General features: G+C 49.7%; 1 protein-coding gene across 1 annotated transcript; it reads right to left on the reverse strand.

Moving 5' to 3' along the window:
• Positions 1 to 2,867: 2,867 nt before the first annotated feature.
• Smad3 (SMAD family member 3) lies at positions 2,868 to 112,975 on the reverse strand. Its single transcript, XM_005075564.4, is given in 10 exon segments — positions 2,868 to 2,912; positions 2,914 to 3,007; positions 5,146 to 5,290; positions 7,256 to 7,393; positions 8,134 to 8,346; positions 16,758 to 16,808; positions 19,173 to 19,247; positions 20,470 to 20,601; positions 20,725 to 20,918; positions 112,263 to 112,975. Coding segments are annotated over 10 exon segments (1,278 nt in total). The 5' UTR covers positions 112,469 to 112,975; the 3' UTR covers positions 2,868 to 2,882.
• Between the last annotated feature and the right edge of the window lie 31,204 nt (positions 112,976 to 144,179).

Here is a 144,179-nt window from a genome sequence, read left to right on the forward strand (position 1 = left end):
AGGCCGGGGACGGGACATTGATGCCACTCATTGGAAATGTTGAGTAAGCTCTGACCAGGTTCCTGCACACACATCTAGCCACTTAGTCACACAGTCAGAGATACAGTGCAGAGCTGGAGCTGTGTCCCTTCCGGTGCAGGTAGTTTTCCAGCTTCTCAAGGACTTAAATAACAAAGAAAACCTTGGAAATGGCAGCTTGGGGCTAAGAATGAAGTCAGATACTCGCCTCTGCCCCAGACAGCTCAGGCACAAGCGTGACGGCACACACTATTAGAGAAAACCTTTGTGGTTGGAGTGAAAACAACAAGCCCTGGAATAGACCCCCACTCTGAAAAGCAAGTGGGGGGAGAGCAAGACCACAGCGCCCTGTAAGCACTGCGGTTCAATACATTAACGAGTAAAAAAAGTCACTGACAATAACAATAGTACAACACACTCTCAGGACAGTGGAGAAGTCTGCCAGCAGCCTTGCTAAGAGAGTCCCTGCTCCCCAGTCCAGGCTTTTCTCAAAAATGTCAGGGCTTCTGCAGGCCCCCTGGAAGGTGGCCAGCTGTGATGACATACCAGCACAGGCCTGCAGCCACACAGCTGGGCTACCTGCACACGCACTAAGTTAAGTTAGCTTCTCCAGGGTGCTGAAGACGAGGATCTCTGCCCAGAGCCAGCCACGTGGGTCAGTGTCAGCAGAAGCCCGAGGCTGGCACAGCACATGCAGTCAGGTCACCTGCAGGAGCCACACACTTCAAAGGCTGCAGCAGCAGCTGTGCTGCTTCCCTCTTGACTTCCAACTGTTCTTTAGAAGTACAGATGCTGTTCATACAAGGCGAGATGGGAAGCTAACTCAGGAGGACACCTAGATTACATGTACCCAGAGGACCTGTGTTCTCCACCACCGAGTGACATTTTCTAGATTCCAAGCCTTTTATTTTCAGGGATGCCGAGAGTAGACCTGCCTAGAATTCCCTTGTCCATCCTTCTCCAATGACTGGCCAATAAAGCGAAGGAGCCAAGGAAGTAACCTTTGGCAAGAAGAGAGAAAAAAATGATAACTTCGTTTCTCCCAGCTAAGCATTGCAGGTTCTCCTGCATTCCCCAGATATAGAATGGGCTGTGGGGTGACTCCATTCATACTGTATGGACCTCTTCTCCAGGCACCTACGGGATGGCGAAGCCCCTAGGAAACTAGGCAGCAAGTGGACAAGGCAGGCCCCCACGAACCATCACCCACAGTCTCAGTAGAAACCACATAAGAACACCCTTCCTTGTACTGTATCTGACTCAGAGCATGGGTGACATCGAGGCAGTTCCAAGAACTTCCTGTGCCTGAAGCAACAGTCCACAGGCCATTTCAAGCCTGGCACAATGTTCACACCCACTGTCTGTGCCCTCCGAGGGTAGACATTCAGAACTGCCTTTGGGCTCTGTAGCAACAGCCTGGGGGAAGATGCTCACAAGGCTTCTTGTCCAAAAGAGACTTGGGGAAGAGCATGCCCAACTGGAAACATCCTTCCCAGCACTGGAGAGGCCATAGGATCCTGCAGGAGAGACCACAGAATGTGCTCCCAGGTTTATGGAGCATCAGAAGATTCGTCACATTGGAGAGTGCACTTTCTTCCCTTCTGGAACAGGACAGGACTTCGGCAGGAAATCCATGCAAAAACGTGGGATAGTCATTTCACAACAGAAACGGCAGCCAAGAAGAAAGTACCAGTTGCAGGTGACGATCCCTTGTGCTGTGTTCTAAAAAAGCCAGGAAAGGGACTTTTTTTTTCCAGTTGAAATAATTTATACTCGTTTTCTCTATAATTGCCACTGGGAACGGTGCTCATTACACAGTATCGCTGCAGCAGTTTTTTCGGTGGCAGTCCTTTACCAAAGCTGGGTAATCTTACATCCCAGGGTGAAGATGACAGGCCTCTCTGCACCAAGCCTGCAATTTCCCAAGGTGTAAAAAAATTGTAATAGCCCTTTTCATTTGCCCATGTCGGCCTCGGGTGTCTTACCTTCTGGTGAACTGGCTTCTGTAAATCTCAGTTTCTAAACCTCAGGGCAAGCAGCAGTTGCTGGGTCCACTCTGGTCTTCCAGCCAATGTACATACCCAGGATTGTTTTATAAAACAGAAGGCATTTCCAAGAACCCATGCTAGGTGAGTTCATTAACGAAACTGGCTCCGTAAAACAACACAGCACATGCATCAGAATATGGTGTCACCTCACCTGGACATGCACTTCACCACTGCCCTCTCTGCCTTCTGTGAACACCTGGACAATATCCGAGTCTCTCTGAGAGTAACGTGATAATAGGCACTATTCATCCCATACACGCTGAGCTTCAGCAGGTCCTTTCAGGGGAGAAGGAAAATGAAGACATGGCTCTCAACAGCTTTACCCACTGGCATGTTCCTATCTGTGCATTTTGAAGGCGGGGAAAGTGCCGGTGTAGGCCATCCAGTTCACCAGGTACCTCCTCTCTGTGAAAGTGGTGGGACAGGGCATTCTCCGTTGGTGTTTTTATCCACAGCTACGGGAAGCTAGGGCACTCTTCCACTCCAGCCTTGAGAAAGGCACTTTCCTTCTAGACGGTCACATCCCAGATCTCTGTCATTAAACAAGGAGTCAGATGGCAACACACCACCTGTTAGCTCAAGCCACCAGATCAGAAGCCATTATTTGGGCTTCAAACTGGGGCACGTGTTGCAGCAGACACAGCTGTTCATAAATCATCCCTGGGATTTTGTGTGTGTGGTTTCAGAAACAGGTTGATGCCTTAGTTGAAAGAAATGTGTTGTCTTTGACAAGAACAAGTTGGATGAAGTTCTCTTCCAAGGCCATTTTCCCCAAGCCCACCCTCCCCCCGCCCACTCCCTCCACTCCTAGTATCTCTAAGACACACTGGAACAGCGGATGCTGGGGGGAGCCCATCTGGGTAAGGACCTTGTCAAGCCACTGCAAGGGCCCATTTAGGTGCAGCTCGATCCAACAAGGGGTACTGGTCACTGTCTGTCTCCTGCAGAAAGAGGAAAGAGGTGGGAGACTTTAAAATGTCCAGAAGGGCACACATGTCAGTCAGAGCACAGCTTTCTGCTACCTCAGGCTATAGATCTCTTCATGCTGAATACCGCCTAGAGTTGTACCAGTAATGTGGCCAAACCAGACTACACTCTTCCAGTCGAGAAGGCCTTTGAGTAAGTCAGGTTCTGCTGGAGGAAGAGGGCCTCAAAGAGTTAAAGAAAGGTCAGTTTCCAGGGACTGTGGCAAGCCTGAATGAAGGTCTCCCTGGCTCCCAGCTCTGCCACTGGATAGGTACCTGCAGCCCTGCTCCAAATCTGGGTCAGCCCCACAGTTGTCTGACATGTCTGTTTGATGGAGAGTGTTTTTACAAAGCACTGACAGAGCCCACATGCTTCAGGTCCCAGTGTGCTGCTATAATCCCATCTACAGCTTATTTTGGAAAATCTTACCAGCAGAGCTAGCCGGGGAACAATTACTGGAAAAACCAAGGCACACCACACATTTCTTTGCCTCCAAAGCACTTTGTCTAAATTCAGACTACTTGGTGACGCAGCTTGCAGGCAAGCTCCCAGAAGCCTCCAGTGAGCAAAGGCTATCTGCTGTGGCGACATGCGGGTGCCAGCTGGAGGTGAGACCTGGGCCGCAGGCCCACTTACAGCTGCTTTAGAAAACTAGCCTGAAACCTTACTCTGTTTGGCCCACAATGCAGGAGGGCATGGCTGTTCTGGGAAGGGGCCGCACCCTCCACTAGGCTGCTGTGCCATGCTGCCAGGCGGCAGTGACGCAGTAAGCTGTGTAGGACGGGTTGTGCTGGCAGGGTATCCTGCGTGGTGATACGCTGCCCCAGAGAGGGGCTTCTGCCAACACACCCAGGGCCATTATCCTGAGGGTGACCCTCTGTGATCATCATGTGCTTTGCCTGAATACTTAGGGAGGCTCACACTCATCCTGGGGTGTCTGCCTGAAGGCAGTGGGCCTCCCCGTTCTTTTCCTTTGGGGTTTTTGCACTAACGAATTAATTGGCCTCCCCGTTCTTTTCCTTTGGGGTTTTTGCACTAACGAATTAATTGTCTAACCTTTCACTCGCATTCCCTAAATGATCTAAATCCTGAACTAAAAGGTTGGCTCAGGCATTTCTCCAACCAGACCTTTGGGCTGGGTCATCATAACATGGCTGAAAGCTCTTCCGCAGTCTGACCACGTGGGTTGCTTGCTTGGTCACCCTCCCTGGATTTCAGATTAAAGGGCCCAAAGTGCTTTGCTCCCTGGCACCATGAGGCATCCACGAAAGAACAGCAGCTCTAAGATCTTAATGGAGAAGCTGGGCTTTACAGACCTCCATCCTCGGCAGAGAATCCGACTTTCCATAAGTCATGCTCATCGGGATTTCATTACGAATGGTGGCCCAGAGCCAATATTGAAATGGGTTTGGCTAGGGTGCAGAATGACTGCAAAACAAAATTGATTCCAAACATCTGGAAAAATGAAGAGAGGGGGCGAGGAACTCGCAAGGCGCTGGCTGCAGCTGATGTGTGGGTACCTCTGTGTCTGTTCTGGGGGCGAGGAGGAGGCGTGGAGCAGAAGAGCATGTGGCCCTGCCTCCCAGAAAGCTCCCGTCCAGTATGGGGAAAGGAGACTAGATTCTCATTAAACCCAGTCTAGACGGTCTGAGGGCCTCAATCGAGCAGACCGGGTAGGCCTAGCCATTACCGGTGGAAGTACTAACTGGAATTCTTTTAAAAAAAAAAAAAAGCCATTCTTTATAAGCACTCAAATCTCCTTTGTTGAGTTTACTAGTGATGGAGCCGGGGTAGTGTCAGGGAGACAGTCACCATGAGAGTCTGTCCCCAGAGAGACTGAAAACACAGAGGCAGCCAGGAGGGGCCAGGACAGAACATGTATTTTCTTTTCCCTCCCTAGACTTGAGCTTTCACATCTCTGTAAAAATAATGCCAATGTCCCCAGGCTGGGCCTGGAGATGCTGACCAAGCTTAAGAACTGCTGAGCACCAGGCGAAGGTCATGCTGCAATACCTGGCCTCCATACCTGCTCTCCCTGGTCCCTGAGGACCAAGGCCAGTTGCCTGGAGTTGGCTCCTCCCCACCACATGCCGAGAGCTCCTTAATCACTGACCTGTACTCTGCTCCCCAGCCTTTGACGAAGCTCATACGGATGGTGCACATGCGAGTCAACTGGTAGACGGCCTCAAAGCCCTGGTTGACAGACTGGGCCAGGAGGGCAGCAAATTCCTGGTTGTTGAAGATCTTCAGGTTGCAGCCTGCCAACCACAGACAGTCAGATAAAACCATTCCTGCAACTGCCCAAATGGCCCGATCCACACGCCTCTGGTGGCACACGGTGGTTCCACTCAGTGGCCACCTGCTCTGCTCATCCCCATGCAAGGAGGGGCCTTTTCCATTCCTACACTAGACCTGCACACCCTTGCAGGGAGACACATGGGCAAGGGACACCAAAGGCGGGCCCACAGGTGCCACCCCCTCCAGCTGTGGGGATGTCAGATGCTAAGAAGGAAGCCCAGAAGTGGGCTTGGACGACACAAGGATCTTCTGGAGAGGCTGAGGCAGGACTCTAGGGCTCAGAGAGGCAAGGGACCTGAGCCTAGCTGCCAATGCCTTGTGGTGTGGCAGCCACCTAGGGACAGGGGCTTCCTCATCGGTACAGCAGCAGGGGGAGTGTGGCAGTGAGGTAGTATGGGGCCTACTGCTAGAGTCAGAAGCACCCTTCACCTGGCTCCTCTGATGGCCCTGCCACATGCCAGGGCTGAGGAAGAGAGCTGGGTCACATGGTGATCTCTCGATTCAAGCTTGGGCCAAGGTGACATCATCAACAATGTACCTGATTCTCCAGAATGCAACTAGAGACAGGCACGAATAACATGGAAAATAACCCTTGTTTGAAGTCCCAACTGCCCAGGTGCCAGGAAAGCAAGACCCAGAAAATAAAGACTAAAGTCCATGTCCAGGAACTAGAGAACCAGCACAGACCCTATCAACTGTGGACTCTGCCCTGCCTCTCCTGGTGATCCTGTATGCTGTCTTTAAAATGGGGGTGGGGTGGGTCTTAGGGGTTGCAGGGCCCTGACAGACTGTAAGCTGACAGGGTACTACGAGAGATGCTCAGCCTTCACCAGGGAGGTGGAGCAGAAAGGCATGCTCCTGGGGAGGGGGGTACAGACCACACCCACTCCCAGGGCTGCAGACTCAACACCAGGCTAGTCCGCCAGCCCTCCACTGCCCAGGCCGGCTGTGGCTGCTTCCCAGCTCTTAGACTTGGAGAAGTAAGTGTGGCTCACTCTGAACTCTCTCCCTAGCCTTTCTTAGAGCCACAGGGGTTGCTGGAGAGGAAGCATGAGCTCAGAGATGTAAATGAAACCACAAAAGCTGCCAAGGCAGACCTCCACTCCTGGCTAAGACTGTCTGCACTCTGGTTTACTCAGCCCACAGCCCACTGTCACCTACTCAGCAACAAACAGGAAGAGCTAGCTATGGATGTCCTAGGCAATGACACAGGCCACCTGCTATGTGAGGAGTGCTTTGGCTTTCTTCCTTGGTGGGGTCCAGCCCACAAGTTCTTGGGACCCAGGAGACACCCTCAGAAAACCCTGAGCTTCCCCAGAATAAAACCCAAACTTTACCCCTTCATCCAAGCCCAGCCCAGGATGCCTTCTAAACATCTCCCTGTCTTTTACATGGCACCTCCAGCCAGTGTCCCTCCCTGCATTTCTTCTACACCCTTGTTACAGTGTCCACCCTGCCACACGCCCCATCATCTCCTGGCACCTACGTCTCCTCCAGTATGCCTTCCTTGGTCATCCCACAAGTAGATGCCCTTTCTCCCTATCCGCTGCTTGCTTGGGACTTAGAGCCTTCTGTGTGTCACACTCCTCTGTCTTCATTCCTGTAAATCTGTGAGTACAGAAGGGGCACCCGCCCCGTCCACCTCTTCATCCTGCTCCAGTTCCTGTCACAGACACCCAAATACTCTTCGGTTAGGAAGAATGGGTGAAGGAAAGGAGCCACCTCACACTGTGGGTGATGGGCAGTGCCCTGGGTTACAGATTTGTTCGATGGTACCTCTGTTCCCATGAGCTTCAGTGGTGCACAGGAGGACAGACGGGTACAGAGTGTTGACAGTGCAAACACCAATGTGGAGGAGAGGCAAGGAAGCCTTCCCAGGCATTCCTCAGGAGCCATGGCTCCAGGGCTGCACTTCAGGGGCTTACCTGGGGGGATCTTGCAGACGGTGGCAGGGTGCCAGCCATAGCGCTGGTTACAGTTGGGTGACTGAACAAAAATAGCACTGTCACTGAGGCACTCTGCAAAGACCTCCCCTCCAATGTAGTAGAGCCGCACACCTCTCCCTAGGGAGTCAGGAGACACTGGGTCAGAGACCACCCTACAGGGCGACAAGGCCAGCTGGGGAGGACAGCAGGCAGAGTTGCAAGTGACTATAAACGAGGAGCCCAACCCGAAGTCAGGTGGAGGATGGTGGGCAGCCCTGAATTCCTAAAGTAGTTGGAACAGGTGGCACACAAAGGAGCCTGAGCCAGCTTCTACCATTACCCAGGCCTGAGCTGTCTAGGAGAGTGGTGATAACCTGCCTTAGTGGTGACTGCAATGGTGTTGAGGACAGCTGCTGCCACCCCACTGCCCTAGTTCCACCTCCCCCCAAAAGACACAGAAGTGCCGTGGTGAAGCCAGGGTGCTACTGACGCATCAGCCCTCTGGCCCCTTGCCAAAGGAACCTCCTTCACATGGTTTTCTAGTGCAACTCTTGCTTTCCCTTTATCATCTAAATCCACTCCAGATGGACAGAAATTAATTTTCAATTGGCTCAGCACTCCAGTGGTTATGTAAACATTGAACTCTGCCCAGTAGGGATGTCCCCTTATGCTTAGGAGAGTCCCAGAGTGCAAGAAAACAGCTCAATTTGAAGACCAGAGTCTTGTAGGACTAGGGGACATCTGTACACCACCTGACCAGAACCCTACTGTTGCTCTACTCCCACCTCCTCTCCTCTGGATCCTACAGCACTTGGTGATGGGGGGGGAGGGTCTTAGTGCCCCCAGGAAGCAGCAGTGAGGGCAGGACAACCCATTACCAATGTGCCGTCTTGTAAGTTCCACAGCTGCATTCCGGTTGACATTGGACAGCAGGCCCAGGCAGAAGCGCTCAGAGTTGGAGGGATCAGTGAAGCCATCCACTGTCATGGATGGCTGTGAGGCATGGAATGTCTCCCCAACTCGCTGGTTCAGCTCGTAGTAGGAGATGGAGCACCAGAAGGCCGGCTCACAGTAGGTCACTGGCTGTAGGTCTGCAGAGACATGGAGTGTACCAGGTCAGTGGGTACCCAGGGAAGCACTGAAACACTCTCATCCTTTGCCCCCAACCCCAACTTTCCATTGCACAAACCCTTCAGGGTATCAGCAAATGAGATCCTCAGAGTCTGAGGGAGGCCCAAGGGAAGCGAACCACACGCACCCTTCTCCATAGAGTCTAGCCTTGCTGTGAACAGAAGCAGCCTTCAGAGAGGCTAGCCCAAACATGAAGTGGGTCAGGACCAGCCAGCACCAGGGTCGGCACTGTGAGCAGCCCTAAGTATGCTCTGGATGTGGTATGAGGCCATGCCATCTACAAAGTCACCTCTTAGCCTCTCTCCTGAGATTCTCAGAGTTGCCCATGTCAACCTCTGCCTCCCAAAGGACTTTATCTTAATGCCGTTTGACCTGAGGAGCAATTTGGTATCTGTCATGTGTAACGGCATGGCCACAGTGGCCTTATGAGTTCGGCTGCACTTCATGTGTGAACAAGCAGACCAGAAATCAGGAAGAGGAAGGGCCGTGTGTCTCACAACAGAAGCCTTGGCCCATCTTTTATGTAGTCCGATAGCTGTTAGAACAATGGGATGCAAAGCAACTCAGATTTTTTTTTATAACCTCAGCTAGGAGCTCCTCAGGGCAGACTAGCCACATGACGACCAACTCTCTCCTAGGATAGCTGGGGACTACTTAAAAAAGTCCTCTCACATGGTCCAGCCTTCCACTTCCATGTCCCAGGACCCATGTGGAATTACAAACAGCCCAGCACACGGCATCCCCTTGGCAAGGTCCCTTCAGGAGGCTGGGTTCTGCCAGCTCCTCCCTCATCATCTCACAGCCTCCTTCAGGACTGTATGCAGCCAGCACCGCCTCCAGATGCTCCTCCACACTGTAGCTGGCCTTGGGGAGGAGCTTCAAGCCCACCTCCTGCTCAGATCTATACTCCCACTCTGGAATACTCTCAAGTATTCATGCAGCCACCTGGTGATTCTGTTTGTCTTTGTGCTGGTATCCCAAGTGTCCTGACTATACAACTTGACTGTGAGGTCCTAGAGTCCCCACTCCTCCCGTGCACGGGGCTCCGATGAGAAGGGGATAGGGATGGCCTGGCACTGGCCTGAGAATCCTGTCTGCTTCCCACCAGGCAACTTCTTAAAACAGAGAGCTGCAGGGACCTGTGCTCAGTATCTCTCAAGTGCCCAAGCCAAAGAGAACAGCAGATGCTGTGTTGCCCACAGGGAAGGACCTAGGTGGCCCCTGGTGACATAGTGACCCCAGTCTTCACACAGTACATACTGCCAAAGCCAACTCCAAGGTCAGCACACCCTAAGCTGAGGCAGATGACTACTTAGGAGAAAAGGGGTGGGTTCAGATATAATGGGATGGTCAAATGCATCCTCTCAGCCTCCACCTGGGTACCAATAGCTATATCTACCTCATCCTCCCAAGTTCTGACAATAAGAACCATTCCTAGACACTACCGGATGTGTTCCAGGGGTTGGAAGTGTTTAACCAGATCATAGAGTAATTCATTCATGCCCCTGTGTCAGCCTGTACATTGCCCTGCCCGTATATCCCATCCTCTATACCCCTGGAATCACTGAATTCCCTGAGCTAACTCAACTAAGATGTGGGCATGCAGCAGGCATTATATCATTCTGACAGCGATAATAACCTTGACTATGAACTTGGGAACACCGTGGTCCTGTCTTGACCTTCCAGATGCAGAAGGGCAAAGCTTCCTTCCCTCCTTCTCTTCTCACAGTTAAGCGAGAAGCTGAGGGAATGGCGGCAGAGGATCAAAGCTACTGTGCAGAGCAGAGAAGGGGAGTGATGAGACGGCAGCAGCTGTGGCCTGTGCCCCTGGCTCCTGAGGTTGGACTGAGCCACATCAGCCATGTCCGGTCCTGGCTTTGCTCCATGCTTCCACATTCCAATGAGATAAGCTAGATTCTAAACAATTTAGCCACTAGAATGTGAGCTATGCTGCTTTGAACATTTAAAAAAAAAAAAAGGCCCAGTGCTAGCCAAGTTTAAAACCGGTCAGATGACCTGTGAGTGCTGCTGGCTGCTACTGCCCAGGTACAGGCTCTGCCTACCTTGAAGTGTGTCCCTGGGAACATGACCTTCTACCCTGGTCTGTTTACTCATCTATGTCAAGACTGGTTCTAGAAGATAGCTAAAGCTGGCCATCTTAGTCACTGTTTCTGCCATGTTTCAACTTAAAGTGATAGCTTTGGCTGATCCAGGTCAGCCCTGACTTCCTCAGTAATATGCATTAAAAAAATCCTCACTCCCAGTTTTCAAAGTCCTGTCTAGAATCTGTGGGCCTAACCCAGGCACAAGAGAGTTAGTGTTAAGGTTCCCAGGAACACCAATACCAACACCACCAATCCAAACAAAGGCTGGCAGACCACCCATAGTCTCTGTCATACCTAGAGGAACAGAGTTCTGGGGAAGGGTAGAAGGTGGCACTCCCAGGCAGATCTGTACCCTCCTCCAAACATCTCTGGGAAAATCCCCACCCCGAAGGACCCTGAATAGCACAGTAGGGAGACTGGACTCAGATACACAATCCATCATGACACAGCCCTGTGCCATGGCACCAGGGCTCAACTCAAAGGGTGCCTGTCTGGCTCACAAACGGGGCTTACTAGGGTAGCCCTTCCATGTCTGAATTCTCTGCAAGGCCCGCACCTTTGGGTTCCCTCTCCCTCCCTTCCCACTACAAGCCCTGATTGCTTCCTTCAGGCACGTTAGCCATAGCTGGTGCAACGGAAAAAGTATAGTTACTATTTCTTCCTGCAATGGTAGCCCCCCACAGATCTTTTTCTAGCAGAAGTCAGGTCTCTCGAGAGAAAAGACTGTCACTGGTGTAAGTATGTGATGGCAGCTACTGACAGGACTCTCCTTGACTCTGAGCTTCAAAAAGGGAGCATAGTTGTTAAGGTTTGGACCTGAAAGGTACCCCATAGGCTGATACAACTGAATACTTGGTCCCTAGCTGGTGCTGCTGTTTAAGGAGGTTATGAAACCTTGTGACACTGGGCCAAGCTGGCAGATGTAGGGCCCTGGAAGCAGGCCTTGAGGGTTACAGCCCGCCCTGAGTTCTGGTTCCACGCTCTGCTTCCTGATCTACCAAGGTTTGAACAAACTGTGCTTCAAGATCCAGCCAACATGGGCTTAGCTGCTCTAGTCACCATGCCATCCCCCCACCCCCCAGGGAACACACCCCAGGTTCCAGGGCTTCCCTTGCAACAAGTGTAGAGGTAGTTTACACAGGCCCTGAAGACCTGGTACTCAAAGACTGTAGGAGACTGGCTGATGCCCCATGGATGATGCCGTGAGGAACACGAGTTTGCTCTAATAGTCGAAGGCTTCCACATACCTGGAGTGCAAGAGACCTTGACTCCACACAGCCCAGCTCCCACCAGCCTGCCAGTCCTTGCTAATCTCTTCCCAGGGCAGAGGTGTTGGAGACACAAAACCTCCACACTAGCCATCAGGGCCTCCACCTCCACCAGCATGGTGTCAGCCAGGTTTCTCAACTGGCATGGGGCACTCAGTTCTCCACTGGCCCCTGGCCAGCCTAACGCATTGGCTGGCTTCAGTTCTGAGCCCCGTTCCAAGCTGGCACAGACTCTCTGTTTTGTTTAAGGAAAAGAAAACAGAATAAAACCCAGAAGGCGACACTCGGATTAAGGGGTGCCTATTAAAACCATGTGCAAAAGATTCCAGTCAGCAGAAGCAGAGGGAGGAGAGGGGCACGTCAACTTTCTCCTGAGCTGAGGCAGGCTGTATGTGTGGGCAAAGGTCTGCACAGTGGGTACCATCCGACCTGAGGTCAAAGCAGAGACGGCCTGGCTGGTCTGGGTCCTCCACACCTGTGAAGGATGAACTCTGCCTCATTCTTGAAGATTCTACCCTCCAACTCCATATTCTTCTGGCTGTCTCGTCCCTAGTTGTTGCTTTCACTGGCATGTCCTTTCCCACCTGTACGAGCCTGACCTGAAGGGCCCAGTACAGGTGACAGGAGAGACATTCCCTACCTTCTCCACCTCCTTTGTGGCCCCAGCATCTGGGTCCTAACTTCAGTCTGCCTCTGAGGTTGAGGCAGAGAGCTAGGATATTCAATGAAAGAGTATAAGCTGCTCTGGCCTCTGACCAGTTTACTGAATCAAGAAAACAGCAGGGGCTGAAAACCAGGCACCTGTGGCAGTCGACTTCCTACCATCATGTTTTGTGCATGCATGCGTGCGAGCGTGTTGCATGTGCCTCGGGACAACCTCAGGTGTCGTTCCCCAGCTTCCACCTTGAAACAGGGTCTCCTGCTCAGCTGGCCCACAAGCTTCCAGGAGTCTCCCGTCCCTGTCTCCCATCTTGCTGTAGGAGCGCTGGGATCATAGACACATGCTACCACATCCAGCATTCTGTGGTTCCTGGGGTCTGAATGCAGGTCCTCATGCTTGCACAGCTGTTTATAGTAAGCCACTTACCTAAGCACCTGCCTGTGTTTTCCTAAGTCTACTAAAGGATGCAGCTACAGATAGCCTTTAAAAAGTACCGTGCCTGGCAGCATGAACTCTGCTGGCTTCTCTTCATTGCAGGAGCCTTTTACTCCTGCCACCCAGCCCAGTCCTATCCCAGCAGAAGGAGGCTCACCCAGCCACAGGCAACTCCAGGAACCATTACCACAATAGGCTCAGCTCTCTGCTGCCCCAGGGCTTCTACAAGGACATCAATTTCCTAGGCCCAGCCACACCCTATATGTGTCACTGTGAAACAGGGAACAACTTACTCACCAGGAGGGATCCAACTGCCACCTTTCCCTAACCTGCCGCTTCCTTCCTCCATTTTCCTCAATCTTCCAGACTTAGGACCCACCCAGCATGATGTGTCTGAACAGAAGCAGGCCCAGCTCATAGCCCCTGAGCGGCAAAACAAAGGCCCCAGGGGTCCCCAGGGCTAGCCTCCCTCCAAGCACCATGCCCTGCTGGGCTCAGTCATGCCTTTGGGCTTTTGGCTTTCAGCACTCATCAGGCACTGCACTGCTGATTTAGAGAAGCAGTTTCACTGTGGCAGGAAGCTCATCCTTCCCCAGACCTGAGCTGGGGCCTGACTGGGGAAGAAAATGAAAGACATAACCAGATGTTGTACACTTTCTCTTTGCATAATAATTTCATAGCAAGATCTTTAAAAGACATGCCTGTAATCTTGAGATGTCCCCATCTTTTTCTAGAAAGCACTGTGCTGGCTAGAATTACATCAACTTGAGACAAGCTATACTCATCTGAGAGAAGAGAACCTCAATTGAGAAAATGCAACCATAAGATGAGGCTGTGGGCAAGCCTGTAGGGCATTTTCTTAGTTGTTGAATGGGGAGGGTCCAGCCCATTGTGGGTGGGGCCATCATTGAGCTGCTGGTCCTGGGTTCACTAAGAAAGCAGGCTGAGAAAGCCAAGTAGCTATAATCCCTCCACCAGCTCCTGCCTCCAGGTTCCTGCCCTGTGTTGAGTTCGTGTCCTAACTTCCTTCAATGATGGACAGTGGTGTGAGCCAGATAAACCCTTTTCCCCAATTCGCCTTTGGTCCTGGTGTTTCGTCACAGCACAAGTGACCCTACCTAAGGCAAGCACTCTCGGTGTTCTCATCTCCATCCTGCAGTGTGGGGTACCTAGTCACCAAGCACAAAGGCGGCTGCTGCTTGCTACCTCACAGCCCCTTCTGCTTGCCCTTCAACCCGCTGCTGCTCTCTCCTGCACCACACACGCCTGAATGCTCCGTGCAGGCTGTTCTCAAACTCCTGATGCCATGCCCCGCTCGGCTCTTCTAACATCTCATCTGGCACTCCTGGGAAGTCTCCTCTGCTGTTCCTGACCTTCGGGGCCTCTACCTTCTGGCCACTGTGTCCATGACCCCATCTTCCACCTGGTCTCAGGTTCTTGCCTGTGTCTCTGGCTCTCTCATGAGCCAGGTCCCTGTTTCTCACTAGTCTGCTACTCCCATGATGTCAACCAAGCCTGCTGTGGTCTGTCTGTCTCTGTGTGTCTGTCTCTCCCTTCCTTCCTTCCTTCTTTCCTTCCTTCCCTTGCTTTCTTTTTTGTTTTTTCAGACTGTGAAACAGTCCTGGCTGTCCTGGAACTCACTCTGTAGACCAGGCTGGTCTCGAACTCACAGAGATCAACCTGCCTTTGCCTTCCAGGTGCTGAGATTAAAGATGTGCACCACCACCACCCAGCCAGTGGTATTTCTTGAATGGACTTGCTGGAACGATCAGTGGGTAAGGGAGCGAAGTGCCCAGCAGCCAGTTTTGTGGGAAGAACAGGAGATAGACAGGACTCCTTCCCATGGCTTCTTGAAGGCATTGCTATGCCTAGGGCTTGAGGGGTGAGGCCTCACATAGGCACTTTGTGCTCTATAACAATGCCCTGGACCAACAGCAAACACGAAACAATGGCTGCAACTTTATGCTTGCTCCCCCAGCACCACAGGCAAATACAGATGTGATTAGACATGACTGTAAGTATTCTTCCCAGCATGGCTCGAGATCAATGGTTCTCAGATGTGGGTCTCAACCCCTTTTGGGGGGAGTCAAATAACCCTTCCATGGGAGCTGCCTAAGGCCATCGGGAAACACAAATATTTACATTACAATTAATAACTGGCAAATTACAGTTATAAAGCAGAAATGAAAATAATTTTACGGTTGGAGGTTTCTACAGCATGAGGCACTGCATTAAAGGGCCACAGCATTAGAAACATTGAGAACCACTGTTCTAGACCCTGGCATCTATACACGGTATTGGATTGAGGAAGCCAAACTTCAAAGCTAGTCTTTCTGTCTGACAGCTGTGTGGCTGAGTTGAGCACAGGCTCTCCTAACCTGTGACATGAAAACCTGCCCATGGTTATGAAGACCAGCCCTCGGAGGACCCTGAGGAGGTCCCAGGAAACACTGGGCCAATCACCACTCTGCTCTTTGCTCAGCCCTCCCAGTCTTTACCCCAGGTCTAAGATTTGAAAGCATGTGAGGGATTCCAAGTCAGAAAATTCTGACCCGAGGCTGCTGCCACTTTCAAACTGGCCTGTGACCTGGCTGACTTTCACAGTGCCACCTGCCCGAACACAGCAAGGTGAAATGGCTCCAAAAATAAACCGAAAGCCCTCATCCCCAAAGCTGGGGGTTCACAATTGGCCTTTAGTGGCTTCTAGTCTTAGTTTGTTTTCAGTAACACAGTCCCTCCACTATCAGGAATGTGGCCTTCCCTCAGCCAAGCCCCTTGATATTGTGCTACAGAATTGTAAACTGTATCTCAAAGTCATGTTTTGCTCCGCCCACATGTCGGCACATTTCAAAGGCTCTTCACATCTCTCCCAGTACTCCACATGCTGAGTTTTAGTGGATACTATCTGCCAAGGTCTTAAAACAAATGGGCACAGCAACCTGTCCACTGTGCTCTGCTCCAGTGTTTCACCACGATGAACTAGTGCCAGCCTTAGCCCCGCCCCCCCTACAAACCCAAACTACAGACCAGACTAGCAAAAGCTACCTTTGATAAAAAAAACATGGACATCTCATCTGTTTTGAGCCCTTCTGCCATTTCTAGCCCCCAAGGACTCCCGCAGAGCCTCCCTCTCCCACGCTGGTGGGATGCTGGCAGCCTGGCAGGGTGACCCTCAGAACGCTGACCTGAAGTCCTACAGCTGAACATTGTTGTGGGAACAGCAGGGTCAGCTGATGCACACATCGTGAGATAATACTGTGATAATCAAGACATCCAAACGGAGAAACACATTTTCAGAGTGCCAGGTGCAGTGACCGGGAAAGGCAGACGGGCTATGGTTTCAGTGGCAGGACACACATGCATACAGTGCCCCACAAGCACCAGACAGACCATGATACAACATTTGTGCCGGGCAATGCGATTGTGGGCACATTGCTTTCTCGCCCAATTCCTTATGTGTTGCTGTTTAAATAACAAGTTATTATGAGATGATATCCTCAGCTGAAATCCCAGCATGTGTCTGAGACAAGCTTCTGGGAGCCGGGGGCTGAGTCTGGGCAGCTGCCTGTGGCTTTGCCCCAAGCCACACACATGTGTTTGGCTGACTGAGGCCCCTGTCTGCTGAGCCTGAGGTCTGGGAGATTTCGTTCACTCACGTCTGAATGCTGCCCAGGGGAAACACAAACCCCAGCATAGGCTGTCTTCCTTGACATCACTGATCTCGGGTTTCCCTGTTCTGAGGTGACCCCAGGATCACTGTAACCAGAAACCCCATGGGTTAAGCTGGGTTGGTGGTGAGGGAGGGGGCAGGGCTCACCTTCACTGTCCCTTCCCACTGAGGCAGTTGGCTGAGCTACAGCCAGGAGTGGGGCGGTTCCCCCACCTTACCGATGAATACTCACCCAAGTTATTGTGTGCTGGGGACATCGGATTCGGGGATAGGTTTGGAGAGCCTGCAAAGAGACACCGTTGTAAGATGGAGTATTCTACAACCAAGACAGGATCACTCACCTTGCCGTCAGGAAGCCCTGGGCCAAGGCTCGAGTCCCAGGAGCAGCCCAGCCTCGGACTGACCTCATACACTCCCAATACACATCTAGACCTGTCGTCCTATCTGTGGAGTGCACAGATTGAGTAGCTAGCCTTAGAGGGCCGAGACAGCACCTTATGAGCCTAAGCAAGGCTTCACACAGGCCATGGTGGGCTCAGCTAGGCTAGCTCACACACCTGCCCTCAGGAAAGGCTAACTACTCCTGAGGCAATGAAAGGCTAAGGAGAGCCAGCCCTGTGCTGTGGAAGGGCGGCCTCCCTCCCTCTCTCCCCAACTCACAGTCTATCTCTAAGGTACCTAGAATCACCTCAGGAAACTCACAGATCTGCCTCAGAAATCCTGCAACTCAGCAACTGACTTGATAACTTGAGACAGTGCATCGAGAAGTCTAATTCTACCTAATTCGTACTCTGATCTTCTCTCTACCCCTGGCTACACACACACACACACACACACACACACACACACACACACACACACACACACACACACCACACACAGGCTGCCTTTCCATGGGGCCCATCCTATCATCCTTTGTTCCCTGTGCTTTGGAGTTCAGTTATTTATTTATGAATGTCTTACAGCCTGGTCCCGCCCCCTGACATCCACCAGACCTTGAGGCTGAGCCCTGAAGCTGCCTTGAGCTGTCCCTGGGCCTCTTCTATTTCACCCCAACACAGCTCTGAACTATGAGAGGGTGAAGAACAGGTCACAGGCTTTCTCTTCCCCTGTGGCAGCACCTGACCCAGTGGAGATAAGCAGCACTCCTGGAGGCCATAAGGGGGCATGGACAGCTTGTTACATATCAGCCATGACTTTGGCTGTGGTTTTGGTAAAAATATACTACATTACTGGGCCTTAATTTTTCTCCTGGTATCAAATAGAGAATAATCACCTATTGACCTATATAAATCAAGTAAGATGGATACATTTTTGAAAAAAAAAATCAGTGTTGGGATTGGCATACAGAAAACCTTCAATAGTTGTTTCCTGTTTTATGGTAGCTGAAATCATGAAGGTCGAAGGTATTCTGAAAGGGTACATGTACTGCCAGGAAAGACCTGAGGGTGACTTGGGTGACCCCCCATACCAGAGACACCTCCACACCTCACCTCATAGAGAAGGCAAGTTCACTAGCAACTGGAGTAGGAGCCAAATGGGCTACTTTGAGGAAAACCAAAGAAGAAAGAGAGACCATCACCCATCCATGCCTAGGCTGGCTGGGAACACAAACCCTGGCCCCGCAGAGTTCTGCAGGGAGAGAGAGAGATACAGGAGGGGGGGGGGGTGCTGTAAACAGGACAGAAAGGAAAGGAAGGACACAAACAGACTGGAGCCAGTGAAAGCATAATTAGTCCTTCCCACATACTCTGGTTTGTTTATAACAGTCATTCTACAGGGGGTGGGGGACGGGACACGACACTGATGGGCCGCTCTGCAGCTGGAGGGAGGCTGCCTAGCTGGCTCACTTCCCATGCCAGCACTCCGTAGCTGCAAGTTTGCAGTGGCCACTTGGCACTGAGTGCAGGAAGGTCTTCCGCGCATTCCAGCTGGGTCCATGCTGCCAGCCACATGCCTGGATGGGTGTGTTTTGGGGGTGTGCTCGACCTAAAAGCACAACATCCCTGTGACTAGGCTTCTCCCCCACATGTGATCCTATTTCACCCTTGTGTGAATTGTGTGACGTCTTGTGGTCTGTGCGTGAGGCAGCCCGCCATCGTGGAAGGGAACATCTGCTGGGCCCCTTCCTCCCTCCTCACCCACTACACAATGCAGAACAGGTCCTGTGTGGCAGCTGGGGCTCTATTCAGGAAGCTGCTGGTTTGGAACCAATTTGGTCCCATAACATATGACACAAGAAACATCTGGGAACAGAGCAGGAGAAAACTAGGGCCAGTCCCTCCCAGCAGGGGCACGCTGATCACATTTGGCCACTATGTTTGGGGTGGGGGGGTGTTTCCGGTGTCTTTGCTGGCCACCAGAGAAGACCGTTCCTCCATGCAGGTTCTCCTCCCTGTTCACCTGCACTGCTTCGGGTGTGGGAGCCACCTTCCACTCTCTGCCAACACCTCACCCAGAGACCTAACACCTCAATATCTGGGACAGGCTACAGTGCCAGTAAAACAACTTTTGTGTCCCTATGGCACAGAGTTTCTTCTATCAGTGATATAGGAGGCACACAAGGGGTACTCTATAGATACCAGGCAGACAGGAAAGCAAGGGGGGCGGGGGGAGACAGGGCTGCAGGGATGCCCACACTACTGACCTGCATCCATGCTGTGGCTCATCTGGTGATCACTAGTTTCTCCATCTTCACTCAGGTAGCCAGGAGGTGGGGTTTCTGGGGATGAGAAGGCAGGCATTTCCATTAAAAGCAATGCAAAGCCTGGCCCTGACACTCATTTCGTTGGTCAATATATCATGCATTCATTCTACCACCGAGTACAGGGTGCCTAGAAGAAGGCTGGGCCTCAAGGGAAGGTATCAGCTCCTGGCCTCCGCCACGCTCAGACCTGTCCAGCGTTGCCTTCTGGCTCCCAACTCTGAAATGCCTTGCTCTAGGACCACAGCTTTGCTGGCTTGTCCCCTTCCTTCAAGGCCAGGTTAAGAAAGGAGGCTTTAGGACATGCCTGCCTTACCATCTCTGCCCCCTGAGGAGCTGTGGCCTTGAGCCTGTCCCTGTACAAATCAGCTGCTCTTGTGACTGTTGTCTCTAGGGGATGTGGCTTAACTCCCCAGTGAGGCTGCCATTCAGTGGTGGCACCCTCACGAGCCATTTCTAGGAATTCTACCTCACCCCCCCCACCCACCCTGCCTTAGCCCTCCAAAGTCTGCCATCTGACAGGGAGCAGACAGCTTACCGCCCCCCAGAGTCCAGCACTACCTGCAAGGATCTGAGAAGCCAGACAGCTGGCCTCGGAGTGCATGCGTCCTGACCCAAGACACGGGCCACAGCTAACCTCAGCCCAGTAAGCCAACCCAGAGAGCAAAAGCCACATCCAAATTAGAACGCTCTAAAAGGAGCACAGCTGGATCACTGCCCCGAAAGCAAAAGTTGCCCTGACTGGCCCTAGTATGGCCAAGCACAGCTTCCCTGGATGCCCAGAGAGCCTGGCAGTGATTCACACATTATTTGCATGTAAATGAGGGGCTTCTAGAGGCACTGGCACAGTGACAATGAAACCCATTCTATCTACTGCCTCAGCTCCCGTTCTGCCCAGTAAAGATCAGGATATTTCTCACCCCACGCTCTGCAGCCCCTACCCTTCAGGGACCCTGCCTGTGTGCCAGCCCTACGGGCTGGGAGGGAGGGGCAGAAACACAGTGTTGCTATTTCCGCTTTCAAAATAAATGACGGCACTGAGGCCCTGCAGAAGGGTCACAGGGTCCTCCATGCCAAGAAAAACATCGTTAGGGGCGCTTGGGCCACCAATGGTTCCCGGCTGGGATGTGGTTCAGAATCGGGGCCCGCAAGCCTGCTGCATGCAGCACAACGACATGGAGAAGACGGGGGAACGGCCCCATCCTGCCTCCTGGCTGCCTGTGCGGCCACCCATGCCTACCTGGAATATTGCTTTGGGGCTCAATGCCAGCGGGGAAGTTAGTGTTCTCAGGGATGGAATGGCTGTAGTCATCCAGCGGGGGGAACTCGGCCGGGATCTCGGTATGGCGTGGCACCAACACTGGAGGTAGAACTGCCCCCAAGAGAGACACAACAGAGGTGGGTCAGTGCCAGGGCACCGAAGTCGCAGTCCCCAAGGGCACCTTGGACCCTCCAGAGCTAGAGCGATGGGGAGGCCAAGGCTGTGCACACATACCTGGTGTCTCTACTCTCTGATAGTGGTAGGGATTGACGCACACTTCGTCCTTCTTCATGTTGAAGGCGAACTCACACAGCTCCATGGCCCGTAACTCATGGTGACTGTGCAGGTCGGGCCAGCGCCACAGGCGGCAGTAGATAACATGGGGAAGCCCCTTCCGATGGGACACTTGCAGCCGGCCATCCAGTGACCTGCCATGGCAAAGAAGGGACAGAAGATGTCAGTGAAGTAGGTTTGGACTGTTGTCTCCCATGTCTGACCCCCAGTAGCTCCTGGGGAGTTCAGGTTTGCTGGCAGACACTCTCAAGTTCATTCCTCCCCCAGACACCGGCGACCAGGAAATCAGAGTACCACTGTCCTGTTCTTACTGGACATGGTCCCAGCTCCCAAGAAGCAAGGAGGCTCTCCAAGGAAGGCCAAGGCTTCCCAGACTGGAAGAAAGGCCTTGCATCCAATAGACCCCAAGCTTCTCACAGCAGCAGCTCTCAAGGAAAGGGACCTGCTTGAAATACGCTTAAACAGGTACACATGACACCAATCTTGCCCCTGTAGAGGCGACCACTGGACAGGGTGGAGGCTAAGTACAAGACTACAAGAAGAATCTAGCTAGCAGGCAGAGCTGATGTGATGGGGAGTCTGGCTTTTCTCTAAGAGCAGCAAACGGCCTCTGAGATGTTTGCATGGGCTGTGTTCATGCACAGGAGTGAAAAGGTCAAGGGTTGTGATTACTGCATGTGGTCCACAGGTTGGGGGTGGGGTGGCAAGCATAGATCGATGCAGGCAGGACTGCCCCTTCCACAAGAAGCCTTGTCCCAGGAGCCCCCGGTTAGGAACACGATGTTTCTAGTAGCTGGATCAAGCCAGCAGAAAGCTATTGCGAACTGACCTTCTGTCCCTAGGGCACCTATGGGTCTGAATCCAACAGATTATATGAGTGCTTTATAAGAGAGGCGTTGGCCAGATGTGCCAACCAGAGCCAAAGAGGGTCCAACCAATCATCAATCCGCTGGCCTAGAATGGGGAGGGACAGAGGTCAGCACTGGGCTTGGTCACAGGGACTGACTGAGAGCTGCTGACTAAGGGCATGTAGAAGGATGTAATTACCTCCCTCCCATGAGGCCCAGACCAAGGAGCCCCTACAGCTGAAAACAGTAATTACTGAGCCGAACAAGAGAGGACAGCCTGAGACTAGTCCTGGAGGCACAGGAAGTCAGGCAGATGTGCAGTCACAGGACCTGGAGATGTGGTTCATGCTCCTGACTAGGCAGCCCTGGGTACTAGGACCCTCAACTGTTGCATCTGTAAAATGGGGACAGTCTCCCCGTTGCCTGATCTCTACTAGAAACCACTTTACAGAATGCCAACCCCTGGTGGGCATTCCTCTCAGTGTCTCTGAAGACCGCCATCTCTCCAAGCCAGCCCTAGGCAAGGGGGCCGAGCCGTGAATAAGAGAGAAAGGATGAGTGGGAAGTGGGGACAATTCTTCAGCTCTCCTCACTTTCTTTCAAAGCTAGTGAATCTCACAAAGGTAAGGGAAATGGCCACATTGGCTCTTCAGGGTATGACAGAAGCCTTACACAAGGCTGGCTGGATGCTGAGGTCACCTCTCTGGTGGGAAAGGGGGGAACAGGAGAGGTGGCTACAGCAGGGTCATGCCAGGTGAGGAATAATGGGGTGGAGAGACCCACCTGGATGGTGGGGGGGGGGGTCATCTTGCTTTAAAAGTAACAGAGAGAGCTGGGAAGATAGCCAGTCAGCAAAGCACCTGTGGCACAGGCATAAGAATGAGTTCAGTCCCCAGAGCTCTCATGAAAAAGGTGGATATGGCAATGTACTGAGGAGGCAGAAACACTCAGATCCCTAGAGCTTGGTGACAAGTCCTGCCTCCTCTACTAGGTGAGGCACAGGCCAGTAAGATCCTATCTCAAAAAATGCAAACGAATTTGTGGACAGCACCTAAGGAACAGCAGCTAAAGTTGTCTTCTGGCCTCCGCAGACATGCATAAGCATGCACATAGGTACTGCACACATCAGACCCACACAGGTACATGTGTACATGCAGAGAAAACAGACCGAGGATTCCAAAAGGCAAGAGTGCTACCCTCAGCAAAGCAATGTGGCAATGTCCTCAAAACTGACCAACATATCAATGGGACCCAACAAAGGCCATGAACAATCACATATACATGTTCCTGTCAATGAATGCTGACTTTCAATGAAGGTCCAAAGACATACCAACTGGGAAAGGTTTATCTTTCAACAAGTGGTGCTGAGCCCACTGGAGATCCACACTAATAAAAGTGAATTTCAACCTACACCTTACACCTGTAGGAATGGAGGATCAAAGTACAAAACTCAAAAACAACAAAAATGTCAAGACAGCTGGGTGGTGGTGGCACACGCCTTTAATCCCAGCACTAAGGAGGCAGAGGCAGGCAGAGCTCTGTGAGTTCAAGGCCAGCCTGATACACAGAGTGAGTCCCAGAACAACTGGAGCTGTTACACAATGAAACTTCCTCTTAAAAAACAAAACAAAACAAACAACAAACAGAAACAAAACTGCCAAGACAAAACTTTGGAGGATCTTTGTGACTGAACAATGACTTCTCAGCCACTACACCAAAAGCACAATCCATTAAAAATCAGAGTTGATATATCGATATATTGGAAATCAGGATGAGGCTCCTGATCTGTATAAGACTTAAACAAAAACAACAAGCGACAGTGGCAAAGAATGTATCTCACAGAGGTTTTGTTTCTAGGAATAAGAATGCTAAAACCAACCCAATCTTAAAACAAGTGAATCATTTAAACAGATGATACTTTAAGGTTTTTGTTTTGTTTTGTTTTTCGAGACAGAGTTTCTCTGTGTAGCTTTGGAGCCTATCCTGGATCTCTGTAGACCAGGCTGGCTTTAAAGATCCTCCTGCCTCTGCCTCCTGAGTGCTGGGATTAAAGGCGTGTGTCACCAACACCAAGAGGCTATTTTAAAATTTTAAAGATGACAAAGATGTTCTATTTCATTACTAATTAAATAGTATAGTGTATAGTGGATTAAAGCTATAACTTAATATAGTGGCCTTATATACAAAGGCCGGGCGGTGGTGGTGCATGCCGGGCGGATCTCTGTGAGTTCGAGGCCAGGCTGGACCGACAGCCTACAAAACAATACAGAGAAACCCTGTCTCATAAAAAAACAACAACAACAACCAAAAAAAAAAAAACTATACAAAGACACTGGAGGGATGGCTCAGTAGTTAAGAACACTTGGCATTCTTGTAGAGGACCTGGGTTTGATTCCCAGCACTCACAGAGAGGTTCCAGAGGATCTATTGACTTTTTCTTGGGCCATTGAACCCGCCATGGTACATGAATAGGTCTGCAGGCAAAATACCCATACACATACAATAAAATGTAACTACATACAATGAGATGCCACCATACAACTATCAGAACAGCTGTAATTAAAAGGACCATGTGTGCCACATGTTGGCAATAGTATGGAGCAACAGTGGCTCTGCTGGGGAGTTTCCTTAGAAGTCCAAAATTGAACCTACATATAATGGTTTCTTTTTCAGTTGCTGCTGATCTGACAAAATTATGATGGTCTGTCTCAACTATGAACTTGACAAACAGAATCCCCTGGGAGATGGGTCTCTGTGTATACCTGTGGGGGATTATCCTGATTGGGTTAATTGAGATGGAAGACCAACCCACTATCGGTAGCACCATTCCCTGGGATGAGATCCTGGACTGTTAAAAACATGAGCTAGGTACAATATTCATCTGTCTTCTTCCTGACTGTGTCTGTACTGTGACTAGCTGCCTGGAGTGCCTGCTTCTTTGACTTCCTACTGTTAATGGGCTGCACCCCACTCCTGGTACTAGCTTTTGTCTTAGTTAATTGGTTATAATAAAGTACCCGAATAAAAGCAACCTCGGGAAGAAATAGCATATTCTGGCTTGCAGAGACCTACAACCCATCCTTGCAGAGAAGACACAGTAGCAGGAGCTGGAAGTCAGCTGTTCATATTGCATCTGCACTCAGGATGGGAAATGAACAGGAAGTGGGGCTCGGCTATAATGCCTCAAAGTTTACCTCCAGAGCCTTCCTCCAGTGGGGCCCTGCCTCCTAAAGGTTCTATATCCTTCCAGTGCTATCAAAGCTTGGGACCAAGTGTTCAAACATGTGAACCTACAGGGCACATTTCACATTGAAGCTCTGACACCCACCATAGGATCTACCTGTTCTGCTTCTAAGCATTCCCCAAGAGAAACAAAACAGTATGTCCACAAATGTTCAAGCACCTAAATACTTTGATATGTCCACACAAAGGATGACTGACAATAAAAAAGTGATTGACCTATGGTGCAATGCACGGATTGATGTCAAGAGTGAAAGAAACTGGGTCATTCTTTTCATGAAAATTGTAATTTCTTAGTTTGTATTTTGACACAGCTGTCACTCTAGCTTTAATGATGGCTGATACGATATAGCCCCAAGGTCACATCAAACTTGTACGAGCCTCTTGCCTCAACCTCCTAAGTGCTGGGACTACAAACATGCATCACTGCCATGCCCAGCAAACTGTAGTGTAACTAACTTAAGGTAGTGGCTGCCTGGAAAGGTGAGGCATGCATTCAGGGATGGAAGGGAGGGATTTAGCAAGGGCAAGAGAGACCTTGGTAGAATACAGGTTCTATTTGTTATCTTGACTGTGGTGGTCTCACAGACAGATACATGCTGAAATTTGCCAAACAGCACACTTTAGTACAGTTTATTTGTAAATTAAACCACAATTCCAAGGAGAGGGAGGCAGAGACTTTGGCCTTGGCTAAGCCTGAATTTGCTTTTTCTGTGTTCAGCAACTCTATGAACTTGAGCAAACCACTTAAAACCTCAGCCTTCCTATTTTGTCTGAACTACAAGAGCCATCGCCAGACTCTTGGGAGGCCTGGGTGACACTCCACACAGCCCCGGACACAGTGAGAACACATCAGACAGCAGCAGCTTGCTACAGTAGCACTGAGGCTCTGCACTGCCTCACTCCTATGTCAGAGGCCTGGCTAAGGAAGGAGCCTAGATGCTGAGAATCCATCTAGGCTTGGGTGATCCAGGAGCAAAACAAGAACAACCACAATGGGGCCTCCTGTCTCCTTGGTGCCTGTTCCTTTCACATGGCTGTTCCAGGTTCCTCTTAGGTCAACCCCACCAGCACCGTGTTGTATGGTTCATCAAGCAAGTCTCCAGTACTCCTGGCTCATCTAACCCCCTAGACCAGTCTGAAGCACACAGAGTCTGTACCAGGGGCTGCAGCTAGAGGCCAGCTCTCCTGACTGGAAGACAGTCACTCTGCAGCTCGAGCACATGACCACCAGTCATCTGACAGGATTTTCAAGAAATCATCTATGCCTCTGCTTCTAAGTCATACAATCTACACATATCCCAAGATGGCAAAGGTATCTCATTCACTTCTTCAGAGACAATTGTGGCAACTCCTCTTGGTTCAAAGTTTGGGCTGTTCCTCTTCGCTCCCCTGGTCCCTTCCTCGGTCCCACTCAAAATGCACACCAACACTTACCAAACATTATGAGTGAACAGGGCATTTCCAGCTGTGGGATTTAACACCACCGATGTGTCCAGGACATGCCCTCCCCAGGGCGTGGCTTGGGGCCCATTAAGTAAATCCAGTAATTAAGTCCTCATTCTGAGCTCACATTGCCATGAGCATGCTCAGTTACAGGAAAGGCTGTACTCATGACAGCTTCTCTCTCTAAACCAGGCTTCTTTCCCAGCAGCCCACAGACTAATGAGAGGGCAATCCCAGGAAGCCACTCTAGACCTGCTCCCCAAATGTGACTGAGTTCTCCTTCCCACTCCGTGTCTTCCTCACAGTTGACCCCCAAACATCTTTCTTTAAATCTCCCTCCAGCTCCCTGGACAGAAGGTTTTAATCTTTAAACATAATTCTTCCCCAGCCAAACAATTTCCTGTGGCAGGAAATGAAGCTTCCTCCCATTGGCTCCAAATGAGACCTGTAAAGTGTCCCAAAATGGTGGTGGGAGCCACAGCCAAGGACGTGGACATGCCAGAGGTTGGAGTGATGGTGAGGAGGAAGTCAGTCAGAGCGCTGCTTCGGTGAGAGGTCTGGACTGGGGTTCACCTAAAGCCAACACTACTCCCATCCATGGTCAAACAGACATGTGGGGGATGGCAAGGATGGTCAGGAACAGAACATACAAATGCTAGAAACATGTTAGTACCTATTCAGCATGGGGCAGTACCAGACCCACTGCTATGGGAGAAACAAACACAGCAACCAGCCATGAATCCCTGCTGCTGCCTAGCTCAGACCTCCAGGGCCCTCGCCTACAGCCACAGAGCTTGTGAAAGGCTCAAGCCCAGATCAGCGCTTAGAACAGGTGGCATAAGGGTTGAAGGGTGTTTTTTGCTAGCACACGCTCCATCACCCTCAGAACATCTGATCTCTTCTCAAACCACTATTGAACTCCAATCACATCTCAGAAACCAGGGCCTGGAGGTGAGAAAATCTGAAGGCAGTGCTGGTCTCCCTTCCTCTCTCGTCTTTTTCTCACTACTGAACTCTAGCCTCTCACAAGGATGCGCTTTCTTTTTAGTTATCCTGTGGAGTACTAACAGCAGCAGTGATGGAGATTGCTGCTCTGTCTTCTAAACGATCCTACCTCGTGTGTGTATATCACCAACACCCACATATCCAAGAGGCAATGCTGAAATGCAGCCAATGGACAATGCTGGTTACTGGCAACTATGGCATCTGACCCAATTACCCTGCCCTGTGGTTTTTGCCATGCCTTCTACCCTGGGGTATGAGCACTGTCACTTGACTTCTCCTGGACAGTGGGACATCAGCAGAGGCACAGTTACTGTGGACTTCTTCCTGCTCCCCTGTACCTCTTCGAGCACCATGAAGTAACAGGTGGCTGCTATCCCGTGGCCTGCTGGGGGATTGGCATGAATTATTACACAGCTCTAGCTGACTAATACACTGACTCCGCCATTGGTCTTCTCACTCAATCAACCTGCAAGTATCAATTCCATCCTCTTCTGAGAGGCTGACTATGCACACCTACCCCTGAGTTCACATGCAGCCTGTGTGATTAACCCACACGCCCTTCATGACCCAAGCAAGCTTTACTCATTCCACAAAAACTTAATCTTTAGTGCGTGGAGAGTGACTTTCCTCTGGGTCTTCAGGGTTAATCTACAAGAAGCACAAACTGACTCTAAATGTTCTGTTAAGTTTTTGAAGTTGTCAAGAGTAGGACATTTGTAAGAGAAAGTTTCAGTCCCGCCCAGTTCCATAGCTGTTTAGTCCCAAATAAACATGCAGAGACTAATATTAATTAAAAACTGTTTGGCCAATGGCTTTGGCTTCTTATTGGCTAGCTCTCTCTTAATTATTAACTCATAAATATTAATCTTTGTAACTCCACATAGTCTTGGCTTACCAGTGATGCCTGGTCCTCTTGCTCCCTCTGTAGCTACAAGCTATCTCTCTGGGGACTCACTGTCTGCATTCCTCTTCCCAGAATGCTCCTACTCTGATAGCCCCACCTATCTTCTTGCCTGGCTACTCCTGCCTGTCCATCGGCCGAAACAGCTTTATTCATAAACCAATAAGAAAAGCTATTCACAGCATACAGAAGGACATCTCCCAACAGACATTCGTCCCACAGCCAAATAAGAGAAATTATTCACAGCATACAGAAGGACATCCCCCAACAGACATTTGTCCCACAGCAAAATCAGAGAAACTATTCACCGCATACAGAAGGGCATCCCCCAACAGATATTCGTCCCACAGCCAAATAAGAGAAATTATTCACAGCATACAGAAGGACATCTCCCGACAGACATTCGTCCCACAGTCAAACCTCCATCACCCGTATCATTTTGATTTACTCTTCGGTTTCCCCAACACCTGCTAGATTTTTATAAAAGAAGGAAAGGCTCTTTCCCACTTTGGATTTGCCAGTGAAAACCACACCTATCCACAGAATTCCCAGGCCATGCCGGTGCCAGCTGGAACACCCATTCTCTGCACAAAGTAATCCCCACCACACATCTGAGCTTCACTGACTTATAGAAATTTACATTTTTCTTGAGTTTTGCATTATATGTGGGTTTTATTCTTGTCTTTTTTTTTTTTTTTTTCCTTTCTGGTCCAAAGAGCAAAGCTAAGTAAGTGACTCTGAGTTTGGCTTAGATGCTCACATCAGTTAACAGGGGTGGGGTGAAGGGTGAGGTGCTAGTAGCCTAAACAGCTCCTTGTATTGGTCTTATTGTGTAGCTTTGGGGCTATGGGCAATCAATCTGGGACCTCTCCATATTTGACTCTTGAAGTACTCATACCAGAATGTTCCTTCTATGCAAAGGACCTCCCCAGAAATCAGGGGATTTGGCCTTGCTCTTTTGGGGAAGCTGAACCTCACCCACAGACTGACCCTCTAGTCCTTGAGGTATCCTGGGGGTGGGCTCAGGGTATGGCCTTTTTGAAAAGGAGGAGGCTGGCCTTTTTGAACAGGAGGAGGCTGGTCAACAGAAACGTAGATACTGACTGTGAGTCAACCAAGACCAGCTTCCCATATATTGGCACCATAGACATGGGTGGCAGTGGGATGAGGAGAAGAGGGATGATGTCATCACTTCCTGTGCCCTGCACAACCTTCAGCAGCACCTGGCCCCACAGGGAAATCTAAACATGAGCAGCATCAGAGGGATGTGCTTCTCCACTCCCCTGGAGAGCCCTGGGCTAACGGCAGGCCTACTGGTGGATGGGGGGGGGGGTGCAATGGAAACCTCAGAGCAGACCCTGTCCCAGCAGTTCTCATGGACTACAATGGTCCTGGGTGTGGTGGGATGGGGGCTTTATTCTTGTTTTCAAGTGAAAACTATATATGGCGTTAGGTGACATCCAAAGTCACCAAGAATATCAGGACAGCATGGCCTGTTGTCAATTCACCAGAGACCTGCTTCAGTTTTGCTTTTTATACGCTGGCTTTTCCCCCCCCTAACACTACATCAACCAGTCTGCAGTTCTTCGGGGCTGTCAGTACTGCAGACCATTCTAGCTACGGAGGATACTGCTAAGAACCAAACTAATTCTGCTCACCGTAAGTCAAAGGAATGCCCTCAGAGCCATCTGCACCGGCATTCTGCTGTGTTGGAAAGCTCCACTGCTTGCACTTGCTTCCAGAATTGGGACTAAGATGGCCCATTGGTCTTTGAGATAACTCACAGAGCACCCAGGGCGCTCCAGCCCTTGCCAACCTGACGACGGGGGCTAACAAGCACTCTACACCAGCTTTTCGTACAGTCCTACACACCCTCACCCTGTAACAAAACCCCAAAGCATCCCCCATGAACCAGAGAGAGTCAGAAGGCAAGTCTCCTGGTTACTTGTTGGACACTTCTCATCCTACACGACTCAGGCCTCACTCTGGACAGCTCTGCTCTGCTCAGATCAGCCCCGGGACACACAGCTTCCAAAATGCCCTATGGAAAATGGGTTAGTTGGCATCATCAGTTTGGCAGAATAAAATAAAGCGCCAGCCTGAGGCCTATACAATTAAAGAATCGCTTCTTAAAACCACGACACAAGGCCGGGCGGTGGTGGCGCACCCCTTTAATACCAGCACTCGGGAGGCAGAGGCAGGCGGATCTCTGTGAGTTCGAGGCCAGGCTGGACCAACAGCCTCCAAAACAATACAGAGAAACCCTGTCTCGTAAAAACAAAAAACAAAAAACAAAAAAAAAAAAAAACCGACACAATAGACACAAAAGTGGTTATTCAGGGAAAGATGTGTGTCAGCCTCAAAAGTGGAACTCCACAAGAAAGGAAAGGAAAGGAAGAGCTGAGGAATCTAGCCATTGTTAGAGGGCCTTCCACTCCTAATGACCTGGAGATAGAGGCCTGCCTTTGTTCTCTTCAAAACAAGGCAGGACACAGACAGCTACTCCCCCATAAGGGCCATTCCTCAGATCTCCTCTGCCAAGTGAACTTCAATGTTAACTCACTTCACCAAACAAGCAATTCTGCTGGCAGGATTTTTAGTCAGTCTTGTTCCCCTCCCCTGCTCTCCCCCCCCCGCCACACACACACACACACACACACACTCTCTCTCTCTCTCTCTCTCTCTCTCTCTCTCTCTCTCTCTCTCTCTCTCTCTCTCTCTCTCTCTCTCTCTCTCTCTCAAAGCAGAAACCAGTAACAGGCTAAATGTCCTCTCACACGCCTCCTTTCCCAGTTTTCTCACACGCCTCCTTTCCCAGTTCCCCAGCCTCCCACCTCCCTGGGGTTTGCCTGAGTCAAGACAGGAATCACTTCTGAGCGGGCAAGGCTACATGCTCAGAGGTTGGGTTTCATCCTCCCTCCCTCCCTCCCTCCCTCCCTCCCTCCCTCCCTCCCTCCCTCCCTCCCTCCCTCCCTCCCTCCCCTTCCTTGAAGATTCTTACAGGCCCTCAGTAGGACAAGCAGAACCATGTGAAGGAGGCCAGCTGTCTGTCTAGTTCTAGATAACCTTATAGATCCCAGAGCTAAAGAGAAAATACAAAGTGGCATTTGTGATTGGAGAGGAGGGGTAGGAGGGAGAGGAAAGAAGAGAAAATGAGGTTCTGTGTTGATTGCACAGTTTTGACTTCCAAAGTTACATGAGTCATCAGCCAGAGAGGTAACACAGCGACCCTGAGTGCAACGAAACAAGCTAAGTGTGTGCCGTGTGACTCGGTGACACACACAGAGAGGTGGCCAGGGACAAGGGCTTCCTCGGCTCCTGTTTTACAACACTTTTAGAAACATCCAAACAACACATCTGAGAAAGGAGACAGCCCCCATCCTTTCTTCCATGGCTTCACATGTGCTAAGCAAGCGCTCTGCCCACTGAGCCACACACACTCCAAGGCCCTGCTCCCTACTCTATGAAGAGGGAGTCTCCTCCCCTTGCCCCAGTGCCTCATGCTTGTGCTTTCCACTCCGCTACGGCCAGCCCCGTGGGCCATCTTTTGCCAACAACAGAAATGGATGTTGAGCCTTATGCATGCTGGGCAAGCAAGCGATCTACCATGAGCTCCATGACCGCCTTTAGGTTTCTCAAACCTTCCAGTTTGGCTATAGGAATAGGAAAGAAGCAAGAGTTGGGGAGCTGGAAATAAGGAAGGAGAGCTAAATCATCAATTCTTTAAGATTTCTTACTTGCTTGTCATTGCGCGCCACATGTGTGGGAGTGTCTGCAAAAGAGGCCACTGAGGTCCTTTGGACCTGGAATTACAGGTGGCAAGCTGCCTAATATGAGTGATGGCATGTGAACGCAAATCTCTCCAGCCTTGGAAATGACTGATTTCTACACGAAGTTAAGTACCACAAAGTTCAGTAAGGGGCTACTTTCGCCTATAGACAATGTGGTGATTGTGGGGCCTCATTGCCAGCATTCCACCTACATGTCCCCCCTTTTTTTTAATCAAAGCTTTTCAGAGCAGTTTCCATCATAAATGGTAGTAAAATCAAGATTCTGTACAGCCCAGGCTTAACAGGGCCAGGCAGAGTTCCACAGCCACAGGCATTCCTTTCTGTCTATGGGAAGGACTTCAATTGTACCTAAACAAAGGGCTCTGGTTTGCTGGGGCAATCTAACCTCTGTCAGCACCTCTCCAGGCAGAAGACAGGAGTTCCAAACAGAGGCCTTCAGCCATCCTGCTGCACAATCTGTAGAAAGGAAGATGACCATGCCATTCCACATAAGCAGGCCTCCTAGGGGATACAAATTCTTGATCAAAGCCTGAGTTCCTGAAGCAGCCACGACAAAAAGCAGAGTTCAAGGCAACCCCAACCACCACACCACACCACCACCACCACCAGGACACTCTGTTCTTTCCCAAACTGCCCATTCCACAGTAAGGCCTCCACAGCATCCCATCCTGTGGTTCTTCCTGCCCGCTGGCCTCCCTCCACCCCCTCTCTTGCTTCTGAAAATCCCCGCTACCTCCAATGCTTAGCTTAGCCCTCATGGCCTTGTGTGATCCAACTCCCTGCCCATCTAGGCCAGGAGCTCCTGGTGGGCAAGGAGACTCAGGCGACCTTCTCCTGGACCTGGAAGGGTGGGCTAATGGGTCATATCAGAAGAATGCCATGACCAGATTACTAAAACTCTGTGCATTAACAGCCGGCTACACGACATGTCTCAGAAGATGTCAGAGACACACACAGACCTTAGGCCACCCTGTAGCCAGCCAAGTCCAAAGAATCCACAGACACACAACACAGGCTGCCACCAGAAATGCTCCCTCAACAAGCAGCTGGTCTAAAACAGCAAAGGCGTGACAGACACGGGTGCTGGTCATCTAGCAAGGACAGGGAAGCGCTAGAGACTGCAATTCTTTTGAATGGGGAAGCTTGCCTGCGTCACTTGCCATGCCAGACAGGCAAAGTCACCTGTAGCTAAGGTGCGGGTAGACATTAGACAAGCTACTAGAGGTGGCAAGGTCAAAGCCTAGGTCCTGGCAGTCCTGACCAGCCAGACTCAGATATCCAGTCACAACATGTGAGTAGTGAATATAAAGAAAGATTTCTTCAATGTGACAACACTGGGAAGAGGAATAAAGATGTCCCGCAACGCCCCTTCCCCAGTCCATCTTCAGGGACCTGACATGAGGTTTAGATAAACACACAGCTAAGCATCCCCGCTCAGTGTGTAGTCCCACCTGCCATTGATCAATCATCAACTCCACTTTCTCCAGCAAGGTGGTCTGACAGCGTCTTCGTTCTTACCAGCCTGAGACCTCTGGGAAATGTCCATTCCTTGGGGTCTGTTGTACCAATAGCCTGAGCAACAAAGGGAAGGGCACAAGTGTCTCTTTAGAAACATCTGTTCCTGTCAGGATGGCTACAGAGGACCTTGCACTCCATCTACTTAATTGATATCATCAACTGGATGTTTCATCAGCATCAGATTCAATAGCCTAGAAAGCACAGCCTTCTGGAGCAGCATCCTAGAGCAGGCGTGAGCAGCAGGCACAAGGACCGGGAGTGCTTGGTGTTTCTCTCAGGCCATGCCACCCACTGAAGCGCCAGTCTCTAAGTGTGGGCCATCTGGTCCAAAAGCAACTGGTTCAAGGTCTCTAGTGACTCTGCACTGTCTGGCATTCCAAGTACCAGGGAGAGAGACAGTAGTAGCACGTAGACACTGTAGCTTCCTCCTCCTGCGACTGCCACTCAGGGCTGAGACAGAGAATCACCGATAACAGCAAAGCAAGTGAGGACCGGCTGAGGACACCTACAGAAAGGCCACCTTTTCTCTCCACCGCATGTGGGACATGGTGACAGGGGAAGCTTTGGGCTTCCACCACTCTGCGGGTCAAAAGCAAAAACCCAAAGAAATCAAAAGCGCGTTATCAGTAACAGCAACCAAGCCTGTCAATCAGCCTGTGTGTGGGAGGACCAAACTAACACTAACCACTTCCTGGAGCTGAGGCTACCTCACACCAGAAAAGAGAACAAGGTCTCACAGTGGCTAGCCTCAAGTCCGGGCTCTTGAATTGATGAGGCAGGTCAGAGAAGCTCACAGCCACGGCTGGCTTCGGTGGGATCTGACCTGGTGTGAGACTGAGCATAATGGAACCCTGGGGAATGCTCCAAAGCTCAGGAACCCTGGGACTTTGGAGCAGCGGGCATTTCGGCATCACCACGTTTGTTGTTTCTTCATGAGGAAAATGAGGCCATGAGTGGACATCTACTACAGACAGTTCAGAGGGAGCTGTAATGCTTTCCTTTACTCCAGGAAGCTGTGACCTAAAACCATCAATGTCCCAGTGAGAATCGCATCCACTGAGGCAACTACACAAGTGGCTGAGGCCACAGAGGCAGAGGTTCCCGCTGCAAGGCCCCACTTACCCCTGTGCACCCTGCTACAGGCCTTCTATCACTGCAGCCTGTCAATCAGGAAGGCAGGCTGCTTGGTCCAGGCCAGAGAACAGCCTCTGGAACCCTGTTCCACAGTGCAGGGCTGGGGGCGTGCCTAACAGTGTAAGGGAGTGTTCAATACCGGGGGAGGGGGAGAGAGGGGGAGAGACAGAGAGAGGGGGGGGGGGGAGACAGAGAGAGAGAGAGAGAGAGAGAGAGAGAGAGAGAGAGAGAGAGAGAGAGAGAGAGAGAGAGAGAGAGAGAGAGAGAGAGAGAGCGCTTCCTGGGCTGTATAGGAGAGGAAATGGAAGAGCTTGTCACCAAATTCTAACCCAGCCATCCCCACACCCCTTAAGGAGGTAGCTACTGGCTTTTCCTGAAGAGAGCATGGCCCGTGCCTGCCCCCACCCTCCTACCATGGGAGCATCTGCTTCTTTAAGGAAGTTTCCCTCAGCACAACATGAAACACAGACACTACATGGGAAGGGCCCCAGACACCGATTCTCCTTGGACTGGATTGACCCCTCAGCCTGAGCCATGAAGGGCCAGCCCTCCAGCCTCCCGACCACTGACCAGATGGCTACCCCAATCACCTGTTGGAGGAAGAGAGCTTGGTTAACAGGTCTGTCTCTATTAAAGTGCCTACTATGTGCCTGTGTCTTCCCAACTTCCTTTGCTTGAGATTCAGGACTACAAACAATCCTGTTTTGTTTCAGGCTCTTTGGGAACTAGCTTTTCCTACCTCACCTCCTTAAAGAGACACCTCGGGGCAGCTGCTTCACATAGGCGAGTATCATGCCAAGTAGTTATAAATAAAGTGCTTTAAATATATTAATTCAGTGGGACAAGGGCTGCATTTTCCAAAAGAAGATCATGAAGCTGAGAGAGGCTCACTGTCATCCAGGTCACAATGGCAAAGGACATTAGAGTTAAACTATATGAACAGCAAACAGGAAACCCAGCTTCTACTGTGTAATGCTGTCCGTCAGTCTGCAGGCAGACATGGTGGGAACATGGATGGGGATGAGACCTGGGACCTGGGTTCTCAATTAGGTTTCTCTCCTTGCTACTTGATGGACACTTTAAGCATCTCCCATCTCCCAGGAAGAGGGGAGCGTTTGAGAAACTTCTCACACAGGCCCTTCCTTACCTGAGCAGTGTACACTGGCATAAGTGCCACAGGTTACTTTTCACTCACGTTCTAGAAAATACCACCCAACGTGAGACTAAGCAATCACTCTTGAATTTCAGAGTTATTCCTCGAACAAGATCAGGAGATGTGAGAATGTTCTAGAAACACCAACATCTGGGGTCAATCTCTTTTGCTTTTTTTTTTTTTTTAATGGTGTAAGCAGCTATGAGATCAGGCTGAAAGGGGACACAATGCCCTTCACAGGCTTGCCAAGTTCTGCCACACTTGCTTGAAATTCTCACCTTTTACCAGACCTGCTGGGTATAGGCTTATAATACCAGACAGCCTCTTGGGAGGCAGAGGCATGATGATTCAAAGTCTAGAGCCAGCCCAGGCAACTTAGTAAGACCCCCATCTCAAAGTTGAAAAAAGTAAAGGGGTGGGCGGGGGTTGGGGAGATGAAAGTTCAGTGGCAGAGCACATGCCTAACATGCATGAGCCCAGCACATGGAACGCATATCTGCAGGCCTGTCCTACAGGATGGCAAGGAAAGGTCATTCAAGGAGGAGCCAGGAGCAAGATCTCAGCAGACTGACAATGATGACAGACTGTGTGTAAACTCCAGTCCACATCACACAGACGACCAGGTGTCCCTACCGATAGGGTTACATGAGCCAGTCAGCTACCAGCTGGGATGTAACTTCCTCTTGCCCAGAAAGTACCACCCAGCCTGGCATAAAGCTGACATAGCAGGTAATGAACACGTTCCTTCAGTGATTTGACTAAGTGAAAACATGGGGACAAATAAATGCTAAACAAATATTTGGGTTTTTTTTCCAAAATATACTTTCAGAAAATAAAAAACCCCACTCCTATAGTAAACTCTTTTAAAATTGAAGACACCCTGAAACTCAAATAAAATAAAAATTTTAAAGTCCCCAAGTGTCAACATCCATTTTTTAAAAGATTTAATTTTTAATTATGTGTATGCCTATGTCTGTGTGTGGTTAAGTACACATGAGTGAAGTATCCACTGAGGCCACAAATGATAGTCAGATTCCCTGAAGCTGGAGGTACAGATGGTTATGGGTTGTCCTATACGGGTGCTGGGAACCTAACTCTTGTCCTATTGAAGGGCTGGATCTCCAGTCCCAACTTGTCCCTTTATATCCTTGTGATGAAATGCCATCCAGCCATAGAAAGGAATTCATTTTTTTTAGATATTTTTATTTCTTCAATTTTTATTATCAGGAGTGACTGAAATAAAAATATAATTGAGTCCCATCATTATTGTCATTATGGAAATGGCTTTAAGAGAAAACTGGTCAGATGAATATTATTGCTTCCCACTTTTCAACTGGTAAATAGTTGCCATTGATAACAGACAAGCCCAGAGAATCTGTCCAGAATGTTCAAGATATGGTGTATTATACAACATGCCTGGTCTTGGGGAGACACCTAAGACACACAAAACATGGCCAAATCTAAAAAGCATCCTAGGTGAAAGAAACCAGTCCAAAAGAGCATGTACCACGTGACTCGACTCATACAAAATTTCAGGAGATGCAAACTAATGCACAGTGACTGGGCATGGGCCACCTGGGAGGCAGTAAGGAAACTGAAGGGTGGCATTACTGACTTTGACCAGTTCAGTATCTTGATCGTTGCAATGGCTTTCGGGTTTGTATACAAACATTAAAAAAAATCATCATATTGTACGTTTTAAATGTGTGTCATTGTATGTCAATTACACCTCAATCTAGGTGTCTAAAAGAAAGATTTCCCCAAAATTCTGTTGGGGGGGGTCGTCAATGAGAAGCTGCATTTTAAAAGGCACAGAACAACCAACAGATTAGGTCACAGATGCCCCCATTTGCTCAGTGCCTGGCCAACCCTGCTAAGAGCCAGAAATGGCCCTCTAGTGATCTGGAGGGCAAGGTGTATCCTAGAAGAGTGTGAGGGGGGTGGTCTCTGAGGATCTCTCTGAGGCATGGTCAGGGACTGAGGATCTCTCTGAGGCATGGTCAGGGACTGGGTACTGCGCTGCCGCTGATCAACATGAGGTATCCCCTGCCCACCCACGGAGCTTCTCCCATGTCGCCACGAGCCTGTGCAACAAGATCTTTGGATGTTGAAGTACTGCAGTTGAAACCACATGGACAAGAGATATTTGTATAGCAGTTCTCAAAGCTTCTGCAGTCACTCTGGCCACGGACACCTCGAGCCTGGCCTCTCATTCTAAGCCAGCCAGAGAGAGCTGTCCTGCCCATCAAGAAGCCGAGTTCAGCAGCCAGAGAGTTCAAATAGCTCCCAGTAGCTGCTGGGAGTCTGTCAAAAATAAAACATGATGGGCTAGGGAGAAGATTCAATAGATGACGTACTTGCCATCCAATCACAAGGACCTGAGTTCAACCGTCAGAGCCCTGTTTAAAACAACAAAAATGAACAAACAAAAAGGCCCAACAATTGTTCACAGTTAGCATATGAGCCCCAGGGTGACAGGCAGGCAGATCCCTAAGACTCCCCAGCAATCCAGCCTGGCCTACTTAGCAAGTTCCAAGCTAGAGAGAGACCCTGTCTCAAACCAAAGGTGGAAGGGATCTAAGGAATGACACTTCAGGTTGACTTCTGGCTTCCCCACATAAATGTGTACATGCAAGACACACAGGCACACATGCATATACGTGTACACACACACACACACACACACACACACACACACACCCCAAAGGGGGGGGGGGAAGGGAAGATGAGAAGAAGAAAGGCAGGCCCAGAAATCTAAGGATCTAAGGTACCTCTAAGTACAGAGCATTCTGGGTAAAAGAAAAGCCAGCTGATGGGTTACCTAACTAGCAACTGTAAGACACAGGGCACAGACAGACAGATGGACAACGTGCAGGGAGTGAGAGTACTCAGCCCTTAACGGGATGTCTTCATCAAACCCATCCCTTCGAGGCTCAGAGATCTATGCAGTAGAGGAGGGAGAAAGATTGTAAGAGCCAGAGGTAGTGGATGACTCCAAGGAAGCCGCAACGTCCAGACTCAACAGAACCGATACACCTATGGACTCAGAGCCCGCGGCAACACACTCAACCTGCCCAAGTCCAAACCAGACAGAACACCAGCCCTGGAAGGGAAAGTGGGCAAAGTCCCACCCCTAACCAAGAAGCTATTTACAACTGATACCTGCTAGGAAAGGGAAAATGCATTTTCTCCAGGGGAGTGTCACTGAGTATATTAACGACACTCCAGGGCAGGCCCCATACCCAGGAGTAGTTAGTCAGTGAAGAGACTCTGTGGCTGTTTTGTGAGTGTGTGTGTATTTTGTCTTGTTTGGTGTGTGTGCGTGTGCGTGTGCGTGTGTGTGTGTGTGTGTGTGTGTGTGTGTGTGTGTGTGTCTGTCTGTCTGTCTGTCTGTCTGTCTGTGTTTCAGTTTGTTTTGATTTTCAGGTTTTGTTTTTTGGGGAAGTTTGTGTGGTTTTCAAGAAAGAACATGAAGTTGGATGGGTAGACAGGTTGGGGTGGGGATCTGGGAGGAGTTGGGGGAGAAGAGAGGATATATCCCAAACATTATATGAAAACAACTCATATAAACTTTAAGTAACTGAAAAATACGAAACACAGACACACACACAGGGCCCAGCCTTCCACCTGGAGTGTTGAATGCTGTTTGCTCCTCAGAGGTGTCTTCTTCTGCTCCTGATATAGCCTTCCATGACTTGCGGGGAACATGGACCTGGAAGACTCCCTTTGCTCCATTCCAGATCAGAAGAAGAGTGTCTACCCTGGGGAGCTTCTGTGTGGATTCCCAAAGGGCCTTTGAGGGCCAGAGACCTGGTGGGCCCAGTTTATCCCCTCACACTCCTTCCTGAGACTCTTCCTGCTGCCTCCTTCCTAGCTACACCCAGAAAGAAACATGGAACCTTCCAGTCTGCCAGCACGAGCAAGACAGGACTCACCCTAACGCGCCAGGCAGGAAGCTGGAGGGAACAGGAGGGCTTTGAACACAGCCCATCCGATAAATATTTATTGTACAAATGGCTAACAGGCCAAAGCCAAGCCAGAGCAGCCTTTCTCTCCCCCGCCTCACTGCCCCACTAGTGGTCAATCCTAGAGACTTCCGGACGCTTCCCACTGCCGGAAGGGGACACAGAAGACAGCTATCCATTAATTGGTCTGGGCCGGAGGTCGAAAATAGGCAGCAACCCACAGATGTTTTGTTTGGCCTGCAAATGTTTTTTTTTTTATTTTTAAATTATTTGCCAACTTTTAAAAGCTGGAAGATTTCATATATAAACCTAAGCTTTGCTCTTAGAAAATGGAGATCTGGCAAGATGCTGCACCCCCTGGCTGATACCCAGTTGCCGGTGCCCCATTAGACTTACAATGGACCTAAAGCCACACACCTATTTCCGATAGGAGGACCCATTTCCCACACACTGCTCATCCTGTGAGCATTGTAGCTTGCAGCGCTTGCTGGGTTGCAAAGAGGGAGTCTCCACTCCATATAAACAAAATGGAACCCAAAGAACCCAGGGTGGCCTTGGTAGGGCAGCTGTCCACACCAGCTCGTTCACAGCGGCAGGAGTCACACTGACTGACCTGTCCTCCCCCCCCGTCACTGTTAATCTTGACGGTCAGCTTCTCTGAAATTTTAGAATTGCTCAGTAGGAAAAGGATATCTGTAAAATGCATTCCCAGCAAGGATTAACTGAATAGTGAGGCCCTACCCTGAAAGTGGGCAATATCATCTCATGGGCTGGGGTCCCCAGATGAATGAAAAGAAAGTGAAATGTAACAAGTCTGTCTCTCTCTCCCTCTCTTCCCCCCTCTCCATCTCCCCATCTTCCTGACTTGATGCAATATGACCAGTCACTTCATGCTCCTGCCTCCATGCTTCCCCCCTCTCCATCTCCCCATCTTCCTGACTTGATGCAATATGACCAGTCACCTCATGCTCCTGCCTCCATGCTTCCCCCTCCCTTCCCCCTCTCCATCTCCCCATCTTCCTGACTTGATGCAATATGACCAGTCACCTCATGCTCCATGCTTTCCTGCCACCCTCAAGTAAACCCTACCTTAAGTTGCTTTTGTCAGACAGCTTGTCACAACAAAAAGAAAAATACAGAAAGCAGGTATCAAAGAATGGAACTGTCACTGGGGTTTGTGAGAGGAATATCAAGAGTAGGGAGCCAAAAGCTGGAAAAGCCCTAAGACGCTGGGAGCAGAGCCGCATAAGAGGCCATTCTGATAGGAGCTCGGGAGACCAGGAGGCCAATAAACATGCGGACACCTGGGCTTCAGAAAGGAGCGAGGACTGTAAGGAACTGGACTAGTGGATTCAAAGAAACTTGCTATGTTTAACTCACCTCTCACACACTCAAATGAAGCTGAATTCAAAAGTAACAGGCTAAGTTGTCTGGTGGAAGAAATTTCAAGATAGTATAACATCCAGGCTGTGCTGTGGCTACTGCTCATGGCCCTTTCCCACACTTAGGGTGAGCAAAAACCAAGAAAATAAAAAACAAAACAAACAAACAAAAACAATCTGAAAAAAAAAGTGGAGTTTGGTGAAGAAAGGTGTAAAAGCAGGCTTAACACTATGTGCAAGGCGGCCACGGAGAGTGGCTGCAACTCTTGAAAAGACTGACACTATTAGAGAAACCTCACACTCAGCCACGGGACAAGGGGAAAGCCACGCCAAGGACCAGTCTTAACCATCACAGTTCCAGCTTGTGACAATGCAAATGTATTTGAAAGGAGAGACCATGGGCCGAGAATGTTGGTGAACATGGCAACCTACAGGATTCTTCACAACGGCCACTATGATCCAAGCAGGGCTGGCTCCATCTTGAGCTGGCAGCAGAACTTAGTGTCATCCCATAAGGGTGTCGTAAATGCATGTGCTGGAGTTTCAGAAAGCCACTGAAGCCAGGCAATAGGTGACAAGGAGGCCCTGAGAGGCGTGATGGGGAAGCCTAGGTTTCAGTGGAGACCCCAGGTTATTGGAGATGCCAAAACTGGGCCATATGCTGGAAAGCTGCAGGCTTCACAAAGTCAGGCAGACTTTAAAAAAAAAAAAAAAAGGATTGTTTGCTTCCAGTGTAAGAACTATAGGAGTGTGTTTGCCCACGACCAGTGTAGAACCCAGATGATTCCATCATGAGTCTCACGTGGCAAACATAGAGCTACAGTGTCTGATGTTTACCCTGACTTTTCCTTGCCCCGCCCCCATTCCTCCCTTAAAGGATGGGAATGTTTACTCTGGGCCACTGTGTATTGTAAACATGGAACTTTTTAATTATTTTATAGGGGTTCACAGTTAAAAGAGGTTGGACTTTGAAATTTTGAACATTGGAACTGCTAAGATTTAGGGAACTTTGAGAAATGAACAAAATGCATTTTGCATTATGGGATGAACACTAGACTTTATGGGCCAAGGTGCATGGTTATGATTTAAAAGTGATGTGTTTAGATATGACGTTCACAAGGGGTGTATTTGTAACAGTTAAACTTTGGTCATGTCTATGAGGGTATATCCAATAGAGAGAAGGCTGAAACGGGAAAGCCCATCTCAAATGCGGGTGGCACCACCCCATGAGCTAGCATCTTGGACCCAATAAAGAGGAAAAAGTCATCTAAGTACCAGCATCTATCTCTCCCTGCTTCCTGACTACAGAGGCAAGGTGACCAGCTGCCTTATCCTCTGCTGCCATGCCTTCTCCACCATGATGAATTGTATTCCCCTTAAACGGTGAGCCAAAATCATCCCTTCCTCCTTCCTTCTTTGCTTTCTTAAGATGCCTTTGTCAGGGCAATGAGAAAAATGACTGACAGGACTCCCAAATGCCCCTCTGAATAATAAGTTCCAGGGCCTGAGTTCTGCCAGGGTTAGACCAGGTGACTCACGCCAGTGATTATGTGGAGAGAGCTCTTGGCAGTTATGCTGCTCTCTGGAGTTGCACAGCCTGATGATCTACAGATCTCTTCTGTCAGGGCTCGCTCCAAATACCCTGCAGAGCCCTAAGACAGCCCTCCTGAGCCTGTGGCAGCTTCAGAGAAAACAGCAGGCTCATACACCTGGGGTGAGTGAAGGTAAAGGGGGAGACAGGAAGGAAGCAGAGGAGAGGAAGGGGCAAGAAAAGGGAGCAGGAAACAAAGCTGTCACCATGCTCAGGGAAATGGTGACACACATCATCAATCTGTCCCCACTGCCTCCCCAGCTTCCACCCTCTTATATCAAACAGTCATGTAGGGAACAATTTCTACCCACGCCTACCTTACACCTACCTCCCCCCTGGTGAGTCAGGGTTAAAGAAAAAACAAATGGCCCCAACGCTTTGGATTTCTTACCACGTCCAAGGCCTCAGCTGCAGGTGTGCTCAGCTCAGAGGAGATGCTTGAGAAGGCTCATGACGGAGCCTCTCCTATGGAATGTGAATTCTAGCTGCCAGCCAGCTCCAGGGCCTTGTATTCAGGCCTGGACCAATAGGGACTCCTGTAGTTAACTGTGTCCCTGAAGGCTTAAAGCCTAGGGTGGGGTCATTTCAAGGAGGAGTGATCCGCTGCCCTCAGTGAAAATCCTGGCAAAAGCCGAGAGGAGTAAAGCAGGGCAGGAAAACCAGCTTTGCTGTCCTGACATGTTATCAGCACGGCTGACGTCACCAGAGTGCACAGGGCCTATTTCTTCCCCAAATGTGAATAGAAAGACATCTGGTTCTCAGCATCTTTAAGGTCCAAGTGACCTTAAACCCCTAGTCTTCTTTCCTAAGATGAGAGCATCTCAGGCAGGATGAGTTTCCAGGCCTCCTTTGATCACTGCCTTGGATACCCCAAGCTGGCTTTACTAGGGAACAGAGGCCTCACACAAGTCATGCTCTGTGCTAACGGCCGGTTCAGCCCAGGGTCTCAAAGATTGCTTTGTAACTGAACAATGAAGGGGTTCTTGTTCAGGTAGGATGGTGGGGCTGTAGTTATTTCAACACAACCAAATTCCACAAAACACTGAAAAACACTGAGGCCTGACAGATGGCTCAGTGGGTAAAGGCACCTGTCACCAAGCATAGGGACCTAAGTTCAAGTCCTGGGACCCACACAATTGAAGGAGAGAACAGACTGCCCACCAGTGCATTACAGCATCCACGTGCAACACACACACTAAAGAAATAAAATGTAAAAACAGTAACAACAACTAATGTTTCACATCTTCCCAGACAGAATCAACTAACAACCTTGGATTGGAATGGTCATGAGGTGGACTTCTTGACCCTCAAAGGAAGGGAGTTTAAAATTTCAGCTTGGTTGTCTCCAAGTTGCTGTTCTCCATGCAGATAACATGAACAATGCCTGCTATAGGACTTCTGCATGCACATACTCTCGCCATGCAGATACCAGAAATGATGCATGCTACAGGACTTACGCATGCACATACTCATCTGAAAACAGTCTCAAGCCAAGCAAGGGCAAAAGAAAGAAGGGAAAAATAATCAAAAGAACAGAAGGCCCAGCCCTGCAGAGTGGGCTGCAGCTGCTGAGCAGGAACGCTCCTTCGGGGGAGACAGATGAGTTCAGCATCCCTGGACACAGCCGCCCCAGGGAGCCCCTCGGCAGCAGTGAGTAGAGAGGGTTCTCCTAAGGAGCCTGCCATACTGGTAAACTAATCTGCACTTCCAGAAGGCTTAGCCCTAATGTCCTGGGGGGAGCCGGGTCCCAGGGACTAGAAGTGCACATCAAGTCATAACTAATGCTTCTGCTACCCACGTATGAGGCTTCCTCCAGGAATAAGGTTTTCTGTCCTCCAAGAATCTGTCCCTACCCAGAGAAAGGTAATGCTGGAAATAGCCCCCTGGACAGCAACTCGGAGGACTGATGGGCTAACAAACCCCAAAAGATGCTGTGTACCTGTGAGGGGTTTCTGACTCCCCATCCACCACAGTTCTTCCTATGAGAGCCTGGTGCTGCCCTTCTGGGATTCAGCCCCTCAGTGTTTGAGCATCTGAGGGTCAGGAGGAGAAGGGAGGGACAACCATGGAGAGGCAGCGTAGCACTGAACCCTAACAACCCGTTGCTTCCTCTGCTGCTTCAGGGAAGCCTTGGACACAGTTTGGCAAGTTCTCTATACTCCAAGAAGCAAGACAAATGGGCCATGAAGTCCATCTGTCCTGAAAGCTGAAGCAGGAGGATTACTAAGTCAAGTGTTGCCTGGGCTAGAAAGCACCTGTCTTAAAAAGTGAAAAGGCAGTAGGGATATAGTTCAGTGGTAGAGTGCTTGCCTAGTAGTGTGAGCTCCCAGGTTCAATCCTCAGTATTGCACGGGCATGAGCGTACAAACACACACACACACACACACACGAGAGTATACATGTACATGTATGTACATGATAGTCTGACTCCATCCCAGTTTCTGGAACATACTGACCATATTTCCAGGAGGAAAAAAAAATCAGATGAGAGAAATTAACAACCTCAAACAAGACTGGTAATGGCTAAAATTACACTTCTTAAACATTTGTTGAAAATAAAAAACAGACTGAAGTAGCAGATTTCTTGGCAACATCAAAAACTGAAAAATTGACCAGAGAAAAAATAAATTCCACAGGGGGAAAAAAACTCAACACAAAAATAAAACAGCAGCCAATAAGAGCTACTGCCTGAGTACAGACAAAAAGAATAAAGTCACACAGAGATGAGCAAGATGTTACCCATGAAAGAAGATTCCAGAATGGTAGAAGCTAAAATCACTATCAACCAAGAAGCAAAAAGGAACCAAAGCGTGGATGATGGCCCAGTATATCCCAGGTCCCAAGTTTGGCCCTGGTTTGAAAGGAGGCACATGGAGATGCAGAGGACACTGAGCCCAGTGCCTTCAAAGAACAGACTCCAGAGCAATTTGGTTGTGGTACACAATGGCTGAGGTATTAACTGGACCTGCAGGGCCCATATCCTCTGGCTAAAGTGCTGCTAATATGAACCAGATAAGAGAACCTACTAGAGCTGCATGCAGTGGTGCACACCTGTAATCCTAGCACTCAGGAGGCTGAGGCAGGAGGATTGCCAGCCCAAGGTAACAACATATGGAAGGAGAGAGACTTCTGTGAGCTATCTTCCAAGGAGAGTTGCAGACACGGAGTAGACCCAACCGGGGGAGAGGAGAGGAGAGACAGAAAGACAGAGAGTTGCAGGCCGCAAAGCTGAAGGGGCAGGGCCATCTAAGGTCTTTGATACTGGGCATGCAGCTACAGAATTTGGTATTTGCCCTTGTGGGTTTTGGTCTTGCTCTGGTCCAGATTTCCTCACTGTGCTCCCATCCCTCCCTTTTGGAAAGGTTGTATATTCCGTGCTCTCGTGTGTTGAAGTATACGATATGCTCTTTGGTTTTACAGAAGGTCAGCGTTAAGAGAATTGCCTTGTGTCTCAGAAGAGACTTAGGACTTTAAAACAGTGTTGAGACTGGAAGACCATGGCAACCTCTGGAGTCGGACTAAATGCATTCTGCATTATGACATGGTCCCGAGCCTATGGGGTGCAGGGAGCAGAGCTGGTTTGAATGACATGTCCCCCATGGTCTAGGGCATTTGAATACTTGGACCCCATTTGGTGATTATTTGGGGGGAGGTTTAGGAGGTGTGGCTTTACCGGAAGGCATACGTCACTGGGGTGAGCTTTGAGAGTTTAAGGACCCTCACCATTTCTCTGCTTTGTGCTCGCTGTGTAAGATGTGAGCTCTCATGCTCATGTCCCCAGGCCTTCGGTGCACCATCACAGACTCAAATCCAGAACTGTAAGCCAGTATACACTCTTCCTTCTGTAAGTTGCCTTGGTCACGGCATTTTATCACAGCAACAGAAAAGTAATGCAGAGGGAAGTAGTGGAGGAGAGAGGGAGAGGGGAGAAGGGAGGGGGGAGGAGAGAAGGAAAAGGGGAGGGTTAGGGAAGGGAGGAAAGAGATCCAATTTGACTGACAGACCTACAGGGAAGAGCCCCCCTAAAGAGAGAGATGGCCTTCTAGACCCAACCCTGTCCACTGCCCTGACCTCAGACAAGGACTCCCTCTAACACCCTAATACAAGGAGGAGTGACTAACAGGCTTAGGGCCCATCTGCTGAGAACCCCAGAGACTGTGGAATAAGCCCCAGTCTATAGAAGCCTGTCATGAGGCATCCTCTGCTCTCAAGGACTGGGGAGAAATTACCTATGGGGCTAGAGGTTAGGGTAAGAAGAGGGCAGTGAGTGGCTTGAATCTTCGTCGATCTAAATGCTCTGCAATAAGCCTATAATAGCCATAGTGATCAATGGAGTGGGACATTTTTTAAAGCCAAAATACCTGCTCTAAAAATAATGGACCGACACTGGATCGTCTTTACTTATCGTATGTGTGCACACATGTCATGACATACATGTGGAGGTCAGAGGACACCTTGTGGAAGTTGGTTTTCTCCTTCCACCATGTGAGATCTAGGGATTGAACTCAGATGTCTGGCTTGGTAGTAAGGACCCTTACCCTCCGAGTCATCTCACCAGCCTTGTAAGATGTATTTTAGTCACATAGAAGGTGCAAGTGACCCTGAGAATTCAAAATGGCACAACGTTGAGCTTACTATCAAACTGATATGCACCAGCTCTGGTAGGTCAAACACATTCCCATGGGGCCTGATAATGAACATGCAGCAATGTATTAACTTGTCTCTGCCTTCCTAAAGTTGTATTATCATTGGAAGAAAAAGCGTAATTATGTTCACTTTTACAGTGGAAGGGAAATTGAAACTCTTCTCTACAGAGGAACCTACTTATACCAGGTGCTCATTGGGAACCCTCAGTGTCACCCATCTACTCCAACAAGCAGATAGAGCCTTGGGACCCTTCATCTACCAGAGGAACAGACTTAAGCTTCCCAGGAGAAAAAGCCGCCGGCCCAGGCAATACCACCATCCACGGTGCATCTCTGCAAAGCAGGCTTGATCCCGGCACTGCCAGCACCTAGATGAGAGAGTTCACCTCTCTTACCCTCCATGCAAAACCCTCTCTTCCTCTAAAACCACCATTTGTTCCTCGGGGTGTCAGGGCATAGGTTGTTGCCCCCACGCCCAGTACCCAATCTCATCTCCATGTTCCTGGCACAGCCCAAAGGCATGTCCCTGCCCTACAGGACACAGGCAGTCTCTGAAGGGTGGGCTGCCAGCCAGCACCCCCACCCCCACTCAAACCACACACACACACCAGCTCAGGACCCATCCATGCTCTTTAAGCCCATGTCCTTGCCCATGAAGGTCCTTACCGCCTACTTCCCATGTGGTACGTGTGTGGTGCACAGCTCAGTCCCTCTCCACAGGGATAGTGCAGCATATCTCCAAGTTATTACCATTGCGGGATGGTTTTCTGTTTTGTTTGGTTTTTCTTCTTTTGAGATAATGCCTCACTGTGTAGCCCTGGCTGGCACAGAATTTGTTGTGTAGACCAAGCTGACCTCAGGCTCAGGGATCTGCCTATCTCTGTCTCCTGGGAGCTTGAATTAAAGTCCTGTGCTATCATGTCTAGAGGTCGGTGGTTCTCAATAGTACCACGTAAACTCAGCTCTCTTCATACCTGGTTCATGTTCTTTGCAAGCAGGTGTACCCTAAATCACACCATCCCCACACCCTACTCAGTACCACAGGGCCTGAGCCACAGTCAAGTTCACCAAGGAAAGAACTGGGAAACAAGGCCACTCTAAGGCTTTGAAGGAACTTACTAGGAAGCAAGAACTCTGGTCACCTCACACTCACACTACAAGGTGACACAGCACAGGCCATTCAAGGGATGGGGCTGCCAAGGTCTTTGCTGCTTCCCTCTAATGAATGACTCTATGACAACAAAGGCCTAGGATATCTGAGACCTGGGAACAGCAGGAACCACTAGCATCCAAACACAGATAAACACCTAATGAACCTGAGGCTGGCAGTAGGAGGGTATGCCTTCAGAAAGGGAGGGCAGCCTGGGGGTGTTCAGACTACTTAAACGCTGGCAGGCGACAGACATGGAAGGAGGTGATGCTGATTAGCCATCCCATCGCCCCCACGCATGTGAAGGGTGCAATTTAACACATTAAACCTAGCGCTAAACATAAAAGCCCACATGCAGACCAATGCACAACGGGGCTGTGAGAGCTGGAGACCAGAGAGTCACCGGTTCTAGTTCCAGCTCTGACCTGGCTGGCTGTGTGACTCAAAACAAGCTGCCTGCCGCTCCTGAATCTTTCAGCGACCTCATCCAGAAAATGAGAATGTTAGGCTGGGAGGACAGTTTAGACCGTAAAGTGCTTGCTAGGCACGCATGAGGACCTGAGTTTGATCCCGGGACCTACTTAAAAAAAGAAAAAAACAAAAAACAAAAAACAAGTGCAGTGGTGTGTCCACCTGGAATCCTGCCAATGGGGAGGAGACAGGTGGATCCTTAGGACTCACTGGCCTGCCATCAAAAATACAAGATCGAGAGCTAGAGAGATGGCTCAGTGGTTAAGAGTACTTGCTGATCTTGGGAAGAACCCAGGTTCAGTTCCCAGAACTCATACACCAGGCACACACACAGTGCATTTATGTGCATGCAGAAAAGGCATGCACATACACAAAATAAAAAATAAGCAAATCTTTCGAAAGGAAAAACAAGTAGATGGTACCTAATGATTCACAGTGAGGTTGTCCTCTGACCTCCATGTTAATGCACACACATGACTATACACATGTGTCTCACACACACACACATACACACACACACACTTATATACATAATACAAAAAGAAAGAAGAAAATGAGGAGGTTCAAACAGTACAGTCAGGCTCCTGCTGGTTTTCCAAAGGTTGCTGGCAGAGTGCTATCTTCTGGAGATTGCCCAAGTCTGCCTCGTACCCCTAAAGCAGGCTAGGGGGGAACCAAAGTTGCTCTTGTGCTCCCTCCCATCTGCTTCTGATAGAGTTTGGTGTATGGATCCCCCAAAGGTCCTCCCGGCCTTTTCTAATTTGTAGTTAATTACAAGGAACCATACTGACATTCATTTTTTTGGGATCACAAATGGAAAACACTAATGACTTTGTAAATTAATTTCAGATTTTCCCCATCGTTTCTGGCAATAAGATCATATTCTGTTTTCCCTCTCATTGTTTTTAGAGGCCAATGGAAACATAGCCCACCCTTAAAAAATACATTTAAAAAATTCCAATTAAGTTTTTCTGGAAAACCAACAATATCTTATTGACATCTGGAGCAAACTTACATCACAGTGAGGAACATTACAGCTGTAAGATGGGAACCGCCCAAATCGACCAAATGGGATGTGGCTTTCCTCTGGCAAGGGGAGAGAAAAATCTAGAAGGGCTTTTCCCACTTTTCCCCCCACGGGCAGTTCCGTCATTACTTCTATAAACACAGCTTATCGCAGACCGCTTCCATACTGGCTAATGTGGAAGAAGCCACATGGGAGAGGAAGGTCCCCAGTCTGCTGGTGGGGCTGCTAACCAGCCCTGGTTACCACGCTGGATGTGTGGACGGTGATTTAGGGGAGAGAGAGCAGCAGGGTGCGGAGGGGCTGCAGCACCGCCCACTGCCCCAGCAGACAGCACAGGATGTCCCAGAGATGAGAGGCTTGGGAAAGTGCTGGGTCAAGGGTGGAGGAGTCACAGGGAGGCAGGCTCTGACCAACCCCAGGAAGAGTGTACTAGAACAAAGAGAAATTGCAGCAGGTTGCCAGGAGTACTGAATAGGGGTCCTGGCAGCTAGCAAAGGGCCGGTCTTTCATGTGAGCCACGATTCCGGGTCACTCAGAAGGCTAAGTACAGAACATCACTTGATCCATACAGTGAGTCCGCAAGGGCAGCAGCCCAAACGTGTGCATGTGCGTGCGTGTGCGTGTGTCCGTCCTCTTCCTGGACACAGGCACAGGAGTAATGCTAGCCACACAGCTAGTGGACAGGTAACAACAGGCCCAGTCAAGACGTTTCCCGTAATGCCTGCTGCTCCTGACCCTTACAGCCTGTACCAGAAGAGAGAGTTTGGGAAGCCAGGTCTTCCAGTTCCCTGCAGGGCCCCTGCAAGAGGCACTAGCTGGGGCTGGGGGTGTAACTTAGTGGTAGAATGCCTGCCAGGCTGGGACCTGGGTGGAGGGAGGGTGGGAAGAAGGAGGCGTAGGGAGAAAGGAAACAGGGAAGAGGAGGGGGAAGGAGAGAGGAAGGACAAGAAAAGGAAGAGGGGAAAGGAGATGATGGAAGAGAGGAAGGGAAGAGGCAGGCAGGGAAGGGAGGGGGACAAGGAAGGAGGAAGGGGAGGAGGAGAAAGAAGAGGAGGGGAAGGAAGGGAAGAGGGGAGATGAAAGAAGGGGGAGAGGAGAGGACGGGAAGGAGAGGAGAGGAGAGGGGAGGGGAGGGGAGGAGGGCACTCCACTGCTGTTAGCTGCCCTACCTCCAGTTTTGTCTGTGAGAAGGGTCTGAGGGTCTGGGAGTGGGTGAGGGCACTCTACAGTGTATATGGTCCTTAACTCCATCTAAGCAAAAGTGAAACCAGGAGCTATCTGCAAAGACCCTGCCAAGGGCTGAGGGGACAAAGTTGTTCACCCAGGAACTGTCTAATTCTCACTTCCTCTTCCCAGCAAGAAATGTTGCTCCGTAGAGGAAAAGAAGGTAAGCCCTTGCCACATCCACTCCCCTCTCAGAGAGCCAAAGAAAGACTCGCTAGTCTAAGAAGTCTTCCTGCCAGGCCATTGCTGTCTCTTGAGTGCAGGACCATTCGTGGCCAGTCTCAAAAAGGTTCTCTGCCAGTTGGCATAGGCTGTTAGTTCCATGGGAGATGATTGCTCAGGGTGCTCCAAAGCTAGGGAGGACCACAGCCTGAGCCTGTTCTGCATGTGAGGGGAGGGGAACAAAGAAATTCCCTAGATGGGGTGGAGGGGTGCTCTCACCCCATCTCTGTCCTGTTAATGCAATGGTCTTAGCCAGGCAGGCCCTGAAAAAAGCATGGTTTCCCATGCAGGCTGATTCCTGAAGAGGAGAGTGACCTGGCCACCCCTGGCCCATTTCACACATGGTGAAACTGATGACCTCTGTGATACAGTATACCATGTCAACCCAGTCAACCCATGCATAGCAGGTATAGGTAGGGTACAACAACTTAGTTAAGGCCCTGTGAGTTGTGTGGTCTTCAGAAAGTTACACATCCCTGAGCACTGGCCAGTCCCAACCCCTCACCCCTCCCCCCACCCCCCCGCATTCAAGAGGGCTGGGAGGAACCCCTCAACTTGACTCTGACCCCCCCCCCCCCCGCACATCCGGGTCATTGCGATGCTTCTTAAAAAGCCAAACAAGCACAATGAAAGGCCCCGAAAGCCTGAGAATGTAGCTCAGTGGCCAGACTTCCTGTTGGCTGGTAGCTGTGCAGAGAGAGAGAAATGGACAGATGAGTCAAAGCCCTGAGTCCTGAAGTCCCACCTCTTCCAGTCAGTGGCCATCAGTCCGGCAAGGGACAGCCACCCCGAGCTTCAGCTTCCCGCACTATATAATGGGGTCAGTGTGGTCTGCTGAGAGGTGGAAACACACCGGAACAGTATCTGTGCAGGACAAGTTAACAGGCCAATATCCCTGCCCAAGCACACCGTCATTAAATTCTTGCTGAGTGAGTGGATGATTGAGTGGCCATGCAAACACACACATTCAAGGGCTTGCTCAGTCCTGCCTCCCCACATTCTTGGAGGTTCCCCAAGCAGAAAGCCCCACTGCTTAGAGTCTCATGAAGCGCTCCACACTCTCAGGTGGCAGGGGAAGTACAGCCAGCCCTCCGACACCTGCCCTGACTACTACACCTTCCTACTTCTGCCTCACACCCCACAGGCTATGCGTCAGACGCTGTAATCAAATGGAACGCTCTGACCTGTCCACTGATCCAACCAACCAACTCAGGCTTGGGCCGTCAGAAGCAATACTCAAAGCGGCAGATGCCGTGGGCTCTACCAACTGCACCCTGTCGCTTACTGTAAACCATATTCTGGGACTCCGTGCAAATTCTCCTCCTCTGTGTAGGGGATGGAGGACAGGTCAACATGAGATATCTGGCTTTGGAGTCACTAGATCCTGGTCCAGGTTCCAACTCCAACTATGTGGCTTTGGGTGACAGAATCACCAAAGTTGTCTAGCTCTGCCTCTGGGACACAGGAGACACTCAGCAAAGGAAAGTTCCCTTTCTTCCTTCCTGGAGAAAATAAGAAGCTGCACACCCCACCATGTTCCTCACTGGCTGTGTAACTCAAGCAGAGAGCCACAGCCTCTAGGAACTCAACCACTACCCCCTGAAGATCGGAGGACACTAACTGGCCCAGTAGATGCTACATACTGCACAATACAGTGACCTCCCCCACCCCAGCCTCAGTTTCTCTCTCTATCTGAACTTAAAATGACTGTATAAATCACATTATATATCAGACAACCCTGGCCTAGAAGGCTTAAAAACAACATAACAACGCTAACAAAACAACCTTGGGTGTAATTCTTTCCCCAGATAAACTGCAATGTCTTCTTGAGAGAAGACCCTGGCTGGCTTCTATTTCACTTTCCTCCCAGCCTGAATACACATCAAGACACTCAAAGGAATCTTATAAGAAAATCCAAACACTTTAGACATGGCAAGCAGTCACTGTGCACCTGGAAGAATGCCCAAGGGCTTTATACACACCAGCCCGCCCAATACTCACAAAATTTCCCATGAGGAAATTCTGTCCCTTGAAGACCAGAGGAGCAAGGTGAGTGGGGGAGGGAGAGCTAGAGACAGCTCAGCAGCTAAAAGCACTGCTCTTGCAGAGGTCCCAGGTTTGGTTCCCAGCACCTACATGGTGGCTCACAACTCCAGTCTTTTTCTGACCTCTGCAGCACCAGGAACACACGTGGTTCACATATATACATGCAGGTAAAATGCTCATATGCATAAAATCTAAAAACGGGGGGTGGGGGGGCTAGAGAGATGGCCCAGGTAGTAAAGTACCTGTCACACAGCATGAGGACCTGAATCACAATCCCCAGCACCCACAAAGGAGCAGGGCAGAACTGGGGCAGACACAGGTGGGTCCCGGGCGCTCACTTGCTGGCTGCCTGCCTAGCTGAATTAATGTGCTCTAGGTTCGGTGAGAAAGCCTGTCTTAAACAATATGGTAGAGAGTAAGAAAGGAAGACATATAAGGTTCATCACACCACACACACACCACACACCACACACACACACACACACACACACCACACACCACACACACACATACACACACACACACCACACACACACACACCACACACCACACACCACACACACACACACACACACACACACACACCACACACCACACACCACACAGTCAAGGCACAGAATGGTTCATGAATGGATGAGTGCTATAGATTGGATCAGGAGCAGTAGACTGAGATCCAAATTCGCTTCTGACTCTAACACACATGCTCTTCCTCAGGGCAGTCTGTGCACTGTTCCCTAGTTACACACACCCTAGTAAAACTCCTTCCCAGAGATGGCCAACACCCACCCCACCCTCACCAAAAGATTTCCCAGCAGGTCAGGAATAAAGACCATAAAACTGAGTCCATAGAGAACCGTCTCCATGTCCAGCTGGGCCTTGACTAGTTCAGAATTAGTCATATTTCCAAAATGATGGAGACGACGGTTTTATTTTATTGCCTTTGAACTTCCTGGCCAGGGTGCTAGCCAGAACCCAAAAGTAGAAAACCTGTGAGGTGTGAGTAGATATACCACCAACCTACAATTCACCATCCAATCAACTCCCAAGGCAGGCAAAGGACGCAGCTTCTGAGCCTGAGAACGAGGACATACACAGGACAATGAGAACCCTGCATAAAATGTAATGTCACATGGCTGGTGTGTCCAGGGGCAGGCTGAAGCTGAGCAGCCTACTGCCCTCTGCAGGTTGTAGTTCCAAGAAGAATGAGAACAGTGGCAGGTCACCTGCTTCAAGGAGAGGACCTGCCTGGGGAGGGCCAGGACTGAGGATTAAAGACAAGCTTCTTTTCTAAGGAGGTGTCCAGCAGGCAGAGAGGGAGGAGGCAGAAAAACAAAACGCCAGTAGACGGTTCCCATTCAACCTCAGACAGGGTAAATATTTGCTCGTCCGCTGTGAACTTGGCTCTGAGAGCATCCTCAGCTTGGCCGCCTGGGTTCACACTGGCATCTGGTCTTGATTTGAGGCCCAAGGCAGCCAGTGTTTAGCCCATGGCACACAGTCCAGTCTCCTGCTTTGTCTGAGAGCTAAATGGATCCCACTGGACAACAGTGAGAGAACGCCCACCACAGGGACCCTGTTGCTCACACACAGGCACCAGGCCATCCATGTTGGCAATCAGGGTCGTCCATGAGGTGTGTGCCCATCTCTTCCCAGATGGGGAGCATGAGAGGTACATGGCCTCTGTTCCACAATGAAAAGCCTAAGACAGAGCAGAGCCACACAATGCAACAGTGCCACACTACCAATGGAGCTTGCCACACTATCACAAGCTGAGGGAGAGACTAGCACATCAACAAATAGTTCCCGAGGGCCTACCGTGTGCCAGAAACTGTCCAAAGTTCTGAGTGACAGCCATGGAAAAGACAGGAAAAGAGCCATGCTTAGGGAGTGGCCATTTAACACAGAATGACCAATGACAATATTTTCATGGTTGACACAGATTGACTGTCTGGAGAGTTCAACTTTAAGGACTAGGGTATCGGTTTCTGGTCTACTTTAGTATGATACCTAACAATCACTACCACATATATTTAGGATGTATATTCCCAGGTCCTGCCAGAAGCCTAAGGAGAAAAATAATTAAACAAACAAATAACATCTCTGCTGCACTAGGAGCCTGGAGGCAGAAGGTCCCAGAGTCCTGGAAGTCTGGGGCCTGGCCACAATGCCTTGGTCACACCCCACCACTCAAGAAGCAGCAGGGGGCAGAATCACAATTTGTGTACCTCACCTGGCCTAACCCACCTGACAAGATGGAGCTAAGCCCCCGAGGCCATGAAGGTGACCTGTACTTGCTATAAAATGACACCAGATCCCCATCAAGAGCAGAGCTAGGAAGAGGAAAGATGAAACCCAAACAGCAGCCCAGGATTCGGGCTGTCTATCAAGGGCTGTTTCTCAGGGACGAACGCCCCCACACATTGGCCCTGCCAACACAGATAACTCTTACTCAGGCAAGTTGCTTAACTGGGTCGGTGTGTGGGTTCCCAGGCCATGGTCCCATCCTGTGGGAACCCAGCGTGCAGGGCTCCGGCTTAAGTGAGCGGCTGGAATCAATCACCCTACAGCCGCTGCCGGCGTGGCCGCAGCTCTTACCCACATGTTGCTCTTCTGGTTAGTGCACTTGAGCTGAGCGGTGACCTAAGCCAGCTCAGGCGGCTCTGCAGCAGCCTCTCTGTCATCCACCTTCGGTGAGCACAAGGCTCGTATTCCAGGCCATTTGCTCTGCTGGGCATGACTCAGAGGAGCCAGTTGTCTTTAAAAAATGCTTTTCATATTTCAAATCAAAAATAAATACCACGCAGTCTGGAAGCAAGCCATCACAGATGTCTGAACTATACAAGTGAAAGGCCCGAAGAAGCTGAGAAAGTGGTGGGTCACGTTCCCCTATGCTGACTGCCTTAACCCACAATGAGCTGGAAGAGCAGGCCCGAAGCCAGGTCCCAGGCTGGTGCCTGGTATGGCCAAAGACAATACAAGCAGGGGCACACGCATTTACCAGCACCAGGGTTGGGAAAAGCAAGTACCCTGCATACACACTGGCAGCAATAAGCCTCAGCCTGAGTAGGCAGTTGGCATGGGAGCTCCCGGGCCAAGGTGCAATGAGACATACAAGTGGGGGGGGGGCAGCCTAGCAGCAGGGCCTGGGTCAGCACTGTGCACAGAGGTGTGACCAGATATCCACCCACAGCCACTCACCAAGTTTACTTCTGATGACTCCTGACTCCCTTTATTCCCCTCTCTCGGCTTCCCTGGTGGGTGCCCACAAGAGCACACTGTGGTGACACAGTCACGGTGACACATATTCTGGGAAATGCTTGGCTAGGTGACTTAGGCTGAGTTACTGCCACACATCGGCAGCCTGCGTTCTCTGCTATACCAACATGCTATGCGTGAGGTGGGAGCTGCGTACATAGATGGCATAGTCTCTAGCTTCTCGGGCTACAATGATTACATCACACGCAGGAGGAAATGATACAGCCAAGGGATGCATAAACATGGGGTTCTTGACTCTATCAGTGAAAAAGCTTGTGATCTGTGCTTCAGTCTGTCAGTGGAAGCCAGCACCCTGTTTCCAAAACTCACAAAAAGGGGCCCCAAATCATTAGAGAGTGCCCTCTAATAAAGAATATAACAAATATGAAAACAGGTAATAGCAACTGACTATAATCCTCACGTTTTGTGTGTGCACATACACATACACGGTGTGTATGTTCCTATTGGTGCATGGTTGTATTAGTATACATGTGCACATGAGTATAGAGGCCAGAGGTCAGTTTCAAGTGTTGTTCCTCAGGAGCAACCACCTTATTTTTAAACAGTTTCTGGGACTGGAGAGATGGCTCAGTAGTTACAAGCAATGGGTACTTTTCCAGAGGACCTGGGTTCAATTCTCAGCAGCCACTTGATGACTCACCGTTGTCTGTAACTACAGGGGATCTGATGCCCCCTTCTGGTTTTGTGAGCACCAGGTGGTAGACTTACATATATATAGGCAAAATACCCATACAGATAATTTTAAAATAATCCTTACAAAATACAATAGAACAGGATTTTTTAGTGGCCTGGATAGATTAGACCAGCCAGTGGGAGCTCAGGGATCAGCCAATTCTGCATCCCTGGCACTGGGATTACAAGTGTCCACTACTACACCCAGCTTCCATATGCCCATAATGGAATAGAGCAGCGATTCTCAGCCTTCCTAATGCTCTGACCCTTTAATACAGTTCCTCATGTTGTGGTGACCCCCAACCGTAAAATTATTTTCATTGCTACCTCATAACTGAAATTCTGCTGTTATGAATCATAATGTAAATATCTGATAGGCAGGATATCTGATAAGCAACCCCTGTGAAAGGGTTGTTTGACCCCTAAAGTGGAGGAGTCCACTGGGTTGAGAACCCCTGGAATAAAGGTTCTAGAAACTGACACAGACACACAGGTGCTTTAGGAAGCCCTCGGGAGCTGTTGGAGGCCTGCCTTTGTGGCAGCTGGGTCATTTCCTTCACTAACACTCTTATCAGCAGATAAGAGCCTTTGGTGGACTCATTCTGGGCACTAACTCAGGTCTTCACGCATGCGCAGCAAGCGCCTTGCCAATGGAGCAATCCCCCTGCCTGGGATAATAGATTAGCTTTGTTTTTTTTAAACAGAAACTGCCAATCCTTTACCCAGGAAGAAGTATTTTCACTGCAAGCCTCTCGTCACCTGGCACCGTGGACAGTCACTGACCCTGGCTTCTTTCACAGGACACAACCTTTAAACAACACAGCCTCCCCGTCATTTCAGCTGTACCTGCAGTGCACCTAAAAGATGGAAAATGGGGAGCACTCTCTCCTCTTTTTTTCCGGGCTTGGTGGACACCACAGGATGCTATTCCTGTCATACCCTGTCTCTGGAGCAGTGGAGCCTCTTAGAGTTTGTCACCCAACAAGTCCAAGAACTATAGCAGCCTAGCCCCACGCCTCAGGAATCCCCAAAGTAAGCTCTTTGGGGTCCAGGGGCTGTGCATGGGATGTGATGCCATGAGATGACCGCTGGACGAGGGAATGGTGACAACAGCATGCTCACACAGCGACCCTGCAGCCGGCTTTTACAATATGCTGGAACACATGGTCCTCAATCCCAGTCCACACGGGATGTATCACCTGTGTCGCAGATGAACAGAAGAGGCGAAGAATGCTGGAGAATGCTGGAGTCACTGCTGGCAGTCCGCGAGTTCCTCTTCGCAGAGCAGGGACTGGACTGTGATCTACACAACCCCCAAAGCTCTGTTCGCTTCCTCAGATTGAGAGAAACCCCACCTTGAAAACAGGAGCCACCTCATTCCTTGGCAGTGGCACAATGCTCACAATCCCTTTGCCTCCCTGGGCCTCAGTACTTTTCATCCTAGAACAGTGGATATTTTGGAGACTTCTTTTGGTTCTAGTCACAGGTGTTTTAGGGAGGGCTTAAAGAAATCAGCCATCCTACTGCAATCCTTGGGACCTGACAAGGCCTGCCATCCTGTCCTGCTTCGTGAACGTTCTCATCAGCCTGAGTAGAGCTGTCTCCTGGCCTAGCTCTCCTCCTCCACATACCCTCCCCCCTCCAGCTCTTCTGCAGCCCTCCATGGCTTCCAGGAGCTGCCCATGCAGGTCAGGACAGGGACAGAAGGCACATGCTCAGAAGAGCTGGGGACCCAAGAGTCTTCAGAGTTCACAGGCAGGCTGGTGGCTGGGGCCGGAAGTGCCCAAAGGCCCTTGCTGGCAGCCAGCCTGTATCACAGGCTGACAGGAAACAGGAGAAGACAGCACTGAAGCCGCGTGGAAATCCCCACTGGGCTCCACGCCGGGCTGTGACTCAGAGGCCTAGGCAGCCAGAGAGCTACCCTCCCACCCCAGCCCCCCAGGCAGGGTGGAGAGGCAGCCACAGGAAATAGGTCACTGCATCTATGCACAAAGATGCAGGGGCTTGCCATCCACCAAGCTGTAGACACTGAGATGTGGGGCAGAGATGAAGGACATGGATTCGGGGATCCCAGGATGCACCTTTCTACAGGAAGTGTTGTGTCAGCAGCTGCAGAGACCCACCCCTCTTTTCAGGCCTGTTCTTCAGAGACTCTAGAGATACGTGAGGGGTGGGTCCTACCCTCTCCCCAGACGACAGACAATTCCTCATCCCCTAGGCTGACCTAGCCGGGTCCCAGATCCTCAGGGTATCTCCTAAGAGACTTTGTCCCTAATCAGGAACCTCTACCAGGCCTCCTCATTCAGTGGCTGTGTGTCACAGAGGCCACACCTTTTGCTTCCAAAATGGAAACAAGGGGCTCAGAAACAAGCTGGTATGTTTTAAGATTGATGATAGGCAGGGAGGGGCTTGAGCCACCACAAGTTCTTCCCTCTTCTGATCTCCTCTGACAGATTAAAGCGCCCCAGGCCCCTCTGAAGTGCCCAGACAGATTAAAGCGCTCCAGGCCCCTCTAAAGTGCCCAGCATACTGTAAGGGCTCCTGACTGACATAGACACTATCAATTTCTTGTCTATTTACTTAGATATATCTATCTATCTATCTATCTATCTATCTATCTATCTATCTAGTTAGTTATGAGACAAGGCCTTACTACTTAGTCCTAGCTGGCCTGGAACTCACTATGTAGACCATACTGGCCTCAAACTCACAGAGATCCACCTGCCTCTGCCTAAGAGCTTGGGGGAAAGGCATATACTATCACATCTATAGAAATAAAAGTAAAAGCTGATAAGATGACTCGGTGGGCCGGGCGTTGGTGGCGCACGTCTTTAATCCCAGCACTCGTGAGGCAGAGGCAGGCGGATCTCTGTGAGTTCGAGGCCAGCCTGGTCTACCAAGCGAGTTCCAGGACAGCCTCCAAAACAATACAGAGAAACCCTGTCTCGAAACCCCCCTCCCCCACAAAAAAAAAAAAAGATGACTCGGTGGGTAAGGACATCTGCCTTACTGTCACCTAGTAGCCTCTGAGTTACCTTGACTTATCGTCCTGGGTCCCCCGTGACATTCACTGTTGCCTCTTGCCTCTCCTGCTGACCTATAGCTCCTTCTACTCTATTTTCCTGGACCTGACCTTGATCCCACAAGACTCAGTGTCTCCTTCATGCGTGCCTCAGCTCCGACCTCTCCAGCAACTCCATATGTATCCACCCAGCACCAGTCTAAGCCCCAAGCAACAGGTGCTGCACATGTCTCTGCTGTGCTGTACATACCAGTGATGCCCAATTTTTAAACCTCAGAGAACGGGCTGGTGGATTGGAGGTAGGCCAGAACTCAGCTGGTAGGAGCCCCTGAGGTCCTGGGACACTGGTGACAGGGTTGTGTCTCAAAGGCCTGTCCTAGCAGCCCAGGAAGTGGGGTGCTCATGACTCCGTACCCACAGATAACGATGCGGAGAACAGGAACCTTAGTCAGATGCTGTATTAGTTTTGCTTTCAGACACGGGCTTGCTGTACACAGAGCCAAAGCTGGCCTGGAACTCGCAACCTCTTCCATGCTGTCTGGCAGCCAGCTGTTTCACAGCTGTATGCCACACCCTATACCAGGTGACAGATGCTTAGGAAAATGCAATTGTTCTGACCAGAGCTCTATTTTGGTGCTTTTTGTGACCATAGTTGATTTCTTTTTCTATCAAAATTTTAGTTGAACATGACATGGGTACAGACCTGAGTCTGTTAACCTCAGCTCTACCTATATGCATCAATAGAACATTGTTTTGTTGGCAAACATCAAACCCAGAATGGCCCTTGTCCTAATCTGACTGTGGTAAGGTGTACTATGGTGAGAAATTTCTCCATAGGAGCTATAGCCCAATTCCATGACCACACCTGCTGGCGTATGGGATGTCCTTCTTCCTCCAGCCAGCATAAGCAGGCTGAAGAATGAGTTCCAGACATTTCCTTGGGAGTAGCAAGCAGAAATGAGTTCCCCCTGAACACAATGCTCTGTGGGACAAGGTTTCACATTCCCGAACTGTCCTCAAACTCAGGTACATATGTACCCAAGAATGACATTGAACTATTGATCTTCCTGCCTCCACCTCCTGAGTTCTGGGATTACTGACGTGTGCCACCATGACCAACTTTTGTGGCACTGGAGATGGACCCAGGGACTTGTGTGTGTACTAGGCAGGAACTCTGCAACTGAGCCTCATCCCTGCCGGCAGTTCATTAAGACAGCACCCAGCACATTTCCAGGTGTGTGGATGCTAACACCAGACTTTTATAAAGGTCCCCCTCAGCTTGGAGAGAGCATCCTAGTGGAATGGGGGATGAGGGCATAGACTCTCAGCCTCTCTCCCTGGTCCATCTGCTCAGAGCCCACTGGTGACATGGTGACTGGGCAGAAAGGATGACACTGTGTAGGGCTCAGGGTGCTGCTTTAGAGCATGTTGCTGTTGGGCCAGCCAAGTGGCTCAGTAGCTAGAAGTATTTTCTATCAAGCCTCAGTTCCATCCCCAGGACCTGCATGGCAGAAGGACAGGAGAACCTAATCCTCCTCAGGTTGACATCTACACAAACACCTGCACACATTCACATATCCAGATAAGCACAATAAAAAGGTTGGAGTTTTGTTGTTGTTTGTGTTTTGCTTTAATGGAGGAGATGGGCTTAAGAGATGTCTCAGCAGTTAAAGAGCACTTGCTGCTCTTGCAAAGGGCAGATTTGGTTTCACATCAGATGACTCATAACCATGTATAACTCCAGCTCCATGGGATCTGATGCCCTCTTCTGGTCTCTGCCGGCACTGCATGCACATGGTACATATACAGACAAATAGGTATGCACATATACATAAATAAAATACTATTTAGATGAATGAGTCGAACTTTTGAGAGGGAGGATCCTGCTGGTTCTCACAGCCAGCTCTCTCTGACCCTCACAGTTGTATGTTAGAATACCTTGGGGTCATTACCACCTGAGTGAAACCAGCATCATGGGAGAATACCTGGCTTGAAGTCAGAAGATGCAGCTCTGTCTGCAGCTGAGCCTTTTGCCTTGTGAGTCTCTATAAACACTATGCCCTCAAAATAGTCTATTACTTTCCCCTGGGACCCTATTAACCATCCCAGCCAGTTCCCAAAGGGTAGGCAGAGATGCTTGGAGACAGATGTCCATTTGAGTGCTGGGAGGTGGAAAACCCAAGCAGGCAGAACTGGGTGCAGTCCAGAACGGCTTCCTGGAGGAAGTGAGCCTGGGGATTTCCAGGCAGCTCACAAGCTTTATCAAGATAAACAACGACGTTCTTACCCACCTGACACATGTGACATGCCATGTCTCCTGTCACAAGGTTCTACATTAAACCATTAAATAGCGAGCTAGCTGGCTTCCTGATGGCTGAGAAACTACCTCCCCACCCCCATCCCTAAACACATGCCCATGTCCTACCTGCCTAATGGACAACCCAACACAACAACAAAGGTAAGTCATTTCCTGGTACCCAGAATTCCTGCTGCTCCATAGAATGCTCCTCCCCACCCCCACCCGACACCCTGTACCTCCTAGGACCAGCCTGATTTGAAGACATTCCCCAGTAGTGGTGTTCTTTATTCTGAGTCCGCCACAGCACAGGTTGTCAAATATTACCTGCTATGAATAACACCCTGAAGAACCATGACCACTCCAGGAGCCCAGCGCCTGCATGGCACATCGCAGACACGGCCGTGGCAAGTTTTTGTTATTGACCTCAACCTAGGTATACCTGGAAGAGGGACTCCCAACTGAGGACCTGCTTCCGTGAGACTGGCCCAGGGGCACTTCTGTAAGGCATTTCCTTAATTGCTAGTTAAAGCGGGAAGATCTAGTCCAGTGCAACCCCTAGGCAGATGGTCCTCTGCTGTCTAAGAAAGGTAACCGAACAAGACCTGTAGAAAGTGCTCCTCTACGGTCTCTGCTTCAGTTGCCTTGACTTGCCCTCCCTGCAATCTGTAAGATGTAATAAACTCTTTCCTCCAGGTTGGCTTAGCGTTTTTCATCACAGGCAACAGAGAGCAAACTACTACATTGGGGCTTACTGTTAGGTCTACTGTAGCCAGTGTAGATGGAAAAGCCCACGGTTAACCTACAAGGGGAACACTTCTAAGCACCTTGCCAGGCCAGCTGTGGACATACACTCTAGGGTAGCCTCCCCCGTGATGCTTGCGCTCCCCACGTGGGCATGGAGTCACACATTCATGCTGTGTCTGTGTGGCTTCACTCCTGTTGGGAAAACCCACCAACCATGGGACCCTGGTTGACATGGAGGCTACTCTCAGGCACTGTGGATTCCTGCCATGCTCAGGCCCCAGTACCTGGGGATGCTCTGACACCCGAGAGAGGCTCAGTAAAGGCCTTCTGGGTATAACTCAATTGGTGTAGTGCTTGTTTAATGTACACAAAGCCTTGGGCTGGTCCCTAGCAACACATAAAACAGAATGTAATAATGTGCCCTTTTAATCCCAGCACTCAGGAGATGAAGGCAGGAGGATCAGGAGTTCAAAGGCCATCCTTGGCTACATGGTAAGTTTCGGGTCAGCCTGGACTACATGAAACCCTGTCTCAAAAGATAAAAATTTAAAGTAAAGACCAGCTGAACTAAACAGTCAGGGGACATGAGAGAAAGATGCCCAAAGTCCTAAAGTCCAATTTTCTGGTGACTCCTTGTCCTGTCGCTCCAGCCCAGTGCCCCCTCCTACTGTCTGCCATGCCACCCCCAAAAGAACCTCCTCCTCACTCACTGCTGTAAGCAAAGCCCAGAAGCAGAGCCCAGCCCCGTTCACTGGGTCAATAAACACAGCAAGGGCCGAACAGCAGGGACTCTGATGGCTGCCACCCATCACTCTAGCACAGAGGCTAGCCAAATGTCATCATCCCCCTGGGAACTGTGGTTTTCAAGGTCACATGGCCCTCCCCTGGGCTGGGGGGACATCCTTCAAGATGATGACATAAGTGTCCCTCAGGGGCCAGGGACACTCATTCCTTGCTAGACTGTGTGTCAACCAGAAGAAAACTCAGAGGTCTGCCTAGTGCTCCGAGGGCACGGAGGCCAGACAACTCGCTCGTTCAGCACATTTCTGTTTGTGCCGTGTGACTTTCTTGTAGGACTTCTGTTCTGAGAATACCACTCAGAGAGACACAGAGAAACCTGTACCTGTGGGCGAGACGCGACTTGTGTGGGAGAATGGGTGTCTCTCCTATGGTTGCAGCCTCTGCAGGACAGAGCTGAGGTGTCCTGCAGGCATTCAGCAGGGTTCCAGGAAGCCCACGATTGCTGATACCTCACACCCATGTTCTCAATGAAGGGCTGCAACAAGAGCAGAGGCCCAGGGAAGCCTCTAACCCCTGACAGCTAGATGCATGGCCCTTGACATCTGACTCCCTGTGGGGATAAGAGTCAGTGACACTCTGCCTTTTACACAGGGCTGTGGCCAGGCTCCAGGGAAACAGGCAGTCACCAGATGTGGTGTTATTATGAGACTCCGCTGGCAGAAAGTGTCAGGGCCCTCGTGGGGGCAGTTTTGGTCAATGGCCTCAAACATGGAAGAGACTGGACCTACCCATCCCCCAAGTCCCAAGCAAGGATGAATTCTGGTTTCTCGCAGGACGTAGCTCAGTTAGTAGGCACGAAGCCCTGTGATCCATCCCCAGAACCACACAAGCCAGGAGTAGGGGGTGCACTGCCTACCATCCTAGAATTTGGGTGGTAAAAGCAGGAGGATTAGGAGTTCAAGGTCATCCTCAGCTATATTTCAGGTTCCAGGCTAGCATGGGTTACATGAGAGACTGGGTTTTTTGGTTTGGTTGCTTTTTTTGTATGTTTAAGAAAAAGAAAAAGAGGACAACCAAGGAGTCCATGGATCCTAGCCAAAGGCGGCAAAGTCAGATTCTTGGCTGATGTCAAACTTTTCCTGCATGTCACTAGCCCTATGACAGAGTCACATTCTATCCGTTTCCTCAATTGAAAATGGTGAAATAATGATGCCTTCCACCCCCGCAAGGCCGCTAAAGATCATCATATCTACTAAGGGTAAAAGGGGGATGCTACTGAGAAAACAGCAAAGCCCTGTTTACTGGGGACAGGGCCACCCACGATGACAGATGTAGTGAGTAAAGGCTGCTTGTTCCCTGTCCCCCAGAGGCCTGTCTGGGTGGCCTCTCAGCCAAGTGCCATGCCCGTGCCAAGCACAACCAGAGGTGGCAGTAGCCCCAAATCCCTGAGAAGTTGGCCGGCTTGGGCCAGAACCTCCCTCACACACACTGGCTTTTTCCATTAGGTAGGGAAAGTACAAAGCATGGCAGAGAGCTCCAATAAGGACCCCTTCAGTGTAGAGAAGGGGGACAGCTGGGCAGAGCAAGCCACCACACACCCAGCTGCCAGTGTGCCCACTGCCTACACTGGCACTCAGAAAGCTCAGGCAAGGCAAGGTTACCACTTCCACCTCCAACTAGTCCCAACTGGTCTGTCTCTATTAACCTCAACCTGAAGGTAGAAACAGATGAAGAGGTAACCAATCATCTAAATTGTAGAATGTAGTTAAGAGTTTAGTGTGTGTGTGTGTGTGTGTGTTTGTAGTTGTGTGTTTGTGTATATTCATGTGTTTGTATATTTGTGTACTTTGTGAGTGAGGGGGGGCACGCGCATACCACGGTGCATGTATACAGGTCAGGGGACAGCCTTTGTGTATATTCATGTATGTGTTTGTGTGTATATATTTGTGTACTTTGTGAGTGTGTGCGTGTGCATACCACGGTGCATGTATACAGGTCAGGGGACAGCCTTTGTGTATATTCATGTATGTGTTTGTGTGTATATATCTGTGTACTTTGTGAGTGTGTGTGTGCATACCACGGTGCATGTATACAGGTCAGGCAGGGGACAGCCTCGAGTGTGGCTCTCACCTTCCACCTTCTTTGAAACAGGGTCTCTTGCTTTTGACCACTGCTCATACCAGCTGCCCTACAAGGATTCAGGGATGCTTGTGTCACCTCCCATGTCACTGCAGGAATGCTGGAATGGCCGAAGTGTGCTTCCAAGTCTTGACTGGACATTGTTCTGGGGACCTGACTCAAGTCCTCACCCGCGGCAACTGCTCAATTATGAAGGTCTGAATTTGAATACCCATAAAACTAAGAGGTAGGCATGGCCATGGGCCCACCTGGAACTCCAGCACTGGCAGAGATGGGTGGATTCCAGGAGTTCATTGATTGGCCAGCCACTGAGCACAGACAGTGAGCTTCCAATTTAGAGAGACAGACTCAGTGTCTTGCTGTAGCCTTCATGTGTGCACTCTCACACATGTGCACACATACAAATACACCGCACAGGCTAACAATAAAATAAAATGTTAGACACACACAAATACATAAAAGTAAAACAAAGTGTGTGTGCGCACGTGCGTGCGTGCGTGGTGTGTGTGTGTGTGTGTGTGTGTGTGTGTGTGTGTGTGTGTGTGTGTGTGTGTGTGCTGTTGTCTGTCTCCTATTTTAGCCAGCTTAGTAGTGCGTGTGAGGTTGAATCCTGTCACTGTTCTTATCTGCTTTTCCCTGCCGCCTGAAGGTGGTGGGCAGTCCCTCACTGCTGCCCACTTGGAGTGGACCTGTCTTCTGTTGAGCCGCTGGAGTCCTGCGTATTCAGAACCCCATGTCTTTTGCTCTTTTCCCTCCATTCTGTAGATTTTCTCTTTCACTTCCCTGGTAGACTGGCACACAGATTTTGATGGAATTGTTTTCACTTTTCCACTCATGCTCTTGGAAGCACAGGTCACAAGGATTCATTCACCGTGTTTTCCCAAGAGGTTTCTAATTCAGCTCTTACATCTTAGTCATGTCAGAACTCAGATTCCTTCCTAAAAATGTCTAGTTAGTTGCCCGGGTGCTTGAGGAAGACGGTTCTTCGCCTACTCAGTTATCTCAGCCCCCTTGGTTAAAAGTCAGTTGACAAAAAACACAGGAGATGATTTCTGGAGGTTCAGATACCTCAGTGATCCACATCTACTCTCCTGCCGGTTCCAACAGCTATAGCTTTGTAGTACCAACGAACCTTAAAATATATGTGCATGTGCGCGCACATTCCTGACAACACAAAAATGTAAATGCTAAGTAACAAAAGACCCAGTCCATCTGCTACTAGGTACCTTCTGAGGACAAATGAAAACACATTTAAAGGCAAACAAATAAATGAAGATAAACTTTAAAAAGCTAGACACATAGCCATTACAGACTTATTCATAAAAACAAAACCCAACAGACTGCTCATCATGTAAAGACTGGACAAATCAAAGGTGGTATACTCTGCCCTGGAGTACTACCTGGGCATATAAAAGGATTGGAGCGCTGCTGAGACGTGCTGCAGCAAGATAATCAAATAAAAAAGTCAGAAAGAGCACGTGTTGAAGTCCATCTGTATACACTACACGCCATCCTGCAAAGGCAAAGCCATAGATGAGGTGGCCAAAGCCAAGGACAGGGGTGAGGGTGACTTCTGAGGTGGGGGGGTGTCTTTCTGTGGTGATGAAAATGCTCTAAAATCATCTGTGCCGGTGGCTGTACAGACTCATTAGCACAACCGTGCGGAGGTCAGAGGGCAACCTGAAGGATAGCTTCTCACCTTTCTGCCTTGTCTGGCATGGTCTTTTGCTGTTTGTTGAGGCCTATGCCAGGCGATGACGCCTGTGAGTTTGCAGGGACTGTTCTGTCTGTCTCCACCTCTAATCTCACTGTGGTTCTATGTGAGCACTGCATCTGACTGTGTGTGTGGGTCCCAGGTAGCCAAACTCAGGTCCACACCTATAATCCCAGCTCCAAGGAAGCTGTGACATAAGGACCGTGAGTGTGAGGCCAGCCTGGGCTGTATAGCAAGACCTGGACTCAGAAAAGCATAAGCACATGGTGCCCGTGCTTCTGAAGAAGTCTGTTGGTTCCAGACAGGGAAGCCGGTGAGAGGACGTTGTCTGGGGGGCCTGCATGAACACCACTAAGGGATGAGCGGATGAGCGAGAGCTTGTTTTCCAAGAGGTTGAGATGGGTCCCCCTCTGGCTGCCCTGCCAGAACTGTGGTTTCAAGTGTGGAGGAGGAGCCGGCTGTGTTGAGCCATGCTGATGGCAGCCCTGCTTCCTGTGGGGCCGTGGCCTGCTGACATCACTGGGCGGCTGAGAGTACTCAAGGGGCATCTGATGTCGCAACTGCAGGCAGCACGCAGGGTCATGCGAAGTTCAGAGCTGGGTTTTCTCAGTCCACTGGCTTTTACTCATCCTGTCCATGAAGCATTTTTTTTCTTTCCTCCTCTTCCCTGTCCTTCTTTGTGTATGTGTTTTAATTATCCTGTGGCTCCTGGCTTCATTTCTGAGCCTCACATCATCACTCATCACTGATATAAAGGCAGTGCTAGCACTATGCCCCCCCCCCCCAACCAGAGGTCAGAGTCCCAAGACAGAGAGGAGGAGACTTCATGGACACAAGAGCCCAAGGCTACCAGAAGTCAGCGGAGCTGACCCTGCCCCCACCCACTTTACAGAAAAGGGGCAGGGGTCTCAGACACTTGCCCTAGGTCACCCAGCTTCCACCGAAATAAAATGACTCCATTTTTCAAAACTGCTACCACAAAACGTTTTGCCCTCCAGGCAAGCCTCCAACAGGAAAATCAGTCCCACGTGCAAAGAATTCACAATGGAAATCATGTCTTACCCGTAAAAAGGGCTCGGGAAAGTTCTAACAGCCAAGTAGTCAAGACTCCCAAATGCCATGCACCCGCCTTTCCTTCAACAAACAGTTTCCCAGCCATTGTTCTTGAGCAGGCGCCTTGAAGGTGAACAAGAAATCAGTCCCTATGCTTAGGACAGGGACCCAATTAACTCACAGAACTGAAAAGACAGTTTCCAAAGCACTGCGGTGGGCTAGGGAGACAGTCCCACTGGTAAAGTGCCTGCCATACAATCATGAGGCCCTGAGTTCAATCCCCAGCAACCACATAAAAGGCCAGGTGTAGTAACTTGAGCCTTTAAACTCAGCACTAGGGAGACAGGCACTAGGGCCCACTGGAGCTTGCTGCCAAGTGTGTATGTGTGAGCATTCGGAAGAGAGTGCCTTGATCTATGTGGTATTAAGGGTTTTTTTTCCCCCTTAACATGGGTTTTTCTCAACCTCAGGGCCACTTGCATCTCCACAATTCCAGTTTTCCTTCCCCAACTGAAGCCTATCTCTGTCACCCTATGAGGTCACCAACCACAAAGCAGGACACGAGAGCTCAAACACTGGGTTTTGGAAGCAGAGCCATATGAGAAACAGAGCTTGCATGAGGGCAGGGACCTCCCTGGGATCTAGATTAGAGACAGGATGGCTGACCTGGGCCGGTCTCCCACACAGAGGTCAGCCTACCAAGCCCAGCCCGTGAGGGACTTCCTGTCTGGGACTAAGAAAAAAGACCACACACATTTTGATTCACTGTGGTACATGCCAAGACCCAGGCATGCTGGTGGACTGAGGGGACACAGGGACAGCAAAGTGGGAGACATAAGGTCCCCTGCTGGAGACCAAGGAGGGACATTTTGGAAGCAGCTAGTTGAGTACCTGGTGGTATTCCAGGCTGCTCTCACAAAGCAGAGGTGAGAGCAGGTTGGAACAGGTGTTGGGGGAGCCGGGTTCAGCACTCACAGAGAAGCATTCTTGTCCTCTTTGGACACCGTGGCTATTTGGAGCTTCAACAATTTTTACAGACTCACAAGGTGGTGGCCGTCCTTGAAATCATTCACCCCTCAAATTTGCAGCAAATCTGGAATTGAGTCTGGGTGGAGAGCCGCTCATCAGAGCCACCAAGGGTCAGGTAAAGTGACAGTTGATGCAGATACTGTGCAGACACCAGGGTACAACTCAGGTGCAGGACCAGAAGCCAAGGGATAGGGTCTGGGCAGGGAAGGGCTGAACAGTTCCTTTACAAAGATCACCCCCAAGAGATGGATGTACCCCATGCTTGCCATGCACAAACTCCTGGGTTTGATTCCCAGCATTACATAAACCGAGCCAAGCGGTACACACCCATATCCCCAGCCCTTGAGAGGTGGAGGCGGGAGGATCAGAAATTCAAAGTTAAACTGGACTTTCTATTCAGTTCAAGGTCAGCCTGAGCTGTGTGAAATCCTGTCTCAGAAACAATTGGGGTGAAGGGTGAAGAGGCATAGAAGGCTTTTTCATATAGGAAAGACAGCCGTAAGGCAGTGGTGTGAACTGGGCACTGACAGGCCCTTGGCAGTGCTGGGGGAGGGGGGGGCAAGCCAACAGGGCACTAAGGCCCAATGCCCTGAGGCCTTCAGGAAAAGCAAGTGTGCAGGTGACACCATGCCCCTTTCCTGTCACCTGGGAAACCAGAGGCTCTCTATTTCATCTTCAGCAAAACCAGAGGTTCTCCATGTCATCTTCAGCAAGAGGACAGAGTACATAGACCATGTTGGTATGCCAGGATGCCTCTGACTCTAGAGTCTAAAAAGCTAGCACCCTCCACCCAGATGACACGCCCGTCTCCTGGCCCATCAGGGCCACTGTGCCTACCTTTCCCATCCTTTGTCATCTGTCTCAAAGGTCATCTGGCTACTCAGAGAGAGCTTGATGAGATGTGAGTCACCATACCTGTGCCTCTTAAATCCATGTGGTAAACACATCAGGCACTGCGCTGGGTGCTGGGCAAAGGGGAGGAGGTGACTAAGGCTTACAGAAACCGAGCAAGGAAGCTAGACTGACTAGATTCACAGAGAAACTCCTGGAGGGTTACAAAAGCCCAAGGGAATGATCTGTTCTGATACATCATTATGCATCCCCTGGGGTAATAAACACTATGTCATTAGCACCATTAACACCGGAGTGTGAATTGGGTAATGAGATGAAGTGTCACCTTGCAAAAGACTGAGATGGGGACTGATAAAGTTTTGATGCCAGGGGAAGGAAGCCAGAAAGAGGCGGGCTTAGTGTCTGTTCAGTGGGGACTGGGGAGGAGGGGACACAGAGGAAAGGAACCCAGGGGATTTTGGTGCAGAGCTGTTACAGCAAGGGAAGCATCCTACACTTATGATTGTGCCTGCAAATAGTGACTGCTCCCAAAAGGAAGACAGACAATAAACAATCCTTCAGGTCTGCAACCACAAGCTTTAGTAAGTCCTGAAGGAAAGGAATGAGCTCCTTGAGAAAACTTATGGCTGTGATAAAGGCAGCAATCCCATTGGCTACCCAAGAGATTCTCTTACCCCCATCCCAGCCACTTCTCAGCATCCCAGACTTGCTTGTCCACAGGCCATATGCAGGGGGATGCCATAACCTTCATAGCCCTCCCTCCACCTGAAGTCCCCCACAGGACAGAGACAGCTCACTCAGTGCTGATGACAACAATGGCTGAGAGTCCCTTGGTCAACCTCCTTCTTTTCTAAGCAACAGAGACTCGGAGAAATCAGGTGTCTTGCTCAATATTACACAGCAAAATGGAGGCAAAAATCCAGGTCAGGGCTCTTCCTTTGCAGTCTGTCCATGAGGTCCAAGTTGGCAGAGGCCCATGATGGACAATGCCCCTGATCAGGTGGGTGACACCACAGCTGTCCCACTGAAGCCCTGGGGCAGCAGCCCCCTGAAGCAAGGTCAGATGTAGGCCACCTGTCTCTCCTTCCTGCCCCTGGAAAGCAGGAATCGTGTCTAATATGGGAGGACGACATAGCCGAAAGGTTCCTGAGAACCTAGGAGGTCCTCCCAGAAGTGCTCAGTAATCCCAGCTCTGACAGAAACAGGTTCACGCACATGATATGGGCTACAAGCTCATCTGGTCTCTGAGAAGAGAAGAGGGTGGGTGAAGCCCACAGAGGAAGTAGTTTCTGATGTGACAATGACCATCAAGGAAACAAGATAACGCGAGTACAGCGATCCAGTATAAACCTGGCCACTTGTGCCAAATCCCTTGCCAAAGTCATCTGCCCTCTGCCACCTGCCACAACAGACGAAATTAATGGGAAACTGGCTGGCAGGAGGAGACTGCCCAAAGTGCACATGGATGCTTATAGTGTATGCAGAATGTAGATGTGTCCCTGAAGAAACAGAGGGTAAGAGGCTCATATGTTTCTGAACTGGCATGAAGCTCAGCTTGACCCATGGAAGACACATCAAAAGACAATCCTTTGTTTGTCCCATTGGTAGATTGTCAAGACTATATACCTCAAGCTAGATTTGAACTGTGAACTCAAAGCAATCCTCCTGCCTCAGTCTCCCAGGTGCTGGTATTAGTCATGAACCACCATGCTTGATTTGGTTTGAGACAAGGGTCTCACTCTGACCTGGAATTCATGATCCTCCTGTCTTGGTTTCTCAAGTGCTGGAATGCCCCACCTCACCCAACAGTACCCTTTCTTTCTAGAAGTCTCTCTTCTTCTCTGGTGAGGCATTTTGGTTAGCGTGCCTCATCTCCCCAAGGGTACTGGCACTCAACATAAGCACTGGCACCTACCCACTGCCATGAGCATGGGAAAGCATGAACTCATTCATTCACCAAACTCCTAGAACAAGGAAGTACCACGCACTGTACATCGAGCTTGCGAAAGCTGAAAAATACCCACGCCTGCCCTGCCTGCCTGCCTGCCTTGGGTGACACTATGGGCTGTTAGAAGCGGGGGAGGGTGGGGGTGTGCAGTCTGAAGTTGGATCTTATCTGCTTTCCTGCCTTTGAACATTGCCACAACAAACCCAGCAGGCCAGGCTCTTTGAAAAGCAGGGCCTGTTACACACAGCTCAGCCCTGGCCCCCTTCCTTCCTCCAGGTTGTCTCCCTTCTGTACAGCCACCTCCAATGGCCTGAATGTCAACACCCTTAAACAAGGCACATGGCTTCACTGATCAATCCACACTGAGTGTTTTCTGAGGTCCAGTTACAAGCCAGACAAAGGAAGGGTTACACTATGGCCCCTCACATGAGATTCAGTGCCACAGCTCCCCCAGAGGGATCAGCAGGTGGCAGATGTCCTCACTGTTAGCTCAGCTCAGGCCTGGTGATGTGGGATATATATGCTGAGGAAAACCACACAGGAGTGAGGAGTACACACCAGGCCTCCACTCGCAGACAGGGTCAAAGCCACCAGCATCCCAGGTGAGGGGGCCAGGTGAGCTGGTAAGATGGAAGCCCCCAACAGTGAATGGAGTTCCAAGCTCCTATTCCTGGGCCAGTAGCCCCCCTAGTTCCCCACTTGTTCTGGGTACCCTAAGCCATGACCATTATCAACCCCAGGTCAGGTCACAGGTACAGACAGACAGAACACAACAACCCTTAACTCACATCTACACACAGGGCTCTGCTGTTTCCACAGACTGTCTCCCATGCCCATCCCTCTCCTTCTCACAGCAACCTGGACTTCACTGGGGGACGGGGCGGCAAGCCGGGCTCCCCGAGCAGAGGAGGCCAGCAGTCAGAACTGAGCGGATGCATGACACACGGGCAAGTTACCTTCATGGAGAAGGGCCAAATTAATACATTCAAAAATATTTACTGAGCTCTGTGCCCCAGGCAGGAAGTGACTCAGCAGACATTCTGAGAAAGGAAAGGTGGTCGGAGAGAGCTGGGGTAACCGAGGCAAAGGAGATGGAACCATTCTGGGAACGAAAAGACAGAAAGAAGGGTGCAGACAGGGTCGGGATGCACCCTGGGGAGCATGAGGGGCAATGAGTGTGGCAGCAGGTATATAGAACATGCCCAGGCAGGGGCCAGGGTGAGTCCTGGAAGGAGAAGTCCTATCTGGATGGGGCTAACCTGTGGAGAGCTTCTAACACCGGGCTAGGGGACCACATCCCCACAGCAGCAGGATGAGTCCAGACTTCCCAGTGTACTTCTGTCTGGCCCTGCTCTGGACCAACCAAGGCCACGGGGAAACCCAGAATCTCACTTGCTTAATTTAACACAATCTCCAGGGCTCACTCTCCACCCACCTCCAGTCAAACCCGCTGGTCCTCACTAGTCCTGACCAGCACACCCCAGGCAGACCCCCAAACCCCTGCAGCTGAGGAAGGACCTGAATGTTCCCAAACAGCCCACTGTGTAGAGAGGATGACTGGGCCAGCTCACTTTAAAGAGAGCCGTCGTTTGCATATTATAAGTGGTTTTCACACATTTCTGAGCAAGGGTGTGGTGACTGAGTGTGTGAACAACACATTTCAAAAAGGAAAACAAACGGTGGTTCCTTCTGACTCACTCTACTCTCCTAGTACTTTGTGACACGACCTCCAGTGCATGTCTCCAACACACGCGCACACACGCACGCACACACACGCACGCACGCCCATACACATGCATGCACACACACGCATGCGCCCATACACACGCACACACACATGCACACACGATCTGTTTAGCACAGCAGGGCTAGAGGATCCGAAGGTCAATGCCACTCACTTGCAATACAATCACCTCCCAGATGACCAATGAGAATGCCATCGAGTCTCTTGCCACACCACCCTGAGTGTACCTCATCTCAAGCTCATCTGATATAGCTAAGCAGGTGGGAGAATATAATTAATCTGGAAGTCTGGAAAAGGGGGGAGTTCTACAAGTACTACATTCAACAGGGTAGTGCTTCAGACCCTGCAGACTCGATGGCAGAACAGATCCCAAGCACCTGAGTCTAGTTTCCCCTGAGAACACAGACATAAAGCAAGGCACTCGATACTTGTCACAATCTCACTATCCCACAAGTGCCCACACAGGTAAGAAAGTCTTTCAAGGCCACCACCTCACGCCAGCTCCAGGAGATATGACAACTGGCGTACTGTTCACCCTTAGAGTAAGACAGCTAGGCTTGAACATGACAGGTCACTCCCCAAAAGTCCCAGGACTACAAAGACTAAGGGCTTGTCACTCCTTATCCCTGGAGCTTACTTCAGTCTAATTTCCCAGTATAATGAAATTCCCAAGATTCTGGAACCTTCTATTGCTCCTTCTAAAGATTAAATATACATTTAGTTCAATGCCAGCTCAGCCTCTTCCGATGGCACCATCATAACTATGATCACTGTCACCACCCAGGACAGCACGTTAGAGCCACTCCTGAGAGGGCTGGTTCAGTTTAAAGCTGTCTTCTGATGCAACAGCATTTACAGAGCTCACTGACCCCCATGCGTGTTACTATAAACATGTGCTACCGTAACACATGTTACTATCATCCACCTTGCACTGGGGTCACAAAGGTCTCAAAGAAGTGAGTAGAAACTGGGTCCTAGAAAAACTTGTTTCCTGTCATGTCAAATGTTCACAGTCAAAAAGAAATGAGCAGGGCTGAGGGAATGGTTCAGTGGGTCAAGCGCTTACAGCACAAACACGAGGACCCGAATTCAACTCCCCGGGACCCATGGAAAAAACTGGGTGTGACAGCGAGCACTCATAATCCTAGTACTGAAGAAGAGGCGGCAACAAGCTCCCTGGAGCTCACCTGGTATCTCAAAAAAACATAGTGGAAACTAACTGAACGCAAAATCAGTGGATGATCTCTGGCCTCTACATATACCTTCACACACACACACACACACACACACACACACACACACACACACACACACACACACACACACACACACACACACACACACACACAAATGGAAAAGCAGCAACAACATGCCATAGAGATGTCCCATCACAGCCCTATGTACACATTCACACACAATCAGTTCCTTTTGCTCAATACCCAAACTGAGCAGTGCGGCTATAACTACTCTAGACCATACAGGCCAAGATCTCCAGAGCTAAGCCAAAGCATTCTCCACTGGCAAGGGCAGTATCCCCAACACCCTAGGAAGAATTACAACAAATGTACTCAGCAATGTAAAACCGAAAACTCCACTTTGCCCACTGTGACATTCCCAGTGCAGACTGAAGCTAGAATCGGAAGATCTACTCCAGAACCCTGCTCTGAGGTCTTGGGCAAGTCACCAGCCCTCCCTGATCTCTGGTTCCTCGTGAAGGTAGGCCTGAACAGGGCAGGCCCGTGCTCCTCGGTGCACACCGATAGCCCTTTCTTCCTTTAGCAGCACACCTATCAATAATGAAGGCATCAGCAGGGTCCCAGGAGAGGAACGTGCTTGGTTTGGGTAGAGATGATAGACAACATAAGTAGCTGAAGTTCTGGAACTTTGGTGGGGGAGGGTGACAAAAGGGTTTCTCTGTGTAACGGCTCTGGCTGTCCTGGAACGCAGAGATCTGCCTGTCTCTGCCTACCAAGTGCTGGGATAAAAAAGCGTGCACCACCACCCAGCTTCTAAACTTTAACATATACTATTTAAGTGGTGGTCAGTTCATTTACAACATTGTAAACAATATCAACTATCAGTTTCAGAATCCACTACACCCCTGTCCCCAGGGGAGTCACTCCACACGCCTCCACCTCATGCCCTGTAACATTCCTACAGCTGACAATCCTGTACAACTTGTATACATAGGATCACTTAATAATGGCTTTGAGGAGTCTGGCTGCTGCTTTTTTTTGGGGGGGGGGGGGGTTTCAAGGCAGGGTTTCTCTGTGGCTTTGGAGGCTGTCCTGAAACTAGCTCTTGTAGACCAGGCTGGTCTCGAACTCACAGAAATCTGCCTGCCTCTGCCTCCCAAGTGCTGTGACCAAAGGCGTGTGCCACCACCACCTGGCACACCAAGTCTGGCTTCTTACTCAGCACATTTTCAAGGGACACCATAATGTAGCACATATTCCTTGCTTCTTAACTGAAAATATTTCATGGAATGTGTTTGGGTTGGTTTTTGTTTTGTATTTTGTTTTATTTGAGATAGAGTCTCATGTAGCCACGGATGGCCTCAAACTCATGTAGCTGGAGATAATCTTGAACTTCTGATACCCCAGCCTCTATCTCCCAAGTGCTGGGATGACAAATATGCCTGGTTTATGTGGTACTGGTGATGGAGCCCAGGGTTTTACACATGTTGGGCAAGCAATCTACTGACTAAGTCACATTCCCAGACTCCAAATAACCTTTTGAGTCAGTAGGTAGATCACCTACAAACTTCCGAACTATTAATTACTAGTAAAAATCAAAGAAGGCCAAGGCCAGCCTGGTCTACAGAGCGAGTTCCAGGACAACCTCCAAAGCAATAGAGAAACCCTGTCTCAAAAAACCAATTTAAAAAAAAAAAAATCAAAGAAGGTATCCCGTATAAGGTACAAAATGGGGGTGCTCATTGGCTTGGTCTAACAGCGCTATTACATCTCTGGGCATATCCCACTTGCAATCACATCTCACTGGGAGTCACCAGCCTGGGGTCCTTTTCAAGTTCTAACTTCCATGCAGGTGAATGGAAACCCTCCTGCATGCCTTCCCCTCCCCCCAGCCCTCGCCACTGTGCTTGAGGAGGAAGGCGGCACTGTAACAGTACTCACACATACAATCATACATAGACCAGCAGGACTGCTCTGCCAGCCATCACTACACATGAAATTTACCAAAATAAAAAACTATGGGGAGGGGGTACTCTGATTCTTCACTTTTCAAAAGGACTGGCAACAGGATTTTTTTTGTTTTGTTTTGAATGGGTTTCCTGGACCTCCTAGAACAATTGCCTTTCACAGTCTGTGTTTCGGTGGCTTATGCAGCTGTGTGAGCCAGGAGCTCATCCTGGGCAATTGAGATGGGGATAAACATTAGAAAATGAGGGTGGATTTCCCTTCCCTGCAATGAATGTGCCTAACCTAGCAGCAACCCATGCCCCAAGTCCTCAACCCTGCTTTCCAGTCCCGTGACTTTGAACCAACAGTAAGTGACTTGTGGTCCCAGTTTACTCTGAGGAATTCAGAAGTCGTACCTACTCTCTCCAGGCTAGAGTGAGAATGGAAAGGACATGCAGTGTTACACAGCTGCCCCAAAGGACATAAAGTCCCATCTACAATTTGGTGCAAAGTCGACAACTGTACATATTTCAAGACACTATCTTCAGAGCCTACGCTCCCTTCTATGCTGGTCCTCAGTGGCAAGCCCACCTCTATCCCACGCTGTACCCCACAGACCCCTCTCCCCTCCCTTTCTCTCACTGGGTACACATGGGTGCCTCAGTGCCCACTTCCACCTTGCTTCTGGGGGTTACAGTGGCCTCTCACTGCCACAGCCACCCTCCCCAACATTCTGTGGTCAGTTCTCCCAACTCCCCAAGCTTGTTTTCTTTAATTAGCTCACTGTGGCAGGAGAAAAACGCTGCCCCACCCTCGAAATGAGAGACTGAGGCCTCAAATGTACTCTGTGGTCTGCTTCTGGGCTGCCAGACCTGAGCCAGGCAGAAAGGGGCCTGCTTGGGAGGCCAGCAGGAAGAAACCCCCCGCTACTCACTCTGGCCTCTCCCTTCCCACAGCTGACGCTGGCCATGCAACCACAGGGCTGTTCCCTTCCTGAGGCCCCAAAACCTGCCATTGTGGCTCCAGTCAGGGGACAAGGCCAAACCCCATCAGCTTTCTATCTCTTCCTTCCTTCCTAACCTGGTCAGGGGAAGCTGGATGGCGGGGGGTCTAGTCCTCTCCTCACGCTACACATGCTACAAATAATTTGAAACACTGAAGATTTATCATAGTTCCCAGCATTGGCATTCAGGGTATTTTTTTAATTAATTAGCTTTATTGTGGCATTTTCATACATACTTTTTAAAATTACTTTTGAATGTTGCATGCATTCATGTTTTGGTGTGTGTGTGTACACATGCGTGTGCATGCATGTTGATGCCACAGGTTAATACCAGGTGTGGTTCCCCAGGAGCTATCCTTCTGTTTTCTAAGACAGGCTCTTTCACTGGCCTGGAGCTAGATCAATTTGGCTAAGCTGGCTCACCTGTAAGTCCCAGGGATCTGCCTGTCTCCACCTCTCCAGTGCCAGAATTTCAAGTGTGTACAGCCACACCTGCCTTTTTACATGAGTTCTAGGGACCGAACTCTGGATCTCTTGCTTGTACAGCAAGTACTTTACCAACTAAGCCATCTCTCCAGCCCCTAGACTTCATTCTTATTCATCACTCTTCCCCATCCCACTACCCCTACAGGCTTTCACATGTGCAGATGCCTACATGTCATCTCAGCTAAATCTCATCCCATAAAGCAGGCCTACCCCATCCTTACTCCATATCACAGATACAGAAGCGGAGGTTTTAGCGAGGAAGGGACAGTTGAAGGGCACGTGACTGGCAGGGACAGAGGCTGAGAGAATGAGGATCTAGATCTCCAAATCCCAACTGCTATAGCTAAGGAACAATTTGAAGAGTTCCTCAGGGAGCTAAGGCAGTATCCCCCTAGGACAGTCTCTGAAATTGAAGCTGGGACTCTCAGTGGACGCCAGAGCGATCTGTGTCTCCAGCAATCCCACCTCCTTCCTCCCAATCTTCATCTCCATGACCACTGTGCACGCTTAAGTAATACCATGGTGCAGACCTGGTGTTGGTGCCTTTCCCTGCTTCATCCTTGTGGCCACACTAGGTGGTAGTCACTACTGTCTTCAGTTTATAGATGGGGACTTGCTCTAGAATAAGCAACTAGTGAAGAGAAGGGGCCAATCTGATGTAAGAACTCAGCCTCTATGTGGCCCACACTCCTAACGGTCACAACAACAGCAGGCCTGGCTTGATGAAGTGACCCACCCAGGGAGGCCAAGCTGGAGCTGGGACTCAAACCAGAGCTCTCTCTCAGTTTCCTGCTGTCCTGGCTTCCACACTAGGCTGTGCAAAAGCTCCTGAAAGCGAATGTACAGTACCCCCAAAATGCCTCCCCCAAGGGCACGTGTGAACCTCAGAAAGTCCTCAACTGTGATAATGCCGTCACCCTGGGATAGTTCTTCAGAGCAAGCAAAGTGCTCATTTGTCTGTGAGCAGATCCAGGAGCCAGCAAGAGCCTGTGTGAACAAGATCAGCCTGGGTCTTGTTCTCAATCTGTGGGCCAGATTGAGGCATATAATAGTGAATTCCAAACCACACACACCCCAACAAGAACAACTGAAAAAAAAATACCACTCAAGGCACTTTTCGTTTTGTCATGTAACATCATCTTAAGAAAATTTGATTTTGCTGGGTGTTGGTGTCGCACGCCTTTAATCCCAGCACTCGGGAGGCAGAGGCAGGCGGATCTCTGTGAATTCGAGGCCAGCCTGGTCTACCGAGCGAGTTTCAGGACAGTCTCCAAAACAATACAGAGAAACCCTGTCTCGAAAAACCAAAAAAAAAAAAAAAAGAAAAAGAAAATTTGATTTTAAAATAGTATGGTTTTACCATTTTCCAAGATGTATTTACTCATGCATTTTGACCAGACAGAAGAAGAAAAGCCTGTGTCAACCTCACTCCACCATTCTGTTCTTCATGTTGGCCTGTAAACACATTCCCTGAAGAGCCACAGGAAGGGAGTTCTTAGTGAGGAAAGGCCCTCAAGGCAGCCCTGTCCTTCCTCTTCCTCCTCCACTCTCACTTTCAGAGTAAGTTGTTGGCTAATGGTGGGGAGGAATATGAGGGAGGAGACAGGCCTGCTGGGTCAGCAAGATTTCCCAGAGGTGACTGGAAATCTGCTCTTTCTGCATCCAAAACAAATTCTGGGTCAAGTGCTATGTGTCCAGGCTGCAGCTGCGGTGTTTTACCTAGCACTCTGCTCCAATCCCCCCACACTGGCTGAATCCTGCGTTCATGGGACCCGGCAAACATGTCTGGGAACAGGGCAGAAAGAACCGCCTCACTCACACGAGTTCAAGTAAAAGAATTATCAGGAGGAGGTCCAAGACGGTGAGAACAGGTCACTGAACCAAGCAGGGGTCTGCAGCTGCCCATGAAATGCCCACAAGGCTGGTCATACCTTCTAGGACACACAAACGTTGCTCTCCTGGGCTGGGGAATGACTCAGCAGGCAAAGGGGCCTGTCTTTAAGACTGACAATGTGAGTTTGATCCTGGGGATCCACAGGTGGAAGGAGAGAACCAATTCCAGCAAGTTGTCCTCTGACCTCCACATGCTGGCCTCAGCACCCCCCCACTCATGCACACACAAAACAAAAGACACAGTCCCACAGCTGTCCTGTACTGACTGGTCTATCTAGTGTGTGTCCAGCTCACACCTGCATGTGCACTGAGATAACTATAAAGCCTAACACAAAAACTTACTTAATTTATTTAGAGTAACATGAGGTCCTCTGTGTGATTTGTGTGTAACACAACTGTGTTCTTGTGTGTAAACTTTATAATGTCGTGTCATAATGTCAAGCTTGGACACTCAGGATATTGGAACTAAAGATACCACCTCAAAGGTCTGAGTCTGAGAAACACTGGCTAGGGTCTCAAACAATGAAAGGGGAGAAAGATGTGGCCAGAGGAGAAAGGACAAAATGCTTGGCCGCTTTAGTACCTGGGGGACTGGGAGACCTCACTGGCCCTCTTTACCCTGGCTGAGGCTGACACACTGTCTGTGAGGTGCCAGCCTGCTGGCCTACCCAGCTAAAGTCATTCACAAGGGGCAGCAGAGAGATGATGGCTCACTGGTTAAGAGGGTTGGATGCTCTTACAGAGGACCCAGGTTTAGTTCCCAGCTCACAACCATCTGAACTCATTCAGCAGATTGGACATCCTCTTCTGGCCTCCGTGGGCACCAGACACACACATGGTGCACACACATACACTACAGACACTCATAAAAATAAATGCCTTTAAAATAAAGACGGACAAATGAGCCAAGTGTCCATCCCATACCTAATCATCCACCAAGGGATGGAAGGGTGGGGCCAGCCATTTCCTGGATGTTAGCAAGGTAACAAATACAAGCTACATTTTGTGCATGCATTAACCCTCTTATCACAAGCCTAAAACACTTTCCTGGAGGAAAGTAAGGCTCAAAGCAGTGACATGATTTGCCCATGGCCCACCCAGACAGCCAGCTTCGGGGTGACTCCTCTGGACCTATCACCCCACCGCCAAGTTCTCCTACATGCAGCACCTCAGTCCTCCCCAAGGATGGGGCTACACACGTGTCAAAACACACGTGTACTTAACTGCAGAGAAAATGACAGTGACTCTGAGTCCACATGCTGTGGCCAACCAAGGCAGCCACAACCTGCTAGGATTTAAATAAAAAAGTTCAAGCCTGGGTCCCTGAGTCTGCAATAAAGACATGTGGTCACATCCCTGCCTGCATTAGTGTAGCCTGTGCGGCGATCTCGGGTAATTACGAGCTCCCGATGGTCGTGGCTGCATGAGACGCACCGTGTGTTTATTAAGTTCAAGGCCCTGCTTCTAACATGGTTATTTAGAGTCATTAGGACCTGCTGGAGCAGGCCCTTGACTCTATGCTATCACACTGCCCCACCCTGCCACAGCCCTCTCTGCAGGGCAGCAATTTTGAGCCAAGCATGAGGATACTGTGCTGAGTCAGCCTTAGAAAGCAGCCAGGTAAATGCCTGTACCTTGTGCAGGAATAGCAGCTGAGGGGACAGTGCCTGCTGACCCCGGATACAGGGTGAGTGGGAACCACACTCAGTCCCATCTCCACCCCCCATCCTAATGTCACCTCCAATTGCAACCCAGATACTGCCAAGGTCTGAAGTTGCATGTCCTGACCTGCCTGCCCAGGGCTCAGGCTGGCTTTTCCAGACCCATTCCCCACAGGCCACTGCACAGGCTGCCTCAGAAGGTTCTGGTGCCCAAAGCCTTGCCAAAGGATGGATGGGCAAGAGCTTGGAACACTGCAGGGGAGGTGCCTGAACAGCTGAAGACCAGAAATAACGTGATCTGGGGGTCAGATTCTTTGCCTGACTCACCCCAGGTGAACCGATTGCCATCTCTGAGCTGTGCTGTCCTCAACCACTAACTGAGGAAGGTCCTGAATAGGGAAGGCACTGACCAGCCTCACTAAACGGTACACTATGTGCCAGTCAGGCCTCCCATGGGTCCCAGAGGCTGTGGGAGGCAAGAAGGCAGTCACAAGCAGCTCCCTGGTGTCCTGCGGGGAACCAGCTCCAGCCAACCCTGCCAAACTCATTGCCCCAACACATTAGCACACGTCAGCAGAGCCTCTACCCAGTTCCGCTTTCCCTTCTTAGCAGCAGCCACACTGCACATGGCTCAGAAGCGAAGTGGCATTTGTCTGCCTCTCGGGACCAGGCTAGCTCACATCCTTCCTCCTACACTATGGAAGCCTCGGCTGTTTCTCGTCAAGGGCACCCTGCTTGACAGGACTTGAACAGTATGACTAGGGTTGAGGGAGGGAAGAGATAGGGAAAGTCAGCTCAGTACCTTCCTTGGTAAGCACCTGCACCGGGCAAGGATGGTGGTCCACAGAGACATCCAAGCTAGCCACAGGCTCAGGAGGATATGGGAACCCAATCAGCTTTATATTCAGGGGCCAGTCATGGATGGGGTTGACAGCAGTTTCCTGTCAAATGGCCCTCCTGATCTGCACCATGGTCAGTAACAGGGTCAGCTCAGGAGGCTCGATCAGCATGCCTCAGAGAGGAGGGAGCCAGGCAGCCCTGCTTTGGGAATCACAGCATCAGTTTAACAACATTAGCAATAAAAAGGGGGGGAGGATAGCCTAATTATGTAGATCTCATACACCCCAGGTGCTGGTATGGGCTCAGCATCCTATGGCCCAGAGATCAACTGCTATGATCACACTTCTTTCAACACAAGATATGTCCATCGCTGGGTGTGATCCTTGGGACATCAAACCCATCCCTGAGCGTGATCCTCTCTTTAAAAATTGTGCATGTGTACATGTGTGTATGAATGTATGTACATGTATGTGCGTGGGTATATGCATGCACATACATGGAAGCTAGAAAGGGGCAATGAATGTCCTGCTCTCACTCTCCATTTATTCCTTTGAGACAGGGTCTCTCTCTCTCTGAACCCAGGGCTGGCATTTCCTCCACTAGACTGGAGCCCCGACAACTTTCCTGCCTCTGCTCCCCTTGGAGCTGGGATATGGACATAGGTTACTGATATAGACAGAGCACACAATTAGATGCATGCTGGGATCCAACCCCAGTCCTCATGGTTACACCGTGTGCTCAGTTTCTGAACCATCTCCCCACCTCTGGTTTGCCACTTTTAGCCGTCTGATAAAAAGAGGAAAGATGATAAAACACTATCAGGAGCAGGGCGTTGGTGGCGCACACCTTTAATCCCAGCAGGCAGAGGCAGGCGGGTCTCTATGAGTTCAAGGCCAGCCTGGTCTACAAGAGCTAGTTCCAGGACAGGCTCCAAAACCACAGAGAAACCCTGTCTCCAAAATTTAAAAACAAAAACAAAAAACACTATCAGGAGGCTATTTGAAAGGCGAGCTTGATCTGGGAGGCATGTAGCTCCACAACTATGCTGCTCTGCCACACTGCATTGCTCCGGGGTGAGCCCTGACCACCAGCACCTTTAGCTTCACCGAGCAGTCTCAACTGGGACTGAGCTTCTCAAACAATCCCCCGAGGGACCGAAGATGCAGATGGCTAGGCTCCACCCCAGAAGCTGCAATTCCAGCAAGTGTTCCCAAGATGCTGATGCTAGCCAGGGACCATGCCTTGAGAACTGCCCACACAAACAGCAGGGACTGGTTGGATTAACTGTGGGACACCTATTTAATGAAACAGCATGAAACTTAAAAACCACAAGAAAGCTCAGGGTGGGATGGAGTAGCCTAGAACACCAGGCCGGTACCTTAAGCTGTACTGTAACTTGTACCGTAAACCGCCCCAATCCTGTTTGTTCTCTGATCCATCCCTGATCTCTCGGTCCAGGGCTGGTCCCTGACCTTCTGGACTCTGCATGGGAGCAGGGAGGGGGAGGGGCAAAGAAGTCAAGATGCTTCTCTGGCGCGGGGCCTTCCTTACCAGCATTAGACTCAGAAAGGCCCAAGGTGACCCTGACCCTGAGCACTCAGAACACCTCTTCCCTTTGTCCCTCCAGCCTCCCCCACTGAGCTCTGGGTCACCTTGCCTCCCGTGTTTGGATCTCAGCTCCTTGATCGCCTGCGTAGCCAAGGTCTCATATTAAATTCCCTTTGTAGTAGTATACAGTGCAGTTCCACTTTCCTACACAGTCCAACTACTAACTATGGCAGCTTATACGAGGGGAGGGGCCTGCAAGGTGGCATGCAAGAGTTGAAAGAGGTAAAATGATGAAAGCATTCCCACCCAAAAAATTAATATCTGAAGCCGGTGCCAACTACAAACCAACAGGAGGCTGCAAGAAAAAGGCTGGGGAGGTGAGAATCCATGACAACAAGCGAAGATAACCAAGGTCTGTGCTTTCAATTCTTAAAACACCTTATTTTGCTGAAACCATGGCCACAGCCACAATGACACCAAGAAGTTCCTCCTGAAAGTACCTGGTGGTTATCCAGAGGTGAATGACTCACTTGCTGGAGAGGTCACACAAGTATCACGCTGGTAAGGGTTGGTTGGTGACCAGCTGAGGCCCCAAACCCCCCCTAGCCTTCTATTAGGTCTGGATGGCAAGCTGGATGCCCCTGCAGACAGAGTGCCTAGTGACTGCCATGAAGTTGTTCACACAACAGAGGGGCTGGGTGGCAGAGCACCTGTGGCACACGTGTGCAAGGAGCCGGTTCGCGTTCAGCAGAGGACAGCAACAACAATTAAAGAGTGAGAGGGCGGCCATGAGCCAGGGCACAGAGAATGAAGGACCAGGAGAGGTTTCCAGCCCCCCTGCCACAGGCATAATTAAACATCAAAAGAAGCCAGGCGGTGGTGGTGCACGCCTTTAATCCCAGCACTCAGGAGGCAGAGGCAGGGGGATCTCTGTGAATTCGAGGCTGCGCTGGACCGACAGCCTCCAAAACAATACAGAGAAATTCTGTCTCGGAAAAAAAAAAAAAAACATCAAAAGGAGCTGGACTGAGCTGGGCAAGCGGCACACACCTGTAATCCCAATGCTTGGACAGCTGAGGCAGGAGAATTACAAGTTCAAGGCTAGCCTGGACTACAGAGTGACTCTGTACGGAGGGAAGGAGGGAGGGAGGGAGGGAGGGAGGGAGGGAGGGAGGGAGGGAGGGACGAAGGAAGGAAGTGCAGTGACCAGCCTCCCCTAACTGCATCCCAAAGTCAGCAAGAAGTAGCATGGAAAAGAATACATTGCCCCCTTTTCCCTGGTTGAGATGCTAAGTCAAAAGGAAACTCCCCTACATAGGGAACAGTATGATAAGATACAAATGTCATTCCCACAGAAAAATCTGTTGGGTAACGACAAGGCCTGTTAACAACCCTTTGAGCCTGAACAGGAAGGACTCATGATTGAGTCCTGTCAAGGGTACATGGAGAAGGGGGGAATGTAGTGACCAGCCTCCCCGTTTTAGCAGCCATTACAGGCTAACATGTGCTTGCATGACCTTGCCGCTCCTGTCCTGGTCACTAAGGTCACATGCCCTCCTCAAATCAGAAGTTAGCTGGCAGGGCTGTGCTTTATGACTCTGGGTGTGCTTTATGGACAGTGCACAGCAGTGATGTACAGAGCATAGCAACTGCCCTGGGAGGGCCTATGGGCCATAACAACCAGTTGACCAATCAACACAGGGCAGGTCACCCAAACCTGGAAGCACACCAATCCTGAGACTGTTTCATACCCCTAGACACTCCCCTTATGCTGCCCTTTAAGGTCCCTGCCTCGAGGTTGCTCAGGGTCTTTCTCCAGCCATTAGCCATGGTGGTGGGGTGAAGGGCCCGAGCTAGTGGGGTTAGCTCGTTAAACATCTACAATAAAGACTCTTTGCTTTTGCATCAAAATGGGCCTCTTGGTGATTTTGGGGTTCAGAATTTGGGCACAACAGAAGGAAGAAAGGAAGGGGTGGGTCAACAAGTGGCCTTAGAGGTAAGAGTGTGCAAAAGCTAAATTTAATCCCTAGAACTCACCCTAGAAAAATGACTCCTGAAAGCTATCCTCTGATCTCTATGTACACACTACAGAACATATGAGAGCATACATACACACACATGAATGTGTGTGTGTATGTATGTATGTATGTATGTATGTATGTATGTATGTATGTATGTATGAGAAAAATCACCCCTGAAGAGAGTTGATAACCAATAAATTCATACATAGGGATTCTGAGGGCCCTGAGGTAAACCTGGAGGTGGACTATGGCAGGTAGCTCACCCAGGGAAGAGATTCGAGCATGAGTGAATGAAATTTTCGCTGATACATACTATACAGTCAGATCAAGTTGATTTGTCAGAGAAACTTAGGGCTGGGGCTTAAGGAGGAGGCCTGCAGCAGAGTGTGGATGGCCGCCAGGTAGACGTACATCTTCCTTCAAAGTCTTGAGTGGAACCACTCAGCTCCTAGGCCATGTGTCCCATTAAGCAAAATAAGAAAACCAGGCTGGACATATACAGACCACATCAGGCTCTAAGCCAGCAGCAGTGCCAACTCCTACCTGTGCTCACAGCCCCACATCCTCACCACTCACCCCTGCTGCTAACTGGTTTTACCCCCACAGGATCCTGACTGCTCTGAGGATGTGACCATTGGCTAGCCTGCCAACTACCAAGAAAATGCAACTATTTCTTCCAGATTCAAACATCTCCCCCTCCCCAACAAGGGAGGCTTAAAACATTCACAACCAACACACAAAGACTTACAAGGCTTCTCTCTGGGTTCCAGAAGCAGAAAGTCGCCTAACTGCTGGGAGAGGACTCTTCAGTGGAGCTGCCTGCAAGTTGTGCAGGGAGCCCCAGGAATGCAGCTTTTGTTGTCGCCTGCCCGTTAGGATGTCTCTTCAGTGACCTAGCTGCCTAAGTCACCCACACTCCTGTCAGTCATGCACTCAGTGGATCATCAAGCTGGACTTGGGCAGAATCACCTTTGGTGTATCAGCACCCATCCTACCTGAGGAGAATGAAAGCAAATGCCCCCCCCGGGGGGGGGGGGATCTTTCAACATTGGGCCTTATGCAAAAGTGAGCAACGAAAAGCCAAGCATAGGAGTCAATTTTCCTATTAATCCACTGCCAGATCTTGGACATGTCATAGAACACCCCTCCACACTCAGTTTCCCCATCTGTCACCGACAGAGTTGAACTACATAACCAGAGTCATTTCTGAACAAGGGAATAAATAGGGTAAGTCCCATCACAGGCACAGATGTCTTCACAGATTCTGAGGCAAGGTGAGGGTAGAAGGGGCACATGACTGCCTCCACAGCCCTCAGGTACCTAGCAAAGAGTTTGGCATCCCGTACAACCCCACCAGACATGGTTTCTTTCCTGCTCCCTGCGACAGACCTGAAGGTGCCCCCTCCAGCTGCTGGCAGTGGGACTTGTTGCCATCTCCTCGGGGTGATGCTTCACCGACCTAAATTTTCCTCTGCCTCCTCCTCCGCCCAGGCTCCCGTGTGAGGCAGAGTGCGTGCAGCCAGCCTGGCAGAAGAGGACAGCCCCCTCAGCTACATAGACTGCTGTGGCTGCAAAGGAGCAGACAGGCAAAGCCAACCACTGATGCTGCCTGTACCGTGGCCCTTTATCCACAGCCTCCAATCCTACCACGGAACGGCCGTGTGACCCACCACCGCCACACACGTTCTTATCTGCACTAGCCACTACTTCCAGGTACTGCTGTGAGGACAAACAGGCATTATGTGTGGAAGACTGCTGTAGGGGCCACAGCGGTACTTCCCCTGGTCTGTGACAGCAGTTAAAGGAGAAGCCTTGATTCTCTATGGCAGAACACACAGATCAGTTACATTTTTCTAAGGCAATGGTGCCATCAAAGAATTCTGTAGACTGGAGAGACAGTCATAGAACCTGCTCCTCCCCTCAGTGCAAACTGTCCCTGGTCACCTACAAGTTAGGAACAAGACGCTTGCCCCACTCCCATGCACGGCCATTATAAAGACACTGTGTAAGAGGCCAGCCTATGGCACACCATACTGTATACTCACCGGTGACCTAGTCATCCCCATCCCTCCGAGGGTGAGGACAAAGCTGTCCCAGTCGGAAGGGAATCTGGTTTTCCTCCAGTTCCCAATCACAAAGACAATCATAAAGAAAAAAAAAAAAAGGAAGAAAAGGATCACACCTTTGCAAAACTGCAAAACAGACAGGGCGACCTGCAGGAGAGCAGCCTGGGTTGGGGTAAGGCTTTGGATTTCCAGGGTGTTTCTTGACAACCCTGGGCTCCCAGCTTGCTTCTTTAGAACAGCCGCACAGCCCCACAAGTAAGCTTTCAAAAGACTGACTTTGCCGGAGAAGGCTGTCCTGCCTGCAGTACAATTCATACTGGGGACTCCACAGGTTCAAGTGTTGGGGCCCTCCCTTCCGGGCTCACTGGGCAACTGCTGTTAGGGAAAAGTCACTCTGACAAAGGTCAGAGGTGAGCCCTGCCTCTGCCAGGAAGCTGCTCCTTTCTTGTAGAACATAACCACTCCCTAGAGCAAGGGTGCCCTCCCATTCTCCCCCCTTCATCAGGGACAGCATTTGAAAATAGTCTTCCTGGCAGGGCGAAGGCAGCAAGTGGCTGGCATCTGCTCTTCTCTGGCCCTGCCCCGTCCCCCAACACAGGGTCCAGGAATGGTCCCGCTACCTTTGTGGGCTTCTCTCCCCGAACTCTGCTTGATCACTTCCCTAGTCCTCCTGCTTTCACACCTGCAGTGGCGCATGGGGCCCCAGCCCAGCCCGGCTCTCACTTCACTGGTTTGTGTCCACAGCCCCTGCTCACCCACCTGTTTCCCCTGATCCAACCCTCAGAGCTGAAGAACAACCAGGTGCCCCTTAGACCAGGCTAACACTGCACCCACCCTCAAAACACAGGCCCAGGATCACAGGTTGGAGCTCCTACAACTGGCAGAAGCAAAGCGGACACCAGGACACCAGGCCGGGCTCAGAGCTACACACAGCAGGCTTCCTCCTGCCAGCAAAGGTGATCATCGGCCTCTCCCTCCACCTTGAGGGTTTGACTTTGAGTCTTCCCCCACGAACTGGGAAAACGGCAGGAGCTGTCAATTAGCTGGGCTATAGCAATGCCAAGAGCTCCATGCCACAGGCTGTAAAGGGTGGCTTGCTCAACCCGGCAGAGCTGGCCTCAGAGCATTGCAATCTCAAAGCACGGACCATAAACACAAAATTAAAAGGTAAAGTAAAAAGGGCGGAGATGTTTACTGGAAACTTTAGTTCTGCTGCCCAGAAAATATGGGCTTTTTTTTAACATATGCACACGTGCGCGCCTCTGCTACCCACCTTTAGAAATATGTACTTTGTTCTATATGTGGCTTTCTTATCTGCCCCCATTACACTCAGCTCATGACGGGGAAACCTGAAATCATCACCCCCATAGAATGATACCCTTGGGCAACACCAGGAATGAACAAGACATAAGCATACAGTTGATCACCAACTAGCTCAAAGAACAAACCCAAGCTTCTCAGCATACAGAGAATTAATCCCATCTGAGGAAAATGATTCCTACGGCCAGCGAAAGTACTTGGAAACAAAGCCTCATGTTAACACTGGCTGCCAATGCCGTGCCCACTAGGGCAGCTTCCAGACACAGAGCATCGTACCAGGAGGCAGAAGTTGGGCCATGTGTGCCACTTTCTAGCTCAGGTCCCTTTGCTCAATGTCCCTATCCCCACCCAGGACCCATGGCTTCCTAGTCCCTAGGGTATTTGCTAAGTGACCATGGCACAGGAAGACCTCATTATTACCATTGACAGTCACATACTAAAACCTGCGGGACCATTCTTAGTTCTTTGAAGGCAAGGATCCAAGCACCTGGATCACCTTGACAGAGTTCTTAACCCTCTGAATAACAGCCTAGCCTACCCTAACTGCCAATACTCCTAGTCTACCACTCAGCTCTGGTTAATATAAAAGGGCAGTCTCCTGCAGCTCATGCCACACCAAATATGCACTCCCCTTGGCCTCCCTCCCATCACACAGCCTGCCTCTACCCTATCTGTGTTTTAATGCCCACCTTGGTGCCCTGTCAGATTTTTTAGGCTGCCTTAGCAGCAGCCACTCTCCATCAAAAACGGGGACTCCTTAGCCAAAGAACCCAGGAACACCACAACCACCCACCATTCCTGCATCCTTTCACAGCCCCCAGAATCCACCAGGGCACAGCCAAGGATCTGGCATGGAGGGATGCCAGCACTGGCAAAGGCCTCAGTCTCATGAACCAAGTGTGGGTGTGGGTCTAGGCCTGTTTAATCCATTCCTTCTCCACCCCAGCCCCAGCCCCAGCCCCACCCCCTCTGTGCTTCTTGGGCAGAAATAACCAGCTGAGGACGGTTCCACTACTTCAAAGCTCTTGGGAAACCTCCTCAGAGATGCTGGGAGAACCCAGCTGTCAGCTGATGACCGAATCTGCACCACCAGATCCAGGATTTCTCTCTTCTTAGTGCGTGTGCTTTATTTTTGTAGTCAACCGCTATCACTTTCCACCCAGAACACACATGCCCCTCACACCAAACCACAGCTTTACATAAGTACCTACAGCTGTGGCTCTCAGCCCCAGCTACACACTGCAGTCACCTGGGAAAATTCAAAGGAAATTCTGCCGATCTGACCTCCACCTGCGGTTGTTTGGAACCAAGGGGTCTGAGGATCAGAGTGTTTACAGGCAGCCAGGGCAGTCAGCACTGATGGTCAACTTCACAGAATCTAGGGTCACCCAGGAGACAGAGCACTAGGCATGTCTCAGAGACCCATGCTAACTAGGGATGGTACCATCCCATGGGTCTGGGAGCCCAGACTAAATGAAGAAAGCCAGGTGAACACAAACCTCCCTCCCCCCCTCCCCACCCCCACTCCTAGCTACAGATGCAAAGTGATCAGCTACCTCCCGCGCCTGCCACCAGGCCTTCCTGGCCAGGACAGACTGAACCTTCAAACCATAAAGCAGACTAGACCCTGCCTTCCTTGCATCGCTTCTTCCCAAGCGTCTCCTCAGAGTAACAAGACAGCAGTAACTAACACAGCAGCCAAGGAGAAAAGAAAAAGCAAAAAAACTTCCAGCAGCCCAGACTACCAAATGTGAGTCACAAGGAACCAAGAGTCAACACCACATAGTACTTTGAACCCCAAACTTCTTTCCATCCTGTCTTCAACTATGGGCCCCAATTTCTAGCCTCAGAGATTACATTGTGATTCTGAAACTCTCAGAAGGAGTAACTGTCATTTCTTTGAATGCAAATGCAAGAATTTGACCTTGAAGAAAGAGGAAACTTGAAAGCCCTATGCCTTCAGGCGGGGTCGCAAAGCTGCTACCCAAGAGCCAGGTCTTTAGTCTCCGTCCTGAATCACCAAGGGGTAGAACAGTGTGGGAGGACAGGTCGGTTGTATACTTCCTGGAAGCTTTTCAAGGTCACCCTCGGGCTTCAACTCATCTAAGATGCCTGAAGGCAAAGGCAGGGCAACTCTTGAAAACACTGCTGTCACCACCTGGAGTCCTCAGACGTGGCCCTGTGGCTGGCTGAGGTTCCCAAGAAAAACCATTAGCAGAATGGGTCTAAGACAGTTTTGAAAGGGGCGCTCTGTGAAGCTGTGGCCATACCAAGCCACCAAAGCCAGCAGTGGATTCTGACCTCTCAGGGATGAGAGAAAACTGATTGTTGGTTTCAAATTTTCTAACCAACCTGCTAACGAGTTCCCCTTCCTTCCTGTATTTTTACAACAGGGCAGTTGCAGTGCAGCCTTGAAGCACAGCCTGTGCTTTGAGCTTAACACAAATTCCTCTCACCTTGTAGCCTGGTTTCTCCTAGACTGGTACAATATCCAGGTGAGGCTTCATTTCACCATGGGTGGCTCTGGGAAGATGAGGTATTTATGGATGTGCGGGCTAGTTTTTATGTCAATTCAACAAAGCTAGATTCATTTTGGAGGAAACAACCTCAGTTGAGAAAATGTTCCCTCCAGGCTAGTAGGCAGCCCGTGGTGCATTTTCCTGATTGATGATTGATGTGGGAGGGCCCAACTCACTGGTGGTCTTTGGTGCTATAAGAAAATATCGTTTCTTATAACGATATTTTCAAAAGATATAATGATGTACAATAGGTGGATAATAATTTTTAAGAATTGTGACAGCCGGGCAGTGGTGGCACACGCCTTTAATCCCAGCACTCGGGAGGCAGAGGCAGGCAGATCTCTGTGAGTTTGAGACCAGCCTGGTCTATAAGAGCTAGTTCCAGGACGGCCTCCAAAGCCACAGAAAAACCCTGTCTCAAAAAACAAAAACAAAAAAAGCTGAGCAAGCAGTAAGCAGCACCCCTCCATGGCCTCTGCATCAGCTCCTACATCCAAGTTCCAGCCTTGTGTTCCTGCTCTGCTGTGTCTCAGTGAGGGACTGTGACGTGGAAGTGTAAACAAATAAACGTTCCTCCCCAAGTTGCTTTTGGTCATGGTGCTTCATCACAGCAACAGAAACCCTAACTTTCCAACTCACAGATATATCTGTACTCTACACCTCTGACGAGAGCGGCTTGGTACATAATAAAGAATGGCTATGATACAATCAAATAAGGCTAGTAAGGAATGTGGTGCCTCTAGAAGTGGGGAGTCCATGGAAACCTACATTCATTCGTCTCCTGGGAAAATACACGTATAGAGAAAGGCAGGAAGCCAGGGAGGACTGGAGAGGAGCTGTACAATAAATAACAGGACCGCCATGAACCTTCTTCTGAGAGCCTCTCTTCAAGCTTGTCATTCTGTAGCTGAGAACAGCAGCATGCAGGATATGTCAAGAGGACCTTCCCAGGGTCACAGAGCTCATGTTCACCAGCAGGAGTGGTCAAGAGACATCAATATCACCAGAGAAGCATGACATTAGAGTTGCAGATCCTCTTTTCATTCTGCTTGAGGTGGCCTCCCACTTGCTATGTAACTATGGATGACTTTGGCTCTCCTGCCTCCACCTCCAATGCTAGGATCATAGGTGTGAGCCATCACCTCCAGATACCACAGTCCTCTGCATTCCATTTTCTCTGTTCACTATCTTCAGGCTTAGTGGGGACTCCTGTGGTGAAGACCCAAGCAGGCGGAGGAGGTGGAGAGCAGAGAAATGGTACCCACTTGGCTTCAGGTGCTGTAAAGATGTTTAGACAGTGATGCCAAGACGGCAGCTTGAGCTGAGGCCCTGGAGTTCTGAAGGACTGCAGGCCTGGAAGTCATCCCCACAGTGGTCACAAATGAAACCCAGAGAGAGAAGTGTGATTTAGGACTCTGACTCAGCCCAGCTGGGCAAGATGATGCCAGCAGATGGTTCCATTTTTTTCCCATCACCGAAGTTAAAGCAGATAGAAAAATAAAGGGGAGAGGCAAAGGATGACATTCAAAAAGCTCTCTGGAGCAAAACCCTTCTGTAAGCAGTGTTATTCCATCTTCCTGCTGCTCTTAACAACTCCCCACATGAACCCCAGTGAGGCAACTGTGCAGCCCACAAGAGACATGCAGCTACAGCTGTACTTCCTGCTCATCAGCAGGCAACAGTAAGCATCTGAGGCTGATGCCCCACAACGTGGTCACATCAAGGGTCGGGGGACCCCAGGTAGCTCCCAACACGCCAGTGCACCGTGTGCGGTAAACCTGCACCTAACCTCAGACTCAGGGCTTACAAAACAGAAGCGGACTTACACTGGGACAGCCTAGCTGGTATTCACCACCAGGTTCACTGGCTGCTGCTCTTGGGAACTTGAGAATTTAAGGCAAGTAGTAGCTCTTAGGATCCCCAGGCCCACGCTCAAAGGTTCATCTCTCTGTTGGACTCTGCAGTAAGACAACTTCCCTTCTGTATTCCAACCACTAACGCCTGGCTGAGAGAGACCAAGTCTTAAAAAGAGCAATAGAAGCCGGGTGTTGGTGGTACATGCCTTTAATCCCAGCGCTCGGGAGGCAAAGGCAGGCAGATCTCTGTGAGTTCGAGGCCAGCCTGGTCTACAGAGCCAGTTCCAGGAAGCCTCCAAAACAATACAGAGAAACCCTGTCTCAAAAAAAAAAACAAACAAACAAACAAAAAAAGGGCGATAGAGGAAGATACTGAACTCCAGCCTCCAAAGGCACATACCCATACCATGAGTATAGTACTCACAACTGCATATATACACACAAGAAAGAGAGGAGGAGGCAGGGAGGGAGACAGGGAGGGTGGGAGAGAGAGAGAGAGAGAGAGAGAGAGACAGAGACAGAGAGACAGAGAGAGACAGAGAGACAGAGAGACAGAGAGACAGAGAGAGACAGAGAGAGACAGAGAGACAGAGAGACAGAGAGAGACAGAGAGAGACAGAGAGAGACAGAGAGAGACAGAGAGAGACAGAGAGAGACAGAGACAGAGAATAGCGACTCAAACAAATGAACAAAAGAAGAGGCAAACTTGAAGCATCTTGAATTAGCTTGAAGATATTCCCTAGGGTCCCAATTCATCAAACTCCTAGATAAATAGGAAAATAAAAGGGACAAGGATAGGCTGCTTGCAATGAACTGGACCAAGACCAGCTGCTGACCTGAAGACCATCTCCACTGTGAAAAGACTAGAGGCATTCTGCATCAACAGAGGGCTCTGCCCGGATATAGCAGAGGCCGGGTGAGAAGGGCGGGAACGTGGCTTGAACCAACTCAACATTCACAGTTTTAAGCCTCCAAGGGTATGTTTTTAGGAGATGGCACAGAGCAGACTAGAGGCAAATGGGACACAGCTAGTTCAGAACAAGAAACTGAGCACCAGTGACTCCAAGCAGGAATTTTTAGACAACTCCCACACCCAGGGGAAGGAGCTTTGGGTGTGATACCTGCCCCCACTGCAAATGCAAAGGCAGGCTTTAATCTTTACTCAGGAAAATGAGATGCTGAGCAACAGGTGAAGAGATATCTGAACTGCCTCAGGGAAAAGGGTCACAAAACAAGCATTGCCCTTGGCCACAGAGGCCATGAGAGTTCCCTCTGGTTTGCCCTTCTGTCTCCCTAAGACCCAACTAAAGCTGCCAATCTGCTCAGGATGCTATTAGTTGCCTGCTAGGTGCTCCGAGTACCCAAGTGCATCTCCCCCTTAACTGCAAAAATAGGAGATGGGATCAAGCACATGAGTTCTTTCCCATGCTGACCACAGGAAGCAGACACACACCATTTGAGCCTGGGAGTCTCACTCAAGGAGACTAAGAGTCAACAGGTTTGAATTAAGAAGTACTTAGTTGGGGCTGGAGAGATGGCTCAGTGGTTGAGAGCACTGGCTGCTCTCCCAATGGACCCAGGTTTGGTTCCCAGCACCCGCATGGCAGCTCACAGCTATCTGTAACCCCAGGAGCCGACGCCTTCACACAGACATGCATGCATGCAAAACTCTAATGCACATAAAACAAAAATAAATAAAAATTTAAAAAGTACTTAGTGGGCCTGGCTGGGTGACACATGTCTTAATGCCTGGAAGAGGCAGGTAGAGCTCTGTAAGTTTGAGTCCAGGCTGGTCTACAAAGCAAGCTCCAGGACAGCCCGGAACATATAGAAATCCTGTCTCTAAAAAAGGAAAGAAAAAAAAAAAGTACCTAGTGCCACACTAAATACCCTAGTGGGTCCAACAAGCTTGTTGACAATCCACTATTTCTGCCACTGACTAATGACACATCTGGATTCTTTCCAGGATAGACACCCCTGGGGAGAGGCTCCTGGGGCTGTACATGTTTAAAGAAAATTATGTTCTCAACAGCTGTGTCCATCTGTGAACCAACCACAAGAGGACTGGACTAAAGTGAGCTGAAGACTAGGCAAGGTGGAAAGATGAGGGCTCCTGAACCCATCTGAGGACTGCACCCCCTCACCGGTGTGGAGGAGACAACGGGGCACTAGACTACACAAGCTGTTCATCAGGGTTCAAGACCCAAAAGCTGCTACAGCAAGCCAGCTGCAGTGCAGAGTGGGGGGTGGAGCAGAGGGAGCAGGAGCCCTGGGCTAACTGCAGGGTCTAGGCACAAGGCCAAGGGCCTCAGCCTAATATTCTCTAAGTTCCAGCATGATATCAGTTTAGCCTCATCATCAAGGGTTCTGTCTCTGAGCCAACTCCAATGAGCCTGGGTATAAGTAATCACTATTCCGTGCCTATACTCACTCCCCCATACATGTGTCTGCAGGGACTGAGTGGGAATCCAAATCGTTACATCTATGAGATGCCACAGATCCACTGAGGCAGACAACGGGCACCTCAGAACTCACTGACATTCTCCAAGCAAGTGCTGACTTCTAGCTTTTCTCATCCTGTTACTGTCCCGTGTCACCTCAGGGGCATTGCCCTGAGGCAACAATTTAAGAGTTCAGAGAGTTCAAGGCTCTCCCTAGACTCCCAGGAGGAAGCTTTACTCAAAGGCAAAGGCAAATGCTGAGGTGGGAAGAGAGAGGAGGGGAAGAGGAAGGAGGGGAGGAAGAGGAGGAGGAAGGGGAGGAGGGAGGCCATGCTTTCCTTCTGCATGTCCTCTACAGTACTCCGCTGGCGCAGGTGTTCATTACTGATCACGTGCTCGCTCCTCAAGCCTGGTAAAGTGCATGTACTTGACACAAAGAAAGAAAAGGAATGCTTGATGCTATTTTTAATTCCTTCCTCGGCACCTTCCAAAACTCTATCGCAGAAGGATCAGCCACTAAACTTCCACCAGTCTCAGCCAATAAAGGTGCTTCTAAGACTCAGCTAAAATGGAGCAGGGGGTGCCCTGTGTCCCCATAAGACAACTCTGCTCCAGGCCACTAGATGTCATCCAGGGGCACTAGACCTTGTGGCACAAAGCCTGGGTTCATAAGGGAGGACAGGGCCTGGTAAGACACCCCTCCTTCTGACCCCTATATAATCGCCGAACCCCACCTCTTCACCCTCTGGCCTCCATTCAGCATCACCACCTACAGAGACCTTGCCCAGCCAGCCCTGCCCTAGGACTGACCTCACCACATCAGGTTAGGGGCTGCTTTATAATACCGTGTTGTCCACTCACTTCAGGGCCTCAAGCCAGTCCCTTCCCCCAGGCTGGGCTGATTACTTCACTAAGTCACTCTGAGCAATAGTATGGGAACCGGTGGGTACGATTCTCCCAGTGACTGTGGTTAGGCACCACAGTCACTGGTGCAGAGAAGGGTGACTCAGGGTGACCACTCACTCAGATCTAACCACTATCTGGCTGTAATTATTAACGGTATAAACCACAGTGTGCTCTTAGAAATGCCCAGAGGGGCCCAGAGATGGCTCAACTGGTCAGAGCACTGGCTGCTCTTGCAGAGGACACAGGTTCAGTTCCCAGCACCCACACTGGGGGCCCACAACCGTCTGTAACTCCAGTTCCAGGGGATCTGATACCCTCTTCTGATCTGCAGGCACCAGCCACACATGAGATGTGCAGACACTCATGCAGGCAAAACACCCACACACATACAATAAAAAAATTTAATCATAAAAAAGAAAACATCCAAAGTGGTTTAATGAACCACCTCAATTCTAGAAGGAATTTTCTGCCCATCCCTTTTCTCAAGACATAATAAAGTTTTCTTAAGGACTCTGGCCTTAACTTTCTCATTTGAGAATAATGTTAGCCTCATTACTTTTTCTATCACGAGGAATACGATATTCCTCTTTGGTGACCATGGGACAGAGAGCAGACAGCAATACTACTTGGATCTGAAATGTCCCCACGGGCCCCTGTTTCTGGACACCCCCTTTTTCCCTCAGCTGGGGGTGTGGTGTAGGAGGCTGTAGACCTGGCTGGTACAGCAAGGTCAGTGCGGGGTGGGCCTTTGAGGATGATAGCCTGGCCCAGCTTCTGTCTATACCATGCTTCCTGGTCCATCAACAAGCTGAGCTGCAAGCTCCTACCACTACAGACCAAGCTGCCCTTGCCACCCTGTCTTCTCCATCACGGGGGGGGGGATGGGGGATGGGGGGACACGACCACACCCTCTAAACAAACCAGGGACCAGAATGAACCTGTCTCCCCCAATGTTGCTTCTATCACAACAACAAGAAAATGACAGTCACAAGGGGGCAAGCCTCAGGAACCTGAACTCCAAATCCTGCCGCTGACCCTCTAGGCCTTGGCCACCCCTCCATGAACACCAGGACTCGCCTATTCAGAGTGCTGCAACAAACAAAAAGAGCAGGTGGCCGAGTCCCCGCACTGCCGCCCAGTCTGTAGTCCGCACTCTGTCTGTCCACACATCACAACAGAACCACCTCACGGGAGGCTCGGGATGCGCCAGGTCTGCACTACCAAACCATCTTCTGACAAACAAGACTGACAGCTCAGCTGCTCTCTGGGACAAAGGCACAGGTGCCCACAGGCCCCTGAGCTTAGACTCCTGTCAGTGTCACGATGCTCTGGTTCCCTGAAGTCCCCATGCGAGTCTGGGTGTGAACTTGGAAACCCAAAGAGCTGTGCATCATAAAGTCCTGGTGGTTGACACAGCCTAACATGTTATTTCTTGCAAACAGTTCCACACAGAGTACATGAATATATTCCATAAACCTACGGCAGAGGCACTGACCCTCTCTATTCATGAGGAAGGACAGGGAGGCATCTGTACACAGTCACCAACACCTTCTGTGGAGAATCTGAGATTCAAACTCAGGATATCCCAGTCATGTATTGCCTCTGGTCTCCCCTGGATTTCTAGCAATGTCACACACTCACCAAAAAAAGAAAAGTCCATGGACACAAAAGCTTGTCTGAAAAAGACAAAAACTTATCAACAACTCAGATTAGCAAGAAAATAGCAAGGAGTGCTCAACAGATGGGGTAAATTACATGTACTATCCAGATATGATAGGATTTCTTAGTGATAAAGGGAAACACTTGTTTAAACAAGTATTTTACTCTCTTGCTTTTTGTTTTCTTAATATATTTATTTGGTATGTATGGGCAGGCACAGGTGTGGAGGTCATTGGACAACTGATAGGGATTGGTTCTCTCCCTCCACCATGTAAGTCCCAGGGATCAAACTCCCGTCTTTAGTCTTGGCAGCACGCATCCCCATCAGCTGAAACATCTCACCCCTCCCACCCCCCCTTTTTTTAACTCAGGGCCTTCCCATGTAGTCCAGGTTGGTCTGGAGATGACAATCTCCACCTGGATCTCCTGGGTACTGGACTGTAGAAGTGAACCACCCTGCGTGGCTTATCTGACACACTCATTAAAGGACAGAGCCTGTTTCTGATATGCTGATAACATTCTGAGTCTACTGGATAGTGCAGCTATGCTGGCTGCTCTGGAATCAGAGACCTGGACTAGATAACCGTTAAAATGTGGTATACTAGCAGTCAACATAAAGGCTCTATACCAGGCCTAGGGAGACCCAGAAGGGTCAGGATCCTGTCTTACAGCCTTTGTTTAGGGAAACTGGGCATCCACAGAGCCCAGGAACATTCCCCCTCATTTCCCAAGGAATCCGTGACATGAGTCATGGCTGATTACCTGAACGCTCACTCTGGAGCCTCCTGGCTGAACAAGGCGTCTTTGCTACTGACGGGCAAAACACCATTTCAACCTGCTCCAGACATAGCCTAGAGCTGTCCACATGGCGGTGTAAGGATTATGTCTCTGACCTGGATAACTAGTGCAGTAAACCTGCTGTTACTGGCCTCGAGGCCTGGGAAGGAGAGGAGGCGAGCAGTGGTTTTAGACACACACCACTCCTCTGCTTTAAAATCTGGACGACGTTTACAGAACAAGGCCCAGACGCAGCCGAGTTTGGCTGACCCAAGGGCTTGGCACTATCTTCGGGACTCCTCTGGCCGCTCCCACTTCCTTGCTCTAGCCACCCTGGGCTGCCCTGCCTTTCCCAGACACTAGCCCTCTCCATGATGTCTAGCCTGCACTCCATGCAGCCTCCTACCCAACATGCATCCAGGAAGGCCCAGGTAGAACATGACCTCCTCTGTGGAACCTTAGGTGCTGAGAGTATGGCTACCCTCCCTCTGGGCTCCTAAATGGCACTCTGTGACCTTAACCAGACTGTTTCCCTCAAGGGCCCTCTGTAGTTTTACTGGTCCACATTCATGTCCAGACAAGACTTCATTTCTGTGACCTGTGAGGCCCAAGACAAAATCAGCTCTCCAAAATTAAATGCACACTTAGGGGCCAGGCTCCCCATTCACTCTCAAGCCAGCCAGTAAAATGAGCAGCATTTCACCCACCTCAGCCTGGGTTCCAGGTAAGAAAATCAATTTCTGGACAGGTCCCTGTCACAGTGGGATGGGCCTAGCTAGGGCCATTTTACTGAGCACATGGTACTATAATATGTCTGCTACTAACACAGGTGGGTAGCAGAACCTACATGCTATATCCAGACAATCAAACCTTGGGAGATACCTTAACATCTTAACATAACCCAGAGGGGTCCAGATGTGAATTTAGAATTCTCTGACACCTTGGTTCACACTGTGGAAACCCAGAAAAGCCAGTCGGGGTTCCTCTAGGGACAGCCTACACTTTGGGGCCTCGTGTACACCATGGTTTTTATGTCCCATGCCACATTTCACATTCTAGATAATTCTTTACCTAGTCCGCTTCCACCCTGTCTGTCTCCTGTGTTTGTGCCCCTAAGTACACCTGCTGTCCGTAGTAGATCTGCCCTTAGATGATGGCCCTGGATGAGGAGGTACACCCTTGGTCCTGCATATGCTGTTTCATGAAGACCCCAACAAACAGAGGGCTGAACTGGGTTCCCTAAGCATGAGCTCCTTCTCCACAGCTCCAGGTGCAGCCAAAGGCCCCATGGCCCATGTCCAGGTCATTGTAGAGCCACGAGCTTCTGGTAACAGCCAAGCCAGCTGCTGAGGTGAAACTGCAGGAGGACAGCATTCCAACCCTGCCCCAAGAAAACACCAGCAACAATAAACATCACGCACTTACAGGCAGCCATCAGTGACAAGCATGTGAGTCACAGGGCTCTGCTCGGGGATCTCACCCATCCCCCACCCAGGAGCACTGATTCATCCAAGTTTGTTTTCACCACTATTATTTTTAGTCAGCTAAACAATGTTTTAAACCACCATAGAAAGGGGGAGGGGAGGGTCCCTGAAGAACACCAACTATTTTTCTAATAGTCTACCAAGGCCTAAGCCAACAAAGTGGTATGGCTGGGCACCCTAGGGGGACAGACATTCTTCCAGATGGTGGTTCTGATACCAGGAATCTTCAGGGTCCCCAACTGATGACATCATCAAATTTCCTTCTTGAAGAAGAGAACTGGGTATTTGCCCCATCTTAGTGCATTATTTTATGTGAGGGTGGCAGTCCTTTTGCCATTTGTCACATGGGAAAGCTGAAGTAGGTATGTCCAAGGCCACTAGATTCTATGCTGTCCTTTTCTCTGACTTCCTCTCCTGCTCCACAGGTGACATGAGACAAACCCATTAGGGAATAGAGAAATGGCCACAAAGACACATGCTTGGAGAGGTGCAGTGTGCATCTACAGTCAAAGCCAAGGCAAGCTAAGAGTTCACACCAGAGAGGCTTTGGAACAGAGAGCGCCAGTGGTCAGCTTCAGCACTCTGTAACTGCGGAGAGGGGGGAAGGGGTGGGGACAGACAAATGGGAAGGGAAGGGAAGAAAGGAAGGGAAGGGAAGGGAAGGGAAGGGAAGGGAAGGGAAGGGAAGGAAAGGAAAGGAAAGGAAAGGAAAGGAAAGGAAAGGAAAGGAAAGGAAAGGAAAGGAAAAGGAGAGAGAGCTTTCTGGATCCATTACTCCACATCTGGGCTCAGTCCAGAGGTGATTTTTTAAGGAAAAAATGCCTTTTGGCATTTTTGAGCTGTGACAGCGTCAAAACAGACCTTTAAAAAACACACACCCAAAAAGCATTACTATTGTCAAAAGCTTTAAAACACACACACACCACATACACACACAACATATACACATACACACACACCACACACATACACCACACACACAACATATACAAATACACACACCACATACATACACCACATACACACACAACATATACACATACACACACCACACATACACCACACACACATATAACATATACACATACACACACCACACACATACACCACACACACACATACAACATATACACATACACACACCACACACAACATACACATACACACAAACCACACACGATACACAACAGACACATATACACATACCTACACACACAACACCAAGGCCTACACAATACACAACACACCAAAATTGGGGCCCCTCTGAGCCACAACCACAGGCTCAGCGATGGCGATACAAAGCTTGGCTGTGACAGCAATCAGATGGCTAACTCTCGTTTCCAAGGCAAACCTGTATGCTGCTTTCTAAACAGTGCTCGCCCAAACAAACGCCCAGCAGAGCACAGAGAACTTGCCAGACATGAGTGAGGAACGTCTTGGGACTTAGAAAAAGAACAAACTCAAAGAAACTGGTTTTCCATTTCCTAGACGGGATTCAAATTTGTGCCCTCCCTGCTTCCCGTGCTCGTGCAATCGGGGTCGTGTCTGTCTTTGTATAGACATTGGAAAATAAATAAAGGAAGCTTCCTGCGTAAACGCTGACATGAGCAAACATTTCCACAGGTATCTCCTGGAATACCCACCTCTTGTAGTTAACCATTTTTAGGCATCTGTAGTCATTAGTTTAAGTCAACTTCCTGCTCCAAGAATAGCCAAAAATAGCAACAAAGGAAAGCAAACTGCCCCCTTCATCTGAAGACGCACTGTCTCCCTGCTCCACACTAGTGTTGAGTATTTTTACATGCCTCTGTAGTTCAATTTTACCCATTTAGACCCTAGAGGCAAGGAAGCAGGAAAGGCAAGAGAAGATAACCAAAATCAAAGACTGAATTATAGAGCTGTTTTCCACTTTTATAAATTAATTGGCACTGGACCGATAGTCTTTGAATAATAATTAAAGAAGATCCATGATTCAATTAATAAACTAGTTGTATGCCAAAAAAGAAACTCCTAGCCGGGCGGTGGTGGTGCACGCCTTTAATCCCAGCACTCGGGAGGCAGAGGCAGGCGGATCTCTGTGAGTTCGAGGCCAGGCTGGACCGACAGCCTACAAAACAATACAGAGAAACCCTGTCTCGTAAAAAACCAAAAAAAAAAAAAAAAAAAAAAAAAAAGAAAGAAAAGAAAAGAAAAAGAAACTCCTAACACAGGACTAGTGAACTAGCTCGGTGGGTAAAAGCGCATGCCACCAAGCATGACGACCTAATTCAATCCTCCAGGGATCCACACGGTAGAAGAGAACTGACGAGCGGTCCTCTGACCTCCGCTTCAGCACCTATGGCGCACATGCTCCCTCCACACACAAAATGAAGACAATGCAATTTTTTTTTTTTTTGGTTTTTCGACACAAGGTTTCTCTGTATTGTTTTGGAGACTGTCCTGGAACTCACTCTGTAGACCAGGCTGGTCTCAAACTCACAGAGATCCGCCTGTCTCTGCCTCCCAAGTGCTGGGATTAAAGGCGAGCGCCACCAACGCCCGGCAAGACAATGCAATTTTAAAGCACCTTCAGGAACTCCTAGAATATTCACATGAAAGTCAAACCAGTCCTGAGATCTCTCTACCAGAGCTTGCCTAACTAGACAATAGCTGGGAACAACTGAGACCCAGAGAAATTAAGTGACACGCCCCAGGTAACACAGGAAATCAGAAACAGGAGTGAAGTCTAGAACAATCCGCTCCTGTTATAACCACCTCCCAAACAACCTGTGACCAAGCGCACTAAGTTTTCTTTGACAGCATCTAAGCTGCCTGCTAAACAAACTTTTAGCCTGGTCCGGAATTAGCCAAACTGCTTAATTAATAGGCTTCTACTGTGTTTTCGATTTAAACTGAGTGTCTCTGTCAAAACATCGTGTAGCAATGTGCCACTGTGGCAGGCAGCTGTTTGCAGGGGGGCCTCAGATCCACCAAAGGACAGAGGGCTTGTCCTGCAGATATGTTGTTTCTCACACTGTTAATTAAGTCAACACAGAATAATGTGCTCTCTTGCTGTCCCTATCCCTCCCCTTCTCTCTCTCTCTCTCTCCCTCTCTCCCCCCCCACACACATACACACACACACACACACACACACACACACACACACACACTCACTGAGTCAGCTTTATTAGGAGCTAATACATGTCAGAGTTTGAGGGGACTGGTTTCTTAGCACTAAGCAAGCAAAAGCTATTTACAAATTAGCTAGAGATAAACACACACAACAGTCTTACAACTCCCAAGAAGCCATGTTTAAGCAGCTGGCAGATGGGAAGTTGCAGAGTAGGAGGGAAGGAGCTAGCCTTCTTCCTTTGCGTGTACCTGTCACCCAGCACGGGGAACGAACACCTGGCAGGTTCACAGAAAGAAAACAGAACAGTAAACTGTACAAGGTCTCCGGGAATCCTGTTTGTTCTAGAAACCATACTCCTGGACTGGGGAGAGATCTCAGGGGCGAGGGCATTTGTCACCAAGCCTGACAACCTGAGTTTATCTCCAGGACCCACTTGGAACAACTGATTCCCCCAACTGTACTCTGATATGCCCACGCATGCCACGGCACATGGGCACCCCACACACAAATACATAAGTAAATGAAAGGATCCCCATGGCAACTTACTGTTTCTAGGAACTACTGTACTCCAACACATACCAGCTTCGGTTCCTCCCTAGGCCACACACACACAGCAGGATGCCTCCCCCCCTGTCCTACCCCATGATCAACCTTCTAACCAACAATGCAACACTATCAGACATGGACTACGGAAAACAAGTGGGGCCATTTTCTTGTTTTTGTGCTTAATCAGCTGCCATAGTTAATCTTGACTGTCAAGCTGATGAGATGTAGAATCACCATGGAAACAAACCTCTGGGTATGTCCATTAGGGAATTTCTCAGTTGGGTTCATTGAGGTGAGAGGACCCACTCTGTGGGCAGCAGGTGTCCTGGATGAAATCAAAAGGAGAAACGAAATGGACAGCAGCATTCAGCAATCTCTGCTTCCTGACTGTGGATGCCATGTGACCAGACACTCCAAGTTCCTGTCCCCATGGCTTTCCCACCATGATGAACAAGCCTTCCTCCCTGAAGCTGCTTTTCGGGGACGGGGGGGGGGGGTACTTTTGCACAGTAACAGGAAAGAAAGCTGTACCAGTCAGTACAGCAGAGGACACAAGATAAGACGTTAACTAGGACCCTGTTGTTTTTCACGTCAGAAATCTGACTCTAAGAGGGGGCTTGTAGAAGATAAAGACCTAATACCATAACAAAATAAAGTCTTGTTTCAAATGAGCAAGCCCTGCCCAGTTCTATTTATTCCACAAAAAGGCATACTAAGAGTAATGGCTGTACAGAGTAACAAATGGCATTGAAATCTCCTAATAAATTAACGAGTGGAAATTAATAGTCATTCAGTCCATTAAATTGTGTTAATTTTAACTCCATTATTATACAGCAGCAATCACAAATTTACATTATTAAGCCAATATTTATTTTTCAAAATCTCATTTTATTAGACTCCTGATGTGATAAGCTCAAACCTAATTCTCTCCATTTTCATCAACTTCTTGCATTTCTCATCAAAACTAAATGATGACGACATTCATCAACTTTTTTTCTATTGTAAAAATGGTTATTTTAAATGTTTATATCCAGGGCCTTCAAGATGGTTCAGCAGGTATACATACTCTCTTGCCATGTACCTGACAGCCTGAGTTCAATATCTGAAACCCATGGTAGAAGAAGAGAACTAACACCCAGAAGTTGTCCTCTAACCTTCACACATGAACTGTGGTATGCAAGCACTCTGCTCACAAATATAAAATAAAATAAGCATTTTCAGAAGCTGGAAAGATGGCTAGGTGGTAAAGAGAACATGCTGCTTGGGCAGAAGATGGGAGTTAGGCCCCCAGCAACAGGTTGGTTGGTTCACTCCCAACGGCCTGTAACATCATCTTGTAGGTGACGCCCCCTTCTGGTCTCTGTGGTCACTGCAATCACATGTATATACACACATGCATATAAACAAAGCACTTTAAAGACTTCTTGAAGTAGTCTACTAAAAGTTCCAAGTCTTTTCAGAGACTGGGGTTCATGGGATTTTCTTCCCCAGCATGTCATTTAGGGACATGAAAAGCCAAGCTTTACCAACAGGAAAGGCTAAGCACCCACAGTCACCCGTTAGTGCCCCTGCTCCCACAGAGGAAACCTGAATTTCAGGTTTGCAACACTAAGTTGCCTTTTACTTCAAAGAGAAAACACTTTATAGCTGGGTCCTAGGCAGCACTCAGCTCACAAGCCCTTCTATTCTGTTTGACAAAAGCCAGAAGATAAAGGTGTCATTCAAGACACAGGGCACTCAGGTCCTAACACACACACACACACACACACACACACACACACACACACACACACACACACACACACACACACACACACACACACACACACACCTATTCCCAGCACACCCTCAGACACCCATCTCGAAAGGCCCATGATATATGATTGAAGAAGGTCCCATGCATGAGAGATAAGGACAGAAGGCAAAACACACACATCTCCCAGCAGGTCTGCAAATGCTTCTGGTCCCTCATCTTACTCCAATTTTATAGGTGCAGACAGGAGGGCTCTGAAACCTGATGGTCCCAATTCCATTCAGGTGACAAAAGGCAAGTTCTGGGCTGGTAAGATGTCTCAGCCAGTAAAGGTGCCTGCCACCAAGCCTGCTGTGGTGACCTGAGTTCCATATCCGGAACTCACATAGTAGAAAAAGAAAACCAACTCCTGCAAGCTGTCCTCTGATTTCCAAATGTACACCACAGCATGTGTTCAAGTGCATATACATACTGCACTACACACCACACACACACACACACACACACACACTAAATAAATTAATACAATAAAAACAATTTTAAAATGGCAAGTCTGGGACCTGAATTCCTGGGGGACTGAGGTTTATCTTCTCTTGAGAAAGCAGGTGGCCGTCATTGTTTAATATTCTACTGTTGTGCCTTCACATTTAAAGCATACATCTCCCCCCACCCCGCCCTCCGCTCTCCAAAAGTCCCTCTATCTTTTCCAATGTACCTCTGCATCCTTCCCAGGGGGGCTTGTAACACTGATAGGTCTGGTTAATATCACCTAATACACAAAAAGCAAGCCTATAATGTCTGATCACAAATGCAGAGTAAAACGCTGCCTGATAGATGAGAAATAAATAATGATAGGAAAAAAAAAAAAAACCAGCCGGGCGTTGGTGGTACATGCCTTTAATCCCAGCACTCGGGAGGCAGAGGCAGGCGGATCTCTGTGAGTTCGAGGCCAGCCTGGTCTACAGAGCAAGTTCCAGCCTCCAAAGCCACAGAGAAACCCTGTCTCAAAAAACCAAAAAACTCTGCCTACAACATGTCCGGGTCCAAGCAGCAAGGATCAAAGCTCCCTCCAACCAAAGAATACTAAGTGACACTGAGGTCAGCCCTTAATGTCCTGCAGCCCATCAGGATAGGGGCTTGTTGTCAATGGTTTACACGGAGGTGGGAGGCCCCAGGTACTGAGACCTGCAGGGCATTATCTACAGCCTTGGATTTGTCCCCAGAAGCCTGAGAAAGCTGTGTTACAGATGAGGATATTCTTCCTCTCTCCACCAGTTAAGGGTAGCCTAGCAACATTCCTAAGGGCCCCAGGAGGAGGTCACACTACAAAAGGGGTGAACACAGAGGTGGGAGATGCTCCCAGCAGACCTACTTGACTTTTGGAATTTTCTCTGAACTTGGCGCTCTGTTGCAAGAAAGCCTAAGGCCCTTTCTTTCTAAACCAGCAACACCTTCAGCTCGGTCCAGCTCGAAACAACTAGCTGGGCCATGGACCACACACAGTAGTAGCCTGAGCTGCTGGCTGCCTGTAGGAAAGGAGGTTAAAGTGTGCTCGCTTACCCCTGCTGTGGATGCTAAACCCCCTGAGAGGCACATGCTTCAGTGTCCCTTTTAGGAACTGGAGAGGAGGCCACCTGTGGCTCTTCTCAGTCTCTCAAAGAAGGTGGGAGTGGGCTGCTGGCATGGAACTCACCCAAGCTCTGCCCCACCCCAGCCAGATCTGAGATGCCTTGCTCTCCCCTCTGGGGAGTAAAAATCAAACTCCTATACCTGATCTATGGAAAGCTTGTATCACTCGGGTCTCCTGATCACTCAAACTTCCTAGAGCAGTGGAAATCAGGCCGGCATGTGGCAGACAGCTGGCCCAGGCAAACGGTGCCACAGCTGCTCAAGAGGTCCACTGCACACTTCAGACTGAGAGTCCTTAAAGCGGGGCTCCAGATTTGACAGAATGTGCTGAAGCACCCAGTGTCCCGCCCCCTGCCCCACACGAAGCGGGTGACTAAGTCACACACTTTCCTTTGTCTACTTTCCAAAGCCCTAGTTCTCAAAGACAGCAATGTGACAAGCAACACGCAACCCTGGGGCTTAGCAGGCACCGGGATAGCACTAGCACGAAGCCAGCTCGTCGCCTCCCCAAGACGTGGCCTTTAGCTTTCTGCCCATGGCCAAAACAGCAGCAGCTGTTGCCAAGGGAGACAGGGTGACCCAGAGGCGTGGGCACAAAATCCAGGGATGGAGATCCACCTTTGTCTGGATCCACCCAAGCAACTGGGTCTCTCTAGCTGAGAAAGATGGAAGAAAACAATCCCAGGACAAGGAGTGTAGCTCAGTAGCAGAATGCTTGCCTAACATGTAGGAAGCCCTGGGTTCAATCCTCAGTGCAATCAAAGAACCAACCAACAAAAGTCCTGCTCCCACACACCACCTTCCATGTGCAGGCTGAAGACCTGGGTGCTGTGGAGGGGGTTAGCCTGAACTCTCGGAAGCACACAGACCTTCACCTGCCTGGAGCTGGGGAGGGCTGCAGGTGAAGGCAAATGTAGGCCAAGGAAGGCACAGTCTCCCCTCTTAGCTGACCCTAGCCCAAAGATGAACCAAGAACCTTCCAGGTGAAGATCCACCACCCTCGCAGAGTCCAAAACAGCCTGGGAGAAAGGGTATGCTAGACCGGGTCTTAGGTTTTCCCTCTCTCCTGTGAAGGTCTGTCTGGTTGAAAGGCAAGATCGTTTTAGACCTTGCTGCCTGTTCTGTTTTCCAGTTCTGTCTTCTCCCAGGCCTTCATCAGGCTCATGACAGTGCCTTGTAAATTGTGAAACACTCTGCACAGATGTTTCATAATTGATATCACTTGAAGGGGGTTCAAAGCATACAGCATTCAATCTGGGTGCACCCAGGCATATTAAGGAAAGACTATTTCTCCGGATCCGACAGAGACCTGAGACTCAGCCATCCCACTTCATCAAAAGGATAAAGAAGAACGAGGAGTCAGAGCTGGAGCGAAAACCCAGGTGCCTCTGGCCATCACATCGCACCACCTCCCCGAAAGCCAGTTGGCAGAGGCCAAGCATTCTTCCCAAAAAACATACCGACTTCCCTCCCCCTTTATTGATGGGATCCACCCAAAAAGGTTTTGGGGTTGGTTGGTTTTGTTTTTTTGACTATTTTTTTAAGCAGGCATTCCCATCTGTGGTGTTTATTTCCAGGGAAGGCGGACCCTGGGTTCCTGTGGACAGATGTAGCTTTGCTCCTTACTGTCAGGGCTGGCAGCTCATACACAGCTGCCTTGAGCAGGTGGCCAAGGATGGAGGCCACCCTGGCCCGAAAGAATGATAACCTCTCTATCTTAGGCCCTGGGAGCTCTCTCTCCATTCCTCTTCAGCTGGGGACACCCCTCCCCAACATCCGCACCTGTCCTCCTCTGGAATCAATCTTTAAAGATGTCGTGAGAAGTGAAGAAAGAGGCTACAGAGCCCTCACCCCAATTCCCACGTGCGGTTATGCTCTGGGAGGCACTGGGAGTGAAGTCACTGACCCCTTCCATCAGCCATCTGGGAGCTCCCGCCGGACTCGTCTAGCCCGATGGGAAGGATAAACGAGGTCAGGACAGATGGCAAAGTGTTTTGGGAAAAGAGGGCTCTACAGGAATGCAGGGACTGAGGGAGGCCAGCTCTGGGGTGTTTTGTTATCTGTCTAGAGCTGCCTACTCCGTTCTAGGCACCCGCAAACCCTCGATTAAACCGAAGACAACCCAGGCAGGAGTGGGGTGTGAAGAGGGAATGACCCTACTTTCTGCCACTTGTTTCTCCCGCTTCGAAGTCGGTGCTTTGCTCTGCAACTAAGTGCGTGCGTGCATGCGTGCACAGGGGGCGGGAGGCTGGCACAACCAAATCTAAAAATACTCGATAAAAATGATAATCCCAAGGCAAAGAAAGAGCGAAGAAGGAATCTGTCAATCAACGGGCTCGCGCTCCTCACCCACAGCTGTACGGACTGCATTCCTGTAGACGAGGAAAAGAAGTGGGGGAACAGCTAAAGAAAAGAAAGGGACACACGCCACCACCTCCACGAGCGCGGGGCGGGAGGCGGCGGCGGAGGAGGGGCTCGGCCGGCAGAGCCGAACAAAGCGGGGCCTCTACTTGGAACCCAAAGCCTGGAGAGTGGGGGGCCAAGCTCAGCAGCACCCCTGCTGCCCGGAGGCGGCTAGCGATCCTTGAGGTCTGGAAGCCAGAGTGCCTCATGGAAGCCTGGGCTCTGAGCCTGGATAAATCCGAAGAAGGTTTTGTTTGGGGTCCCTCCACCCACTGCCTGTCCCCTACAGTAGAGCGCGCGCGCGCGCATACAAACACACACACACACACACACACACACACACACACGCCCTCCCTCTTCACCCCGGTCGCCCTAGGGGGCTGGGCCGGCGCGCCCCCCGCCGCTCCTGGCCCCCACCTGGGGATGGTAATGCACTTGGTGTTCACGTTCTGCGTGGTGATGGCCTTCTCCAGCTCGTCCAGCTGCCCCGTCTTCTTGAGCTTCTTCACCAAGCTCTTGACCGCCTTTTCGCACCATTTCTCCTCCTGCCCGTTCTGTTCGCCCTTCTTCCAGCCCAGCAGGCGCTTCACGATCGGCGGGGTGAAGGGCAGGATGGACGACATGGCTGGCACGGGAGGGTCACCGGCGCCCCCGGCGGGACTGAGCGCACTAGGGACGCCGGGGGCGCACAGGGGCAGCTCGGCCCACGCCGCGCCCGAACTTCGCGTCTAACTCTGGAGAACTTGCCCCGGCGTCCAGGCCGGGGCCGCAGCGCTCCCACTGCGGGGATCGGGAGCACGGCGGCGCCGGAGCAGCTCCACGAGGACCGATGGACTGACGGACAGGCCCCGGGCGCGCGGGGCGGAGGCGGCGGCCGCGAGACTCGGAGTGGCAGTAGAAAGTTTAGGTTTCCGCACGGGGTAGCTGTTTGGGTGCCGCCTCCGGGAAGGAAAGTCCAACCCCTAACCAAACTTTGCTGGCCTGGGTGGCTCTGGTGAGCAGATCCCTCCGCCTCTGCAGTCCTCCTCCTCCTGTTCCTCCTCCTCCCAGCGATCGCCGCCTCGCAGGGCCGGCCAGGGCCGTGCAGCCGCGCTCCCCACTCCTCTCCCGCCCGCTCCCAAGTCTACGTTTCACGCAGCTCCGCTTGCAGGCTCCTTCCCAGCGCTGTCGCCGCCCCCTCGCCGCCCGGGCTCCCCGCTCCTCCCCCGCGCTCAGCTCCGGGGAGGACCCGCGGCCTTCCCCGCCCAGCGCCGCCAAGCGCGCCCACGTGGGCCACTAGGCACTGAGGCCGTCACCTCTGCCGAGTGCCTCAGGACCGGACTCCTGGGGCCTCGCCGCCCTCAAGACGCTCAGAAGCAGTTGCAGGGACTAGAGAGGGTTAGATTCGCCGGGAATAGGCGCGGGCTACCTAGGATTCGCTGCTCCCGGGAGAGTACCCGGACAGGATGAGGGGTTCAGTTCCAAGCCCTGGAAGCCCGGGAGCACTGATCTCGCTCACTGGCCCGGGTTGTTTTACTTTGGTGTTTTTTTTGTTTGTTTGTTTGTTTTGTTTTTGTTTTCCTGCTGGGTGAGATCAGACTGGCTGACTGCCCCCAGACTGCGGTGGTGGGAGTTGGGAAGGGGGAGAGGGAAACTTAAAAGTGGAGTTAGAGACCTCAGTGACAACTTGAACAATAGCTGGAGCCAGGGGTCCCTTGGGCCTAGTGAACCAAGCTCTTTGCAGAAAACGGGCCTCAAAGACATCTGTTGCATTCCTGAAGGAATGAATGGGAGCGCTTTAGGATTTATCTTTGGGGGAGGGGAAGAATTAACATTGCTGGCTGTTACTGAAATTCGACGCCAAACAAGCAAGAGAGCTTTGTTTACAAAGCAGTAAACTCGCACATAACAAAGTGGAGCGAAATTTATTCAAAGTTAGCCTAGGTGGAACGCCAAAAGAACCTGACTTTGGGTAGCCCTGGGGCTTTTTCCCCCAACTATCGGAACTCGGGGCAGGCTGCCCACGGCCCTTTCACGGGTTTGGGGGAGTTACAGCAGGCTCTCAGCTCCTTTACCCTGCTGTCGCTACCCCATCAGGTTAGCCCAGTAGCTAGGACTATGCTTGTTTTAAACAGTGGGAAACCCCAGCACCACCAGCGGTGGTGAGAAAGAGGTTATTTGCAAACCAAGAGCCGGTGGGAGTTACAAAAACCTATGAAGTGTGGCCAATCCCACAAAGTCAGCCCGAAGCTGCAGGGGTCCCCAGCTCTGTCACTGAGGATGCCCCATCACCAGCCACAGCTTGGCGGAGGTTGTGGCTTCCTAGACCTCTCCTTCCACCTCCCTGATGCCAAGTCCTGAAAGGAGGAGGATCGATCCCTGAGGCCCAGTGGACCCTAACAAGCCAGTTCCTGCTCTCCTGTAGGTTGTGGCTGTAGCCTCCTCTTCCACTCGGCTTCCCAGATCTTACCAAGAGACTGAAAAGGAAGGCTGTCTTAACTGCTGTCCTCAACCTAAGACAGTCTAATTGCTGCCCTCAAAGTCCACGCCCATATTTGCCTGGGAGGCATGACCCCAAGGAACAGAGCCAGCATTTAAACCCAGGTTTTTGTTTTGTTTTGCTTTTGTTTTTGAGATCTTGCTCCTGGGCCTAGAGTAGCAAAGGGCACCTTTGACACAATTTGCAAAACAAAAGCTCTTCTCACAGGTGCATAACAAGCTTACCAGAAATGTCCTCAGGCCCATTCCTCCCTAACTCCTAGGGTGTAGGGACTTTCCAACAGTCCAGAACTAGACAGGAGTGGACCCACCCCAGAGGTCAGTGCCTGAGGAAGGGTGGTAGCCAGGGGATCTGGGCTCCAACAAATCCTGCTTCTTTCTCTCCAGCCCTTCCATGTATGCTACTTGTTGGGAAATCCACGGTGAAAGAGGAAGGTCCCTAACCACGAGAAACTCACAGCCCAGAGAAGCACCAAAGACATAGGGATGAAGGTGTATTTAGGTGGACTGAGGACAGAAAGGGACCTATGTAATCATCATCTTCCAGTTAAAAGTTCATTTTAACCTGGACACCAAACCCAGTCAGTCCAGCCTTTGTGAGACAGCCAGGCCAAGTCCAAGGTGCTCAGCCCCATCCCTGATTTTGAATGCTGGCTCTCTCTTGACCCTACACCTAGCTGAGCCTCCAGCCTCACCTGTACATGAGCATGGGCATCTAGAAAGACTATTAGAAGCATCAAGGTTGTTCTCCAGGACAAGTCCCTCATCCACAGGGGAAGCCGTGACTGAGGGAAGCTATTTGCACCATGGAGGAAAGGAGGGAGCCTGAGGAGAGAGAAAAGCTGAGGAGAGAGGGGGAGAAGAGGAGTCGGTGGTGTGGAAGAACCTTAGCATCGCTGAGGCTCCAGAAGGGACCATCACCCACCCCTTCATTTCCCTGAGGGAAGGAAATAGGTAGGCAGATCCATTTTTGTGACTGAATAACGATGTCCTAGACTCTCCTCTTGTGCCCGTATCAGCATGATAAGGGCCACCTGGGTTGCAAGAAAACTTCTGGACCCACCTGCAGATCTGATAGCATTATTTCTCTCCTCTCCCTCCCTTTCTCCCTCCCTCATTCCCCCTCCTTGTTGTTTTTTTAAGACAGGGTAGCTGGCTGGGCGTTGGTGGCGCACGCCTTTAATCCCAGCACTCGGGAGGCAGAGGCAGGCGGATCTCTGTGAGTTCGAGGCCAGCCTGGTCTACAGAGTGAGTTCCAGGACAGCCTCCAAAACAATACAGAGAAACCCTGTCTCGAAAAACCAAAAAAAAAAAAAAAAAAAAAAAAAGACAGGGTAGCTGTAGCTGTCCTGGAACTCCTTCTATTGATGAAGCTATCCTCGAACTCAGAGATCTGCCTGCCTCTACCTCCTGAGCACTGGGATTTTTTTCCTCAAGTCTCCCTGTGAGGACACAAGGCCAGTTACACAAAGCTCTGAACACGGGGGAGAAATAGACCCCTCTACTGTAGGCACTGACTAGGTGGTGGCTGGCTCAGGACTGGTTATAACTTCAGCTGGCACCTAGTCTCCTGGGACCCAGCCAGGCCTGCCTTGCAGACTTTGTCCTTGTCCTTGGGAGGGAAACATTAGCCCAGTTAATTTTTCATCATGGTGAGTGCAAAGTTCAAGAGAGGCAGGATAAGGGGTGGAGGCAGCTCTGTCTCCCTGGAAATAGACAGCACACTCATGTCGGAGCCAGGGACAGGCGCATACGAAAGTGAATATGGTGTGGTTCCTGGGGAATCGTGCAGAGAAGCAAACACCTGACTGCATTGAAGATGCTAATCAACCCGTGGCGAATCTCGAAAGAGAGCTGGGAAGGTTCTGCCTACATTTCACACAGGACGGTGACATCTGATGAAGACAGGTGGACAAACCTGGAATTGTCATCGGAGGACTTCATCCAGCAGGCAGCCTGTCCACATACTGCAGCTTTTAGTAGCCCCTACCCCATATGGCCCTCCTAGAACTCCAAAAACCAGCTCAACATGGACCTCCACGTTCAGCTCAGAAGCAACTCCTGAAAGGTGTCTTCTGACCTCCATATGCAAACCGCGGCACATGCCCCACCCCCATAAAGGAACAGACATACACAATAATGCAATCTTACTTTTTAAAAGACGTATTTATCTATTTAGTGTACAGTGTTTTGCCTGCAGGCCAGAAGAGAGCACCACCATATGGTTGCTGGGACTTAAACTCAGGATCTCTGGAAGAATACCCAGTGCTCTTAACCTCTGAGCTATCCCTCCAGCCCTATAATTTTTTTTTTTTTTTTTTTTTTGGTTTTTCGAGACAGGGTTTCTCTGTGGCTTTAGAGGCTGTCCTGGAACTCGCTCTGTAGACCAGGCTGGCCTCGAACTCACAGAGATCCGCCTGCCTCTGCCTCCCGAGTGCTGGGATTAAAGGCGTGCGCCACCAACGCCCGGCCCAGCCCTATAATTTTAACCGTAAAGAAAAATACTGTTCCAAATGAAATCAATAAATTAATAATACGATGCTATTTTGTAAAATGTAAAATGGCCATGTGCACATTGCCACCAAGAATATGAAATGGTGTTGCCTTTGTGGAGAACAGCATAGTAATTACTCAAAAAAATAAAAATATAATTACCATATGACCCAGCAATTCCACAATTATTCCACTTCTAGGTACACACACACACACACACACACACACACACACACACACACTGAGAGCAAGCATCCAAAGAGAGAATCTGCACACCAATATCCATACCAACATTATTTCACGGTACCCAAATCTGAAAACCCCACAAGTGACTGCGAATGGATAGACAAAGTATGGTCTGGACGCACAGTAGAATATTATTCCACTTGAAAAAGACATACTGCTTTGTGTTGTGACACAGATAAGCCTTGCAAACTCTATGCCAAGTGAAATAAGCTCATCACAAAATGACTAGTAGGGTGTGACTCACATTTGCAGGGACAGAAAGCAGGTGGTGTTTGCCAGAAGCTGAGAGGAAGGAGCTGAGAGGTACTGTGAGTTAATGGGCATGGGACTTCAAATAGGGAAGATGGAGATTTCAGACTGTGGATGGCGGTGAGAGCTACTCATAACTGTACACTTCAAATAGGTAAAGTGGGGCTGGCAAGATGGCTCAGCAGCTAATGGTAATGGCTGTTCTTGCAGGGGGGCACCAGGTATGTTCCCAGCACCTATAATGACGGTTCACACAATTATCTTTAACTCTACCTCCAGGAGATCCAGTGCCCTCTTCTGGCTTCTGAGGGCATTGCATGCACGTGGTACACTTAAGATGTAGACAAAACACTCACACATAAAAATAAAATAATTAAAATGGATAAAATGTCTAATGCATTTTTTACTAAATAAGAATAGGAATTAGCCGGGCATTGGTGGCGCACGCCTTTAATCCCAGCACTCGGGAGGCAGAGGCAGGCGGATCTCTGTAAGTTCGAGACCAGCCTGGACTACCGAGCGAGTTCCAGGACAGCCTCCAAAGACACAGAGAAACCCTGTCTCGAAAAAAAAAAAAAAAACAAACAAACAAAACAAAAAAGAATAGGAATTCAAATTTTTAAAAAAAATACTGAAGGGACTGTAGAGATGGCTTAGTGGTTAAGAGCACAGGCTGCTCTTCCAAAGGACATGTGTTCAATTCCCAGCTCTCACATGGTAGCTCACTGTAACTCCAGTTCCAAGAGACTTGGCAAGCTCACCCAGACACACACATGGTCAGAACACCAATGCACATAAAAACAAGCATTTAAAAACATATTGAACACAGATGTTTGAGGGTAGATATATGGACAGGAAATTAAGGCAAAGCAGGACAAATAAATTTAGGGATCTGTACTAATCAGTGATCTGTGTTAGGAAGAGTGTGGTTAACAGAATTCTTTGGTCCCACTTGGCAAAGTTAAGGTCTATGCTTAGTGTATAGCATTGGTAAAAATGCTAATTTTATGGCTTGCTCAAGGGACAGTGCCTAAGGCTTCCAGCCCCCCTAGTTCCAGGACCAAGATCTCTCTCATAGGTGAACCCAGTGAACATGATGTTAAATACTCGTCTAAATATTCCCTAGGGATGTGAAGGCCCTTAGGAAGCAGAAGTAGGGGACAATGTCATCTATGGGTCTGCTCTATGTGAGGCTTTCAGCTTTCAAGGATGAGGTCATATTTAAGATTCCCGTAGTCATGGACTGGAGATCTGGTGGAGTGCTTGCCTAGCATGAACAAAGTCCTGGGTTCTACACCCAGCTCTGAATAAACTGGACATGGTCACACATGACTATAATTCTAACATTCAGAAGGCTGAAGGCAAGAGGAGCATGTGTTCAAGATCATCCTTGGCTACCATGGGGAATGTTCCAGAGTAGCTTAAGTTATGTGAGAACCTGTCTCAAAAATAAAACAACAACAAAAAAAACATTTTCCTAGTCTCTGTTGTTACCACTATTTCATAAAAGACAGACCAAAGACCCTGGAAACTAAGCTACTGTTGGCCCAAACTAGACTGGATATGGGCTGCTGGTCCATGACTGCGAGCACAGCTGGTCCCCTCTGTCACCAGAGCCCTCAGGGAGATCTCTAGCATTGATCATGGAGTGTTCCTAGAAGATCAAGGTTCTGACAGAAAGAGCAAGCCTCCACTGCGCAGGAAAGTATTGAGGAAACCCAGGAGCCGAGCCCAGCCTGCAGCAGTCCAGACAAGTGTGTGGGTCAGTGATTAGAGTGCAGGCAGGTTTGTGGAACGATGCTGAGTTGTTTTACAGCATCCCCCTCCTAGCCTTAAGAAACTGCAGTTCTGAGATCTCTGGGGTCCTTCCCATTCATGCCTCATGTTTTCAGAACACAGCCCCGCTTGTTTTAGTGACAGAGATGCATGCCATGTGAGTTTCCTCCCTGAATTCATGTAGTCTTCATGTTTGTATTTATCTTGTACAAATGCACACATCTTCATAGAGGTCGCTGTGTTTTTCCTTTCCTCTTTCCTGGGACAGTTAGTCACCAACATGGCCACAGCTAATGTTCCCGCTTATCATGTAGATCTAAAGAGTAGAAGTTATAAAACCTCTGTCTTATTATTGCTGCATTACTTTTAAAAAACAAAGACATGTGGATAGCCCCCAGAGGGATGAAATGTTCTGGAAAAGTGATAAGATTGTGTGCCTTCACATCACCTTACTAGTGTCTTGTTATCCTACCATTAAAATCGATAGACACGCATCCTCAAAGGAACTGAATTCAGGGCCTGGAACAATTTTATTTGCATCAACTCAATAGCCAAAAGATGGAAGCCATACAAGTGCCACAGCCAATGGACGGAAGCAGAGTGCAGTGTGTGAAGACACAATAGAATATTGTTAGGCCTTAAGGAAGGAGACCCTAACATATGCTATAGGCCCCCCCCAGTTGCCATTTGTATCAGCCCCCCACGCTTGCTTGTGTCCCAGTTGAGGGGTCGTCTGTGGGAGCCGGTGTTTGTGAGGCTTCCATCAGATTCAGCTGACTTGCTCAGTTTATACCTGAGAGGGAAGTGTGGATTGAAAATCAGCAGGTAATGATACTAAGGAAAAGAGAGACACAGAATAAAGTCAGGAGGTCATTCCAGTGAGTACTGAACACCCCAAGTTTATTCTTCAATATTTTTATAAACCCAAACCAAAAAGGGGGAAATGGCAAAAGACTTCTTTATCATGATAAAAACAGACTGGGCATTGGTGGTACCTGCCTTTAATCCCAGCACTCGGGAGGCAGAGGCAGGCGGATCTCTGTGAGTTCGAGGCCAGCTCTGGTCTACAGAGCAAGCTCCAGGACAGCCTCCAAAAACAATACAGAGAAACCCTGTCTCAGAAACAAACAAACAAAAAAAAACCCAGACTTTTGTCCATAATTCTCCAAACATTTAGTAACCATGCCTTAGGCTAAATCTCTAGCTATCTAGCCTTGAGGGTTAAGAGTAACCAATTCTTAGGCTGAGTCTCTTGTTATCTAGATAAGACATCCATGCCTAAAACCAAACATCCTACAGTAGCCACACCTTAGACTTTAGTAAAGATAGTTCTGAACTCTCTGACCTTAAGCCAAGATGAAGCAAAGCCATTTTTATGGACCCAGACACCACCCCTCTCCACCTACCTTGAGAACTTCGTACACTCAGTAAGCCAGTCAGTCACAGAACAAATATCTGACCTGCTGAGATGGGATACTTAGAGTACTGAAGTCTCAGAGATGGAAAATAACATGGTTTATAGGCATGGTGGGGGAGGGGCAGGGATAGGGGGCTCAGTGTTTAACTGGTGTAGAGTTCTACAGGATGAAGAAAGTTCTAGAAATGGATGGTGGACCAGCAAGATGGCTCAGCAAGTCAAGGTGCTTGCTACTAAGCCTAACAACCTGAGTTAGCTCCTCAGGGCCCATGTGGTGGAATGAGAGAACCCATGCCCGAAAGTTGTCCTCTGACCTCCACATGCACTGTGCACTGTGACACACATGCATGTTCACAAACATACACACAGTAAATAAATATAATTAGAAGTTGATAGTGCACAGGGCGTTGGTGGCACACGCCTTTAATCCCAGCACTCAGGAGGCAGAGGCAGGTGGTTCCCTGTGAGTTCGAGGCCAGCCTGGTCTACAGAGTGAGTTTCAGTTCCAGGACAGCCTGCAAAACAATACAGAGAAACCCTGTCTCAAAAAACAAACAAACAAAACTGTGAGCTTTGTATGACAAGAATGTATCTCACTGGGTAACCTCATTCACCCTGAGTCTCAGGATGATATTTTGTGTGTTTAGTATAAGCATATACATGCGTTTTTAGGTGTGTACCTGTAGAGGTCAGAGATGGCTCTATCACGTTCCACATTGGCTGTTGAGACAGGCCTCTCACTGAACCTGGAGTTCACTAATTGGGTGATATTGCCTGTCCAACCAACCCAAGGACCCTCCTGGCTCTGCCTCCTGGGTGCTAGGACTTCCATGTTTGCCACCACGCCTGGCCTTTTACACAGGTACTGGGATGCAAACTCAGACACTTTACCAACAGAGCCATGTCCCTCCTCAAAGTCCAGCCATTCCTGAGCCCCAAACAAGGTCATCTCCAACACCAGCCCTTTTCTCATTTAACCCTCTGTAGTGCTCTCTACCAATTACTGTAATATTTTTCTAATTGTCTCCATTCTCTGCTGCTGGCTGTCCGGAGTGAGTGTTCTTAGGTGCAGACCTAATTTTCATCTCTTTGGCTCATTAAGTCAGTGACATCACTGTTTTTGGCTCTATTGTCCAATAGAAATATAATGAGTGTGTGATTTGAAATGTTCAAGACCATGTTAAGAACAAAAAAGAAACACATGGTATTACTTTTTTAAAAGTTTTATGTTTAGGCCGGGCGTTGGTGGTGCAGGTCTTTAATCCCAGCACTCGGGAGGCAGAGGCAGGCGGATCTCTGTGAGTTCGAGGCCAGCCTGGTCTACAGAGCGAGTTCCAGGACAGCCTCCAAAATAGTACAGAGAAACCCTGTCTCGAAAAACCAAAAAACAAAAAAAGTTTTATGTTTATTATTTACTATCATTAATTATGAGTATGCATGTGCATATTGTGTATGTGTGAGTGCAGGTGTCCCTGGAGGCCAGAAGAGGGCATCAGATCCCCTGGAGCTAGAGTTATAGGTGGTTGTAAACTGCCTAATATGAATTCTGGAAGCCCAACTCAAGTCCTCTGGAAGAACAGTGAGTGCAGAGCTATCTCTCCATCCCTGGAATGGTATTCATTTAATAATGTATTTTTTAACTGCACATGTCAATTTAACTGTATATCGTCACTTCAACAGGTAATCAATGCTGCAATTCTGATTTTGTACACATGCAGCCTTCCTAATTCACTGTTATGTGTCACACATATGTATCATTAGGACTGGTCACATGTCTCGTGCTAAATGCAAGCTAGAATACAACACACTGGAGATGTGATCTGACCCACCTTGTGGGCCATGCTATACTCCACATCCCATCTTCTCTCCAGGCAAATCACACTAATTTCTGGTTCCTTCATGCCCTGTGCCTTGACTCCTTCATGCCTTCTTCCCTTCTCAGCCCCTCAGTCCTGAACTTCACATGACAGGCAAGTGCTTTTCCACTGAGCTATCCTACTGTCAGCCTCTTTGAGCATTTCTAGACTGTCAATGTCTTCCCAGCTCTCCAACTAAAGCTGCCAAGTTTGAGACTCATCACTGTTCTCATTTCCAAAATAGGACTAAGCCCACTCTACCCTGTTTGGGGCTCCAGCCATTTAATACCCATAGTTACTGGTGCATCCACCTATTGCCTACACTGATCTTTGTTGACCTCTTTTGAAATTGCTGTTGCCTTTTAAGCCCTAGCTTTAAGAATCAGCATCTGCAACTCAGCAGCTCTCAGCAGAGGTTGGGGTTAGGAGCAGCCAGAGGGAATTCTGTTCCCTCAGGCACAATCTACTAAGCAAACTTTTCTAAATCTCTGTCTCTCTAAAGAACTCAAGACTCAAGGTTGAGCTCCTCAGAGAGGCTAATTTGAAAGCAGCTCACCTCCTCTCCCCAACTCTCCAGAAGCCCTCCTGCTTCTCCTCGGCCCTCCTTAAAAACCCTTCTCCACTGGGCCCCTGGGCCCCGTCCTACCACTTTCTGTCAGCTAGTTGCTGACTCAACCTCCTGACCAAAGGTGAATTTCATCTAATCAAACACATCTCTGCATCATTAAACAAATGTTCCAGAGCATAAACAAAAGTAACACACCTTAATACAATATTCTACAACAGATCCTGACACACAAGATTTAAGGCCCTTAGTGTCCAGAACATGGCTTTTCTGTCTACCATGCCAGTGCCTGAGTTCATCAGATGTGCTTAACACAGGTTTGGACAGTCCACTCCACAGACACTAGCTAAGCAATGTTCACTGATGCCCTGTTCTAAATATGTAAGAAGTGGAAACAACTTAAATGTTCTTTACCAGATTAATGGATAATGAAAACATGGTACATATACACAATGGATTATTATTCACCTCTAAAGGAAAATGAAATCATGGAATTTGTAGATAGAACTAGAATAGATTATATTGAGTGAAGTAACTTGGGCCCAGAAAGACCAACACTATATGTATGTTCTCTCTCATATGGGTTCCTAGCTCCAAATCTTTATATATGAGTATATATCATAGAATAACCCATCACAGGAGACCACAACTGGACACAGTGAAGAAATCAACAGATCATCAGCCCAGGCCCAACAGAAACACCCACATCACAGCTCATCTATGGCTCAGGTAATAGCACTAAAGACGGGGCAGAAAGATTTTAAAAGCCAGAATACCAAGACAGCTTCTGTGAAACAGTCTCCTCTAGAAATGACTGTATAAACAAGACCTGAACAATGGCAATGTCCATAGACGTGCTAACGGGGAGCAGGGGGGATTTCATGGGGTCCTACAAGCAACTAATGACTCCTGAGAGAACTAGCCTCCCCCAGGAATGAGTCCCCTAACTGGCTGTCTAATACAAAGTGGGTCAGTTCTGAAACCATATACACACAAACAACAAAACGGACTCAGCAGGTTGTATTATATTTTTGCATATATACACATATATATGTCTGTGTATATAACAATAATACTCAAAGAAAAAGAGGTTGTTGAGCTGGTGTGGTGCTGCACACCTTTAATCCCAGCACTCGGGAGGCAAAGGCAGCAGACCTCTGAGCTTGAGGCTAGGCTGGACTACAAAGTGAGTTCCAGGACAGCCTGGAGAAATCAGGTCTCAAAACAGAAACAAACCAACACACACACAAAGAAGGGTCTATCAATGAGAGAGATAAGTCAGAGGATGGAAACTGGAGGGAGGGGACTTGGGAGGGGCTAGAGGGAAGAAAGGGAAGAGGGAAAGTAATGTAATTATACTTGAAAATGTATTTTTTAAGATTTTATTTATTATATACACAGCGTTCTGTCTGCTTGTATGCCTGAAGGTCAGAAGAAGGCACAGGTCTCATTACGGATGGTTGTGAGCCACCATGTGGTTGCTGGGAATTGAACTCAGGACCTCTGGAAGAGCAGTCAGTGCTCTTAACCTCTGAGCCGTCTCTCCAGCCCCCGAAAATGTATTTTAAAATGGAAAAATATGTGTTCGGAGTGTGGGAACTCAAGTCTTATAGCTTACTTCAATGAGGCATACTGACTTGCACTGCAGGCCTTCCCTCAGCCCTGGGCACCTGCAGTGTCTGGGTTGGGAGGTATCAGAAAGCCTAGTCAGTTGTGTATACACGTTGCTGAGACCCAGGCAGACTGGGTCATCCTCCTCCTGTTTCTGGTATGAACTCAGCTTTAGTGTGCTACATTTCACTGCCCTTAGGTCCTTCCTAGGAAACGACAGGGACCTGCACATTGCAGGGTGGTCAACAGCTCTCCATCAGTGTGGTGTTCACTCATAGATGCAGAGGGTAGCTGAGGCTCCAGCAAAGAAATCCCTCAGTCTGCTAAATAAGGAAAACTGAAGATTGGGGCCTTCAGGGAAGTGGCAGAGGAGGAGACTGGCCAGGGTCTCTCAATGGACCCATTCTCAAATTGCACCTCCACACCTACCCTCGGTGTCCATGTCTGTTTAAGCAAGGAATTGGAGCCATCTTGGGCCGTGTAAATATGGGACTCCATTGTCCCTCATTGCATTAGCCACAGCAGACATTGCTAATCAATTACCCAGTTCTTCCCTTCCTTGGACTCCCTCTTAAACTCTGCCAGCTCTCACACGGCTGGCTGAAACCTGTTTGTCTTTGAGACTCTGGCTCTGGCCACATTCCACCAATGGAGACACATTCCTCTGGCCTTTGGGAATCCCCCTCCAGATACAAAAGACTGTGGGGAGAGTCACACCTCAAGTTCTGTCAGCTTTAGTCAACAGCTGAACTCCTCAAGCTGATCCTGCCAAGACCACCCGGGAGGCCCCGGAGATAAGAGCAAAAGAGGAACTGATAGAAGGAGGTCTGGTACCACAAAGGCATCCACATTCCTGTTGGGTCTGAGCATCCATCTTGGGGGAGCACATTGTGTGGAGGGAATGCTGGCTAAGGTCAGCATGGCCTACTGCCCTTGAGTGGTAGCACACAGCTTCATGCCACAGCCAGAATACGAGTGCTGTGTTCCCATTCACTCCAGCAGACAGGGTAGGGACTCAATTGTGTAAGCAAAGACTGTAGCCTTGGGTAGCACCTGGCACAAGGCAGTCTCAATAGATGAACACAGGCACACACACATTCCATCCTTCTGTATAACCCTAAGCTCCCAGCTAGCCAGAAGCTCATGTTTTCACAGGGGTTCCCTCTATTCCTCACATTTTCCAAGTTACTCTAACTTAAAGCCCAGAACACACACTATTCCAAACTCCCCCTCAAACTCAGACCCCACTCCCTGTGGTTTTGTGGTGTGTGACACATCCATTAAGTGTTTTTGAAGTAGATTTAAGCTAGGTTGAGGCAGGAAGGCATTTATCTTTTGGGGGCTGCATCACGAAATCTAAAAAAATCTCCTCTTGGACTCAAATCCTCTGGGGAGGTTGGGGTTCCAAGCCTAGTGCTCCAGCATTACAGCTATGCGTTTCCGGGTTGGTCAATCCTAATTTGTGAGCACCTGGAAGGGGTCTGACCACGTGTGGAGACTCTAAATAGATACATTAATTATGAGGAGGAACAGCATGTTTTTATTCAAAATAAGACTAAGGAAGCTTGCTGCTCCCACACATAAGAGCCCCCCTCGTGTGTTTGTCTGTCTGTGTGAGCTGACTGATTTTTCTAAGCATAGTGCTGCTTAGAAAAAGTGTCCTTCTGGGAGTGAACATACCTTATTCAATTTAGATGACATGGCCTGCCCTGGGCATTCACTCTAAGAAAGTCCTCCTTGGCTGACCAGAGGACCAGAAGGCAAAGCAAGGAGGAAAAAATCCCCACCCCGACCCATAGTCCAAGAAAAAAATCCTGATTTTGTAATAAGAACTTCTGAGTGCAGAATGCAATGGACAGGTAGAGCATTTTCAGGCTAGATTCTGTTTTGTTTAAACCTCATTGAGGGAGGCCTTATCTTCTAAGGTGTCTTCTTAAGTCAGCCCATCCTCTGGTCAGTACCTACAGGTTCCATGCTGAACCAGACAAGGACCCAACCACAGGCACCAAAACCCAACCACTCCACGCTCCGTACTTTCAGCCCAGAGATGATAAAGAGAAAAACAGTCTTTGTTCTGAACAGCTTCGCTGTCACAGTTCCAAAGTCCTGTGAGTCAAATCGTGTTCCTGGGAACCGCACTCACTTCAGGGCTGCTGGACACACACACACACACACACACACTCTCTCTCTCTCCCTCCCTCTCTCTCTGTGAGAGAAACAGAGAGGCGCACACATGTGCACACACACGTGCACATACACACATGCACACACACAGAGGTACATGCATGCACCATGTATCTGCATGTACCTGTATATCTGTATGTGCTGATGCATATGGAGGCTAAAAGTTAGTATCAAGTATCTCCACCTTAGTTTTAAGACAGGGTCTCATTGACCCCAGAGCTTGCCAATTCAGCTGGAGTAGCTGGGCAGTGATCATCAGAGATACTCCTGTTCCTGCCTCCCCAGCACTGGGGTTACAAGCCTGTGCTGCTCCGGCTGGCCTTTTATACAAGTGCTGGGATCTGAACTCAGGTCCTCATGCTTGTGTGGCCAGCACTTGACCACTGAGCATCTCTGCAGCCTTCTCTAGGAATATTTTATTGGACCCAGAATCTGCTGCTGCAGGTGTTAGAAGACGTGGCTTACTTTGCTGTCTCTGCAAGGAATCCCCTTTGGATCCTTTGCAGACACAAATCCCAATTCCATGGCTCACGGCAGTTTCCTGTTGGTCCCTGAGCACACCACAGAACTCTTCACAGTTGGTTCCTCACCTTCCACAATGAGGTAATGAAGGGAAGGAACCCTGGGGCCTGAGATGCCCTGCCCCCTTCTCCCTAAGATTTATTTTTATTTTTGTGTATGTGCATGGGTATGCTCGCAGGAATGCAGTGTCTATGGAACCCACAAGAAGACACTGAAGAGGGCATTGAGTCCTCTGGAAATGAAGTTACAGGAGGTTGCGAGCTACCTGACATGGGTGAGGGGAACCAAACTCTTTAACCTCGACACCCTCCTTTAAAGCCACCCATCTTCTCCACCACACCCCCACCCACCTCCACAAATGTAGCAACACCCAGCCATGTCCTCATTTACACAGTGCTCTGTAATGCTGTCCCTTGGTCCAGGAACCTTCCAGTGCAAGATCTGGCTTCCGGGTTGAAGGCATTTAGTTAAAGCCAGAAGAACTAAGTCTGACTTCTCCTGCCCCATAGGTGTGTCTTTGTCTGTCCCAAAGGGGATTGCGGGAAGACAGTCTCTCTTCTCGGAGACCCCGGCCATCCCTAGGCTCAGGTAGGCTCTGCCTTTTCTCCAAGGTGTTCAATAAGCAGATGGGGTGCCAAGGAAAAAAAGACTTTGAGTTTTGTTGTTCAGGGTCTAAAACTCCATTTCCCTGGGCTGGTATATAACATGCATGTATGAAGCTCCTGGGCTTGGTGTCAACAGTATAAAATAAACGCAAAAATAAATAAAACTGAGTTGCTGGTTGGTCTTGCCCAGGTTAAGTCAGGGTTACAGTGTGAGCAGATTTCTCCATCCCTGGGTAATGCCCTTTCACATAACTTACACATGAGTGATGAATGAGGCCATGTTTGTGCAGTTTGTTTAGATAAGAAAACAACCCCAGCCTCCTGGGAGGGGCCGCTGCAGAGGGCAAGGCACAAGTTAGTTATTAATCACCATCTGGAGGGAGGGCAGCGTTCTTTAGCCACATAGCAGCACAGCGGGCACAATGCTGGAGTCCCCGTGCCACCTCATCTCTATGTTCAAAGTGCCTCAGTTTCCCCCTTCTGTGAGGTGGGGAGTGGCATTTCTCCAACCCTGGAGGCTCTTGGCCAGCTGGGCCGATGGAAAGCACAGACATGAACTGTGAAAGGTACAGAGTGGTGAGAAGGTGCCATCCACCAGTGTTCACTGAGCTCGCTCGCACTGAAGGTACCAAGAGAAAGGGTCACACCAGGGACAGAAAAGGGGTTGCTGCACAGGAAGGGCTTGTTGACACAAGGCACAGGCAAGGCTCTGGCCATGAGCAGCCTTGCTAGGGCCGCTGGGTGAATCATACACACCCCCACCCCCATCCGACAACACTTTGGAACAATGCCTCAGTTGCTTTTTGTTGTTGCTTTAAATGGGAAAGGGAGGGTCTGCAGTTAAAGCCCATGTGAGCAAGAGGACCAACGTCTGGGTCCCCAGAACCCACATAAATGCCAGGTGTGTGGGAGGGGGGTGGCCTACCTATAATTCCAGCCCCAGGAGGCAGAAACAGAGGATCCCAGGGCAAGCTGGCTAAGGAGTCTAGGCATATGGGTGAGCTCTGAGTTTGATTGAGAGACCCTGCCTCACTGAACAAGGTGGAAGTGCCGTCAAGGGTGATTCCCAGCATCAGCTGCCAAATGTCAGGTCTCCACAAGCATGGGTACGCATGCCCACATGTGAGAATATGCACACACAGAAAACATACACACATACAGGTAAAAATTTAAAAAAATATTGTTTGCTTCACTTTTTTGTTAAACAGGAACTATTTTTCTAACAAAGACTTAAAAGCACAGCCTGAGGTTATAAAGTTCAAAATCAAGTCTGCTCTGGCTGAAACAGCTCTGGGCCTAGAGCCAGGCCTATCTGCACCACAGTTTGTCCACCCCTCCCCCATCTTCCTAATCCCACTCCTCAGCAGCTCCCAGGATGCCTACTCCAAGCACTGTGATTCACAACCCCCAAAGCCCCCCTCATCTGCGAGGTGCACACCTCAACCATGTTCTGTTTAATTCTTTTAAGATTTATTTTATGTGTGAGTGCTCTGTCTGCATGTAAACCTTTATGCCAGAAGAGGGCATCAGATCCCACTATAGATGGTTGTGATCACCATATGGCTGCTGGGAATCGAACTCAGGACCTCTGCAAGAGCAGTCAGCCCTCTTAACTGCTGAGCCCAACTCTCCAGGGCTCTACCCCCAACCATGTTCTTACAAGGAGGAGTGTACACAGATGTTCTGAGAAGCTGTGACTTTGAGGGACACGGGGCACTGTGAGTCACAGGGGTACATGCGCTCAGTGCAACTGTGACTGTGAAAGGAAATGTGTCAGAGCCACTGTAGGCAACAAATAGGGGTCTCACCCGTGTACCGGGGAGTGCAAAGGGCTGAAGGACGCGGGGTTGTTTAAGTCTACATATATACAAAACGACTGCGCATGCATGCATGCTTGGTAACATAATGAGTATTAAGCTGTACACGGGAAACCAGGAAGCTTCTAGAAGGAATCATAGGAGAATATCTATATCTTTGTAGTAGACCACATTTTCCTAAGCTAGGCACAAAAAAAGTACAAACTGTAAAATAAGATCATTAAGGTGAACTTCATTAGAACTGAGAACTGTTCTAGACAAGAAATACTGAAAAGAGATTTACTATATATGTCTGAAAGTCTCATCCAGGGCTAGTATGAGGGGGGGCGTATGCTGTAGCCCCAGCGCTTGAGACTCAGAGGCAGACAGACCTCTGTGCATTCCAAGTAATCATGGTCTACACATGGAGTTCTAGGGCAGCCAAGGTTACACAGTCAGACCCTGTGTCACATAAACAGACAGAAGAACTTTTCCCAGATTATACAATAAACTCCTACAAATTAATAAAAAACACTCACTTTTTAAAAATCAAATTTGAATGTCACTTTTAAAAACAGGCCTTTTCAATGCTTATCAAAGGGTTGCCAACCATACAAAAAAAAATGTTCAACATCATCAACCAACCAGAATACACAAAGCAAGGCACAAAGCCACACCTGCACATAGATCACTATGGCTGAGATTTAAGCCAGGATGTGGCTCACTAAGATCTCAGATGTCACCAGTGAGAGCATAAAGGCACTTGCTACCACACCTGAAAACCTGAGTTTGGTCCCTGGAACATGGTGGAAGGAGAGAACCAGCTCCTGTAAGTTGCCCTCTGACCTTTGTGTTCATGCTGTGCCCATGTGTGCACACACATGCATGTACATACACATAAATGTTGCAAAGACTGCCTCCATGAATGTGCTAGGTGGGGAAGGAGAAGATGCCGTTACCCAGACGAGGCCTGTGGAGCAGGCAGACATGGTCATTCCAAAAGCCTAGTAGACAGGCAGCACACGCATGTGTTCGTGGGACCCAGAGAAGCGGTGTGGCTGGAGCAGAGGATCAGGTCAGGTCAGAACAGAGGAAAAAGAATAGGGCTAGCCTGGCAGAAAAGAGTTGGACAGTCTAGAAACCCAGGTCCAAATTCTAGCTCTACACCAGTTAGCTTGGTGACCTTGGGGGATAGTCACTTAACCTCTCAAGTTTCAACTTCTCTTTTTGAATAGAGAGAAATGGTCTGACCCATATGTCAGAACTGCCTGGTATGGTGGGTGGTGCTTGATACAGTAATTGCTCAGGATCCCTCCCTCTTAGTAAAAGTGGCACAGTGAGTGCCCGCCTCCTTCATCCCAGTGGACACCACAAGAGCTCAGAATAACACAATGGGCAACAAGAACCTCCATGTTGGAAAGTGAGGGCTTGACCATCTGAGTGAGGTGAGCACATTCCACCAGCACTGCCAGGGTAACAAAGACAGGAATGGAAAAAAAGATCATGATGGAAAATCTTTGGGGAAAAATGGCCAAATGTGTGACAGGGTCCCCGGACATGCAAGTGAAGGGAGGAGGCACTTTGAAGACTCCTCAGAGAGACCTCAGAGTCTGAGGGACACAAAGACTATCTGATTCATTTCTAGGAAACCTAAAGGCAAGAGCTGTCCCATGGGAGTGGGGATGGCTTGCTAAGGTATTCTAGGCTAAAGTATATTGCTTGTGACCTCTGGGAATAGCACAGCCATAAGCATAGGGAGGCTATAGCAGGGAGGGAAAGACAGCTACAGGGGGTAGGGTGGCAGGTACTCAGAATGGAGCTGCCCCCCAGGGGACTCCTGTGTGCCTTGAGTCAGCTGGAGCTGCTCTGTGTTTCCTGGGCCTGCAATGATCAGTCCATAGCAGTATATGACATGTTCCCAGTGTGCACCATATCCCAGGACATACTGCTTCCCTGGGAAGCCGTGGGCCAGCTCTGGGCCCAAGAGGCACCTTCCACTCCTAGGGAGGTTTTACCCAAAGCTGGAGCCAATGTGGAGTTGGAGAGACTTCTCTGAAAATGCTGCTTTGGCTTCTGAAATCTGCAGCTGCCTCACTTCAGTTCCCTGAACATTCCTGCTTGGAATTCCAGCCTGACCTCCAGAAGCAACCGCTCTGTGAAGTCCAGGGCTGGGTAGAGGCTGGTGGACCTCTCCTGGCTTCTGAGTGACCATCAGGGGCTGTGACTTCGCTGCCTTGCCTGCTCTAGTGTGAGCTCTACGCTGTCCTGAATGTGTGAGGGACAGAAAGGAAACAGCTTGAACTTGGCAAAGATGAGCACACACTGCTGGGGACAGCTAGCCACAGGGGGGGGGGCACCAGGCTGATCCCGTCCTGGTTTGGAGACTCCGGGTTAGTGCTTTAAGACAGATGATCAGACAAGGGGTGGCTCTCTCAGTTTAGCTTTGGATAAGTAACAGGGAAGAAAGGAGTTGCTGTTATTGAGCACCTACTGTATACCAGGCCTCTGTGCCCCAGTGCTTTGTGTGAACTGACCGATATTCCCAAGAACAATCTTGAGGAGACCATATTGTCCTTTTCAGTTTGCACGTGAGAAGAAAGATGCCAAGAAGTTAGGAGTGTAGCCAGTGTGTACTTGAACTCTCGATGTAGCCAACCTTGACTTTGAACCCCTGATCCTCCTGTCTGTCTCTGGAGAACTGGGATTACAAGTGTGCACTGCCATGACCAGTTTATGTGGTGCTGGGGATCCAGCTCAGGGTGCTGTGCATGCTGAGCAAGCACTTTTCAAGCTGAGGAGCATCCCCACCCCTCAGAGACCATGTCCTGTGCTAAGCCGACGACATACAAGTCTGCTAAGGGAAGATGGACAGACCCGTGTGCCTCATTTCCACCACTTAGGAGCCAAATGCACTTAAAGAGTTCCTTCTCTGACCTTGGGTCCTCACCTATAAAAAAATGGCACCTTTTCTACAAGGCGGTAAAGATGATACGAGACCAGGTGTCAGCATACTACGTGTGTTCGGTAATCTTTACCTCTGATAACTCTTATCATGACCTAGTGAGAGGACAGGATGGAAACCAGGGTTACCTCATGGGGGGCAGATGATTAGGGACCCTAGAAGTTCAAGGTTAGGTGATATCCAAAGTCACAAGAGGTCCCCAAGGTTATCCCAACCCTTGGCCTGTGGCTATGTAGAGTCCCTGCCCATTTCTGGAGGCCTGGGCTGAGCGTCTGAACATGTGCTCACACTCCCCCCATCCCAGCACACACACGGGCAGAGCTGTGTGCAGAGGCGAGGCTGTCTGTGTAGGTGGCTGGAGCTGCAGGCAGGCGGCCAGGAACGCTGCTTCTGTGTGCTTTGTGCTCCGGGAGCGGCTTGCAGGGGTGGGAAGAGGTGGCTGCTTGGAATAGACAGAAAAGTACAGAAGGCTCCGTAGGCAAAAGTTCTCCCCACTTGGCCCCCACTGCTCTGCATTAAGCCCGTGAGGGTAAGGCCCCCTCTGCCCTGGGTGAAATCCTTCACGCACATTCATGCTAGGTGAAGTGTTCTTCTAGCTCCTTCTTGGTCCCTTTTAGACTTCTGTTAAGCTTCTTTTTCCTTCTGACTCCCCTGCAGCACCCCTTAACTGCACAGTATTTACTTCAGGCCCTTGCTTCCCAAGAGAGGCTGGGATCCTCCCCCAACCCCATCCTCAAGTGGTGACCTGCCCACAACTGGGCATCTGGACAACCGCTGGCCTGGGCTTCAGGAACAATCACATCCGCAAGGCGCATGGAGGAACTGGGCCCGTTCAGAGTAAAAATAACCTGTGGAATCAATTACAGCAGCAGCAGCAGCAGCAATTAGGGTGTCCGTGGGGGAATAGAGACGAACTGTTTAACTTCATCTCCTTCCTGTTCCAGCAGCATGCCGGGCGGCATGACTAAGACAAACGCGGCTTATGTAACTGGTATTTCTCATCATCAGAAGCTGCTCCATCCATCTTCCTTCAAAGAGGAAGAAAAAGAGGAAGGGAAAGAAGATGATGGCCCCTGAACTTGCACAAGCCATGGAGAAGAAAATCTAGGCCTCTAACTATAGAAGCCAAACTACCCACTCCATTAGGCAGATCACTTTTCAGAGGAAGAACAAAGGTTTTGGGCTTGGTGGTCTCCAAAAGCCTCCTGGGTTTCCATTCCTCAGAACAACTTTGGCTCTAAGGTCCTCCTGGCCAGCATGGGGGGCTTGTTTGTGTTTGGAGGAACCCCATTGTTCCTTAGTCAGGGTCTGTGTACACAGGTGGTCATTAAGCGCTTGCTAATCTTCACTGTGTGAGCAGGCTCTGCCACCCATTTCTCATCCCCAGGATGTTGCTGGGCACTGGATGTGAACAGCTGGGCTGTAGGAAGGAGGCTGGGTGAGTTTCTGAAAAGTGCCCGAGCCTGTGCCGTCAGGCTAGTGTTTTCCATTGTCAACAGTTGCTCCAGGAACAACAACAAAACAAAAGTCTGCCTCTGGGACAGAGTGGCTCCCTACTTCTCTCAGTGCTGTGACAAAATTCACGTAAAAGCAACTGGAGGAAGGGAGAGCTTTTTGTGGCTCATGGTCGGAGGCTGCAGTCTGTCATGGTTGGGAAGGTATGATGGCTGGCACTTGAGGCACCCTGTCACACTGCGTCTACAATCAGGAAGGAGAGATGGATGCTGGTGCTCAGCTCACTTTCTTCTTTTTATGCAGACCATGACCCCAGCCCATGGGATGGTGGCACCCACAGTTAGGGTGGGTCTTCCCACTTCAATGAACTCATCTGGAAACTCCCTCACAGATGTGGCGGAGGTGATATCACAGGTAGTTCTAGATCCCCACCCAGTTAACAGTCAGCCTAATCATCATGGACATCCTTAAGGTGAGCTCTGGAGAGGCTGAAATGCAAGTTAAGCCTTAAGGGTATTTAGGTAAAAGACACTCTGAAGCTGGTATCAGAAGTGGGGAGGGAGAAAACCTGGTAGGGGGCAGGGATTTGTATTGGAAAGCAAAATCTCACACAGTACTGAATAATAATAGCACAGCATCTCAGAAATGGCCAGTTTGGAGGCCAGTGAGGTAGAAGATCCTGATTGGCATAGGAGAGGAGAGTGGGGTGTCAAAGAAGCTTCTCCTGGGCTCGGGTGCGGATTCACTACTCTAAAAAGCTGGAGACCTGTGCTATTAGCCCTGAAGGCCTAGAGGTCTGGAGTCCTGGGAGGGAGAATGGCTCAGGTCCCTCACGGAGGGTGCAGAGCTATGGCCACTCATCATTGTAAGACCCCAAGTTTACTGGCAGTGACCAAGCGTCCACTCCCAGGATGTAAATTCCATTGTGTAGGGGTAGATGCTGTCAACACCTGGCCCTCGCTCGCTCAACACATCAACCATAGTTCAAGCACACCAGCCGGCCGGTGTAGGGCCAAGGGCACTGTGCCCACTAATGCCCCAGAGATCAGCCCTTGACCAATGAGCAGTGAGGATCTGGGAGGACACCCCCTCCCCCAGATGGGGAGACACTGGGTGTGTTGGGTTCTGTCCCCTGGTCCCCCAGCAGGATGGAGCTCAGGTTCCTCTCTGATGACCGGCTGAATGCCACACCTTCATGGGTTCCTCCCCATTTCTGCCTCTTTCCCACACCTTCAACCCCAGTCCCACAGATCTCCTAAAGCAGCCCCTTCCACTTGCACCTCGCCTCAGGGCCAACTTCTGGGAAACCCAAGTGAAGAGAATTAATAGACTTCTCTCACAATATAGCTGGGGAAACTGAGGCTCAGAGAGACAATGATTGCTCTTAGTCTTAGCTGGCTAAGTCCCAGGAGATCCCAGGTGACCCGTCCCATATCAGTGTCTCAGATGAGCCACAAGTCCCTCAGTGCAGAATTGATTGTTGTCCCTGTTTCTGTTTGAACAGAAAGCTAGAGGCCCCAGCAAAGAGCAGAGTGAGACTGAGGCCCCAGTGCTGTTCTCACCATCCTGTCTCCATGGTAACCAGGGCAGTGCCCATTTATCTGATGTCAGCAAAACAGCTGTGGCCTTTGGGTCCAGTTGCTGGGACTGAAATGACATATTTGCCAAATGGAGTTATCAGCCCTTCTGAAAGGGGGAGGGTGGGTCTTTTTTTTTTTTTTCAGAGAAAGGGCCATAAAGTTCAGGGGTCAGTCCGTGTCAACATCACAGAAGTGCAAGATCCACAAAAAAGTGGCTTGAAGGAGCCAGAGGAATATCATGTAGACATAGCAACCCAGAAGTGATGTGTAAAGGGATGGAACACAGCCTTTTAAAAGCAAGTAAATCTTATGCTGGAGGGGGGAATCTCAGAGGGACAGAGTTCTCTCTCTTTAAACAACTGAAGGCAGCTTGACATCTTTGTCAGTGCAAGAAACAAAGGTGCTGTGTGCTCAGAGAATGGACTCTCTCTCTCTCTCTCTCTCTCTCTCTCTCTCTCTCTCTCTCTCTCTCTCTCTCTCTCTGAAAGGTTATGTTATCTGACTCTAGCACAGTCCATCTGTCTGCCAAGTTCACTAACCAATACTGGATTGTACATAGCACCCCTCACGAAGCCAGTCAGAGACATGAGCTGACTTACTAATTATCCTGACCCTGACTGCTTTTGGAGTGTTTGTGAAGAACTAACTGCAGATCCATCCATCCATCCATCCATCATCCATCCATCCATCCATCCATCCATCCATCATCCATCCATCCATCCATCCACCCATTACAAAGCTCAGCATTTTCATTGCCTTGCTTGAGACATACTGTATGTATAGAACATGGTAAATGGGTCATGCTCTCATGCTTGCCCAGGGCACCAGCAATAAAGGCAAGCCAGGGAGGTGTCACGGTAGCCTGTGAAAGGAGTGGGAAGAACTCATGGGTCTGTCTGATTTAAGTGCTTTGGGGAGACTTTGAGTAAACATCAGGAATGGATGGACTCAGCAGTTTGGCTGGGTATCCAGTATAGTGTTGTCAGGGTTATATCAGAAAGGCAATTTGGGTCCCAATTTGAAAGACCTAAGATATCATGTTGGAAAAAGTACCTAGAATGCTCGTGATTCATTGAACATTGAGGGTCATCTGTGGGTAACTCAGCTCAGGTGGTTGCCTATTTATCCCAAAAGAGAGCAATAATATTCTTGCTAAATATTAATATGAAGAGCCAGTTATGTCCATGTGTGCAATTGGCTCCTTGTCTAGTGTTGATGGAAAGGAGGGAAAGAGTTGTTAAGCTATTAAAGATATTCCAGATTCTCTGGGCTGGAGAGATGGCTCAGAGGTTATGAGCACTGCCTGCTCTTCCAGAGGTCCTGAGTTCAATTCCCAGCAACCACATGGTGGCTCACAACCATCCATAATGAGATCTGGTGCCTTCTTCTGGTCTGCAGGGATACATGCAGGCAGAACACCGTATACATAAAATAAATAAATCTTAAAGAAAAAAAAAGATACTCCAGATTCTGTGTGTGTGTGTCTGTGTGTGTGCATGTCTATGTACATGTGTGTGTGCATGTGTGTGTATGTGTGTGAGCATGTCTGTGAGCATGTGTGAGCATGTGTGTGTGTGTGTGTGTGTGTGTGTGTGTGTGTGTGTGAAGGCCAGAGGTCAATGCCAGATGTCTTCCTGAATCACTATCTACCCTACTTTTTGAGACAGGGTCACTTACTGAACCTGGACTCACCAATTCAGTTAGACTGAGTGGCCGGTGAGCCCCAGGATGCTTCTGTCTCCTCATCCCCATTACTGGGGTTATAGATGCATGTCTCCTGGTCCACTTTTACATGGTGCCAGGGATCTGAACTCATATCTTCATGTTTATGTGGCGAGCACCTTACCCGGCTGAGGCTGAGCTGTCTCTCCAGCTCCTCCCTTTGCTATTACGTGTGCTCTCAATGAGAACAGATGAGGCTATACTCTGCCTTCCAGGAATCAGGAGGCACAGCCAATGCCCAGGACTGGCAAGATCCACGGACCTAGTGTGGCAGCCATTTGAGCTACAGTTAAAATTCCCTGGTTTCCATGATAAACCTGGAACACTTGACATTTTTATGACCCAGATACCTATCTTCTGTTTCAGGACAAACTTCAGTCAGCTACCACCTGGGTTACCGTTTCCCATCACCTCCCTGGTACTTACTGGAGGGGAGAAAAGAATCAAAAGGTGCTTGTCGTGTTTCTAGGTTCTTCAGGCTGCTCCCCTCGAACTCCTGAGGCCAGGCATTGGAAATGTATGTTTCTGTCAATAACACACGATGTAGAAAGCTCTGGGGCAGGGGACACGAGATAATGAAACAGTCGAGGTGATGGAGGGCTCCATTAATAAAACGCCATTTGCTTCTGTGCTCTTGTAGCAACCGGTTATTAAAAAGTGTCTGAGTTGCTTTTTCTACCTTCTGGTGGTGATGAAATCGAGTCCCACTGATGTAGCTTCTTACAGGGACAGCCTGGCTATCCACAACCACTGACCAGGATGGAGAAGACAGTCCAGGCCCTGATGATCATGTGGCTGTAGGTTCCTCTCCCCCTTCACCAGCCAGATTCAGGGCACATTTTCCTTGTCACATCTTCAGCTAACTTCTACCAGATAAAAAAGTGGGTGTCATTTGGCATGCTGAAGAGAACTTGCTTAAAATGGCAGCTTCCAAGGGGAGGCCAGAGCAGGGGGTGGGTCAGGGCACTCTGGGCCAAACTGTGTATTGTTAGCATAAACTCTATAATGTGAACAGGAAGAGTGCATTTGTCCTCTGCCTCTGCTGTGTGACTCTAGGCAGATGGTGTTACCCCTCTGGGCCTTATTATCTATCTTTACAGGAAGGGATGGTCTGCGGGTCATGTAGCTGAAACACGGCAATCATGGCGTGGCCCTTCTGTTCCTCTGTGGAGCTGGGAAACCAGGAGTGGGCTTCCTGGAGGGGCATCACCCCCCACAGCTTTCGATGGCCAGAATGCATCTGGAGAAGATCCAACACTGAGGACTGGGGGCTGTCAGGTCTGCAACCTGGCCTTCCAGCCTTTACCCAGGTGCAGTACCCCATATTTCCCCTAGTCTCCAAACTCCGCAGGAGGCATCCCAGCATGCCCGCCCTGCTTCCTTCTGCCACACTCCACGTTGCCATCTAGCTCCCTGCTTCTGTGATGCTCGATCCCAGGTTCCCAGGATAAAACACCTCAACACACCAGAGCCGAGCTACACCCTGATCTGTTGCCCTGGGAGACAAACATGAGCTCTGTCCATTCATAGTTCTTCTCCCCATGGGCCTAGCTGTGTGCCACTGAGAAGGCTGCTGAATGTCCTTGAACTCAGTAGCACATGAACATGAGAGGCCATCTGATTCTTCCCAGTGGGTTCTAGCTGAGTCAAGCATAACCCTCCCCTGCACCTCCCTCCAATGTCCAATGCCTGTTCATAGGCTCTTACAATGCAACATGAAACTAGCTAAAATTGTGTTCTTTTCTGAGTGTTTTTGTCAAGATCTCTGAACACCTGTGCTCAGCACACCCTTGCTTCTCTCAAATCTACTCTGGTTCCCACACAGCTCGGTGATCCTCCCCAGCCTCTGACCTTGAAGTTCTTCTGCTCCCACGAGGGGGTGGGAGGGAACCACAACTCCTCAAAGGTGCAGAGAAATTTCTCACAAGTAGAATATGTCAGAGGACAGGGCCGTGACTTGAACTGAACCTTGAGGTGAATTTGGCATTTGTATGAAATCTCTACTGTGTCTCCAGCTGCAGGACAATGGGGGCCATTTATAACTGAAAATGGAGGGAAAACATCTGGTTCAAATAACACACACACACACACACACACACACACTTTCACACAACAGGAATGCATAACAATACACATAAGCAATCTTAACCACAATGCACACTCAGCCTTTCCATTGAGGGACCATGGGAAACAAGAACATAGTGTTTGTAGGAGTCATAGATTGCTGGTTCTAAAGGTTAGGAATCAGAGATGGTCAGTAAGATGTTTAAAGTCGCACAGAACGTGGAAGACATCCTGGTGGCCCAACTTTCAAGCTGCAGACTTTCCCAGCTCCAAATGACAGGACGAAGATAAAAGTTCCCTGTCCATCTGAGACTCCAGGACACAGAAAGGAAACCACTCCTACCAAAAGGTCAGAGGGTTCCAGGCCCCAGGGAGCAGATGGCTTTAATAACAGCCTGTTGGACCACCAGATTCTGTCACTGTAGCCAAAAAGACCTCACAGTCATAGGCTCTTCTGAGACCTGGTCCCAGACTCACAGTGGCCACAGAGCCCATGAGTGGTGAGGGGCATCCCAGGCATCCCAGGTACACATGGAGAATGTGCTGCCCAGACCAAGTGTCCAGGTGGTGCTGAGCCATGTCCCCAGGGGGCAGGCAGAACAAACAGGACAGTGAAAGAGGTCAGCACACACGCAATGGGGACAGGCCTGCAGCCACCGTCACCCCCACAGGCTCCCCTGGGAATAGAGCCTCTGCTGCAGCACCAATTCTCCAGGGAGACCATCTGCCTTGTGGAGGCGGCTGGCTGCCCTGGCTTCGTCTTGTTCCTCTTTCCTGGTTATTCTGCTCTCCCCTGGGCCAGAGTTCCAGATCCACTGTCCCAAGCTCGACTTGGGTTTTCCCCAGGACAGTAATCCAAGGAGGTTGTACAGTCTGTACAGCATCCTACTCTGCTCCCACCCAGAGACAGCAAGTTCTAGAGCCTGGAAGAAAGGGCCATGCCCCCGTCATACGTATAGATGCCTATTTTCACTCCCTCCATGTCTTGTGGTCCACTCCATAAAACCAAGCACCCCACAATGAGGGCAGGAAGAACCTCACTTTTGTCTTTCTGCCCATATCTCCTGGTCCCTTTTACTACCTACTATAAGACTGAAAAGCTGAGGACATCCATGTGCCTCTTGACCAGTCCCATCACTAAGAGGGTTTAGTACCTGGAATCACATCTCTGGCTGTGCCTTCTAGACCAGGGACCTTTGATCCTTTGACAAGTACTTTTTCTCAAATTCACATGTGAGTTGTTTACCAGGAACTTTCCAGGTGTTTTGGAGCTACTGAAGTCGACAGAAGACAAGTCCTAGGTGATGGGGGGGGGGCGGAGAGACAGACAATGAACAAACACGTTCACCAAGCGGCTGTGGAATGAATGATATAACTAATGGAAGAAATGGTGCGTGGCAGAGTTAACCTCTCTACCTCACTGATGTGTACCGAAGGCCCAAAGGAAGTGAGGGAGGGTAACGTGAGGATATATGCCAAGAGCAGAAAAGTACAAAGTCCCTCACGCAGGAGTTTGAAGAACTGGCTAGAGCAGACTGGCGGGGTCATCAGTGGGTGACAGCAGATAGGAAATGAAGGGGACACATCACACAAGCCTGTAGTCCAGGGTAAGGGGTTTGGCTCTGATTAAGTGTGGGAAGGGGCATTTGCCCAGAGTTTCAAACAGAAGGGTGGCATGATGCGGCTTCTACCCTAAAGGCAGGGTGGAGAGTAGAGATGTTAAGGAGGTCAAAGGATCCTCCCCTGAGCCTCCCTCCAATGTCCAATGCCTGTTGATAGAGAGACTCTTACAAGGCAACATGGAGATCGCTAAAATTGTGTTCTTTTCTGGGTGTTTTTGTCAAGATCTCTGAACACGTGTGTTCAAACCTCACCCATGCAGGGAGTTAATAATGAAGACCCAATGATCTTGCAGTGTAGAGGCAGAGCTCTCCTCAGACTGGGGTGGGTAACCCATGAGCGCACAGAAGAATCAAGGGTGAGGAAGACTTTTTTCAGATGAATGCCTTGAAGCATGACATTGCCAACAAATGGGAAGATGGGAGGTCAGGTGACAGGCTCTGTCAGATGCCTGCTGAACACCCAGATAGGCAGAGTTAGCGTGTTTAGTAGGCATCTGGACAGAGACTCTGGAACACAGACCTGAGTGGAGAGATCTGACATCTTGAGTCTGATCCTGCATGAAGTACCACCCTAGACCTTAGACGTCTGTCAGCCAGCTCTCCCTTTGACCTTTGCCCTGAACTCTAACCTTTTATCTCCATCAACATTTTTTTGCTTCTGTAGAACAAACACTCTAGCAGGCATGCTGACTCATGCTGATCCACACAAACTTGTAAACGCACTTAAATAATGATTTTTTTTTGTTTTTGTTTTTTTGTCAACTCCATTTTGTGGTTTTTCACAAATGAACTCTGTAGACGACGACAATGTTGTGCTTGATATGGAAGGGCTGGGCGAGTCGGCTGGGGAGCCAGAAGGCCAGATGCTGATCTGGAATTTTCATTGCTTCCTCTGGAGAAGCCTTTTTTTCTCTTCCGATAGGAGAGCTGGAAAGGCTCCAGGTGGCCATCTGGCCTCGTGCTTCAGCATTTGCACTGGAGGAAACTGAGTCCCAAGAGACGGATTAACTTGCTCGAGGTCACAGTCAGGCTTTGGTGAGGAGGTTCCATGCATAGGCTGAGACAGCTGTCTCTTTAAGAGGAGCAGAGACAAGCATCAACCCTGAAGAGACTGACCTCAGCCCAGGGCTGCCTGTCCATCACCCTGCCATGGCCACACCAGGGTTCATAGAAAGATAGAGATGAGCTTGCCTCTCTCCCCTGTGGCACCACGGACTATTCTGAGGGCCATGTGTATAAATTACTAACACGGCTTTGGAGACATCGGACTACTCCCTGTTCACAGACTTTTGAACAGACTCTGGCCCTCAACTAACACCCCCCATGATGATTATCTGCTGATTATCAACCTCACAGGATCTATAATTACACAGGAGGCAAACCCTTGGGCACATCTGTGAGGGAGTTTCTAGACTGGGTTAACCGAGGTGGGAAGCCACATCCTAAATGTGGCCTGTACCACCCCACCAGGCTCGTGTCTTGAGCACAAAGGAGAAGGTGAGCCGAGCACCAGCGGTCATCTCTCTCTGCTTCCAGACTGTGGATGCAATGTGACCAGCTGTCTTGTGCTCCTGCCATCATGACTCACCGCCCATGGTGGCCTGTGCCCTTGAACTGTGAGCCCAAATGAACCCTCTTCTCTTAGGATGCTTTGGTCAGTAATTCTGTTACAACACAGAGAAAACTTGTCCAAAACCTTGCTTCCCTGGGAAGGCTTTTCTCACCTTCCAAGTTCAGCTTAGATGTTCCACTCTTCAAGTGTCCATCTTAGCATCCCGTAGCTGGTCCTGGCCTCCTGCAGCTGTGTGGCCTGGTCCTGTGCTCTCTCTAGTCTCTCTGCCTCTCCAGGGTATAGTTAAATTAATGACCACACCCTGGGGAGCAGCAATCTAAGCTCAGGAGCTGGTGCTGAGTCTAAGGCCAAAGGGGATACTCCCCAGCCAAGCCCACCCAGGGAGGAGCGTGGGATCACAGCCTCGGGCAGCTCTGCCAGGGCTTGACTATTTGGTTCATGAATCCTTACCTGCAAGACAACTTAGTAAACATATCTCTCCTGGCATTGGGGTGAAATTATTTGGGCTCCAACCTGAGCCACAGTAGAAGTCAAAAAATAGATGGAGGAGCTATAGGGCTTGTTGTTTGTTTGAGATAGGGTCTCATATATACCAGATTGGCCTTAATCTCTGTATCTGATAACCTTGAATTCTGTTGAACTCTGATCTTCCTGGCTTTACATTTTGGGATTATACATATACTCTACTGTGCTCCATTTAAGTGCACTAAGTAAGCATTCTAACCCTGAGTTCTATCTCTCTCTCTCTCTCTTTTTTTTTGAGACAAGTCTTGCTATGAAGACCAGGCTGGCCTTGAACTAGTATTCTAGTGGCCCGAATCCTGCTGCTTCAGTCTCCTGAGTGTTTAGATTACAGGCATGCACTACCACAATAAAAATTCTTTTTCATGACGTTTTTCATCCTGGCTCAGTTCTAAGATGAATTTATCTTGAAGGGTCTCATATAGAGAGCCCTTTACACCCTAAAAGAAAACACTGGGTATCCTCGATACAGTGATGATAACCATGGCTGCATACTTAGCTTAGCACCTATGGCTGACCTTATACCTCCTGGAGAGAAGCCATGAGTAACAGAAGGGTGACAGACCCAGGCTCCAGTCACCTGACATGTGCTTGGATCTCACTTGCCAGCAGCCAGGAAGGCAGGCACTCCCTCCCTCCCATTTGCCCTCTGCCTCTGTGTTCAGGTCACTCTCCCTTCCTGGCGTTCAGCCTGGGCCATTTCCTGTTTCCTGAACATCTCTCTTCAGCATATTCATGCTATTTCTCAGATCATTCCGCACCCCTTCCAGAATCTTCCTGGAAAACTCCTATATAGCCTTCAAAACTCACCTTAAGGACAACAATGTCCCCTTGAGGTGGAGTAGAAAGGCTGGGAAATTTGGGGGACATGAAAAAGCCAAGAGTCCCTCACCCTAGAATCCAGTTAAGCCTGTCACCAGCAAAGGAGCAAGAATTCCAGCTGAGGAACAACTGTTCACAGCGTTTCTCCCTGGCCGGCCATTAACCTGCCATTTTCTAGAAATCTCAACAGAAACCATTTACAGGGAAAGGACAA

The sequence above is a fragment of the Mesocricetus auratus genome, unplaced genomic scaffold (genome assembly GCF_017639785.1).
Source record: "Mesocricetus auratus isolate SY011 unplaced genomic scaffold, BCM_Maur_2.0 Super-Scaffold_100691, whole genome shotgun sequence".
In the NCBI taxonomy this organism is placed as follows: Eukaryota; Metazoa; Chordata; class Mammalia; order Rodentia; family Cricetidae; genus Mesocricetus; species Mesocricetus auratus.